The 144179-nt window shown below is 30.6% G+C and overlaps 7 protein-coding genes and 3 pseudogenes across 17 annotated transcripts in view; 6 read left to right on the forward strand and 4 right to left on the reverse strand.

Annotated features, from left to right (window-relative positions):
* LOC105148101 (odorant receptor 85f) overlaps nucleotides 1–15939 on the forward strand; it is a 20334-nt gene extending 4395 nt beyond the window's left edge. For 2 of the 3 annotated variants that reach the window (XM_011059604.2, XM_087414460.1), the window contains exons 3-6: nucleotides 379–478; nucleotides 14819–14920; nucleotides 15005–15163; nucleotides 15518–15939. In XM_011059604.2, the coding sequence (XP_011057906.2) occupies nucleotides 379–478; nucleotides 14819–14920; nucleotides 15005–15163; nucleotides 15518–15586 (430 nt within the window). In that variant the 3' untranslated portion in view covers nucleotides 15587–15939. The remainder of the gene's footprint in view (nucleotides 1–378; nucleotides 479–14818; nucleotides 14921–15004; nucleotides 15164–15517) is intronic. The other variant, XM_087414459.1, reaches the window with a different exon arrangement.
* Nucleotides 15940–29940: 14001 nt separating this feature from the next.
* On the forward strand, nucleotides 29941–32663 carry LOC105148100 (uncharacterized). 2 transcript variants are annotated; one of them, XM_011059603.2, is made up of 7 exons: nucleotides 29941–30375; nucleotides 31129–31225; nucleotides 31286–31595; nucleotides 31689–31788; nucleotides 32002–32103; nucleotides 32197–32355; nucleotides 32466–32663. In XM_011059603.2, exons 1-7 carry the CDS (start codon nucleotides 30082–30084, stop codon nucleotides 32523–32525), a joined length of 1122 nt encoding a protein of 373 aa, XP_011057905.2. In that variant the 5' UTR covers nucleotides 29941–30081; the 3' UTR covers nucleotides 32526–32663. The 2 variants fall into 2 exon arrangements, with proteins under 2 accessions (XP_011057905.2, XP_087270588.1); XM_087414462.1 differs by having other exon boundaries at nucleotides 31150–31225.
* On the reverse strand, nucleotides 32539–37919 carry LOC105148099 (putative cytochrome P450 12a5, mitochondrial). The gene is made up of 11 exons (XM_087414463.1): nucleotides 37162–37919; nucleotides 36692–36964; nucleotides 35978–36089; nucleotides 35799–35921; nucleotides 35036–35177; nucleotides 34542–34789; nucleotides 34095–34278; nucleotides 33866–34035; nucleotides 33618–33696; nucleotides 33327–33536; nucleotides 32539–33258 (listed from the first exon to the last, which is right to left on the reverse strand). Exons 1-11 carry the CDS (start codon nucleotides 37313–37315, stop codon nucleotides 33148–33150), a joined length of 1806 nt encoding a protein of 601 aa, XP_087270589.1. The 5' UTR covers nucleotides 37316–37919; the 3' UTR covers nucleotides 32539–33147.
* A 333-nt stretch (nucleotides 37920–38252) lies between these two features.
* LOC105148098 (homeobox protein DBX1) lies at nucleotides 38253–49160 on the reverse strand. The gene is made up of 4 exons (XM_011059601.2): nucleotides 47627–49160; nucleotides 47069–47287; nucleotides 40935–41122; nucleotides 38253–40769 (listed from the first exon to the last, which is right to left on the reverse strand). Exons 1-4 carry the CDS (start codon nucleotides 47793–47795, stop codon nucleotides 40599–40601), a joined length of 747 nt encoding a protein of 248 aa, XP_011057903.2. The 5' UTR covers nucleotides 47796–49160; the 3' UTR covers nucleotides 38253–40598.
* A 44-nt stretch (nucleotides 49161–49204) lies between these two features.
* LOC105148097 (uncharacterized) lies at nucleotides 49205–85725 on the reverse strand. 3 transcript variants are annotated; one of them, XM_087414287.1, is made up of 5 exons: nucleotides 84537–85725; nucleotides 82915–83048; nucleotides 82489–82644; nucleotides 50140–50426; nucleotides 49205–49632 (listed from the first exon to the last, which is right to left on the reverse strand). In XM_087414287.1, the coding sequence occupies exons 3-5, from the start codon at nucleotides 82640–82642 to the stop codon at nucleotides 49495–49497; spliced, it is 579 nt and encodes a 192-aa protein (XP_087270413.1). In that variant the 5' UTR covers nucleotides 82643–82644; nucleotides 82915–83048; nucleotides 84537–85725; the 3' UTR covers nucleotides 49205–49494. The 3 variants fall into 3 exon arrangements, with proteins under 3 accessions (XP_087270413.1, XP_087270412.1, XP_087270411.1); XM_087414286.1 differs by having other exon boundaries at nucleotides 82915–83095; XM_087414285.1 differs by lacking the exon at nucleotides 84537–85725 and having other exon boundaries at nucleotides 82915–83146.
* LOC147907140 (uncharacterized) lies at nucleotides 55301–56883 on the forward strand (annotated as a pseudogene).
* Nucleotides 58589–63933, forward strand: LOC105148096 (uncharacterized; annotated as a pseudogene). Its single transcript, XR_846376.2, has 5 exons — nucleotides 58589–60763; nucleotides 60854–60917; nucleotides 61000–61325; nucleotides 61575–61728; nucleotides 62588–63933. The product of XR_846376.2 is annotated as an uncharacterized LOC105148096 (transcript).
* Nucleotides 58590–59729, forward strand: LOC147907141 (uncharacterized; annotated as a pseudogene).
* Nucleotides 83157–86908, forward strand: LOC105149322 (uncharacterized). The gene is made up of 4 exons (XM_011061649.2): nucleotides 83157–83298; nucleotides 83465–83709; nucleotides 83835–83942; nucleotides 85639–86908. The coding sequence occupies exons 1-4, from the start codon at nucleotides 83220–83222 to the stop codon at nucleotides 85903–85905; spliced, it is 699 nt and encodes a 232-aa protein (XP_011059951.2). The 5' UTR covers nucleotides 83157–83219; the 3' UTR covers nucleotides 85906–86908.
* Nucleotides 86909–87751: 843 nt separating this feature from the next.
* Nucleotides 87752–104861, reverse strand: Cep164 (centrosomal protein 164). 5 transcript variants are annotated; one of them, XM_087414280.1, is made up of 11 exons: nucleotides 104530–104861; nucleotides 101118–101384; nucleotides 97952–98734; nucleotides 96788–97650; nucleotides 95960–96379; nucleotides 95153–95478; nucleotides 93791–94206; nucleotides 92423–92595; nucleotides 91065–91281; nucleotides 90438–90632; nucleotides 87752–90111 (listed from the first exon to the last, which is right to left on the reverse strand). In XM_087414280.1, exons 1-11 carry the CDS (start codon nucleotides 104606–104608, stop codon nucleotides 89864–89866), a joined length of 3987 nt encoding a protein of 1328 aa, XP_087270406.1. In that variant the 5' UTR covers nucleotides 104609–104861; the 3' UTR covers nucleotides 87752–89863. The 5 variants fall into 5 exon arrangements, with proteins under 5 accessions (XP_087270406.1, XP_011059952.1, XP_087270407.1 ...); XM_011061650.2 differs by having other exon boundaries at nucleotides 101118–101366; nucleotides 104530–104860; XM_087414281.1 differs by lacking the exon at nucleotides 87752–90111 and having other exon boundaries at nucleotides 90532–90651.
* Nucleotides 104862–144179: the final 39318 nt, after the last annotated feature.

The raw sequence follows: 144179 nt of genomic DNA on the forward strand, positions 1-144179 counted from the left end.
GTAATATTTTTTGCAATAAATTTCACAATTTTTCAGTATATTAACATCTTGAGCATCAAATTATTAAATTGCTTATCAATTTAATTTATGATATTACTATAATAATTTGATTGCGTTTACAAATTCAAAATATCATTTTGGCGCGTAGTTCGAATAATTACATATTGAGTATATTAATTCACATAAAAATTATCTAAAAGATTAAATCTAGCTTTGACTGGTGTAAGCTTCTAGAATTAATTAAAATATACAATAATTAATTCTGATACAAAACAAATATTTCTTTTTATTGCTGAATAAAATTTAAAAAAAACATAAGTAGTTATTTTTATATATTAATGTTAACTGCAACATTTTAATAAATATATATCATTTCAGGTATGGAAGAAAAGTTACGCTTTCTATTCGATATGTAATGTTAGCGTCGTTAGCTGTCAGTACGATAGTTATTATTTTTACTGGTTGCACTTTTCTCAGCGTAAGTATAATTATTTATTTTAGTTAAAAAATAAATATAAGCATTATACTTACTAAATTCTTCAGTTTTTGTTGTAAGAATTATATTATTATGTTAAAATCCTGTTATTATACTTTTTTTCTTATCATTTAGCAAGTGTATCTATAAAGGTGTTTTGTAATTCGCACATACTAATTTAAAAAACATTTTAGCATCGTTCGACAAAGCATAACATCCCGTAGAAAATTGTTAGAGATAGCCCTATGTAACATCATTATTTATCAGGGATACCATAAGAAAGATTTTCTTACTTTAATCTAAGGTCCTGATCATAATTTATTAGGGATGTCATAAGTAAGGTTTTCTCATTTATACCTGACAAGGTCCTCATTGGAATTTGATAGGGATGCATCAACTTTATAAATACTTATTTATTAGGGCTAACTTATATGTAGAAGATTTATTAGGGAAAGATTTATTAGGGATGCCATTAAGAAAGAGTTTCTTATTTATATCTGATAAGACCCTTATCGGGATTTGGTAGGAATTTGCACTTTATAAATATTTGTTTATTCGCATGCTGCAGAGATCTCATCGCGGAGCCCGATGAGAACGAACCATACACCAAATTAAAACAGCGTATTATTGAAAATTTTTCAGCGTCAGCAGAAAGTTAACTGCGACAACTAATAAAAGGCCAAGTGCTTACATCAGGGAAACCGTCGCAGATCGTCAGTCGACTCCACAACTTGAACACTGACAAGCGATGCGACAACGCCGTAATAAAAACTATTTTTTGAATATGTATCAGAATACCATACATTAGACGCATTCTTGCAAATGCACGGATTTGGATAACTAGCCAAAATGACGGATAAAATAGCTGAAACCGCGAGTGACTCTGCGCAGTGTGCTGTCACATCGTTGTCAGAATCGAAGTCGTCCGGCTTAGAAGCTAAGATCGACCATCTGGCCTCCAATGTGGTCACCCTCGCGGCTCGGGTCCAACAGATCTCAGATCAGAGCCGGGGCAGATAAAAATCGTAAGCGTTCCAAAAGTAGACGCTCTAGTGTCTACTGGCTGTATCGAACTTTCGGGGACCAGACGCGAGTTTGTAAGGGAACTGACAAATCCCCGTGGTCTTGGTCTAATCCCAAGGATGGGAAGGCGGGGGAATGGAGTTGTCTGCCACCTAGGAGACAGGTATGGCAAGCGTCGACTCTTCTGTCCATCTCCACATCCGCGATCGAGTCACCTTGTTGATATGAAAATTTCGCTGCTTTCCAGCAGATAGAACAAAACTCCGAGCAATTTCAAGCTTTACGACAAACAATACGCGTATAGACACGTATGGGGAGTCGTTCCGAACCTTACATTTAGGGATACGCCCGCTCACATGGAATTTTTGCGTAGCATCAGTTCCGTACCTGATTATTGGGGCCGACCTGATTGCACAATACGGTCTCCTTCTGGACTTGAAGGATCGCAGACTCATCGATCCGCAAAACAATGTGTATCTGTCGGGCATTGTCAAATCGGTACCACAGCTGGCCATCAGCACGGTCAATTCCAGTACGAAGTTCGCGCGCGTTTTATCGGAATTTCCGGAGGCCACCGGTCTAGAACAGGCAACTCCGAATTGCAGCAGCGATGTTCGTCATCACATCATTATCACGGGTAATTACTCGCCGATAGCCGAGCGCCCCAAGCGGTTAAGTCCGGTAAAATTAAAAGCAGCAAAGGCTGAATTTCAACGGCTAGTCGAAGCCAGCATATGCCGTCCGTCCAGTAGTCCATAGGCGAGTCCTATCTACGTGATACAAAAAAAAGACGGGTCATGGAGGATCTGTGGCGATTACCGTTGTCTTAATGCGATCACAGTGTCGGATAAATTTCCCGTACCACATTTGCACGACTGCTCCTCCAACCTATCTGGGATAGTCATTTTCTCTAAGCTAGATCTGCATACAACCAAATTCCAATGGCACCGGAAGATATTCCGAAAATGGCTGTTGTTACGTCCTTCGGGCTGTTCGAATATAAATTTATGACATACGGTCTTAGAAACGCGAGTCAAGCATTTCAGCGTCAAATCTTCCGCGCACTAAGTGACCTGGAATTTATATTTGTATTCATCGACGACATTCTCATAGCGTCGACGTCTCTCGAAGAGCACGAAGCCTACTTACGCATAGTATTACAGTGATTAAAAAAATTTTACTTACGACTCAATATAGAGAAATGCGAATTCGGCAAGCAAGAATTAGAATTCCTCGGCTTTATGATTAACAGCGAAGGTTGTAAATCAACACTCGATAAGGCTCAGGCCATTCGCGAGTTTCCAAGGCCTAACACTATAGTTAAATTGCGTCGTTTTTTTGGACTTGTCAACTTTTATCGTAGACTACTACATAATGCAGCTACCGTTCAGGTACTACTAAATGAGGCACTACCTTCGCGACTCATGCAAAAACGACAAACGGCCAATCATATATGGTAGATGCCGGTGGTCGAGGAAGCATTTAATAAGTGCAAAGAAAATCTGGTTAACGCGATTATACTTTCTCATCCCTCCGACGCAGCCGAGACGCGCCTCGTTTGTAACGCGTCAGATTTTGCCATCGAGGCCGCCCTCAAACAACACCTAGACGACTCTTGGAAACCTTTTGCGTTTTTTTCGCGCAAATTAAGTTCGGCGCAACAAAACTATAGCGCGTACGATTGGGAACTTACGGCGATTGCCGAGGCAGTGAAATATTTTCGTTATTAAAAAATATGAAAAGAAAGAGCATAAAGAATCACAAGTACAAGATGTAGTTAGTGATATTTAATTATTCTTGCATTACGAATTACAATAAAAACATTAAACGTTTCGGCCACAATCTGGCCATCTTCAGTAAAATTAATAATATTCTTAAGACGCAGAGTTACATCAAGTTGGAATAAAATTCAACCATCGTGTGTTATAATTGTGAAAATCGTGTTTGCATCAAAGCGACGCTGCTTCATATAATGTTAGAACGTCAGAAGTCATGTAGTGAAAAGTGTAGAACGAGAATTTCCAGATTCTAATGTACAATAATTTATTTTATTATTAATATCTTTTAAAACGGAGTATAAAACAAAGGAAACATTACCTGTTTTACAGCAAAATAAATCGATGAATTACAAGTATACTCATTTCACAGATAGAAATTTGTCGTGACACTATGTGTTGTTATTGGTCATATCACATCTTTTTCTATTTATATCCATGAGTCGAATAGTTTAGAAAGTTTAGAATTATTTATTAAGTGCGAAAGAGATCTTTCTTTAGAAGAGGAAGATAAACATCAGGCAAACCTTCAGTATCACTTTGTTTATTGATCCCACTTATTTGGTTTTTAATGTGTATCATTTCTGAAATTCTTCGTTTCATCAATGATTGTTCTGTATCTAAAATTTTAATGTTATCCCAATCAAAATCATGCATTTCATTCACACGGTGACGTGAAACAACTGACATCTCAGAAGTAGATTTCTTAATATCAGTCTTATGTTCTTTAATACGAGTTTTTAATTTTTTCTTAGTTTGGCCTACATATGATGATTCACAATTCAAACAATTAATCTTATAAACTATCCCGCAATGGTCATCCTTAAACAAGGGATCCTTTCTTGTTTTAATAATTGTATTTAATTTATTCATCGGTTTATAATCTATATTAAACCCATGAATATATGCAAGTTTTTTGAATTTTTCAGAAACCTTGCTTAAGTATGGTATCGTGAAAAATTTTTTCTTGTTGGAATCATATTCGTTATTATTAACTTCACGATTTTTTTCTGGATTAGTTCTATTTTCCAAAGTTTTTATTCTATTGTTAATCGTCGAAAATAAGAATTTGAGAGGATAGCCATTATTGAGAAGAGTGTGAATTAAATCCGAAATGTTCTTTTCATGAAATTTGGGATGTGACAACATTAAAATTCTGTCAAGCTGTCCAATGATTACTCCCTTTTTATGTGCTAATGGATGATTCGAAAAATAATTTAAATATCTCCCCGAATTAATAGGTTTTTTATACATATCAAAGATGATGCTTCCTTCTTGAATCATTATTTTAACGTCCAAAAAATTGATACCGTTTTCATCGCCAAAATCAACCGTAAATCTAAGTCTGTCGTGGTATGAATTAAATAAATCTAAAACCTCCTCAACCTTTTCCTCATGTACAGCTAACACAATGTCATCAACATATCGCAAATAAAACAGAGAGATGATATTATTAGTAGTGAAAATTTCTTGTTCTAAGTCTTGTAAGACTATATTCGCTAGTATAGACGATAGAGGAGAGCCCATCGGCATGCCAAAAATCAGCTTAAATATTTTTTTATCAAATCTGAAAAACGTGGAGTTAATTATGATCATAACTGCTTTAACAAATGCAAAGGAATCGAAGTCTTATTTTCAAGTTCCATCTACATTCAATACTTTTTAATACTAAGTCCGTAGGAATGTTAGTGTACATGGAGACCACGTCAAATGATATGATATTAAAATTTTTTTCGATAACCTTTCCATTAAGTTTGTCAACCAAATCATAACTATTTTTAACATAACTAAAATTATTATTATTATTCTTATTGATAATTTCTTTTAAGAATGTCGCAAGTGGATAAAAGGCGCTGTTAATGCAACTAACAATTAATCTTAGTGGATGGCCTTCTTTATGAATTTTTGGCAGTCCGTAAGATCTCGGAAGTTCGCTATCAGAAACATATAATTTTTTTATATATGCTTGGGTCAATGTATCCCTTATTTTTCCAATTTTTTAATAAGTTCCTAATTTCTAAATTTATTTTATTTGTAGGATCTTTATCTATTACCTTATATGTCGTTTGATCGTTAAGAATTTCATACATTTGTTCTCGATAATTTTCACGATTCATGATTACTGTGGTGTTTCCTTTGTCCGCTTTCGTCATTAAAATCTCAGGATTCTCTGAGATGAATCGTTTAACCTCTCTTACACCCTCTTTCATAATTTTGTTTTCAGCTGATTCTGTATCACAATTATTAATAGACTTGAGGATGTGGGATGTCTCATTTTTGATCGATTTGCAAATTTCCTCGTCAGCTTTAAACAAATGTTGTTCATCGTGTTTAATGAACTCACGTGTAATTTGTTCTTTATTCGTTAAATTATTAGATAAATTAAAATATTGACCCAATTGTAAAACTATTTTAGCTTTATTTGGAATGTCAACCTTACTCAGATTAATGAGCCATTTCTCGTTGGCATTTGAGATATCAAATTTTGTATTAAAGCTACCAGGATCGATCTTGATATTGTAAACCGAATCTGTTTTATTTGATATCATTTTATCAAAAACGTTTTTTGTAATCAAGGATGCATTAGAGGCATCACTACTCATCTTATAATCCGATGGTTGTATAATGTTTTAATTAATATTCTTAATGTTAGATAATTCTCTAGAAATATCAGGTGTATGCATAAGTTTTTTCCGGTTTAACTAAGAGATGGCGCCAGCGAAAAGTACGCAGCGTATTAATTTGACACATACGCCATTTTGTTCGTCTGACATTTAACTACAAACACACACAAGTTGAGTCCGCCAAAAACTAGCGTCTTTGTTTTATCGTTTAGTGATCATGTCGAGTTTTGTGCCTGAAAAAGAACATTTGCGGCAAGCATTGATTTTTTTATTTAATCAAAAGAAAAAGGCTGTTGAAAGTCATCGTTTGCTGGTAGAAACATATGGTGAACACGCTCCATCGATTAGAACATGTGAGACATGGTTTCGATAATTTAAAAATGGTGATTTCAATGTGAAAGACAGTGAGCGCTCTGGTAGACCACAAAAATGCGAAGACGAGCAATTGCAGGAGTTATTGGATGAAGACCCAACTCAAACTCAACGGCAATTAGCAGAAGCATTACGTGTATCACAAGAAACAATCAGCAGACGTTTACGAGCAATGGGAAAGATCAATAAACTCGGTAAATGAGATCGATAAACTCCCACACAATTTGAATGAACGTCAAATGGAAAATCGCAAAGTCACTTGTGAAATGCTGCTTCAACGCTACGAAAGGAAATCATTTTTGCATCGAATTGTGACGGGTGATGAAAAATGGATTTATTTATTTATTTTGAAAACCCGAAGCGGAAAAAATCGTGGCTTTCACCTGGCGAAGTCGGTCCATCAACACCAAGGCCAAATCGCTTCGGCAAGAAGACCATGCTCTGTGTCTGGTGGGACCAGAGCGGTATTGTGTATTATGAATTCTTGAAGCTCGGCGAAACCGTTAATACACAACGCTATCGCCAACAAATGATTAATTTAAACCACGCATTAATCGAAAGACGACCGGAATGGGCCAGAAGACATGGCAAAGTGATTTTGTTACACGACAATGCGCCGTCTCACACAGCAAAACCAGTGAAAGACACCTTGAAATCGCTTGGATGGGACATCCTTCCGCACCCGCCGTACTCCCCAGACCTGGCGCCATCTGATTATCACCTCTTCGCATCAATGGGGCACGCGCTCGCAGAGCAGCACTTCAGCAATTTCGAGGAAGTTGGAAAATGACTCGACGAATGATTTGCCGCAAAAGACAAGCAGTTTTTCTGGCATGGTATTCATAAATTACCTGAAAGATGGGCGAAATGTGTAGAAGCCGATGGCCAATATTTTGAATAAAAAAAAATTAATTTCCCTTGAAAATTACGTGTTTTTTTTTACCAAAAAACCGGAAAAAACTTATGCATACACCTGGTATGTTTCCTACGCAGGTTAATTATTTTCCTATTAATTCTATTGTATTCTTGCTGCCATAAATGATCAAAATTAAATTCTTGTCTTCGGAAGAACTAATCACCAATATTAATAGGTAAAATTTTTTCCTAATTTTCGTTATTTCCTTGAAGGGCAGAATTTCAAGATTGTGACAGATCACAAGCCTCTCATCTACGCGTTCATGCAACGTTCCGAAAAGGCGTCACTCCGGCAACAGAGACAACTATCGTTCATCACGCGTATCGAATATCGGGCAATGATAATATTGTGGCGGATTCCCTTTCCCGCATCGAAGCCATCCGCTTACCTGCCGAGATTAAATGAGTTCGCACAGCAACAGGATCAAGACGAGGAATTACGATCCATCCTCCTGAATTTCCGCTTACCAAGTGAATTCAATGGGTGCCGACGCATACCACACTTTATTGTGAAATGACCGGCGAGGCAATCCGCTCCTATATACTGGCATCTTTATGAAATCGCGTCTTTCGCATGTTCCATGACGCAGCTTATCCGGGTCCTAAAGTCACTAATCGGGTAATCCGTCAACGGTATGTGTGGCCTAACATGTATCGCGACATTGCGAGGTGGTGCAAAAATTGTCTAGATTGTCAACAGTCAAAAATAACCCGACACGTTCAACTAAACCCTGAAAAATTTATCGCGCCTGACGGTCTAACTCAACTATGATAAGTTCTCCCAGCGACAAATGTAAGCTTAAGACAGACACCAAAGACAACATGCAATGATATGTTTTATATGATACGTGGTAGACCTAAGTGCCGACATTATAAATGTACCTATCACTAAAGCAGTATTTTATAAACCTAATAAATAAACATAGTGTTTAGATTCGTTGTCATTCGTGGGGGGGGGGGGAGGGGGGAGTATGTAGGGAACTACGTTCTCAATGCCTCACTAGCGCAGCGAGCGGAGGAAGGCCTAGGGATTTTGTAGTTTGCGAGTTACTTACAAACAGCGTCAAGAAAAAATAAGGAGATAGATTAAAGTATGGCGCTCGTCCTGTACGGTCGTATTCCTGGAATAAATTCATCGTTACTAATTACAAGCCAAGTGGTCAATTTTTACACCTTCCATCACATCACGATAAGCGTTAGCTTGTCTTAAGAATCAGACTCGTCAACAGAGTCACATATTCCCACAAAAATTCATATACGAATTAATAGATTAATTTATAGGTTATTTATATTCTTTTCGCATAACTCTTAAAAAATCAAACTAATTTGCGCTTAAACCTATACGTAATTGTAACGAGTATTAAATCCTTTTTGTACATGGAGTGTTACTAACTATTACTAACTAGTTACAAACAACTGCTTAAATATATTTGAATATATTTGAATCTTAAGCATTAAAATAAGTAAACTCTATCGAATTAAAAATACTGTGGTTTTCGTTTCAGAAACTGTCAAACAACATCCAATCCGATTAACATTATATTTAAAAGTATTCTTAGAGATAGAATTTGTAGGAGTAGCTCAGTGGTAATTGGAATGTGATCACTCCTCCAATTGTCCCGCACCACTCTCCACTCGCTCTTCAAGGTAAAGACAGAGCTCACAATTGATAGGTCGATGCAAGAACTAGGCCTGAGAAATGAGTAACACTGCCATCATTCAGGAGAATATACTGCTCTGGATCAGTAAAATTAAAAATTGTATTGTCACTTCCACTGTTAGTTTTGCTGCTCCATGCAATATGATGGGTGTTGAAATTACTCCCGAAGAAAGAGATTCCCGATAGATCGGATAGATTGTAAAAATTTCACCCATTCATTAACTTTAATATTGTTATTCTGTGAAGGTAGTCTATAGCACGCTACTAGAGTAATTTCTTCCATCGAGGAAGAGATACACACAATGCCCACCTCAAGAGCTTCTGGAACAAAATCCAATTGCATAGTTTTGAAAATTACGCCCTTCTTAATAAGAAAAGCCACCTCGTTGATTGTTTAATCTATCAAATCGGAATTGTCTCAAATTCCCTCAAGAAGAACAAGGAGAGGTTTAAGATATGTTTCTGTAATCATAAAAATATTCCAGTTTACATCATTTTTTTCAGCTCGAATAACTTATCTCTAAGGCAATGGCAATTCCACTGACAGATTTTAATATAAGGTGCAGTAACAAGATATCCATTATTTTTGCATGAAATTGAAGGCTTTATTTAGTATAGTTAGAATGATCCGATTTAGGTCAAATATGCACCGATAACTTTGTTCGATAACTTGTTGCCATTTTGAAGGTAATTCCATTATGCCTCTCTCATAGAAACCCTCGTCCCTATTGGCAAAAAACTGGGACAGTCGATTTTCACAAGCTTCTCTTGAGGCGAATTTTTCACCAGCAAAATCATTCGCCATAGACAGGAACAAGTGGTAATCACTTGGAGCCAGATCCGGACTATAAGGTGGATGCATAAGAACCTCCCAACCAAGCTCCCGGAGCTTCTGGCGAGTCACTATCGATGTGTGTGGTCTTGCGTTGTCCTAATGGAACACAATTCCTCTCCTATTGGCCAACGCTGGCCGCTTTTGAGCGATTGCTTCCTTCAGACAGTCCAATTGTTGACAGTACAGGTCCGAATTAAGAGTTTGGCCGTAGGGGAGCATCTCATAGTAGATGATTCCCTGTCAATCCCACCAAACACACAGCAAAACCTTCCTGACCGTCAATCCTGGCTTGGTCATCGTTTGTGCCGGCTCACCGCGATTCGACCACGACCGTTTTCGCTTGACGTCGTCATAAGTGACCCACTTTTCATCACCAGTCACTATCCGCTTCAGAAATAGGTTGATTTTGTTGCGATTCAGCAGCGATTCGCAGATGGAAATTCGATCCATGAGGTTTTTTTGCGTTAACTCGTGTGGCACCCATACATCGAGCTTCTTTTTGTATCCAGCCTTATTCAAGTGGTTCCAAACGGTTTTTTGTGCAATGTTTAGCTCCTGGACAATCGAAACAGTGCTTACATGACGGCCGGACTCGACGATTTCCAATTATTTTATCGACATTTTCGACAATTGGCCTTCCAGAGCGTGGTGCATCTTTGACATCAAAATTGGAACGGAATCGACGAAACCAAAATTGCGCGTGATTGGCTGTTACAGTATCAGGACCATAAACACTATTCACATTTTCAGCTGCCTGGCTTGCGTTTTCGCCTTTATCGAAGAAAAACTGTAAAATATGGCGTATTTTCTCTTTGCTGGTGTCCATCTTTGACGCGCGCTCCAACAATACTGAGTCAAGCAATCACAAACTGAGAAGTTTTTTTAATACGAAATCTTATCTTTCTAACGCCATCTAGCGTAATCCGATCGCACTTATACAACGCGAGATACAGATTACTAAAGCCTATTGGAAAAATAATGGATTTCTTTTTACTACACCTTATATTATTCTGATTAGACATTGTATAAAAATTAAAATAGATTATACAATAAAATTAGCTTTTAAGGTTATTTTTCGATCAAGTGTTTAAAATCTTACTCTTATTATCGAGTATATTAATTGATCCGTTGTTGTCCCAGAACAAACCTTAAAGTTAACTTCCTTTTTATTTGTGATGTCCTTAAGAGCAGCATATTGTATATTTTCTCTCTGATTCTTTGATGTATCGCATTCATCAGTCCTCTCCAACATAATCGCTGCATCAGAAACCTTGCTGGAAAATCCCGCCTGCAGTTCATAAGAAATCGGCTGAAGAGTTATGCCATTGGAGAAGAAGCTTTTGTTCCTACTTTCGATGAAATATTCGCAATTTTCATTTTGATTTTTGTAGAATTGATTACTATCCTTTAATCTCTCATCGACGTAGCTTAAATCTTCTTTATAAATGGAATCATGCTTGTCATTAATATTGCATGGCATCCTCCTGCCACGTAATGTGTGTTGTGATCTCTAGGTAAAATTTACTGATTTTTGTTGATCTATTTCTTGACTAAGATTCACTCCTTGTAAATCCAAAGACTTCTGATGCAATTTTTAAAAAATGGCAGTGCGTTGGATACTCTGTTTTCCAACCGACTTCTGGCGACTTCGCTAAACAAGATGGAGCTCTTATCTTGGATTGATGAAAATTCCTCGATGCCATGTCTGAATTTCAGTTTCGTTTTATGGAAAACTAACTTTCCGATATCATTCATTGTAATATTCTCGTATGCCTTCTCACTTCATATTCTTTAAGGAAGACCAGACAATTCCTATCAGTTGAGCGATGCTTTCCGTTAGAATAAATAGAGGTATTTCTAATACATTCACCCTCATGCTTTTTCTCGCTACACATAATACACTTCGAATTGCATACTTTACTTGGGTGACTGTATTTGAAGCAATTAAAACATTGTAGGCAAGGTAGGCATGTAGGATTCGACGTTGAATCTGATCTTATGAATATAAATCTCGCTCGGCAGGATTTGGCCTGAAAAGATTATAACAACGGATCCGCTTTGTATCCACTTGGGTTCGTCTTCTTCTTTAGGTTCTATCCTGTTTCTTTTATTGAGTCTCCTAGCATGAAGCACTTTAAAAGTGACTCCATGCAGCTTCCAGAATTTCACTTTCAGGAATGTCTTCGTCTACCCTCTTAATTAAGCCTGCCTTGAAATAAAGGTTTCAAGACCATAATCATCGAGAATGGGATCGGCTATTAATTTATTGGCTTTAAATAAATTTTTAAAACTCATCTTAATTTTGGATTTCAATTTGCTGCATAAAAATTGCAAATTAATGTTCTTGTAATGAGAGCAGATAATCCTATAATATCTTGAGTGAACTCAATCTTTTTACTTGTGGTTCTTTTTCGGATAAATTTTTATATTGAATCCATACTGTATACGGATCTTGTTGTCTTGAAAAAAATTGGATACATCAATATTCCTACTTCGATTAATTATCATTCACTTGCAACGGCAATTGAACAGGCACAAGATAATGGCAACCTTTTATAAAAATGGTCATCTGGTTGCTCGCTTTTTCTTTTATTGCAAGAACCAGGGGCACAGCCTCTTACTCTCCTCGTTCGATGTCCCCTTAATTTCAATCTTGTATACTAGCGATCCTCGCCTGCAAGCGTGGGAGAGGACGACGGGTCAGATACAGACCGCAGTATCTAGGTTATGTCGACTTTCTTGTGAATATTATTACCAGTCTTAGTTTGATTACTCTAACTACTGAAAGCAGACTTAGCAATCTTGGAAACCAAGATCGTACCCTATGTCTCAACTCTTAATTTAATCTCAATCTAGCTTTTTCCACCGACTCATTCTCAATGGAACAGTTCCAAAATCTTCTAAGCTTATAAATGATAATGTAGATCGATAGAGTAGCACCATCTATGGTGATGTCTGTTTGTACTTTTTTCTTGCACCTAAATATATGTTCTATGGATCTTGTATTTGTACGCGCACATTCGAGTTGGACTGAAGAAACTTGTGCAATAAAGAATGTATTGATATGAATGATACGCGTTGTGTTGATATTCCTGTCTCATGATAATATACATGGTGCATTCTAAAAGTAATGCGCATTTTCTGAGAAAAATAGATTTATTGATCGTACCGGTACAAATGCTCAAAATTCTTCAAAATACTCTCCCCCTGAATCAATACACTTGCGGAGACGTGTCTGGAAGGCATGCTGAAACTCCTCGACGGGAATGTCTCTTAGGAACGTTGTAACATGCTTTTGGATGTTTTCCACGGACTCCCAATGCTTTCCTTTCAGCTCTCTCTTCAGACGGGGAAACAAAAAAAAGTTGCACGGAGCCAAGTCGGGACTGTAAGGGGGCTGGGGGACCACCGGGGTGTTGCTCCGGGCCAGATAGTTGGCAACGATGAAGGCCATGTGGCTAGGGGCATTGTCATGGTGGAGCTTGATCGCGTCTTTGATGTCAGATTCTCCGTCACTATCCCATATACCGCAAATGTGAACATGTTTAGGGTGTCAGCGATGTACTGGATGCTTAATCGACGGTCGGAACGCAAAACTTCGCACACACGATTCACGTTTTCGTCGGTTCTGGCCGTTGTTGGGCGTCCAGAACGGGATTCATCGGCGACCTCCTCCCGACCCTCCTTGAACGCCTTGTGCCACCTCCCGGACTGTGACCTTGAAATGCAGTCGTCCTTGAAGGCCTCTTGAAGCATCTGGAATGTTTCGGTTGCATTCTTTCCAAGTCGCACGCAAAACTTGATGGCGTATCGCTGTTCAAGCTCCATCGCGCCGTGTTACAAAGTCGAAAAACACACTTCACGCGGAGGCACGTCTTTCCACTCAGACTGCTCAGAGCAAACTGGCGACCGGCTGCCTTGGAAGGGCAGACCCGCCACCACATTTCCCGACCCATTTTACCCCGCTGCGATGGATATTTGCGTCACAATAAAATCATGCACATTACTTTTATAATGCACCATGTATGTTACAGTTGTATTATTTTCGTATATATAAGAGGAATTAATACAATATATAGTATTTAAGAGTAATTAATATACATATGCGTCATGTAACATGATTCAATAATACAAATCAAAAATAAAAGTTTAGAAAGACTATGAACCAAATAACAACAAAGTAAATGTATAAATATAAGAAACAAATATAATTATCATGATCTAATGCAAATAAATAACAAATGTCATTTCGAGCCCGATTGTGTCATCTAACTTTTACTTTCATCATTGCGGACATAATTTCACATTCACGATGACAGGACGCGATTCTACTGATGGCCATTTACAGTGTATTTTTTTACCGTTGACCCGTTTTATTTTAAATATTATATATTAATTTAGTTCTTTCTAATTATGTTTATTTTTAACATTGAAGATGACCCGATCGAGCTCGAAATGACGTTTGTTATTTATTTGTGTTAGATCATGATAATTATATTTGTTTTTTATATTTGTACATTTACTTTGCTGTTATTTGGTTCATAGCCTTTCTAAATTTTTATTTTTAATAATTAATATATAGTTTTTGATAGCAAGTATAATAGTGACTGACTGGATGTTCAGTTAAATTGCACAAATTTCTATCAGGATTATATTGACAGATATATCACAACTATACATTCATTAACATTCAGTGTTCGTGGATCATCGAAGTAGCAGTTACCGTACGATTACAGAGGTCAAGCAAATGGTGGCACGCGAATGGTGATGCGCATTCGGATGGGTGATCGCTTCAAAATACCATAAAATTAATTCTCATAATATTTCCTCATAAGGCTCTAAGGAGCCTTCCTAAGTTTTCCTTACAGGATCCTGATAGTTTTTAACGAGTCCTGATAATTTATCCTTATTTTTTAGGATTTCAATAATTTTTCCTTTTAGGGTCTCGATAATTTTTCCTTATAGAGTTCTGATAAACAATTTGTTACATGCCATACTGGGTTCAAGTGATCTAACCTAATAAGGTTCGATTAATTTTAGGGCATATACTAATCTGGTCTTTTTTTGAATCCTAACAATTTTCTACACGGGTCATGTATCTATTATCATCTGTTGCAATCTTTTTTTTTTTTTTAATAGCGACAACCAATGTCAGTAAAATCAACATTTTTAATTTTCTTCATTTCGTCTCTTGCAAAAGTATATTTATGTGCATGGCCAGCCGATCATTTGTTAAGTGCAGTAAGTTACGTTTATATGTATACAAAAAACAGCTTGATACATTTAGAAATTAATAAACTAAGAATATTCTCTCTCTCTCTCTAGAGCACTGATATTGCACATGCTGTATATGATTCGATATGGTATAAGGAGAAAGTTGATTTCCAAAAAAATTTTTTACATACTCTATTGCGTGCGCAACAACCTATAGCTGTAAACGTACCTTGCATGCTACCAACTGTTTCATTACATTATTATGCCTCAGTGAGTCATCGATTTTATTTCATAGTATTTTTGTTACTATACTTTATTATTGTTACTAATACTTTATATTATTTAATAGATGTACATATTTGAGATATTTTGTCATTTTTTTACTTTTATTTGGAAATATGTAATATAAATGAAAAATTATTTATAAACATTTATATATGTTTTTGTTAATGTTCCTCGCAAGTAAAATCTCCTGGTTTTTGTAATAAATATATAAATTAATTTTTTTATATGTTGTTTATTATTATTTATATACAAATGACAAAATTAATTTAATTCCTTTTATTAAACAATGCAATTATTTAAACTATTTAAATTAAGAAGATTATATTTGCAATATTTTAGTATGTTTCAACTGCCTTCTCTTATCTGACTACTTTTCGAATTATACTTGAAGAAAGAGATGAAGATTAACGAATTGGTGCTAATACGGTGAGACTACATTTATTCGAATTGTATAAATATTTTGTGTAATAATTGTATATTTATTAAGTTTAAAGAGCGTATTTTTTAATAAAAGTAAAATCATGTTCATTGATTTCGTTTCTAAATTAAAATCATAGATTGATGTGATCATCTTTACACAAAAAATCATAATATATAAGCTATGTCTTATTTGAAAGTTGAAATTTTAGTCCTAATGAGTATAAAATTATTTTGAATAATTAGTTCGTAAGATATTGTCTGTTACATAATATTGTAAACATAACATTGATTTTTTTTCGAAAATCGATTGTTTTTTTAATAAAAATAATCATATGTGCAAATTACTGTATATATATTGTATTTCGATTCAGAAAATAGTGATTCAAAATAAATTACGGTAAATACTTACATGGAAAAAGAGCGTACATTGACCATGATTTTGACATATGCTGACCCTGAGTGATCTTCAACAGGTTTTAGACGGCGGTCGCCGTTTGTTAAAAAATTATTAACAAAAAAAGTTTAAAAAATGATGTCTCTCTTCTACTAGAGGAAACAGAAATTTTCTATACTTTAAAATATATTTTACGACCTTCTACGTGAAGCGAAGGCCTTCTAACACTACAATATGGTGAAAGTCGTTTCGCGTGGAAAGTCGTGTGCCCGAACGCTCTCTACGCCTGTGCGCCTGTGTAACCTATAAACTTATGTACGCTAGTAAGAAATGTAAGGTTATATATATAAGACCAGTCCTAATAGGCATACATCTAAAGGCTTATTCTCTGTTTTTTTTTTCAATAAAAAAAAGTATGCCCCTAAGCAAAGGGAGAAGTGGGGTAGAAGTTGCTTTGGAAAGTCGTAAAATATATTTTAAAGCAAAATTTTGTTTTGTATAGTAAAAAAGAGATATCACTTTTCAACTTTTTTCAACTTTTTGTTAATAATTTTTTAATGAATAGCGGTCGCCACCTAAAACCTGTTGACGGTCACTCATAATCATGACTTTGACAACATATGTCAAGATCAAGGTCATTGAAAGTGGCACCTTTTTTCTATATATATATTCTATTAGGTGCGCAACTAAGTTCTCGCTGTTATTTTGATGAAAATGCAACTTTATTGTGAAAAAATGGTTACAAATGAATCATTGAAAGTATTGTCCATCGCTAGCTACTACTTTTTCCCATCTTTCTGGCAGAGCTCGTATACCATCACGATAAAACTGTTCACTTATTGCTGGAGCCATCTGTTGATAAACAGCGGGAACTTAGTTGCGCACCTAATATATTTTACTTTCTAGCATTAAAAAATATATTAAATTTTTTTATTTTATGACATCTTGCAATTAGATTTAAATATTTGTAATAAATAATAATATAATTTAAATGAGAAATAATAAATATGAAATAAGTTATTCACATTAGTTGCCTTGTTATTAAATATAAATTTAAGATAAGAAATATAAGATAAAAAGAGAAAAGGAAGGTTATGGCGATTATATTACGATATTATGTGTAGTTTTCGGTACTTACATTCTGGGAGTGATCATAAAAATTTTTCATTCTGCTTAAATATTATAACATGGCTACTGGTTATTAGTGCTTACAGGGTTGTAAAAACTGTATTTCAGTTTTGTAGGTAACAGACACTTTTACGAATGTGTATTTTTTATACATAATTTTGAAAAGTATATTTTGGTAAATACATGCTAATTTTACTTTAGCTTGAAGATTTTAAATGTGGATTTCAAATCACATAATTGAATTAAATTTTGAGAATGTGTGCATGCATTTGACATATAAAGTTATACTATTGGGTATTAGCATGGTACTGTGAGTACTAGTTGGTAATATTCCATATTCCCTTTTCTATTTTACAATCTTTTCTCTTTCAGTTTTTTTGTAAATTATATTCGTTCTGTATATCGAAGAATTTCTTTCCAATATAATTGGTATCGTTTATATACTAATGACTAACAAATTTATACTTTTATAATTATGTTACACGGATATCAAGGTGAGTTATTTAAAAAAGAGAGAATAGTATTTTATAATCTTCTTCCTTGCTTTACTTATATATGTATACATTAAGGTGATTATTATTATAACAATTTTTGAAATTTAATTGGAATACCAAAGTGGTTCAATATCTCAAAAAAATAACACCTATATTTTTTCAGATTTTTTGAACAATTTTAATCTGTGCCACCGGGATACGGGTAGGAAAAAGACCTTTGTGGACAAAATTCAGCCGCTTTAATTCTTAACTAATTAAAAAAAATTTTTTTTTAATTTGCTCGTAATTGAATAAACTATAAGCCTATTTTGCATAAATTTTGATTCCGGTTCAAATTAAAAATTGCCGATCTCATATTTGTTATCGTAAAATTTTGATTTTTTTCTGTTCACTTCATTGGATTTGCAATTTTTACTTTACACTGTTAGAAATGTAAATGAAGCTCGTGGTTATGAATAAAATTGAAAGTAATAAATAATTTAACTGAAAATTAAGTTACAGTAGTTACTTAATATATATGTAATGAACGTGTACATTAAATTTATGTACTTTTAATAAAATTTTATGAAAAATACATTAAATTTCATAAATTTTTATGAAAAATTGAATTTTATGTACATATACACAAATATACTTTTTAGTTATAAATACATTAAATTTAATATAATCTCATGAAATTAAGTTCAAACTGTATAACTTAAAAGTTAATGAAATTTAAGAACATTTCTAATAGTGTGGGTTATAATCAAAATTTATGCAAAATTTAGTTCATTCAATTTCGATTAAATTAAAAGAAAAAAACTTTAAAATTGATTAAAAATTAGAGCGTCTGCCGAATTTTGTTCACAAAAATGTTTTTTCGTCTACCTCAGTGGCATATTATCTGATATTGTGAGCAAATTGCTGTCAAAAATATGACAAAATTAGATATGCTTTGCCAGTAGATTGGTAACAGAAATCGAGCAAAGTCCTGTATATCCTGAGAGTAGATTGAAAGCAGAATCATGGTGGAAGTAATATTATTTCCACCACAAGCAGAATCTGATTCAAGTAGACTCTATACTCAGTTTTTACTACTAATCTGCTGGCATAACTTGTCAGCAGACTTCGTCGACAAATCCATAGGTGTATCCAAATCTGGACAAAGATGGCTATGATTTTGTAATCAAAATCTGTTCGAGTTTGCTACCAATTTGCTAACATTTGCCTTAAATTGCTAACATTTTGTTATTAGGGTTATATTTATATGTAGTATAACGCAAGTATATATGTATAATATACATATAATTAAATATGTAATCATATAAGTACCCTAATAATACATATTAATTCTGAGCAGGTTCCGTGGGATATCGAAAAAGTATATTGTGTTCATTCTCAGAACGTTCGAAATATGTACTGCAACGTACTATAGTATAATACATACAAAGATAATTCTTATGTCTCTACGTACTTTAGTTACTGGTACATACTAAAGACGTCCCACAGTGTGTTTACAGTACAATTACGGTCTGTGAATGATACCAACATGCAAATAGGTTATATACTATCGATAATTTGCAGTATATCTATAGAAAGGTTATGAAATATTATGCACGCATACATATACAGCTTCGCGTATGCACGAGTATATATATATATATATATATATATATATAATATAATATATTTTCTACCAAGAAACACAGATGATACAGTGTAAAGTATCATTATATTCTTTGCCATTATATTCTTATATTGTTTGCCAATTAATAAGGATAAAATCGATTTACTGCGGTACACTACTACTGTACATGTCATGGTACATTCCAGCAAACGAGAATGAATTGAAATGAATTGAAATGGATTCAGATTTCCAGAAATATTGATTCACGAATGTTAAAATGAATGCTTTTCAATCCTGAATGCATTTTTATTCATTTATAGGAATTGCATGGAGCATATCTCTATGCCTTTCAATCTAAAAATAATATTAGTTTTTTCTGTGCATTATGAATACTGTTCAATTCAAAATTTTGAATAGGAAATGTAGTTTTTCGACCCAATTGCATCCAATTCAATCTAATTAAATCCAATTAAATCCAAAAAAGTATTCACTATTTAAAATACACATTCGGATAGAAAAAAATTTCAATCCATTTTAATCCATTCTCATTTGCTGGAGTGTTTTTTGTTAGAAAAAACTCTTATGATTAGGATTATGTTAAGTTATTAATTTGTCTTTATGTCTTATTAGAGTTTATTATTATTTATATTACATTATTTATTACTATATCAATGCTTTAAAACATTCATCACCTTATTCTTCGGCACCATATTTAAAAAGAAAGAGAAAATCACAGAGCAGGAGAGCACTAGAACATGTTGGAACTTCCACTATGACACTAGACTAGTATAGCGCTAGAAATAGAGTACGTAGGTGTTTTTGCATTTGCTTATTCAGTTTCTATGAAGTAGTTTCTGAGTTTGTTTTAAAGAATGAAATTCGTATTCGGGATAATATCCCAGCAGAATAGATTAAAATGGATTAAAATTTTTTTAATGCGTACTTTAAATCTATGAAAATGAATTGAATGGATTGAAATGGATTGAAATGGATCCGAGCTAACACTTAGTTTAATATTCGAAAAAAAAGACGTTCATCTTTAAGGGTTACATTTTCTAAGACATTTAATTTATAATAATTATACATGAAATTAACTACTTCAAATTGATATTAAAAAACGCATTTTAGTGGGATTCGAATCTGAGACCTCTGGATTGAATCTTCTATGTTACCCACTTTTTCAATTGGTAAATGTGTTATTCATTCTCTACTCCAACCTCTATTACAACCAGCTAAACTAGTAACAAAATTATATAGATATAATAAAAATATCATCATTTAACAGATATAATAAAGTATAAACAATTTATATAATATTACTATGAGACGATATTGGAAAAGTGTCGAATAATCTAATCTTGGTTGGCCGATGTCGCGCGATGATTAGTCTAATATTAGAGCTGTGTTCAACTAGTTTGCGGGTGTTCACATCGATCATTCATTTTATTTTGAATCAAAGATAAACAAATGAACATAGCTCAATTATTTTTACGTTACAATTTTTTTAAACTTGGAGTTGAATTAAGAGATTGGAGTTGAATTGAACTTTGAAATTGGATTAAAACGATAAATTTCCTACTTATAAATTTAAATACAATAATTTAAGTAGCATTTATAGTCCATTTTTAAATAAAAACTTTTTTATTCAATTAGATTAAAAAACTGCATTTCATATTCAGAATATTGAATTGAACAGTATTCACGTTGTACAGAAATTATTGATATTATTTTTAAATTTAACTGAATTAAAAAAACTTCTATTCACAATTCTGAATTGAGTAGTATTCACGATGCACAGAAAATGCTAATATTATTTTTGGATTGAAAGGCATAGAGATATGCTCTATACAATTCATAAAAATGCATTCAGAATTGAAAAGGATTTATTTTTACATTCATAAATCCGTATTTCTGAAAATCTGAATCCAATTTAACCCATTTCAATCCATTCTCGTTTGCTGGGATGTTGGTATCATACGGGACATTATTAGATTGGTATAAAAATTAAAATTAGTTTATATAATTCTAAATATGAGCTTAAGAATAAACGATAAATGATAAACTACACAGGTTGTACGAACGTTATTGAAATGTGTGCAATGATACGTATCCCAGCAAACGAGAATGGATTAAAATGGATTGAAATTTTTTTTCATCCGAATGCGTATTTTAAATAGCGAATACTTTTTTTTTCTTCAATTAGATTCAATTGGATGCAATTGGATTGAAAAACTGCATTTCTTATTCAAAATTTTGAATTGAACAGTATTCATAGAAAAAGTTAATATTATTTTTGGATTGAAAAGCATAGAGATACACTCCATGCAATTTCTATAAATGAATAAAAATGCATTCAGGATTGAAAAGCATTCATTTTAACATTTCATTTTAACATTCATTTTGAATATTTCTGAAAATCTGAATCTATTTCAATTCATTTCAATCCATTCTCGTTTGCTGGAGTGATAATAGTATAAATACAGAATCATTTGTATAATATCTGTGCTATTAAGGTATATAATTACTAGAAAAATAGAATCATATATTTTATATATGTATATATTGTGACGTGACGTTTTCCGTCCGTCACAAGGGCCGCATGGCCTGACCGAACAGTGCAGTATAGCGTCCTGAGTCCTCTCACATTTTGGGGGCGGACGCACTTGCGCTTTTCCCGCGACGTTTGCGTACCTTACGCGTTCCACGCTGTCGTTTTTGTGTTCCCGTACCGAGGATTACAGAGACCGGCGACTCCCGCGACTTTGGCGGAGTGACGCCACCTCACCGGAGAGAAGAGGAGGAGGAACGACCAGGGTTGGGAGACGACCGCTGCTGACAGACCCGCTGGGGGCGCACGACACCTGACCCCGGGTTGCACGCAGGTGATATCCTTCCTTCATTGTTACGCCCTTTTGATTATCGCAAAGCATTTTTTATCACACCTTCTTCCAGGCGCAAAACGGATCGAGAGTCGGTACGGCATGACGGGGAAGGCCCAAGGATGGCGAGAGCCCCGGATAGGCACCTCGAGGTCACGAGGCGGCTTGAAAATGACTCCCGCGATCTCTCGAATTTCGCGCGCCAGGACATGTGACGCGGTTTCCGCGATTAGCGGAGCCGCGGGACTACGCGCCAATCAGGCGCGATAAGACCCCCTCGCGGGGATAACGAGCCCTGCGTGCGCCCGGGAGGATTAGCGCCCGGCACTTGAGCTGTGGCCAGCTTGGCGAAAACACACGGGAGGACACAGGACGTCAGCGAATCTTCCAAGGTCGACTGGGACGAGCACCTGCGAGAGAGTCACGGTGAGACAAGCGTCACCCCTGTAAAGTCGTCGGTTTCCGTTTCCGGGAGGCGTAGCTTTATCGGATTTCTATCGGGCGTATAATAGTGAGTGCACGTGGCATTACCGTGCATCAGAGTTTCGCGGGATTCGAGTACGCGTATCGCCTCCCGGAACGGCCCTTGTCGTCGGGATAATTCTAAGGGGTCCGTCAAGGCCAAAGCCTCGTCACTCGTTGTTGGTTTCTTTTTATCGCGGATCATATGTTGCGTCGAAGTTCCGTGCTGTAGTATTGTCGCGTATCGTGTCGTCTCGAGCGTCTGTAGCATAAGATTTGCATGTTTATTCGGTCCTCTGTGTTATAGCCATTAAAGTCGATTTATAATAGGCATTGATAAGTGTGCGTATTCTGTATCGAGATTGCGTAGTGTCGAGTTTGCATGCATTCGAGCCTTCTTTGCATCTCAGCTGAGCGGCGCGAGGTTCCGCGAGCGCGCACGAGGTCACGCCATGTTCACAATTGTTGCCGAATTCCTTAGTATTTGCGAGGCGATGAAGTATGGTTCGTATAATTCGCGAGAGTATTCCCGTGTGGCGTGAGCTCGTGTCGCAGGAATTTAACGAAGTTGATACGCCTAGCGTAAAAGGGGACTATGTAAATCAGTTATTGCGCTCAAGTAGAGTTTATCGTCTCGATTGTATCGCCCGATGTAAATGTGAGTCGAAGACTCACTTAATATATTTGTTACTCTTGTTATTGTTAATTCGTGTGAACTTTATTCTCGCCCCTATTCGCTCCTCCAAACGATCTGCTATCCTCGACCGCGAATCACCCTCTCTGTCATTTCCGAGGCTGAGCTACCGGTTGAGAGCCCGTCGACATTCGCAGCTCATTAAAGATGGCATAAAGAAAATATCGCGTAATTTCTAGAAAGAGTGGCACGCTCGCTCGTCCCTTGTTGTTTTGTGATTATGTGCCGCCCTTAAGAGCGGTCGCGGGAAGACGCATTTCTCTCACGTTTCGTTTAATGCCACCCGTCGTCCGATCGCCTACGAGAATCTTAGCTGTGAATGTGCGACGAAGTTGCGCCACGCTCATGAGTGCGGTTGCAATATATATATATATATATATATACCCAGCAAACGCAGTTGTATACCATTAATGTAATATTTATAAATCTGAATATAACAGGTTATTTAACTAGGATGCAACATGCATTCTCGTTGTAATTTCCCACTCAGATGAATAACGGAAACTATGTAACAGTTATATAGTACTTGCTATGTAGATTCATGGATTGTTATATAATAGTTACATTTTTGTTGTGTAAACATTTCAATATGTTATATTTTTGTTATACAATTGTTTTTTTGAATACATTATATATACATATATATATTATGAATATATTAATGTCGCTAGTAGAAATAAAATCGGTTGGAAATGCCCTTGGTAGAAATAAGTCGTTGAAAATCATTGAAATCGCTAAAATCTTTATCAATTGACCAATTTCAACTGAATTATATTTAAATAGGTCAACTAATAAAGATTTTAGCGATTGCAGCGATTTTCAGTGATTTATTTCTATCAAGGGTTGTTTACTTTGTCATATCTGGGAGTACAAATTAATTCGTTCGGTCAAATCGGTCCGTTTTCCAAAAGATGGCTCCGGCTGTTGTGAATAATTCATAGTGACAGCTGATTTTGGCGTTTTCAGAGAGGTTAGACATCTGCTAATAATATTCAGTTTATATCGCTTTGAGTTTTATACAAAAACCTTGATTCTAATTATGTTTGAAATGTCGAATTTTGTGTTAACCAAACAGCATTTACGGGAAATTCTAATTTAGGAGTATAAATAAGTTTCCGCCGTTTGACAAAAGATGGTGCCACCAGTTATGGTTAAAATTGTCTGCTGTAAAACGTCATATCGTAAGATTGGACATCTGGTAACAACATAACCTTGAAATATTAGCGATTTTGTATCAGCATCATATATCTTTTTTCGTGCGAAAATGTCGAGTTTTGAGCCGAATAAACGTCATTTGCGGGAGCTTTTGATTTACTTCTTTAATTTGAAGAAATCTGCAGCTGAGGCGCATCGATTGCTTGTAGAAGCATATGGTGAGGCTGCCTTAAGTGAAGGAAGTTGCCGTGAGTGGTTTCAAAAGTTTAAGAACGGTGAATTTGACGTCGAAGACAAAGAACGTAGCGGAAGGCCGAAAGTGTACGAAGACGCGGAATTGGAATCATTATTGGATGAAGATTCGTGCCAAACGCAAGAAGCACTTGCACTTACATTAGGAGTGACTCAACCAGCAATTTCACATCGCTTAAAATCATTAGGAATGATTCAAAAGCAAGGAAATTCCATATGAACTGACGCCGAGAAACGTTGAACGCCGATTTTTCACATGTGAAATGCTGCTTGCCAGGCACAAACGAAAGGGTTTTTTGCATCGTATAGTCACTGGTGATGAAAAATGGATTCACTACGATAACCCAAAGAAGAAAAAATCATGGGGACCACCTGGCCATGCTTCAACATCAACAGCCAAGCCGAACATTCATGGAAAAAAGCTCATGTTGTGTATTTGGTGGGATCAGCTTGGTGTCGTATATTATGAGTTGCTCAAACCGAACGAAACCATTACTGGGGCTCTCTACCGAACACAATTGATGAGATTGAGCCGAGTACTCAAGGAAAAACGCGCCCACTACTACTCCAGACACGACAAAATTATTCTTCTGCATAATAATGCTCGTCCACATGTTGCGGCGCCGGTCAAAACCTATTTGGAAACACTCAATTGGGAAGTTTTATCCCACCCGCCGTATTCACCAGACATTGCTCCTTCTGATTACTACTTGTTTCGATCGATGGCACATGGCCTCTGAGCAACACTTCACATCATATGAAGATACCAAAAATTGGGTCGATTCGTGGATAGCTTCAAAAGATGAAGCGTTCTTCCGACGCGGTATCCGTATGCTGCCAGAAAGATGGGAAAAAGTAGCGGCTAGCGATGGACAATACTTCGAATAAAACATTATGTACCGTTCTTTCACAATAAATGCCCAATTTTTGATTAAAAACGGCGGAAACTTATTTATACTCCTAATATATATATTCTTTTATATTAAAATTTTTAATTTAGATTCGATTACAAAATATAAAGTTTAAATTAATAACAATATTAAAAAATCAAAACATGAAAGATAATAGATAAAAAGGAAAAAGGGCTACGAGCCTAAAACATAAATTGACAAACTGTATAAATAGTTAAAAAAATTGAAATAAAACTATGTCATAAAATTAAAAACGTAAAATATAATTAGACAATCAGAAGGTGAACAAAACAAACGATGATCCTAGTTGGATCATTTTCAATGTGACAAATAAATTAGTGTGATAAATAAATTAACAACGGTAATTAACAATAGAGTTATAACGTAGATAAAAACATAAGAAATTAAGTAAAATTCGCATTCGGACGCAAAATTAACTATAAAACTCGCTCCAAATTGAGAGGAAATCAAACAAACGATTATAGTTGACAAAAAGTTGTGCTCCTCCGAACCGTGTGTGTGTACAAGGACGAACATGTTTCTGTTAGCAAGTATAAATTGTAATAATAAATTAACGATAGAAGTAAATAAAAATAATAAGAAAAGTACAAATCGAGTCGCAAACAATAAAAAGAAAAGTACAAAATAAGTCGTAAATAATAAGTCAAAATTAAAAGAAAGAGGCAAAAATTATCTTTGATATTATAAGACAAGCACATAAGAAAAAAAGAATAAATTGCAGACATGCATTGTATATGTATGATGAGTTTAGAACAAATAAATTTATAATAAATACCTTATGTGTGTGTCGAAATGATGTATTATCGATTAGGAAATGCAATTGGAATCGAAATTGATCGTCTCTCTAAGAAGCTAAGATATAAAGTACGACACATAAAGACAAGAAGGTTGAAATGGAAAACTAGAAAGGGAAGGGGGAACAAAATAATAAGAAGGAAAGAATAAAGCGGAAGGGAGAGAAAGTAGAGAGAGAAGAGAAGGATAGGGAAGGGAAAGCAGTCAAGAAGGAGAAAGAGATTGAATGATCTGTGAATAAGTATCGGGTAAAGATTCGGTATCATTTTGTCTATTAAGGCCTTGTTTCTGTCTTTTAATATGAATCATTTCAGACACCAATCTCTTATTGTAAGAAGATTAGCAGTCCAAAATTCTCACATCATTCCATTTGAAATTATGATCAAAATTGATTCGATGATCAGTTATGACAGTAGGAGAACCTGTATTCTTTTTGATGTCAGAGATATGTTCGTGTAGTCTCATGCTCAATTTTCTCTTTGTCTGACCAACATAACTCGCCTCACAATCATTACATGAGATCTTGTAGACAACGTTCTGATTGGATAGGAAATTAAGCTCGTCTTTTCCTCTCTTTATGAAGCTTTTTAAAGTGTTAGGAATAGAAAAGGCCAATTTACAATGAAACATACTAGAGATTGAAAGGAAACTTTCGGAAATAGATTTAATATAAGGAATCGTAAAATATTTGTCTTTATTGCGTGAATAGTGTATAGTATATTTGAATGGAAATTAAGGAACCTCCAGAAAATGTCTTTTTATGGTAAATGTCAAATATAATTCTCTGGTTATCTATAATCAGTATTGTATCGAGAAAACTCAATCTGCCATCTGTACCAACCTCCAAGGTAAATTGTAATCTCATATGTAAGGAATTAAAAATGTTCAAAGTGTCATTGACAATGTCAGATGGAAGCGCGAGCAAAATATCGTCAACATATCTAAAATAGAACAAGGGTTGTGTTGACAATTTTTTTAGTTCTATTTCTTCTAGATCTTGCATTACAATGTCCGCGATTGAATTCAAATCATCCTCTGTGCCATAAAAAAGGTACCATCAGTTTTATTGACAAAATTATCTTATTATCACATCCACGATTCCAACAAAAAAATTTGATAGATGCTATTCATATTTTCTTAAATAACTGTTATCCTCTTCCCTTTATTTTCTCTACAATAGAACGCAGATTAAAGTTTCATAAATATAACAAAGATACTAATATAACAAAGAGGCGAGTTATGTTGGTCAGACAAAGAGAAAATTGAGCACGAGACTACACGAACATATTTCTGACATCAAAAAGAATACAGGTTCTCCTACTGTCATAACTGATCATCGAATCAATTTTGATCATAATTTCAAATGGAATGATGTGAGAATTTTGGACTGCTAATCTTCTTACAATAAGAGATTGATGTCTGAAATGATTCATATTAAAAGACAGAAACAAGGCCTTAATAGACAAAATGATACCGAATCTTTATCCGATACTTATTCACAGATCATTCAATCTCTTTCTCCTTCTTGACTGCTTTCCCTTCCCTATCCTTCTCTTCTCTCTCTACTTTCTCTCCCTTCCGCTTTATTCTTTCCTTCTTATTATTTTGTTCCCCCTTCCCTTTCTAGTTTTCCATTTCAACCTTCTTGTCTTTATGTGTCGTACTTTATATCTTAGCTTCTTAGAGAGACGATCAATTTCGATTCCAATTGCATTTCCTAATCGATAATACATCATTTCGACACACACATAAGGTATTTATTATAAATTTATTTGTTCTAAACTCATCATACATATACAATGCATGTCTGCAATTTATTCTTTTTTTCTTATGTGCTTGTCTTATAATATCAAAGATAATTTTTGCCTCTTTTTTTTAACTTTGACTTATTATTTACGACTTATTTTGTACTTTTCTTTTTATTGTTTGCGACTCGATTTGTACTTTTCTTATTATTTTTATTTATTAGGTGTTGGAATTAATTCGTAGCGTTTTTTAATGAAAGAATGTTATTTATTTCACATGAGCATTAAAAAATACATTAATGAAAGTACTTCCCATCACTTGTAAAACGCTACGAATTAATTCCAACATCTAATACTTCTATCGTTAATTTATTATTACAATTTATACTTGCTAACAGAAACATGTTCGTCCTTGTACACACACACGGTTCGGAGGAGCACAACTTTTTGTCAACTATAATCGTTTGTTTGATTTCCTCTCAATTTGGAGCGAGTTTTATAGTTAATTTTGCGTCCGAATGCGAATTTTACCTAATTTCTTATGTTTTTGTCTACGTTATAACTCTATTGTTAATTACCGTTGTTAATTTATTTGTCACACTAATTTATTTGTCACATTGAAAATGATCCAACTAGGATCATCGAAACGTTTGTTTTGTTCACCTTCTGATTGTCTAATTATATTTTACGTTTTTAATTTTATGACATAGTTTTATTTCAATTTTTTAACTATTTATACAGTTTGTCAATTTATGTTTTAGGCTCGTAGCCCTTTTTCCTTTTTACTTATTTTTATTTATTGAGCCTTATTATTTTTATAATAATAATAGATAAAATTTATAATCGATAAATAATAATACAAATATTAGATGTAGTAAAAAGAAATCCATTATTTTTCCAATAGATGGCTTTAGTAATCCGTATCTCGTCTATTGGAAAAATAATGGATTTCTTTTTACTACACCTAATATTATCTAAAAAGATTTGACATAATTTATTATAATTAATATTTGTTTAGATACATACTGTGTGCTTTTAGCTGAATTTGCTTTATTTCATCTATACTATCTTTATTGCGATACATTACAGACAATCTCATAAGAGACCTTGTAATTCCATTTCACTGCTAATTATACTTCACTGAAATGGATTTAATTATTACTAAACAATTACCATTTGGTTGCAATATGTGTAATGTCTGAAAGTGTTTGTAAATACACGGCAGCATTACGTTCGATGCATATGATTAATTAAACAGTCTTTGTCTTGCTATCTAGTGGGAAATGTAAAGGCGAGGTATCTATAATTAGATATTCATAAAAGTTGTTTTTCTTTCTAGGTAATAATTCACAGTAACTGAGAAGCGTCAATATTTCAAAGTTTCTTTCGAGATTTTTTAAATAAAATAACTTCAACGTGAATAAATAAAATAATAAAATTTATTCCACAAAGGCTTTATGTTTTGTAGACATCATTGAAGAGGAGGAGGACAATATAGCTTCCATAGAGTTTTATAGTATGAATCACGTTCAATTTATTAAATTATAAGATTTATAAAATATTAAATTGCATAAATTATTAAAATTTAAATTTTGATAATTTTTGAAATTGAAGTTTTATTTATAGTATAGTATGTATTTTTGTAATATAATGCAACGACATTTAATTGAACATTCAATTTATATTATAATTTATGGAATTGTAATCGATATTAATATGATATTAAAATTTTTTCATAATGTATTATACGCATTGAGAACCCTTGAGAAACAATGCACTTGCTTCAAAGACAGGATATAACTCTGCTTATATCGTATGTACCGCATCATTTAGCGCCTCATAATAGTGTTATTATACTATCTACTCGCTAGCAAATTATCTTGACAATATTGCAAGGATGATTATAGCTTATGCTATGCTAGCTAGTATTTCCGTTATGTCTTAAACATGAAGGGAAAGGTAACATTAGATAGAGTAATCGCTTTTCTAAAGATATACTTGATATTCGCTTGCTGTTGGCCTCTTCCACTGAACGCAACGAAGTCTCAGAGACTTCTTCGCAGTACTTTCCAGTGTTTCTGCGTCACGAATTCAATACTAGTTGCCATTGCGGCGGTATGGACAATCTGTAAGCACAGCGACGATATGCTTTTGGTGATGAAATTAGGATGTCAGTTGAGCGCTATCATACAAGTTCCATTACAGTTAATACTTTTTGCGATGCAAAAGAAACGTTTGCAGGTATACAATTTTTATTCATATTAATTTAGTGAAAAGATTGTTTTGTAACAAAATCCGTCGTATCCTCTGTTCAGACTTATAGGAACTGTTTATATTTATGAAATAACTCATGAAATAAAATGTTTTGTCTATGACTCAATTATTTATATATACTTTACAAACACTTTTGAGACTTTCACGGGTGTGTTTTCTTTAGAAGTGCCAAAAGATTTATGGGTTATCGCCGCGTCATGATCAATTGCTAATGTTTCATAAACCTTGATCAGTATCAATCTTCGCCCTGATCATGGTAGTAAGGATGCAAGTGTCCTTCCACTATGGCCTTGATGAAGTGAACGAAAAGGTACACGGTTGGAAACGTTGGCATTGGCAAATACAATAGGACGATAACTTGTAAATTCTTTAACACCTCTGATTAAATTATTTGTTTTATAAATTAAATATATTCTTTAAACAGAAATATACAAGTACGTATTACATATTTTTTAGGCTGTTCTTTAAAATTTTGTGTCACTTAATTAACTATTATTACTATACATATTATATTAGATGCAGTAAAAAGAAATCCATTATTTTTCGCAATGCGAGATACAGATTACTAAAGCCATCTATTGGAAAAATAATGGATTTCTTTTTACTACATCTAATACATATATATAAAATTGAGGCAATTTATTAATTAAGAATATATTATTAATATTTCATATTTATAAAATTATGAAAGAACTATTAATACAAGTTTTGATAACACAGTTTATTATTTTGGAAATGGAGGCTTATTATCAGCGAGCGCAAGAATATGAGAAAAAAATTTTCCAACAATATATCGACAAGTGCAAACCATTTTATGGTATGTACAGTATTAGTTTTAATTGTTTAAACAAATTTAATAATAACTTGATTACTATAGGTAGTATTCTTTGTTGGTTGGCAATGACAGGCATTAGTGTTATACTCACGCCTTTATTTTCATCACAATCGTTTCCGTGTGAAGCGAAGTATCCATTCGATGTGCAACTTCAACCATTGAAAACAATTATTTATGCTCATCATATATTAATTGCTTATCAAAGTGTAATCCAAGTTAGCACTAATACCTTTCCTGCTCTTTTACTTTGGTTTGTAGCCGCTAGATTTGAAATTCTATCCGTTCAGTTTCGTACAATGACGAGTATGAAAGAGCTGATAAACTATACGCGTAAACATAGTCTATTACTTAGGTATACAATATAATAGGTATATATTATAATTTGAAAAAAAAAGAAAAAAATTAAATGCAGTAAGTTATGTTTTTTAAAATCGAATATTTATAGATATGCAAAAGAAGTATCTTGTGCAATTCGTTACGTAGCATTATTATGCGTGACTTTTAGTACTGGTGCTGTAATATTTGGTTATCTTACTTTTATGAGTGTAAGTAGTGTACCGTGTTTCGTGAAAAAGTGTTCTTTAAAAAAAATTTTGTTTTATAATAATGTTATATGATTTTCTCATTTATTGCTTATGAAAAACGAATTGTTTGAATTTACTAAACTATCTGTTTCACACTTAATATAATTATATACAGCATATTATATATACAGCATATTATGCATATTATGTTTTTTTGATATTTACGTGTAATAGCGTCAACCATGGACAGTGAAATGGACATTTCTTATGATAGCTTTTTGTGGTTTTGTGGAACTCTATATGTATGCGTGGCCAGCTGACAACGTAATAACTACAGTTAGTTATTTATAGAAAATAAAATATATAATTACATTAAAATGCAATTTTTGTCTAATTTTTTAAAATTTATTTTTCAAAAATTTTTATTAGAGTAGCAGTATAGCATCTGCAGTTTACGATTCATTATGGTACGATGATAATCTGGCCATGCAGAAAATTTTAATACATATCATACTAAGAAGTCAGCATCCAGTCACTATTTCAATTCCATGTGCATTACCAAACTTGTCCATGAACTATTACGCATCGGTAAGAGCTTGTATCTGTTTTCTGTACTACTTATTATTTCTCAGATTTTTGCATTTATCTTTTCTTAGATTTACTTATTATTTTTAATTTAAGAATTTGTTATTTTTCAGTACATCTCGACAGTTTTTTCATATATGGCATTTGTGCGTATTATGATAGGTCAAGAGTAAATAAACAATTCGGTTTTTAAGATAAGAAAATCCGTTTTTTAAGATAAAAGTTCATACATTACATTTTTTTTTAATGTTTGCTATGTAGAATTGCAACAATAATATAATAAAAATATATATTTGTCAGTAATAATAAAACCCCAAGATATCCATGTAAAATCTTATTATATTATACATATTGTTATAATAAATTATCAATAGATTGTATATAATCAATAATTTCTACAATTTATAAATAATATTTATAAACTGTAGAAATTATTGATTTTATTTGTAACGGTTAATATCGTAATTTCTAACATTAATTAGTCCAAATTATACTTTTATAAATATATAATTTGTATGTTTCAAATAAATTAGGGCGTATTGAATACAAACATAAATACATATTTATTGTAATTTCTAGTTTGTTAATAAAATAAATAAATAATATATAATTTGATATAAAGCAAATACGATTAACAGTTTTTTCTCTTCTTTATACAGTTTTTTTACAGAAAGGTAATCTTACTGTAATAATAATTCTTATTATATATTCTTAATAAAGATATTTGTTTATATCTATAATAATAATTATTCTATTTTTCAGAATTTTAAAATTATTTTGCATATTTCTTATTTTTTAATGTTTATCTATGAAACGAAAACGTAGTGATCTATTTGGTACATTTATCATAAGAAATTTACTTTGGATTTCAGCATAATCATATTCGATTGTGAATTCTTGTACCAACTGTAAAAATAAAATATATATCAATTTCACATTATATTTGCGCTATATTATGTATAAAACTCATTTACTTTTGTAGTGAGTAACATCATTTGTGTTTCTGCCATTTTTTTTCCCAGACAGGATCGTACACCATAACCAAAGGGTAGATATGAATACTCTTGATAATCATTATGCGCATGTTCATCCTGATTCAACCATCTTTCTGGTTGATATTTTTCAGGATTTTCAAAATGTTCTTCACGCTGTGATGTTATTTGATTTGCCATTATAACAAAAGTCTAGAAAATTAAAATTATTCATTATATCACTTATATAACATATACATTACTTTTAGATTTGAATTAACGTATAAAACTTACTCCCTTTGGTATTATATATCCATGTAACGAAATTTCTGATGGCAATAATCTCGTCAAATAGGGAAATGCTGGTCGTAATCTTTTTAAAAAATATCATGTTACATATAATAATGTGTTGGTAGACTTAATTTTTCTATTGCTATTTTTTATAAGATAGTTTATAATTATTTAAAATTTAAAATAAAAAATTTAATTAATACAAATGTGTTAAAACAATTATTTTACTTTTATATTTTATTTTCTGTTACCTAAGACTCTCTTTTATGCATGCTTTTAGATATGGCATATCCTTGAAACTTTCTTTTGTTAAAGAACGGTTGGTTTTAGATAAAACAGTCGTTATTTCATTGTACAACCGTTTTTGTATTCGAGGATTTTTTGCTAAGAAATAAAGCAGAAACGCCTCGCAATTAATAACCTGAAAATTCAAAATAATTTACATTCTTATTACAATTGTATCAAATTATTGTATATTACAGCTTGAACGCCTAGAATAAGCATGTCCATCAAAAGGATAGAAATGTCGTTTGGATGGATACGCTGAATTATCATTTTTTCCAGTAATGGTAAATTTCTCTCTTTATTCATGGATTCTTCTTGTTTTGACAGCGATAAAGTTTGCAGTTTAGTCTGAGTTTGACGAATGTATTTTCCAATGACTCTAGAGTAAAAATCCGTAAGTAATGTAAATACCAAGAAATTAGCAAAATATAATATTAAAATTAAAAAAAAATTATATTGGCATAATCAAATAATATATTAAATATAATAATATATTAATAGATAATGTATATATAAATATATAAATAGAAACTTAATAATATATTAAAATTATAATTATACACGTATACACTTATTATATAAACAAAAGCATATGATATAAGATAAAAGCTTCGCTAAAGCTGCTAAACTTCGTTGACTTACTCATCAAGGGCATCGCAAGCTTCATAAAGCTTTTTGACAAATGGAGTTTCGAAGAATCTCCACACTTGAAATCCGGTTTCGCAGCGACTCATATATGTGTGGGCAGTGATTAATTCATCAATAATTTTTGTCGCTTCGGAAGCCGATTTTGAGGTAGAATCAAGAAAACCGTAATGCTTGTTGAACATTGTCATGTAGAAGCATTCTATACCCCATGCAGTGAGTTCTCGATGAAAATCTGTTGGTACCTGTTGAGAAATATTGTTTAACTTATTACTAGTTATATATAATAAAATATGTTTGTTCACATTTTAATAAATTTCTAATTTATTTATTATAATTTTGTGAGGCCTGAATTTGTTTGCTTCCATATATAATATTATTTTGTTTTTAAATATGACGTAGAATATTATGTAGAAAAAGTATATATATAAGTTAAATTTAAGACATTGATAGTAATGTGCATTATAATTATTTATTATTCATTGATGTACCTCATCTTGACGATTGCGAATATTACGAATTCTGTTAATAAGTTCGTCACACACTGAATCCAGTTTTTCAATATAATCAAAAACAGTCTCATGTAATGGCTGAGCAATCTTCTTTTTTACTTCTAACCACTCCAAATCTTGTCTAAGATTTCACACATAAAATTTATTATCAAATTATTAATTAAATTATTGTTTTATTAAATCTGAACAATGTAGAAAACAATTGCAAAGCTGGAATGAACACGATGTTCGATTTCTTGAATGATTTGTATACATGCATGCATGCCTGTTCTGATGCATGTAGAATATGTTCATGTATTGACCGCAGCATGCTGATATGCATAATTTTTGTGTTTATTATTTCATAGCTTGTTTCCTTGCATATATAAATCAAAAGATTAAAAACAGTCATGTGATCGAGACAATTGACAGTATCGTTAGAATAAAGCAATTATATTAATTTCATTTTATCTGTCAAATATTAGACTGTATTCATCAAAGCATACATGCATGCATGCTTAAAAAATTGAGCATCGCATAATTCCAGTTTAATATAAATATAAACACAAATATAAGCTATATTTTTATGGAAGTTTTTATATAGATAGAATATGATTAAATTGGAGGATTTGTTTAATTTAAAAACAAATATTTCTTTACGATATTAATTTAAATTATCACAGCTTGTTACACAATTGAATTTATTATTTTATGTATTTAAATAATTATGGTAAATTTCTTTTATAATTAATCGCACACTTACTGAGAAAACGCTCCGGCAGAACGATATTTATGATGATTAAGGCGATAATGTTGGAGGATATCAATGCCGCTACGAATAGGTGATTCACTCTCCTGGTTGAAAACTTCTGCTATATGTTCAGGTCTAGAACGATCGATACGTTAATTATTGAGAAAAACATATACGTTGTAATATCTTACCTGTGAATCATAATTATGTCATTTACAATCGGCCCGTTAATTCGCACGACGCATCCATATTTATCAAACAAGTATTTAATTGGTGTGATGTTGCGATTCCAAGATAATCGTCCTGCAATATAATATATTAAATTATTGTCCTCAATTGATATGTAATAGATAAACTGTCATTTTTCATACGAATTACTTTATCTTTATTATTAAATACAGTAATCACTAAAAAATTTATTATGTTAAAATAATGTAACTGTATGTAACATACTATATGTCATATTACATTTATGTTGTTGAGTGCGAAATTATAATATAATATTAATTAATGTTATATTACTTTTAATTGGTATATTAACTGATTTAATTGATATATTATGTAGTAAAAATACGTTTTTATAACATAAGAGAAAAATATAGCTGTTTAAAATGTTTTATATACATGTACTACATATAAGCAAATAATTATGTAATTTATTTAAATACATATGCATTTATAAATTTTAGAAGATTATAACATATTTTGTATATCTTATATATTTTTTTAACATTAGGAAGCAATTATTCAAAATTCGAAGAACCAAAATTAATTTACATTCTGTGTGTATTTATAATTTATACGTACAAATAGCGAAACATTTTCTCATATCTGTTCTTAATATCAATTTGAAGATACAAAACAGTTCTTCGGATTTTAATCAATTGAACTTTAAGGGATCGTACCCTGAATAAATCTGCTTATTAGTAGACTGCAAAACAGTTGCGTACCCAGAAGTGGCACGTATTTCCAATATTTTTCCCATAACTTCAGGATCATCGGTCCAGGAATCTCTTCAAATGGTAATGATGTTTTTTCTATACGAACACGTGGCGTAATTTTAGGAATTTTAACATTTTCCGTGGTTATCTCAAAATTTGCTGTTTCCAATAATGGCATCATCTTCGTTGGCGTTGCATTCATTGTCGGAATTGTGTGTGATTGCGCCACGGAGGTGGCTGAATTGGAGAAATTTAAGTATGACATGAAATTTTGTCATTAGTAAATTAATATTAGCTTATGACAAAATTTCTCTTCTTCAAATATAATGCAGTGACTTAACTCATTTGTATTCCATTTAATTAAAATTTCTATTTGGAAATTATTAAACATTAAATTATTTGAATTTTGAATAATTAAATATTATTTTTCTTACATATTATGTCATTGGAATTGAGTGGCATGCATTTCCTTTCCTTAGTAGCTGCTAATGTATCTGACAGTTTTGTCATTAAGCGATAGAAACATTTTCTGTACGTTTGCAATGAAAAATCTCGAACAACAAAAATGGACTGCTTTAAGCAATGCATTTTGTAAAATTTTTACAGCATTAAGACACAGTCCTTAAATAAAAAAATTAAACATACGTAAGTTGTTTAAGTACATAGTTAGGAAAGTTATTTATTGTATATATAATTATTTTAACATATATAATATATTAACAAAATCTTAAATTTTTTTTCATACCTGTTAAAATATAGTTTAGAAAGGATGAAAGCGATTGCTAAATATTGTCGTGTAATGGTGATCGAGTATGTTTACACTAATGAGAAAGAAAATAATAAAATCGTTGCCACGGAAGCATATCGAAAAAATAGAAAGTCGCATTAATGTTAAATTCATTTTAATATTAAGGTACAATTTCATACAGCAAAGCTTCGCTGGTGAAGACTTCCCACTCTGTCGATTTGTGCGAAAATGCATAGCGAGTGAAGCTTCGCACGAAGCTGTATATGTTTGACGCTGTCCAACTATGAGCTGAACAACGCTGGTTATGGTTCACGCTAGCGAAGCTTCGCTGCTTGAAATGATACCTTTAATATATAGGCCCGTATACAAAACGCTTTTATCGATAAAGGGCACTTTTATATTTTTTTAAAATATTTTTCACAACTTGAGATTCGGCTCAATAATCTGAACACACCTTTATATTTTTCTTTTATATTTTTGAAACTCTATATGTGAATTATATGTTAAATGCGTGCTCGTTGGCGAGCATTTAGTATAGTTTTTTAGCATTAAGTATGCTGAAAGAAAATTCATCCTGACAAGTCATAACATAATACACATATAATTGTTTTAAAAGTTTAAATTTTATATTGGATATTAGATTATTTTTACATATATATATATATATATATATATATATATATACAAAGTTTTATTAATATTATAGCGAATAATAATAATCATTAATATAAACATTTAATTGTATGTGTATTGTAAATTATTTTTATAATATTTTTTAGGGAATGGAAGTAACTCGTTACTTGTACTGAAGTTATAGTTACATTTAAATTATCTTTTTAACTTTACTGATAAATGTGTTACTTTTTTTTTGGTAACAGTAACGAATTTTATAATACTTTTATCGTTACTTTGTATACAATTGGACACAAGCCACTCACAGCGCTTGCGAGCCCCTAGGCATCCGTCTGTGATTGGTGATCGTCGATTTTAAAAAAGTAATGAAAAAGAAATGAAAAATTATTTCTTCAAGTAACGGTAATTGTAACGAATTACTTTAAAAAATCGGTAACTAGTAACTGTTACATTTAAAAAATAACTTTCCATTTCTTAATATTTTTATAATAAACTTGTTATTACTTATATTTAAGATTATCTTGAATGCATTATTTTCTTGTACACATTATTGCACACATTATTGCTATATTGATATTACTTACATATTTATTACGTATCCCACAGCACTGATTGTCGCGAAAAATTTTCAGAAATGTTTGAACCTTTCATATCTCATGTGCAACAATTTTAAAAAGATACTGCAATATATCATATGAAATGTTTTAACAGAAATATTTCTAAAATCTATCATATGCAATAAATTAAAAAATATATTTAAACAGAACAAAAATCATCATGATGTTCAAAATGTTTATTAAAAGTCACTCTCTAAATCTGAATCAATGGATAATCACTGATATCAGTGCCAAGTATGCCACTGGTAATCAGTAAATTAAATCTGAGATCCCTAACCTAGCTAATCTTTATTATGTGATCTAATTAACCTTGTTTTAATAAAAATTCAATGAATACGGATTGAAATTAATGTGATAATGTCAGTATTTTAGTTATATAATGCTCAAACATTTTTCCTTTTTTAGTTGAACTTCACTGATTATCAGTGCTCAATATGTCACTGGGAAATTAGTGACTGATTTAGAGAGCATTTTTTGATCAATCGCGAGTCAGTTTAATGTCATTTTGATGTTATCATAAGTTGTTCTACTTTAATCACGAAAAACTTTTGTATATGAATGACTTATTCTATTTTAATTGCGAAAAGCCTTTTGTACATGAATAATGATATTATATGAAATTGCAGGTGTAAGTGATTATGTACATGCTTATACATATAATTTTTATATTAATTCACAATGTGATTAATTAATCAAAATAGTTGGCGATATAATTACCATTTTTGAGAAATACTTTAATTGATACTTAAATAATGTTTAAATTTATTATGTGAACATAATAAATTTAAAATAAAAATAAGATCATTCGTATTACACAAAGCAAAACTATACAAAAATTCGGTCAATGATCGAGTTCACAAAAAGATACGAAAATAAAGATTTTTATAAACAATACATTTATTAAAAAACTAACATACATTTCGTGATTATAGATTTAATCTTCTTTAGCATATTAAAAATATAAAATATATAAAGACGCAGAAATATATTATTCTAACATAATTTAAATTTTAAATGGTAATATAAAATATATAAAACACAAAGATTATTTTAGCATAATTAAGTTAAACGTTAATAAGAATACAAATTCTTGAAGTTATTGTTCTATGTATAGAATGTGAATAATTTTACATACTATTCCAAATTAAAGCAGGGATTTAACACTCACTTTTAATTTGGAATATACTCATCAACGTTTAACTTTATCATGCTAAAATAATCTTTGCGTTTTATTTATTTTATACGACCGTTTAAATTATGTTAGAACAATATCTGCGTCTTTATACCTATATTTTAAATTCTTAATACTGAAGAAGAACGTGTGATCACGAAATGTATGTTAGTTTTTTAATAAATGTATCGTTTATAAATTTTATTTTATTTTTATATCTTTTTGTGAGCTCAATCATTGACCAAATTTTTGTATAATAAATTTAAATATTATTTTTAAGTATCAATCAAATATATATTTAAATATTATTTTTTAAATACTAGAAATAGTTGAAGTCAAAAAGAACTGAAACCTTTTTGGTAATATTTCAAAAAAATTGCGGATTTTTTATGTAAAATTTCATCAACCTTGCAACAAGATTTCATATGTAAGAATCGCGGACATTTTGCTATTCTAGAGCTGTTTTAGAAATGTTATAGATATATTTCGCAATTTTTATGAAATGTTTCATTTTTCTGTTGAAAAATTTCTGAGATATTTCTAAAAATTTTAGTGCTGTATGAAATTATAGTATAATATATTGTCATGTCTTAATAATTTTTATAAACTTTTAACAAATTTATAAATATAATTTAATTTTAAAATAAAGTTATCTTTTTGTACTATATGTGGAAATTTCATAAATCTAATCATAAATTGAATTTAATCGATTTCTATATCTTCTTCATTTTTTTGTGTTGTATCATTGGTGATAGATTTAATTAATTTTTGCGGAAAATCCTTTTGTGTGGAATCTGGACCAGCAAATGTAACATTTTCACTCTCTCTTGTATGTCGCCACTTCATCCGACGATTTTGAAACCAAACTTTAACCTAATAATAAAAAAAATTTTTACTTAAAAATAACTGTATTATTAGTATTATTTCCTTAAAATTTTCTTTAAATATTGTTTTCTTTATGAAATGAAAAATATTACAATTTTTTTATTTTATAGATTACAAAGGTTGACATGTCAGATTTCATTTAAATCATATAACCTGTGCATCGGTTAGACCTAAAGTCGCTGCCAATTGTCGTCTATCTGGTTTTGTAATGTATTTTTGTAGAGAGAATCTTCTTTCCAAACCTTTTCGCTGTAGAGAACTAAAAACTGCTCTAGACCACGATCTTTTTCTTCGTGTGTTTATTTCTGAAGAGTTTATCATCGGGGAAGATGAAATAAGCGCTAAAAAGCATATACTTATCACAATTTGTCCCAACAAATTTTACTGAAAATTTCATGTATATATTACAGTTTAATAACTTTATACTAATGTAATATAATATGTTTTTAATAATCTTTATTAATATGTGTAATAATAATATGTCTTAAATTTGTATTAGATATCCATTTCGTAATATTTGAAATATATTAAAAATTTATTTTAAAAATATTTATTATAGAATTATATTACTATTCTTTTTTTCAGAGAAAATATATTTTGGAAATGTTAAATATATACCTGAAAAAAAAATTCATGAAATTTTATGAATTAAACAGAGATATTAAAGAAGCATCATGAGAGATAAACGGCTTTTTAGTTCGATGAATATCAGTTTTATGAAATTTTAGTTTTCTGAAAATGTCCCGAAGATAGACTACTTCGGGTTGATTTACGATTGTACGAAAGTATACAACATCTGTACGTATTTAAACAGTGTGGTACTTCCACTCACACTCAAATTTTCATACAAATTCAAACAGATAACTTTAACATCATAGTTATTTTGGGATTTTATGCTCTAGACATTTCCAATTTATATATTCTGTTACATTTGATGATTTCTTCATGTTGTGCAATAAATTAATATAATAATATTTAGAAATTAAAATGCCTATAATAGTTAAAGCTGGATCTTCATTGCTTAAATAATTCCATCTTAAACTATATATAGATACCATATATGTACTTGCATATACAGGGTGGAGCATTTTATTCGCCCCAGGTGAATATCTCAGAAACTAAAAAAGATACAAGAAAAAGTTTTATATGAAAGTTGTAGGTTTTCTTGAGGGAAAGAAGGTGGAAATAACAGATTTTGGATAGGGGGGGGGGGGCAACCAAGGTCCACACGAATTTTTTAAATGGAATCCCCCATTTTTTATTACATATTCTTATAGCACACTTCTAATTTATATACAGGATGTTCCATTTTAATGTCCTATTCCAAATAACTTTTTTATTTTTTAATCTTAGAAAAAAAATGTTTCAGAAAAAAGTTGTATGGCTTTAAGGGGGACATAAGATGATGTCATTAGTTTAATCTTGAATAGTTGCTTGAAGGTCACGTAAAGGTGTTATTCAATTTCTTAAATTGAACCGCCTATCTTTTTTGCACGTTCTTGTTAGAAGAATAGTAATATAATTCTCGAGAGTTTTTCTAAACACTATGATTTAGTTCATTTTCATTAAATATTTTTCGAATATAAAGCTTATAAGTTACAGCACCGCCGACATTAGAATTACTCAAGATGTCCAACCGACGGCTAAAACCATTTGAATGTTGTTCAGAATCATGACCTGGATAACATTTGTCAAGATCAAGGTCATTGGAGGTTATACCTCTTATTTTAATTTTTACATAGAAATGTAATTTTTAGAGCAAAAATGAAAATAAAAAAAAACAATAATAGTAATAAGGCTCGATAAATTTAAAAAACAGAAAGACAAAGGGCTACGAGCCTAAAACAACCATTATAAAATAAAAATTTTAAATCCATTAATAAATAAAACATGTCATCTAGTTAAAATATAAACTTTAATTTGACGATAACTAACAAAACAAAACAAACGTTTCGATCCTTATTGCATCATTATCAATGTAAACAAAAAATATTACATAGTTAAGATATTCAAAAATAAAAGTTCGCTCTCTATTGCATCGTTAATAATTAAATTTACTCAGTTTAGAATAAATATTGCAGGAATATTGTAATCGAAAACTATGTATTCCTCTTGATAGTGTATGTAGATTATAGACAAACATAACTTGTTTCTTCTATTGCCTGTCAATAAAATAAAAACGTCGTCTATTCTTAAGCAATGCGATGAGATTGAAATAGTACCTTGCGTAATGTTAACGCCGGCGGTACTATAACTTTCAAGCCTTATAACTCGAAAAGTCTCTTCATGAAAAAATATTTTGTTATAGTATTTTATATTATAAAGATGTTAATATGTAATAAATTTATTAATGCAAAATTACAAAATAACACTAAACTAATAAGTTTATCTTAGATTCTTTTAATTGAACAAATTTAGAAATAATTTTCTTGATGCTTCCATGGGTGCTTTCTATATAACTAATCTGTGCTTCGCGGGTTTTTCCATGTCTTGGTCCATTCTTAATGTGCCAACGTTTCGTGGGCCTTGCAGTCCACTTCATCAGGGCGAGGAGCAGCCTGATACTTAGATATCAGGCTGCTCCTCGCCCTGATGAAGTGGACTGCAAGACCCACGAAACGTTGGCACATCAAGAATGGACCAAGACATGGAGAAAACCCACGAAGCACAGATTAGTTAAATTTAGAAATATATAACATAGTACAGGCGATAGGAATCAACGCTGATTATCAATTAGCGCAATTCTTAATATTAAATATATAAACTTTGATCTGTCGATTAATATGCATCATCTCCGATATCAATTGTTTGTTATAATAATTCTCCACATTCAGAATCTCAACTTTTTGCCAATCAAAGTCATGATTATTTTGCAACCTATGGTCTGTAATTACCGAATGGATGACTATGGATATGCTTTCGATGTTCAGAAAATTTACTTTTTTAATTTTCTCTCTGTCCTACATCGCAATCACAACGATTGATCTTGTAGACTACATTCCTTTTTAAATCATCATTTAAAGAGTCTTTATGAACCTTAATAAATTGATTCAACTTGTTCAAACTGAAAAAAGAAATCCTATGGCAAACCTCATTAATTATAATTGCCACTCAGCTTTCAAACTTTATGAGTATGTGACTTACCTCGCAACAATTAGCGGTTCCATTTTTTGAAAGGAAAAACGTTAGAGATTTAATTTGTAATGCAATAATCCAACCATTTAGGGGGGAAAGATTGTTGATGAAGACTCAAAAAATGAGTGGAAACGTCCAAAAAGTCAAGGTTTATATATTTAATATTAAGAATTGCGCTAATTGATAACTAGCGTTGACTCCTATCGCCTGTACTACATGTTACATATTTCTAAATTTATTAACATATTATAAATATGTTAACAAATTTATTAACAGTTTTTCAACATATTAATACTTTTATCATATGATGTCTGATTGTAGCATCAAATTATTAAAATTGCTTGTCAATTTAATTTGCGATTATAATTACTAAAGTAGTTTAATTGCGTTTATAATCCGGAAAAACAATTCGGCGTGCAGGTCAAAAGACTATAATATGGTATATATGCAAGTACATATCGTATATATATATGGTATATATAGTAATTCAAGATTTAATTATTTAAGCAATGAAGACCCAGTTTCTTCAATTTCTAGCATTGATTATGTTCTCATATATGCAATCTAAAATAAAGAAATTCTTAATATTGTTAATATAATAAATTAAACGAGAATGAATATAATAGTTTATTATTAATATTATGTAAAAATATGGAAGAAAGTAGGAGTAGCTTAAAAAAAGATTATATTTTTATAATAATCACATTGTATCTAAAACTTGTATCTAATAACTCGGAAATTGATTGCTAAAAATTAAAATTATATTCTATTTGTATTATTATGTTACATTTATAAGCTTATTATTTAATTTTTATAAACAAGATTTGTTAAAAATATGGGTAATTCGATATTATACATACAATTGCTAAAGGAATAGATTTATTAAGTAACTCTATTTTGATATATCTTTTTTATAAATTATATTTATATATTATTATATATTTGTTATTAGAACTCTAACAATTTTTTCAGAATTTTTCACTAATTTTTTGATACTGCTTTTCCCTATTGACAACTATTTTTACCAATATGAGAAAATGTATGCAATACTAAAAATTTCTGAAAAAAATCTCAGAATTCTATAAGAAGAAAATAAACAATTTTTGTTACTCGTTGTTTTTTTATAAAGTTGATAATGCTTGAGTAAAAAATTATGGGAAATCAATATTCAGCGATTTTTAGTAATTATCATTAATATCTTGTTAACTGTTGCAAAAATCGTAAAATGGTAGAGGACTTTTCGACTCAATTTAGTTCGCTCTACCCCTGTACGAGAGTTTTATCGTTACTTATCAAACACCATGTATATTAATTAATTATATATACAGGATGTTTCCTCTAATTTGACTAAAATATTTTCGTTGTTTTTAATGATACGAGAAAATATCAAAGGAAAAAGTTGCTTGATTCAAAGGAGCACATATTATGATGATCAAAAAATTTTTCTCAAGGTCATATTTTTCGAGATTTCAAGGTCACTTCCACTTTTTTAAATGGAATTGTATGATTTTTTTTTACACGGTATGATTTTTCTAATTACGAGATATTTTACACTTTATTCTGGCACATATTGATATAAAATGTTAAATAACTCATAAATTGTTAACTTTTTGATAATCGTTAACCTTAATACTCTTAAACAGAATAATGAAATAAATCAATTGGTGAAAAGAAAACAAAATTACTTAAAAAATTATCCATTTTACATATTTTTTTAAAGCTAACTATGTGTTTTCTTTTCAATTGATTCATCTCATTATTCTGTTTGTAAATGTATTAAGGTACGATTATAAAAAAATTAATAATTTACGATCATTTTATATCAATATATGCCAGAATAAAGTATCTCGTAAACTATTGGTTTTTTTATATCACTATCTTAATATTTTTATATGCAGAATAATTAGAGCAATTATATTTTGTAAAAAAAAATCATACAATTCCATTTAAAAAAGTGGAGGTGACTTTGAAATCTCCAAAAATATGACCTGAGAAAAAATTTTTGGTCATAATATGTGCCCCATCGAATCGAACAACTTTCTCCTTTGATATTTTCTCGTATCATTAAAAACAACGGAAATATTTTAGATGGTCAAGTTAGAGGAAACACCCTGTATATATTAAATATATATGTATAAAAATTTATATACCTATTTCATTCTTAAATTTTATTTTATACGAAAAAAATTTATATGTATGTATCATTAATTTTATTGACAGTGGAGAAGATGAGGGAGAGGAAGGAACAAAAAATGAAATAAGATAGAAGAGATAGAGAATAAGTAGCTTTAAACAAAAAAAGAATAAATACGAGTACTACCAGATTTTAACCAACCGAGAAAATGTGCATAGAAACCGCTGTTTACACCATGCATAAACGCTGGGTGGCACTTAAGATGTCGTTTAAACACAGACAGGAAACACGTGAAGACACTGACACGTAAATATTTTGTTCTACTTGCTCCCGAATATCAGAAGTACAAGATAGTATATCCACATGGTAACATTTGTCAATGACGTAACTTACGATGCTCATTGTCAGTTGAATCTTTTCAAGACATCGTTAGAAATATTTACAGAAAAATTCTGCTTAATATTCAAATATAATTAATCAATACTGTCTGATAACTTTTATGAAAATATTATATTAGGTGTTGGAATTAATTCATAGCGTTTTTAATGAAAGAATGTTATTTATTTCACATGAGCATTAAAAAATACATTAATGAAAGTACTTCCCATCACTTGTAAAACGCTACGAATTAATTCCAACACCTAATACTATTAGCGAAACATTAGACTTGCGAAAAAACAATTGAAAATAATTGGAAAATTACTCAAATCGAATATTATACATTTTTTGGCACACAGTTTGTTTCACTATTAATTCAATATTAATTCAATTCACTAGTGTTTTCCCACAAAGGAACATTAAGAAATGAACTAACTAAAATTTGTACAATCTTAAACAGTTATGAACAATTCTTTAAATAATAAACTTGCTTCGACTTTATTTTTAATAAAAAAGATTATTCTCTACGATTATAAAAAATATTCAATACTTCTGCAGTACAGTATGTAAAATTAAATTTATCTAATACAAATTTTGAATACAAGTTGAGCAATATTAAACTTAATTTATTATAATTTACCTTTTGGTATGGGGCGTAATGGTGCTGGCCGATATAAAGTTCCTAAACTCTCCATTAGCCCAGTATAAGATGCAGATGTGGTACCCTCAAATAATGACGAATGGGCATGCGGGAATGCAATGCAAGTTCTGACAGTTCTGACAGTTTCGCATTGCTCGCAACTTTCGATGCAGGGACAACGTATTGGTGGGAGTTGTATTGGAAGTGGCTTAAGAATATCTATATCAATGTATCAACTTCGATAAATTAAAACTTCTATAAGATATATAAATAATAATATATATATTATTTAATTATAATAATATAGAACTTTATTACTGTTATAAAGAAATATTAAAACTAAAATACAATCTTTATTTAAAAATATGTTTAAGAAAAAGTTATTATACTATATGTATACGTATAGGTTCGATTAAAAGAAGGCGTAATTGATGCATAAATTATTTAAAAAATTTGTAAATAAATTATGTAAGTCAATTATAATAATTATATTAGAAGTGAACAATTTCATATAACAGTTGTAAATTATAATTTTAAGTAAGTAGTGTAAACCTTCACCTATTTTTCTTGTGGAAATTTCATTCGATAATATGCGATCCATACCAAATTTTAATTGTCTTGAATAATTAGAATTATCCATATTGAAAGCATTAACGTCATTCATCGTCGCTCTTCCAAACTTGTCAAAAACACGGTTGTTTGCACGATGTATCTGCGTTAATTGCATTTATAACATTTTGGAAAATCTGCATTTGTATTTTATGCCCGTATTTTTTAAAATATAAATTTACACAATAATTTATTATTAAAAATAACATAAAATGAATTCTAGTAATGCTTGTCAACTAATATAACTCATACTTCACTATACACTATTCACTTTTTTTAATCATTCTTTATATAACACTATTTTTAAATGCACACAGTTATATTAAATATTGATTTAATAGAAATAAATTTGAGAAAGAAAAGACTCTAAATTATTAATTTATTAGTAAAGAATTATCACTTTCGCAAAAAATATTTGTGAGAATTATAGAAGAGCATAAAAGTGAATGAGTGAATGAAACTCTGCCATGTCGAGAAATTTCTGGCTGAAAAAATTACCACCGCCAGTTGTGATTTCGCTGGATTAACTGGATTGGTCCACGAAAATACTGGTAGGCGGGACTATAAGAAGATTGGTCTGGTCAAAATGATGAGTCGAATACTGCAGATATAAATGTTAAGCTAAAGTAATATTCTCCGTGAGAGATGCTTTGAAAAGATGAAAAATAAAAATTATGGCAATGGTAATAATAACAAATTGTTTTTAATATACGTTAAACTATTGATTTTATATTGTATAAATAAAATCTCTGTGTGTGTATGTGTCATACAGTTTTTGATTTCTTCAATTGATCCCATATTTACATTTTGCTGTTTTCAAGTATGAATTATTTTAAATATTTTTTAATCACATTTTGTAATATTATATAAAATCTTTAAAAATTACAGAACAAAAATTAACTTAGATTTTCTATTTTTAAGTATTTGAGCATTTTTACTAATAATAATACTATAAATGATAAGTAATAAGTATTAAAAACTTATTGTTTCAATTTGATGCAATTTTATTAAGTATCATAATTATAGATTGATTAATATAATGGAAGCATTTAAAATGAGTAAATTAAAAATGAAATATTATAACGAAATATTATAATCGCTTTATAGTCGCTACTTTCAGACATGAAATTTTTGATTACATGAACGTCATGTAATCAAAAATTTCGAAGAGCTTTTATGTACGAGAATTCATAGTTATGTATCGATGGAACAATGGTATAGAGACATATGTGTAGTCGATGATATCTTTGCAAGAGCCATATGGTTATCTTTACGTGTAGGTCTGCGAAGTACACAGCCACTTAGATGTTTATTTGAAGAGCCATGTTTGAAGCTGCCTCTCTACCCACACGCTAAGAATATTCTTCGAAATATGTACATAGCACGGTCTTCTATTCGATTTTATTAGGTTTTAGGATTTTCAAGAGTCTGCAAATTGCGTGTGCTATGTATTTCTTAAATAGAATTAATCGGCACAATTTTTAAACATATTATAAAAATATAAGAAAAGAAAAATATAAGAAAAAGTTCTTCAAGGATCTATTAATTTATTTTATTGTTTTCATCACTCATTCAGATTTTATAATTATATCTACGTAGCTTTAGTGCTACAATAAAAGCAACTAACTTAATAAATAATATTTACATTTAAAATTTTGCTGCATTTTTTAATGAAATATTTGCTTCAATTTATTACCATATGTATTATTATGTTATATATAATTACGTTATATATAATATATGTTTTATCATTTAATATAATAATATAGCCATGCATAAATAATAAATCTGTAAAACACAAAGTTCATAATTTGTGGTCAATTGTATAAGGCGTAACTTCTCGAAAGCATAATCATTCCTTCATAGAGTTTGTCTGTTTCGAAGTTATTTTCCATCGGATCGAATATTAAAATATTTCGTTTAGGACGGTTTAGTTTTTGTAGGCTTTGTAGATTCTGAAAAAAATAATTAATAATTGTTCGCATAATTAAATATGTTTATAAAAAATTAATTCGTTTTCTTATCATAAATATCAAAAGATTTTCCAAACAATTACAATTGCAGTTCTTATACGTATACAAATAATCTTTAAAAAAAACATACAGCTTCTTAAAATATAACAGCTCATTTAGAATTAAATTATAAAAAATATAAAAAGATTTTACAATAGTAATAATTTTATAATAAAAAATTGTTTTTCTATTTATAGTTATATGTATAACTATATAAATAGAAAAGTTATATTTAAATGAAGAAGTAAAATTAATTTAAGTTAAATCTATAACAAATAAACTTTGCAGCTTTAAAAATGACTATATATATATATATATATATATATATATATATATATATATATATATACATATATATTTAAATAATTGCTGAATAGATTTTTTAATTGTTTAGTTTCTAATAGTAAGAATTTTATTACAATTATTATATAAAATTAATTTAATTATTACTGAAAATATGACGACATTTCCGTTTCCATTTCCATTATTGCGACGAATTGCTGTAATTATGAGTGTAAGGAGATAACCACCGAATGCCAAAAAAGAGAGTGCAGTTACTGCCAGCTGAAAGATCTTTGAAATCTTTGTGTCCTTGCCTTTTTCATCATAGTGTTCTTCGTGTCGTCTTATAGGTTTCTTGTTATTTTTCTTCAATGACATTGACAAAGCCATTGGCATTGTCCATGGTAATGTTCTACTCGACACGATATTTTCATTTTCATGTTCGCTATTAATATCTATAAATAGTATACTATAAATAGTATAAAACTAGACAAATATAATAATTATAGCTTATATTTTGGGTTGGTCAGAAAGTTTGTGCCGTTTTTTAAGCTCAAAATTATACATAGAATATATTTGTTGTTGTTATTATATCATTCAATAGAGCAGTTTTAGCTTTATTATTTATAAAAATTGGTTTTTTTAAAGTGCGATGATTTTTAACAAAGTTATGAGCAATCAAAGTCAAAATGTTCTTTTTATTTAATTCGTGATAACTCAAAGTCTTAGAAACATTTTTAAAAACAATTTTGTAGGGGAAAATTTAAGCTTTCATTTGGATGGAAAGTCGAAAATTTTCACAAATTTTTTTGGGACAAATAATAGACCCAAAGTTAAAAAAAAATTTTCCATCTTTTTCAGCTCGTAGTTTTCTGTATGTAAAAATTATCAAATTCACAAAAACTCAAACAACATAGTAACCTTTCGAAAGTATAAAAATATTTTCAAGCTTCAAAATCGTTTTTTCAAATTTAAATTTCATTAATTTTTTTACGAAGATATTGTAAATACAATTTGGTACTAAAAAAACGAACTTTCTAATCAACTCAGTACATGTACATAATAGATGTCAATATTATTTTAAAATAACATTTGATAATTTTTTGATAATAATAAATTGTATTAACAAAAAAAAATTAAATTATTCACTAGTAAGATTACAAAGCAATAAAAAAACAAATGCAAGGTCGACTGATTTAAACGAGCATACAAAGTGACAACTGATTAATTTATTCTATTATTCCACTTCTTATGAAATATCTGTATACAGCATGTACGTTTCGGACTTAACTTAACCCTCCTCAGCAACTTAAAAAAATTACATAAATTATATAATAAACTGAATTGTTGAAGGATCTCATCTCACATACAAACGCAAATCTCACATAATACTTATACTCTATAGTGTCAGTAGGTAGTCATGATATACGTTGATGTCCATATTGTAAAACACATATTGTAAACCAATTCATGTCCATGGCGAGAACGGGTAACGTCAAAAAATGATATATGTATGACTAACAAACATAATGATAATGCGAATACATATGATATCAGAATTTAATTATGGTCAGAGGAGATTATGAACAAGAAATATTGGAAGCATGTTGAAATAAGAATTATAAATTATGAGATCTTTTTCGTACGAATGTCTGACGTTGAAAAAAAGTACGTAGGGAAGAGGGGGCAACTTTGTACAGGGGCAGCTTTGAACTTTACAAATAAAAAATGAATTGTTCTTTTCTGTAATTACAAATTGTAATTTTTGAAATGGCGATACAGTCACAAATAACCGTTAAATGATAGCTACCGCGGTTACAATCTAATCTATAAGCGTTTTGTTTTTGTGCCTTCATACTAAATGTTTTGTCTCACACATGTAAAGCATTTTAAAATTAAACCATTAAATAATTAATATTTTGTTGTGCTATGTGTTTTTTTCTTACATCCATATCTATGTAATAAAGATGAAATGTTTGGTTTTTATCGATATTCTGGTAAATAAAATAAGATATTTTTCAATGTGACTGATAGAGGTAGATTTGAACAAAGCAAATGGGACACCTTAAAACATTTCAGTCGCGACTGTCACGAGCTTTCATAAAGCTCATAGCACATATAAAACCTGTTCTACATTAGTTGCAAGCTAATCGCAAGTTTGTTGCGACAACCAATCAGAAGCTTGCATATTGAAATCAACGTTTCAATTAGTAAAATTCTTTCTTCCGATTGGTCAATCAAATGCTTCGAAGCATTCGTAGTGGCAACTTGACTGCACCCTTTAAAACGTAAGACAGTAAGACATAAGCACTAAGGAAATTGTAACATTGGATTTGGCCTTACGGTCTCTATTGTGATTGGCCAATTTGTTTACTGCTTATATGTTATTGCTTTACGTTTACGTATGTGCCATAAGCTCCAATTCTTTCCAACTCGTAGATACACATGATAAGGTTACGTTTGATTGACTACAGAAGTATTTTTTTTTAGATTTGAAAAATTTTCATTATAGTATGATTACAATAAATTAAATAAATGAAAAGTATAGAAGAGCCAACCACGGGTCTTAATGCGCAAAGTATATTATATTGGGTATATAGATAGATAGGGGATATAGATATATGATCATCAACACACATCTAGTGACAAAAAACCGCGGATACTTTTTAGATGAACCAATATTTCAGTCGTTGATAAAGTAGTCACATAAAAATTTAATAATGTTCTATATGTTTCGGCTACATGATTGGAACCTCTTCAGAAACAAAAACTTCTACAAAATTAATGTTATATTTTTACAAAATTCTTTTATAGTTAATTTTATCTGAATAATTGAATAAGTAATTGAATAATAATAAACACAACGTAAACTAAATATTACATGAAAAAAATATTAAAGAATCAATTTTATCAAAAAAACTCCAAAAAACCTCTATAAAACTCAATAAAACTCAATAAGTTAAGCTTTTTTAAAAAATACATCATAAAAACGAACGTGGTTTATAATTCAAAACGTATAAAAATAAGAGCAAAAAACCACCGCACAAATTATAATTTATGATATTTAATTATCATTACATTAATAAAAACATTAGACGTTTCGGCCATAATCTGGCCATCCTCAGTAAATTCACAATATTTTTAAAACGCAGAGTTACATATAGCTCTCATTAAATTCAACCGTCGATATAATTATACTTGTATATAAACGTGTTCTTTCATATGTGAAGTTACCTCGTACAATAATGTTACACCGCCAATAATCATATCACGAAAAGTGTAGAACAAGAATTTCCAGATTCTGTTTTACAGCAAAAAAATGATGAATCTCAAGTACATCCTTTGCACAGATGGAATTTTGTCGTGACATTGTGTATTGAAATAACAAGGTATTGAAATAACAAGGAAATAACAGGTACTTTCATATATGAAAAAACAATTTATATATAATTATATCATACGACGAATTTAATGTCAGTTATGTACATAGTAATAGTAACAATGGCTTGAAGCAACACGTCGCGCTCTTTAACTGTGTCTAACGTCATAGCAGAATTCAGAACTACATATACCTTAACTGAGAATTCCTCATCATCTACTTTAATTGCAGTCTAGAAATATTCCAACGGTTTAACTTTAGCTTGACCAAACCCGACTAAAGAAAGCTGAGTACTACTTAGAGTAAGTTCCTTTAATTCGCGATAAATTCTTTCACTGATAAACGTCACGCGACTATCTGTAAAACAAGCCCGAACCTTTAAATCATTGATTATTACCTCTTTACACATATTATCATTCAACGAAACAGAAATACAATACTATTTACCGCCGCGGCGTTGTTATCATTGTTTGCTTACTTTCCGCATTCACGACGCATTCGAAAGACCTGCGCCCGATTGTGAACTAATTACACTTAAAACATTTTGGCCCTAACACTTTTGACTTACAACCTTTAGATGCATACCCGATACTATCACAATTGTAGCACCGTACTGTATTGATTTAATCTTCTAGTTTCTTTGATAGCTCTTGTGCTGGAGATGTCTTCTTTGTCATTGACGTCTTTCTTCTTGGCAGCTTACATCTGATTCGCCTCCCTTATCTCCTCATATGCCTGCAAGCACTCTTTGAAGTCACGCATTTTTTTGGTCCCATAGCAAATCGCTTTATTTCATTCGTCATCTTAAATGCCATGGATGGTATATCGTATCAATGCCTAGTCCTCGATCGCTGCTAATTCTTTCATTATTAAATAGTATTCTTGCAATTTTTCATTTTTTTTCATCGCTCAGACATTTGATGCAATAGAGCACTGTCTATTTTATTAGAAAACTCGTCTTTTAACATAACCTTCAAGGTTTTCAAGTTCTTCACCACGCCTTCGCTTTGGTAGAGTTTCGCAAGTCCTATCAAACATTGTTTAGCGAATATCAGTTGCTGTACTTCATTCCATCCGAAAAGTGCTGCGGTATCCTCAAAGTCTGCTATCTATCGTTCGATTGGATATATAGGCGTCACTGCCGTCAAAATTTCTAATGGAACCTTCCACATTTCGAAATGATAGCGCGAAATCGTCGCGCCTCGTTATTCTCTTGTCTCGTGAGTAAGTTGTTACGTCTTACACGGAATCTAGCATCTTCTGCTTCATTCATCCTGCCGGTGTTTCCATCATCAATGCTAGTCGCGAGTGCATAATCACCTTTATCACTCACGTATTCGTTTGAGCCGTCGTCGTCATCAGAATCATTGTTTTTTTGACACAGTATACTAAAATCCGTCAAGCCCTTACAGATTCGCTTGACTGTATCTTCTTTCCTCTATAATCCAGACAAAGAATGTTACAGATTGCTATCAGATCGCTATCAGATCACATTCCGAGAAGGTTTCCTGGATAAATGCAATCTTATCTCGATAATCGTCTCCTTTGTCTTGACACGTGAATCCGCTGAAGTTTCTCAATCGGTTACGGTTCTTTCGATCGTCTGTTTCACCAAACATTAATTTATGAAATGCCTAAATCACTTTCGAGAGCCGTTGTAATGTTTTTTCTGATTTTATTGTTTTCTCCTAAGCACTCCATTATATTCGACACTAACTGAACTATTTTCTTATCGAAACCTTATATCTCATATACACATCGTGTCTCTCTGTCATAGGCGCCGTAGCTTTTTGCGCATACGCCATCCCGCGTTTTTTGCACCTTCAATACAGCGTCCGACGCTTTTCGAATGTTCTTCTTCTCATCTTTTTCATCTTTCCTCGTTCTTTCTTCATCGCCTTCTTTTCCTTTCATCCTTCGTCTTTCGTCTTTCGTCCTTCATCTTTCTTCGTTTTCTTTTGTCTTTCACTATCTGGATCAACGTCTTTAATCACGAATATCGTCGTTCTGTGACATACAACGCTGATGTCGAATTGCCGGTGTCGAACTGCCGGTGTCATCACACAAACAATTTACAATTCTTTAGAATCTTGCGACTCATTTGTCTGGCACAATCCCAGCTGAGTCCTCAAATTATAGTGACCGTTCCTTGGGAGTAATGACACCACGAGAACTCGGTATAAAGTAGTATATTTTCTCCTATACAGAGAGTACAAAAAACAATTGCTCGTCTCCTTCACGATTCTTGTCCATCTTTCTCAATCGCGCTCGCTCCACCACACCGCGGTGGCTTGTCTTCAACTACGCAGCGACACATGATACTACACACCAGAGACGCGCCCCTATATTGATTGGGGTTAATATCGAACTGTAGGCAATAATACTTGTAGATAATATACAATATATGACAAATGTAACTCCATTTCTAAAATTTTTATTTCTGCGCATAAGTGTATATAGTCAATCGAGTTGTAGACAATAATTTATGCGCAAACGAACTGTCGACAAAGTGATGTAGGCAAATTATATATACTCTAGGCAACTTATTTATAATCAAATAAAATCTATTTGTAGATTCCCTCGTACAATAAATACAATCGAAATTTTCTTATGAGAATCAAGGTAAAGGCAAAAAATAAAATTTTCGAAAAAATTAATTGTCACAATTACATCTCTGCAAAAATTAATTAAATGCGGAGAGCTCTCCGCATCAAAGCTTAGAAGTTTTTTTGAAATAGTGGTAAAACAATAAGGTCATTTCCTTTGAAGAAAAAGGGAGAAAGAGTTGAAAAGTTTAATAGAGGAAATGATACAAAGATTTAAAGAAATAATGAGTATAAATAATGAGGATAAGAGTAGAAATAAAAGAGGAATTAGAGAAATTTGAGAACAGATTAGAAATAAAGAGAAGGAGAGAAAGAGAAAGAGAGGAATTAAAAAGGAGAATAGAAAAATTGGAGAACGAAGGAAAAAGAGAAAGAGGAGTCAAGGAGGAGGAAGATGGATTAGGATTAGAGGAAAAGACGGGATAGTTAAGGAAAAGGAAGGAAAGAAAGGGGAAGGTCAAATAAGAAGAAGAAATGGACAAGAGAATAAAAAAGATAGGGATTATAGAAAAAGAAAATGGGCGGCAAGAAAGAGAGGAGAGAAAGAGGAAGGTCAAATAGGAAGAAGAAATGGACAAGAGAAGAAAAAAGATAGGGATTATAGAAAGAAAATGGGAGGCAAGAGAGAAAGAAGATAAGAAGAGAAACGTGGTAATCAAGGGGTTGGAAAGAAGTGAAAGGGAAATGAAGGAGACAGTGCTAAGAATATTGAAAGAGATAGGGACGGATGTCAAGGTAGAGGAGGTAAAGAGGATAGGTAGCAATGAAATAGAAGGAAGGGAAATAGTGAAATTAGGAAATGAAGATCAAAGGAGGAAAGTGTTATAAAAGAAGTAAAATCCAAGAGGAAGGAAGCTATGGATAGACGAGGATATGACGTGGGAGGAAAGAAAAATGAAATGATGGCTAAGAAGGGTGGCACAATAGGAGAAAAAAAAGGAAAAAGAGTATGGAAGAAAATAAAAATAGAAGAAAAATGATAGTATTGGGATAAAGAGGAAGGAGTATTAAAAGATGGAAAGGGTAGGAAAAGGGACATAGGAGATCAAATGTAGAGGAGAGAAGGGGGAAAGGAGAAAAAAGGGAGGGAAGAGAACTAGTGCAGGCGAAGGGAAAAGGAGGTAGAAAGAGGAGTAGGGGGCGAGAGAAAGTGGAAAGAGAAGGTTAAAAGATAGCCTTCTGGAATATAGCGGGGATAGAAAATAAAGATACAGAGTTCTGGAAAGATACTGAAAAGTAAGACGTAATGTTTTTAGTAGAAATATGGGTAAAGGAGAATAATTGGAAAAGAGTGAGAGAAAAGCTGCCGAGGGATTAGAATTGGCGGGCATAATTTGCGAAGAGAAATAACAAGAGAAGGAGGGCGAAAGGAGGAATAAGGTAAATGTCCTTATTTGTGATCATGAACCTATTTGTGATCACTCGGACTTTTATTAAATTAATCAAAAATTTTAAATAATTTATCTTCACGGAGGGTTCATTCATCACATTTAGCAATTTAGTCACGATTCGATATATGGTTTCAGTGATACTTAACTAACAAATACTTATGAAAATGTGAAATAAGGTGTTCGTGTCTCCATCAGTGGCAAATTGAGCACGTGTTTGTCGCTAGTTAGTAGAGATGGCGTTTGTCACAACATAGTTACATCTTTGTTATGTCGTCCGGAAATAAAATGTTTAAGAACAATTTTTTCGTAAAAGTGTCAGTGAATACTTAATAAATATTGTGCTATGTGTGGATTCTAAAAAAGGTTGATAATTTTAAACATATAAATAAATATGACAAATAGGTGTAACAAAACATGCATGTTTCCATTTGTGACCGTCTCAAGAAAACTAGCCATAACATTAAATTTCGTTTTTTTGAAAAGAAAACAATTAATACTTATCTCCATAAGTTTCTAGACAAGTATGAGTTGCATTTGTATGAATAAAACGAAAATATTTGATGTATGCTCGAGGAAAAATTTTAATAGAAAAAACTTTTGATTAGGTCACTAAGTGGGACATCGTATGTTTCTGTTCCTATTTATGATCACACCTTTAAATTGTTTGTTTACAAGTAAATATTAAATAATTTCTTTGACCAAATTAAGAAAGCTTATACTTAATGTGCTGTTTCAAATTTCGTGCTTTGTACTACAGCGAGTAACTTGTGACCATAGATCACGAAAATGCGACCGCAGCGCATGTTCGCATCATATAGTTTGTGGCAGTGACAGATTTTCTAACATGAATAGACTAGATAGAATCAAGTTTGAAGTTAAAGTTATAGAAGTTTGAAGTTAAAGAACATTAAATATCAGGTTAATATCTCTTCACTGTGCTTTTTCTGTCAAAACTTTATTTTTACGCGAAAACGCAACGAGTGAGTATATTTTTATTTCGAGATTTGAATAAGAAATGATCGTCAGCGTGATGTCAAATTGATGTTAATTCAATGAATCATTTCTTGCTTGGGAGAATACTCTGAATACCTCCAAATGTTTGTGTTCCAAAATCAACTGCCAGTAGAAAAACTATATTGCATGTAACGACAGATTTTTAATACCGGCAGTGTGGAACACAGTCTAAGTATAATATTTATGAGACTTTGAATTTTTATTTGTAGATTAAAGTTTCAAATCATAATGGGTAAAATCCGAAAAAGATGGTCAAACATAGAACTTGAAAAAGTACTTGCTGATGTACGTTGTGAAAAGTCAATAAATGGTGTTAGCAAATCAAGTGATATTCCTAAATCAATGCTAATTGCAAAATTGAAAGGACATCGACCAATTAGAAAGAGATCAGATCCTCCAAGTCCTGTATTCTCTGTTGAGAAAGAGCAATAATAGTATGCTGGATGTTTCATCTCAACAACAAGGCTTCCCTGCGACAAAAACACAACTGTTTTATAACATTGCTCATTTAATTAAATGATTGGGTCGAGGAACACCATTTACTGATGGACGACCAGAGCGTCATTGGTGCGAAGCGTTTTTACGTCGACATCTGGAGATTTCTATTCGTGTAGCTCAAAATTTGTCCAAAAGTCGAGCATCAGTGACAGAAGATATTTTGCGCGGTTAATTCAAAGAGGTCGAACAACATTTAACTGAGAAACAGTTAATAAATATTGATGGAGCCCAGATATTTAATTGCGACGAATCTGCTTTCTATCTTTGTCCGAAAGAGGAGAGTGTGCTTGTTAAAAAAGGAGATAAGGCAGTTTATAATTGCACACAAAATGATGAGAAGGAATGCTTGACGGTGCTATCATGACAAACGCTATGGGTACATTGGTTCCTCTAATGATAAATTTTCCCTATGAAAGAATTCCCTACAGCATCCAAAGTGGATGGATAACGGCTGAAACTTTCTATGAATATATAAGCAATATTTTTGAACCATAGTTGACAGCACAGAACATCAAGAAGCCGGTTATTCTATATGTGGACACTCTTCACACATGACGTTTCCACTTGCCGAGTTTTGTATGAATCATGAAATAAAACTTATTGCATTGTTCCCGAACGCGACATATCTGATTCAGCCACTTGTTCTATTTCGGACGTTTAAATCGAAATGGAGAGACTGCGTAAATGATTGGCGAATGCAAAATCAAAGAAATTTAGAGAAGAGAAGATTTTAGTCCAATCCTTAAAATTACTATTGAACATGTAGAACTTCCAAGAGTAATGAGCAATGGTTTCAGGAAATATGGCCTTTCTCCATTTTCAGCTGACGCACTTCAATACAATCAATTGTTGCAGAAGAAAAAACAGTAATGATACAGTAATAACTTCGGAACCAGAACAGAATGTTGAAAATCATTTATTATTTATTGAGAGTAATATCGAAAGATTTGTTAAGCAAATTCAGACATGCTAATGAAACTGAAATCTATAACGACAATCTTGAAAATCTTGATCTCTTCCTTTTTTGGCAAAAGATTTTGAAATTATCAAGTAATAATTTTTATAATTTTTAATTTTAAAAAATCTTTTTTTCTGTATGTACATGTATATCTTCCAGAGATGATTATAATTATTTATAAATTTGAGATAAAATTATTTAATAATACAAACGAATTATTAATCAATATTCATTCAACTAAATGATTGGTTAGCTTTTTTTAAATAAATCAAATCAAATCTTAAAGAAGGTTGAATTAGACAATTAGACAGTTGAATGTACTATAATGATTTGATTTGATGGGACAAAAATTTTCTTATTCGCATATTGTTTACTTTGGAATCGATTGTATATCTTGAAATGAGATGAAAATTGCAAAAGTAAACAAATTTACTAGAATATTCATAATTTAATTGGTTAATAACTAGTGAATTTATTCACTTTTGTAATTTTCACCTCATTTCGAGATATACAATCGATTATCCCTTTATTCAATTTTGAAATGAATTTACTTTTCAATTTGTATTTTAATTTACTTTTTAAGGTAGCTATTCCAGTTTTCAAAATACTGAAGACTCTAATTCTACGGATCATATTATTGACATTTTTGTCGTGAATGATTCAAATCAGAATCTTAACTCTAACATTAATCATGAAACTTACGCTTTAAAATCTAGTTTCGATCTACAATCAGTGCATCAAGACATGAATGAAAAGGAAAACATTTGGCCACTAAAAAATTCTGAAGACAATTTGACGAAACGAATTACTGTTTCAAGAGCATCTCAGTCTTCAGCTTGCAGATAACTCAATTGATGCTAGAGCAAATGATGTCCCGCAAATCATAATGGAAAATAAAATGGTTCCTGCAGGATCTTCACAATTAAACAATGATGATAATGGACAAGTAAATTTCATGAAACCTTTTAATTATTATCGTTTGTTATATTCAAACTACAAAAAATTTGAACTACATAAAATTTTTCTATTTTTTCAGAACATTAATGTCTACGTCACTAAAGATATGCAATCAGTATTAGTGTCTGCCATCATTGACAACTGTATAGATATAATAGATATAATAGATGTTGAATGATATTAAAAAGTTAAAAGATGAATTGTCTAATCTCTATTATCTTTCAGATTGCTTGGACATTCTTTCTGATATCCCAGATGTTTTTAAAAAGACAATATTTTGGTTCCGTCAAAATAAATCAGCAACGAAGAAACGTGCTCTAAAAGTCAAAGTGCCTTCAGTGGCCACTTCGTTGGCAAGAATATCACCGAGCAAAAGAAATAGAAAAAAATGAACGTCTAATTATAATCGAAGAGAGAAAAAGAAAATATCAAGAAATGGCTGAGAAAAAAAAATAGGAAGCAAAGGAAAAAAAGGCAAAAAACGTTGCAATGAGCTGAAAAAAATAATGATAGTTCTAGCAGGAAGAATAGCTGAGGAAAATAATGTGCAAGTAATATGATTTGTTATTCTTTACTTATATGTATGCACTACGAAAATATTTATACGAAAAATATAATTGAACAACTTTTTTCATTATTATAGATCTGCTGCTTGTATTTTTTGCCCTCAGTATTTTTCTTTTTCTTTAAAGTCTAAATATATAAATATTTCTCTCGTTTTAAGTACAAAGTTTTGAGAATTTCAAGTAACGCGAACAAATTTATTATGGTTAATTTTTCCCCAATTTTAATCTTTATAGGCGAAATGTTTCGAAATGGTCTTAAGCTGGTGCTTAAGATGTCATGAGTCGAACAGAGAGCCATATTAGCATCTTAAGACATTGTTTGAAGCGGTTTTGAAATTAAGAATGAACTACGAACCAACCTGAGCAAGAAAATTAAATCACTAAAATGGTACGTTTCATCTGCTGCAGTCATTAATCAGGACAGACAATGGTGTCACTAATAGAACCAGATTAAATTTAAACGGTCAGAAATGTGTACATTTACATAGTCCACTAATTCTTTTTTTATTTTTATTAGATTATGCTTAGAATTAGAGTGAAACATGTTTTTCGATACAAAAATGATTAATCTTGTTTGATATAATTGATTTCCTGATTTCAATCATTTTTTAGTATTTTTTATTCTTATTAACTCATGCGACTATCTTACATAGTTACAAATAGGGACATTTACCTTAGTAGTGGGAACGGCAAAAATAGGAAAGGATGATAGAAATGGAGGGGGAAATAATAGAGGGATGGTAGAATTAGGGAAAGAAAAATGGAGGATAATAGGTGTGTATTTGATGGAAGAGTGGAAGAATCGAAAGAAGAAAGGCTCAAATGCAACAAAATTCTTCAAACAGAAGAAGAAATTGACTTATAGGCCAGGAATTAAGTTGTCAAATATTATTAACAAAAAGTAAATATTATTATCATAAAGTAACTTTAAACACATTTTTCTCGAATTCATGTTTTTTTCCAACTGGTGAGAAATGTACAGCTTCGATTGACATGAAGTTTTTTTCCACGTAAAATAGACAATTTTTATAAGGCCATGAACCTAGAAATGTCATAAATTTTCCAAAATAACTATTTTTTTGAACAGATTTAAAATGAAAAAAAGTTCGTGAAAATTGACACTTAATTTCAAATGGTTTCCTGGAAATGGATTCATTCTGTAAATTTCAAATTTTTCAAATGAAATGAAGTTCATGGCTCCACAAATTTAATATATTTTAATAATTTTATTGATTTTTTTGTCTCAGATAAACTGTCAACAGTCAAGATTTTCCGCCAATTGGCCATGTACGCGCTGCACGCTCTGATGCATCCGTAGACTACAGCCGCAATTTTCTACATTTCTGAAAATGAAAAATTTTTTTGTAATATAAAAAACGTAATGCAAAAAGCATTATTTCAATATCTCTTTTCTTTTTTTATGAAAAAAATTGGTAAAAAATACATAAATTTTGGAGCTCTAGATTAGAATCTCTTCTTAAGGAAATGGATGGAAAAGAAGAAGGAAGGAATTAGAACAAAAATAGGTGGGGATTTTAATGCAAGGACTGGAGAAAGAGGAAGAGAAATCAAAGGAGAGGAAGAGAATGGAGGAGAGGGGAAGAGAAAATCAAAAGATAAGTACATAAATAAGAAAGGAAAGAAATTAGTAGAGAATGTAGAAGAAATGGATTGGATGATTTTAAATGGCAATATCAGAGAAGATGAAGAAGGAGAGGGGACTTATATAAAAGCCAGAGGACAAATGGTTATAGATTATGTATTAGTGAAAGGTGAAAGGATAGGATAGAAAATTTTGTAGTAGGAGAAAAGATAGAATCGGATCATCAGCCGTAATAGAATTAAAAGAGGGAAAGAAGAGAGGAAGTAATAGGAAAGTAAAGGATGAAAGAAAAGATAGAGGAAGATGGAACGAGAAGGGAAAAAAGGAGTTCGAGAAGAATCTGGGAGAAATAGAAAAGAAAAGAAAAGAAATAGATAGAGAGATGGGGAAAAGAATAACAGTAGCGTTAGAAAAAGAAAGAATAGATCAGGAGGAGAAGAGAAAGGGAGATTGGTGGGACGAGGAATGTAGTTATATAAAAGAGAAAGTGAGAAAGGCACTGAGAGATTGGAGAAAAAATAAGCAGGAGGGAAAGGAATATAGAAGAATTAAAAGTGAGTATAAGAGTATGTGCATAAAGAAAAAAGAGGAAGAAAAGGTAAGTGAGAGAAAAGTAGAGCGAAGACTCAGAGTAAGGTATAGAAAATCATGAACAGAGAAAGGAAAAAGAGCAGGAGAATAAACAAGAAAATTGAGATGGACAGGTAGAAGGAATTTTATGGAGGTATTGAGGGGAATGGAACAAAGAGTTAGAAGGGGATGTAGTAAGGTAAAGGAAGGACAAGAAGAGAAAATAGGAGAAGAATTTAGAAGGACTCTAAAGAGAATGAAAGATGAAAAAGCGATGGGAGAGGATGAGATTCCGATGGAGGTATAGGAGTAAGGGTATTGAAGATTGGGCAAGGGAGATGTGTAATAGAGTGTAGAGAGGAGAGAAGAATAGCCAGAAAAGTGGAGAGAAGAAATAATTGTATCAATTATTAAGAAAGAAGAAGAGAAAAGAGTGAAAGAATATAAAGAGGTTACTCTAATGCCTACTTTATATAGATTATATATATATCAATATTAGCGGAGAAGTTGAAAAAAGAGATGGAAGAGAAGGTGATTATTCCAGAAAATCAGGTAGGATTTTAGGAAGGAACAATAGACAATATGTATTAAATTATTTAATAGGCAATTAGGAAAAAAGGAAGGGGAGCTAATAGCGATATTCATAGATTTAAAGGCAGCTTTTGATTTAATTGATAGGAAAATAATATATAGAGAAATGAGGAAAAAAGGAATAAATGGGGGATTAGTTAAGAATATAGAAGAAGTATAGAGAGAAACAATAAATAAGATTAAGATAGCAATAGAGAAAGAAGAGAAATTTTGGACCGCAAGAAGAATAAGATAAGGCTGCCCTAAGTCTATACTTATTCAATAGTATATAGTAATAGCGAACATTGCGGAAGAGATGAGGAAGGGAAAGTGGGGAGGAGTGAAATTAGGAGAAGAAAAGATGTATACATTGGCGTATGCGGACGATACTGTGATGTTAGAGAAGGAAAAAGATATAAAGAGTATGTTAAACAGATTAGAAAGATATTTAGACGAGGAAAAATTAGAATTAATTAGCGAAAAAATAAAAATTTTGAGATTTAGGGAGACAGAAAGATAAAGAAGAGAAAGTGGTGAAAGAGTAAAAGGTTAGAGAAAGTGAAAGAATTTAAATATTTGGAAAAAGAACGATGAAAAAAAACGAAGAACAAAAGGCACACATAAAGGAGAGGATGAGAAAGGGGGCAGCATTGTTAGGTCACGTATGGGGAATAGGAAAGAGGAGATTTGGAAAAAGAATGTGGCTTTTTGACACGTTGATATGGACAATAATGAGCGATGGAGAGTTGGGGATGGAAACAAAGAGAAGAAATAGAGAGGATACAGGAGAGATGGGTATTTAAGATGGGTAATATGGATAGAAAAAGACACACCGGGATATATGATAAGAGAGGAAATAGGTAGAGATAAAGTAAAGGAAAGAGCAGGAATAAGAGCATGGAAATTCGAGAAGACTGAGAAAAAGTAAAGGAGAGGAGCTAGCGAGAAAATGTTAGAAGGAAAAGAAAGAGAGAAAAGAAAAAGGAAAGAAGTTATCGAGATGGGAAAAAGAAAAAGAAGATTAGGAAAAGGAAAATAGAAAAGGATGAAAAAGGAAACGAGGATAAAGGGGAGAGAGAGAGGGGGGAGGGGAGAGAGAGAGAGAGAGAGAGACAGTGATAGAATATAAGATGGAGATAGTATACATATAAGATGAGCGATAGGGGAAACCGGGGTCATACAGTAGCGACATATGAATATATTGAATATACAGTACCGGCAAAAATTATATCACCTTTTGGTTTTTTGAGTATAGCTTTCGTCAAAGAGTATTAAATATTAAATACGAGTATATATATTAAATACGCTCAAAATTTTACAGTAGATACTTGATGGTAGATGCACTTTGTACATGAAGTATAATGAAATTTAACAAGTTACGCCATGATTTTTGAATTTTTTATTGATTTTAGCAAAATCACACTTTTGTGCTTTCATTGTTTTTCATGTCGCAGCCATTGTTCTTACGGTCTTAATCTAATTTTGGCAGTAAATTTAGTGTTTCACATTATGGCAAAAACCCACTCGAGATATAGAACGACAAAATGCTATCATAGAAGGCCGCAAACAAGGACGAACGCACAAAGAGCTCGCACAACAGTTTGGCATTTCTAAATCGGCGGTAACGAAATTGCTGAAGCGTTGGAAGGGAAATTATGTCAAGAAGAAGAAAACCGGGCGATCGCGTTGTACTTCTTTTGTCATTGACGCAACATTCTCCGCATATCCCGCAGCAATCCACGGCATCAGATATTGCCAAAGAAATATTAATTTCTGGTGAGTCTAGTCCAACCATACGGACCATATGTTATCATCTGCTAGTCGCAGGACGACGACTCGTACAGAAGCCATTTGTTTCCGCCAAGAACCGAAAGATGCGAGTGGAATGAACAAAAGCTCATCTTAATTGGACACCTCAGCAATGGTCCTCTGTCATCTGGAGCGACGAAAGTAAGTTTTTGTTATATGATACTGATGGAATAACATGGATTCGTCCTAAAGGCAAGCGATTCGATCCCAAGTACCAACTTCCTACAATGAAACACGGAGGTGGTTCGGTCATGATGTGGGGTGCTTTCTCTGCAAAGGGAATGGATCTTCATAAGATTGACGGCAAAATGGATCAAAAAATATACATAGACATCCTCGAGAATGTGATGTTTCCGTAAAGCGTTTTCTTGGTCGTGGCTTTATATATCAGCAAGACAATGATCCAAAACATCGCGCGGCTAAAGTGCGGAAGTGGTTTCGGCAACATCGAGTAACTCTTCTAGAGTGGCCAAGCCAATCGCCCAACTTAAATATCATCGTTGTGGAATGAACTTCAGAGACGTTTAACCAGTAAGCGAGCTACAAATATGGCCGAAAAATTCGCCCAATTGGAGGAAGAGTGAAAGAAGATCTCTCAGTCGACAATTGACACACTTATCGATTCCATGCCAAGCTGTAATCAATGTCAAAGGTTTTGCTACAAAATATTAAAGTTGTACAATCTAAATTATGAATTTTTTGTTCGTTTTGAAAACATTTATTTTCGTTATAGTAATTAAAAATTTATTATGAAATTTGATATATTTTAGAGATTTTAAATAAAATTAATTTTTCACAAGTTGTTGTTTTTATTATTTGATGAAAAGTTATTTGTTCAGTAAACTATATCTATTATTAAAACATATTACAATTTGATAAAGATCTGTACAGTTTAAAAAAAATTATGCTTAAAAAATCAAAGGTGATATAATTTTTGCCGGTACTGTAGGGGTAAGTAGAATAATCGAAGCTACATTAAAAATAAAACACGCAATTCGTTTACATTCGTAAACGTATTAAAAACTATCTTATACCCTTCCTTGCTTACGTGACTTTTCAAGCGAAGGAAGCATGGAGGTGGGATGGGAGTTGCTTCGCATGGAAATCGTGCACCTCTAAACAGAAATAAAACATTACCTTTTCAAACTTTTTTTATTGAGAGTACAAATTAGTTCGGTCCGTTTTTTTGTGTTCAAAAATGCATTTATTTCAAAATAAAATGAATGAACAGATTAATTAAAGTATTGTTCATCGATGACTACTACTTTTTCCCATCTTTCAGGCAATTTTCGAATTCCATCTCGAAAAAATGATCGTCTTTGGAGACGATCCAATTTTGGAGCCAATTTTCGATTTCTGAGAAAGAAGTGAACCGGTGACTTGCCAAATCGTGCTGCATCCTTCGGAACAACTAGTAATCAGAAGGAGCAATGTCCGGAGAATACGGCGGGTGCGGTAAAACATCCCATTTGAGCGTTTCCAAATATTTTTTTACGACTTTTGCGACATGAGGCTGATAGTTGTCATGAAGAAAAATAACTTTATCATGTCTTTGCTCGTATTCCGGCCGTTTTTCTCAATGCACGGCTCAAACGAATCAATTGTAGCCGATACCGATCGCCAGGTTTCAGTAGCTCATAGTAAACAACACTCTTTTGGTCCCATCAGATACAAAGCATGATCTTCGAATGTTCCATGAATGAACCATGAATGTTCGGCTTTGGTGTTGATGTTGAGGTCGATGGCAACGATTGACCGGGCTTAGCGTAGTATTTTTTCTTCTTGGGGTTGTCGTAGAATATCCACTTCTCATTTCCAGTCACAATCCGATGCAAAAAACCTTTTCTTTGTTGTCTTTGAATCAGTTTTGATTCGCAAGTGAAAAATCGCCTTTCAACTTCTCTCGGTTTCAGTTCATAAGATACCCAATTTTCTTGTTTTTGAATTATTCCCATGGCTCTCAATTGTACAGAAACGGCTTGTTGAGTTACCCAATGATTCTGCAAGCGTTTCACTCCTCTTGCGTTTGACTCTGATCTTCTTCGAGTAATTCTTTGTCTCTCCTCTAATTCTTTGTCTTCGAATTTTTTTGGTTGTCCAGAGCGAGGTTTGTCTTCAGTTGAAATCTCCATCCTTGAAACGTCGAAACCATTCCCTACATGTTTTATCAGTTGGAGCAGTGTCACCATAAACTTCGACAAGTATTCGATGGGCTTCAGCTACACTTTTTTTCTAATTAAAGCAGAAAATTAGAACCTCCCGCAAATGCTGTTTGGTTAACACAAAATTCGACATTTCAAACACAGTAAAAATCAAGGTTTTTGTATGAAACTCAAAGCGATATAAACTGAATATTATTAGCAGATGTCTAACCTCTCTGCAAACGCCAAAATTAGCTGTCACTATAATCCATTCACAACAACCAGAGCAATCTTTTGGAAAACGGACCGAACTAATGTACTCCCAATAATAACTTTTTAACAAATAACGAGCGACAGTTAAATCTTATTGGAGGTTGCTCAGAATTACAACAATATATGTCAAGGTTAAGGTCGTCGGCAGTTGCTTTTCTGCAGTTTTATCCTGCACTTTGTTACTGTGTTTTTTTACTTTGTTTTTTGAATCTGAAGATAGCACAATCATGACGCCAAAACATTTAATGTAATGTAATATTACCAAATATCTTATCAGTAATTAAGAATGTACAGATTTTAAACGGTTCACATTATACAATATATTGTACATAAATTGTTTAAATGTTTGATTCTTATACTTTTTTGACTATATACTTTTCTTGATATTATTACTAATTAAAAGCTTTGCATGACAATTAAGGTAAAGACAACAGTGGAAATTTCGGTAAAAGTTATTATTCTGATTCAAATAATGAAGGTTTCTCCAACCCAATATATCCAATATATTTATAAGCTTTATTAGCTTTAATTCCCCTTCAAAAATTATTACGTGAAAATTATTGTCATAAAATTTATTTAACCTTAGTGATATGTACCATTTGTAAAAAAGATTTGCATTGACTGATGCCAAGTTAAATTCTATTGCCTTCTTATTCCAGTCCTCTAAAAAAAAATAATTAGTAACTTTAATCTTTAAAAATATTTTCATTAAATACAGATGATCATCGTCGTTACATGTATTAATAAATCCAAAAAGAAAGTCATAGTAACTTTAACAGTATACAAATTTACCTTTTTTAAAAAAAGGTAAAGAAAGCACTAAGAGTGGATGTTTTTCGAAAAGAAACGTTTCTATATTTGTATTTGCAAAATCTAAATAATGCGTATTGAAAAAAAAACTGCTTGTCAAACTAAAAACTGCTAATCAAATTAAAAAAATAACTCAAGTAGTACTCAATATCTGTAGTAACTATTAGCACAACAGAAATACAAATAATTTCAATACATAATAATTTATGAGCCTGAGAAGGAAACTGTTCAAAGTTACCTCCTCCCTCTCCTCTACAATAAATACAACCAATGTTTTTAATTGAATTAAGTAGCATATTTGTAAAATTATTATAATATATCAAGCAGATAAAAAATTTTGCTGCTGAACAGCCTCATGAGCATGCTCTCTATTACCTTCGAATTTTATTAACACAATTGCAGCTTGGTCCAAAAAAGAATTATTAGAAGTTACTGCAAGCGTAAAACCAGGTGGAGTTATATTTTCGGCTCCTTAAAACGTAAAAAAGCATATGTGGGCAATGGGCGCAGATACGATTGAACCCGGATCTACAGATTGTGGTCAATTGCACCGAGCGATAAGCCACTCGACGTCTCAGACGTCCATGCGATAAAGATCTTATAATTTATTTATTAGGTGTATAACTTTGCTTATACCTTTTTCGTATAGATGGCTTTAGCGGTAAGTGATCGAAATAAATAGATCATAGACGTTATACAATAAACTTGGGCATCTGTCAACATAAGAATTAGAAACATTAGTCGATTTGTGTCTGCATCATAAAGTTATTCTCGATTGAAAATCTCAGTTTACGAGCCAAATTCTTGTCATTTGCGGGAGGTTTTAATTTTCTGCTTCAATATGAAGAAATCTGCGGCTGAGGCTCATCGAATGTTCTCAAATATTTATGGTGAAGCCGCTATTAGTGAAAGAACGTGTCGTAAGTGGTTTCAACGCTTCAAGAACGGTGATTTTCACGTCGAAGACCAGCATAGCGGTAGAAGAGAGAAGGTTTTCGAAGATGCAGAATTGAAGGCATTATTTGATCAAGACTCTTGTCAAAATCAAAAAGAATTGGCACGATCATTAGGAGTGACTCAACCAGCCATTTCAAAACGTCTCAAAGCCATAGAGTAGGTATATAAGGCGGGTTCTAAGCCATGGAGCTAGAGGGGAATGCGGGGTGCGGGGAAGTACTTGTAGACGCGGGGGATACCTAACGCGGGGGAAAGAGGGGGAAAGGTCTAGGCTCCTACACAATAGGGTTCCTACACAATAGGGGCTCCTTTTTTTGTTATCAAAATTTGACCATGTTTTTCTTTAAAAATGCATTGATAATAAAGGTTTGAATTTGACCATGACATATTTTTCTTTAAAAATGCATCGATAATAAAGGCTTGCATGTTAGAGAAAGATAGAGCGCGCGTGCTATGAGTGAAGAAAGGATGAAAGAATTAATAGAGTACGAGTTTCTTTTGTATGATACAGTTTTTTCAATTTTTATGGTTTTTCCTGGCGCGTCGAGGCAAAGGATGGGAAGTAAAAGACAATACACATGAAATAAGGCTAACAAAAAATGTTTTATTTACATCTTATTACACCGGTTTTCGTACTTATTAAAAACTAAAGCTAATAGTTCGCAATCAATGAGCTGATGTCCATTGAAGATGTCATTATCACATATAATATTCTCAGATGCGATGTTGGAGAATTGCGTATACTTGGTATCTACTGTATCGACGAGTCGAGCTAATCGTTCGAACGTTACATCGATACACCCGTTAAAATCAAACATACGGCGTAGCGTCGTTTCGGTCATCATAATGCGTACGGATGAAAAATCGAGACGTACGACCGTAGCATAGTTCAGCATGAAAACACTGACGGTTAGCGGTCCAACGCTTATAAAATTATCCTTGTATTCGTTTCGAAACAGCTTGTAAATATTTCCTCGCTGCTCGTAGAGGCTCTTCCACGTTTCGAGAGACAGCGACAGTTCGTGTCCGCGATGATCTCCAAGGGCGATCTCCACGTAACTCGGTGGGCCAACGTTGATTCCAATTTGTAGCCCGTATTCGTCAGATCGTAACGTCTGCTCAGTAAACGCACCGCACGATGCTCCGTATTGTGTACATACATAATGTTAAAAAACGTTTCTTTTGTGTATAGAACGTTGAAACTTACATGTTATATTCCTTCTTCACATCGTACGATGCACTGCTCTCTTTAGCGTACATTTTTTCAGTCGTTCGTACAAGAGGGTATCGTAAAACTGATTGCATCCGTGTAAATGGTAATACTTCTGGAATCGATGAGAGAAGACAGGTCCTCTCCCATCTTTCCAAGAATTTCGAACATGTTGCGACAATTTTTATCAAGTCTTTCTACGTATTTTCTTTGTCACGAATTTATACATACGTTTATACATACGTTTATACATACGTTTATACATACGTACATACGTTTATACATACGTTTATACATACGTTTATACATACGTTTATACATACGTTTATACATACGTACATACGTTTATACATACGTTTATACACGCATACATACGTTTATACATACGTTTATACATACGTTTATACATACGTTTATACATACGTACATACGTTTATACATACGTTTATACATACGTTTATACATACGTTTATACATACGTACATACGTTTATACATACGTTTATATATTCGTTTATACATACGTTTATACATACGTTTATACATACGTACATACGTTTATACATACGTTTATACACGCATACATACGTTTATACATATGTTTATACATATGTTTATACATACGTTTATACATACGTTTATACATACGTTTATGCACACATACGTACGTTTATACATACGTTTATACATACATACGTTTACATATACGTACATACGTTTATACATACGTTTATACATACATACGTTTATACGTTCGTTTATACATACATTTATACATTACAAAGGATACATTATAAAGGAAGGGAAAAGAAATATATAATAAATACGTTAACGTATTTTTATTTAAAAAATTCTTTTGCAACCACCAGTTATATATTTTCAATACAAACGCGCAATTCTTAACATGTTGTCCACATCGTATAATATTAGTAACATCTAGATTAGATAAAGATTCCATGTGTTCTGTCGTAAACTGCATCCAGGGTCTCAATGTACATGCGTTCTCGCTCATCATCCAGAAGCAAGTTCCGCAGAGACATTCGTTTCTCGCGTCCCTTGACATACACGACAGCATTAATAAATTTTAATTTCATCAATTAAGTAAAAAAAATCCTATATTCGATCAAAGCTGATCTTATTCCCTAAATATTTCGGTTTGAATTTATATACATAAGTACATAGACAATTCTATAAGCCACGCAATAAAGTCCTTTTCAATCTTGAAACGCAATCATGAATGGAACTACAGTGGTATTATAAAATTATGTATTACAATTTTGTGTTCATACATGTTCCCTTAAAAACGATATTCATTAGTTGTTGATCAAACGGATGTTCACTTATTTATAATCATTGGCGACAAGTATTGCTGAAGTCGGCACGCTTGGTTTCTACATATCCAACAGAGTAATCTTACCGCAAAACATGTTGAGATTCATCGATTTTCCGTAGAAAAAAATTTTTATATTACACTTATGCAAAATCGTATCTAACGTGGTCACAATTGCCGTACATCGACGTTTCACCGAGAAGAATTTATGCACTTTCATCTGTTAAACTTAAATTATTAACCGAAAAATGCTTTACTATTATATCGTGTACCCACTAACACATGTTGATAGTATTAGTGAACTACAATCAAAACATTTATGACAATTATCAAACAGATATTAAACCATCGTCGAACGTCTATCGAATCACTGTCAAAAACATCTTTCGAATTAATGTCAAACATCTATCGAACCGTTATCGAATGTCTATCGCACCACTTTTAATCCTAACTATACACAATGAGTTCCCAGAAACCTCAACTTCAATTTCTAAAGCGAGATCTTTTCGTATTTCTTTTCTTTTTCTTTGAACCAACAGTCGTCGAACGGTACCGCCTTCAACGAATAGAACCATATCAACGTCGACAAGATGTCCGAAATTGACCCGAGTATGATTAAACATCGCGTCACGCGTATGCACGTACGTACATACTACACATAGCGTACATTCTTCATTTTAAGGACTTACAAAATTAGTAGAAATATGACAGTGGTCTGTCAGACTGACGTAACCTTTGGTGTATTTTTTAACATTACAGTTCAAAGTTAAATAACTAACACACTAATATCAATGGAGCAATTTATTACAAACGTCTGGATTTTAATCGAGTCACTTTCAATGCAAATTTCCTTTCACAAAGATTTGTGAATTAATTTTGACGCTGCGGACCTTGTACAGATTTTCTTTATTATTAAGAATTTATATTTTTTCAGCCATATATTTTAGTATTTTTATTATTATTATTAAATCCTCACTTCTAACAAGCTATGCTTTAATAACGTTTATTATTTTCAAATCTGTGCAGTTCTGAATATTTTTGTTAAATCATACAGTGTAATCTTAAAATATATTAGATATCATATTAGATTTATTATTGTACATAAATGCTGCTTTATGTATATTTTATATTATTAATATTTTAACTGTTTTATACGATTTTAGACATTTGCTCATTGGGTAACTAAAAAAGATATTGAAAAATTGCAAAATGGTAGAGGATTCAGTTTTTTATAGAAATAACACTATATTATTAATAGGGCGTTATTTCAATTTTATAACCTGTATATGTACATATACACATATATAGGGTGTTCTGAAATTCGAATCAAAGTATTATATAGCAAGAAAGATCTCGAAAAATTAAGTTAAAAAGTTATTTGTAAATTTTTATTTTAAGCAGAAATTTTTGAAATATGAGGATTCAAATATAACGAGTTGCAGCCTATATTTAGATGATCACTTGAATTAGTGAGTGCGCTGAAATATACGCTTACCTACTCTGTAACACATATTACCGCATATGCATCCCATCTACGCGTGATACAGATTACTAAAGCCATCTATTGGAAAATAATGGATTTCTTTTTACTACACCTAATATTATGATATTATTTATTTATTATTTTAATGTAATAGATAAATAATATTGTATGTGCACGTAACCGTATAAAAATTAATTTAATGTACATACAGTTATACAGGGTGTCGCGAATCAGAATATGTAGGCTGCTGGAAAAGTTTCTGCAATCTAATACTTCCAGTGGCGCCAATGTTCTGCTACTATCACATCCGTAAAATTAGACGTTTTTAACTTATAATTCAGTTGACAGTTTGTACCCAAGTCAACTAGTTTTGTTTGCATAGTATTTTAAAAGAAGTTACTTTTGTGAGAAAATGGAAATTTCGCGTAAAAATTTTCGGGCAATGATTTTTTACAAATGTAATCTAACTCCGAAACAATGCATCCATCGACTTCATTTGGCTTTTGGGGATGAAGCACCATCCAAGGACTGTTTAAAATTGGTTTGCCGAATTCCAGCGTGAACCTTTCTTTGTAACGAATTCCGTGAAGGTCGTCCATCCACGTCTGTTGTTGCCACTAATGTTGATACTGTGCGTGAAATGATTGAGCGAGACCGGCATATAACATACCGCGAGATTCAGGCATCCTCAGGCATTGACATGAGCAATACATACGATTTTGCATGATCACTTGCATGAGCGTACGGAAACTTTGCAATCGTTGGATCCCACACAATTTGACCAAAGCTCAAAAACAGACTCATGTTAAATGGAGCAAAGAAATGCTCAAGAAATTCAATCGATCAAATTTGATCTACAATATCGTTAATGGGGAAACATGGATCTATGGATTCGTATGAGCCCGAAAGTAAACAACAATCCACTGTTGGGGTATTTCAAAATGAATCGAAACCAACCAAAGTTGTTTGTTCACGCAGTGCTGCCAAGCAAATGGTTGCTTGTTTCTTCAATTATACCGGACATGTGCCAATCGTGACTTTAGAGGATCGAAGGACTGTAAATACAGATTAGTATACAACAATTTGCCAGAAATCATAAATGAATTGCGTAGGACAAACCGAAATCATCACATCATCCTTCATCATGACAATGCCAGCTGTCACACACGCAGCACGTCAAACTATTGATTTTTTATCCAGTAAAAATGTCGCATTAATGACTTATTGTCCGTATTCACCTTATTTATCACCTATGATTTCTTTTTGTTCTCAAACATTAAAAAGAAGATGCGTGGTGAGCGATTTGAGTCGCCAGTGCCTGAAGCAGCTGTTGAAACATTTTGTACACTGATTTCTGAGGTTACAGTCTCAGAGTGGAAAAAATGCTTTGAAAATTGGTTCGAGCGAATGCAAAAATGTCGATCTTAAAGGCGAATACTTCTAAAAACAATACTACTAAAAACAATAAAGCCATTTACCGAATTTTACATGTTTTTTTCATATTGTTTGCAGAAACTTTGCCAGCAGCCTACGTACTACAGCAAGAAAGTTCTCGAAAGATTAAGTGAAAAAGTTACTTGTAATTATTTATTTTTAACAGTAATTTTTGTAATAATAAAGATTTAAATATGGTTAATTACAGACTATGCTTAGAGGGCTGCCTGCCGATGAGTTGCATATGCGGTAATATGTGTTACAGAGTAGGTAAGCGTATATTTCAGCGCACTCACTAATTCAAGTGATCATCTAAATATAGGCTGCAACTCGTTATATTTGAATCCTCATATTTCAAAAATTTCTGCTTAAAATAAAAATTTACAAATAACTTTTTAACTTAATTTTTCGAGATCTTTCTTGCTATATAATACTTTGATTCGAATTTCAGAACACCCTATATATGTGTATATGTACATATACAGGTTATAAAATTGAAATAACGCCCTATTAATAATATAGTGTTATTTCTATAAAAAACTGAATCCTCTACCATTTTGCAATTTTTCAATATCTTTTTTAGTTACCCAATGAGCAAATGTCTAAAATCGTATAAAACAGTTAAAATATTAATAATATAAAATATACATAAAGCAGCATTTATGTACAATAATAAATCTAATATGATATCTAATATATTTTAAGATTACACTGTATGATTTAACAAAAATATTCAGAACTGCACAGATTTGGAAATAATAAACGTTATTAAAGCATAGCTTGTTACTTCATGTCAGCTTGTTGTGACTTCCCATTTCAACGTTTTCAAGTATGTCTTGAACACTTTAGCAACATGGGTTCGAGCATTGTCATGCTGCAAAATTACTTTATCGTATCTCTCGTTGTATTGCGGCCGTTTGTCTTTCAATGCTTGGCTCAAACGCATCAATTGCGTTCGATACTGATCGTCTGTGATTGTTTCAGTCGGTTTTAACAGCTCATAATACACTACGCCGAGCTAATCCCACCAAATACAGAGCATGACCTTGGAGCCGTGAATATTCGATTTGGTCGACGTGGAAGCATGGCCGGGAACTCCCCATGATTTTCTGCACTTAGGGTTATCGTAATGAACCCATTTTCCGTCCTCAGTCACAATGCGATGCAGAAATCCCTTCCGTCTTTGCCTTTCAAGCAGCTGTTCACAAGCAAATAAACATCTCTCGGCTTCAACTCGTACGGCACCCAATTTCCTTACTTCTGAATCATTCTCATGACTTTGAGACGTTTTGAAATGGCTTGTTGACTCGTCACCCCCAATGATCGTGCCAATTCTTCTTGATTTTGACACGAGTCTTAATCAAATAATGCCTCCAATTCTGCATCTTCGAAAACGTTCTCTCTTCCACCGTTATGCCGGTCTTCGACGTCAAAATCACCGTTCTTGAAGCGTTGAAACCACTCACGACACGTTCTTTCACTAATAGCGGCCTCACTATAAGAATTTGAGAGCATTCGATGAGCCTCAGCCGCAGATTTCTTCATATTGAAGCAGAAAATTAATACCTCCCGCAAATGAGAATTTGACTCGTAAACTGACATTTTCAATGGAGAATAACTTTATGATGCAGACACAAATCGACTAATGTTTCTATGGGGTTATGTTGCCCAAGTTTATTGTATGACGTCTATGATCTATTTATTTCGACCACCACTTATCGCTAAAGCCATCTATAGGAAAACGGCGGAAGCAAAGTTGTACATCTGATATTTCACACGGAAAGATATTTCAAAATTGTCTTATACATTGATTTTATCCATTTATTCAGCAATATTTAGCAATTAATATTATATCTCGTTAACTATTGCAAAAATTGTAAAATAGTAGAAGGCTTTTCGACTTAGATTTTATTAGGAATAACACTGTATGTGAGTAACTAGGAGGTGTTATTTCAGTTACATCCTGTATACTGTATATAAATATTAATATTTAAAGCAGCATTTATGTACAATAATAAATCTAATATGATATCTAATATATTTTAAGATTACACTGTATGATTTAACAAAAATATTCAGAACTGCACAGATTTGAAAATAATAAACGTTATTAAAGCATAGCTTGTTAGAAGTGAGGATTTAATAATAATAATAAAAATACTAAAATATATGGCTGAAAAAATATAAATTCTTAATAATAAAGAAAATCTGTACAAGGTCCGCAGCGTCAAAATTAATTCACAAATCTTTGTGAAAGGAAATTTGCATTGAAAGTGACTCGATTAAAATCCAGACGTTTGTAATAAATTGCTCCATTGATATTAGTGTGTCAGTTATTTAACTTTGAACTGTAATGTTAAAAAATACACCAAAGGTTACGTCAGTCTGACAGACCACTGTCATATTTCTACTAATTTTGTAAGTCCTTAAAATGAAGAATGTACGCTATGTGTAGTATGTACGTACGTGCGTACGTTTTACATACGCGTGACGCGATGTTTAATCATACTCGGGTCAATTTCGGACATCTTGTCGACGTTGATATGGTTCTATTCGTTGAACACGATACATGGCGGTACCGTTCGACGACTGTTGGTTCAAAGAAAAAGAAAAGAAATACGAAAAGATCTCGTTTTAGAAATTGAAGTTGAGGTTTCTGGGAACTCAGTGTATATAGTTAGGATTAAAAGTGGTGCGTTAGACATTCGATAACGGTTCGATAGATGTTTGACATTAATTCGAAAGATGTTTTTGACAGTGATTCGATAGACGTTCGACGATGGTTTAATATCTGTTTGATAATTGTCATAAATGTTTTGATTGTAGTTCACTAATACTATCAACATGTGTTAGTGGGTACACGATATAATAGTAAAGCATTTTTCGGTTGATAATTTAAGTTTAACAGATGAAAGTGCATAAGTTCTTCTCGATGAAACGTCGATGTACGGCAGTTGTGACCACGTTAGATACGATTTTGCATAAGTGTAATATAAAAATTTTTTTCTACGGAAAATCGACGAATCTCAACATATTTTGCGGTAAGATTACTCTGTTGGATACGTAGAAACACAATTTTGCAGTTTCGCATAAATCAAGCGTGCCGACTTCAGCAATACTTGTCGCCAATGAGTATAAATAAGTGAACATCCATTTGATCAACAACTAATGAATCGTGATCAACAACTAATGAATATCGTTTTTAAGGGAACATGTATGAACACAAAATTGTAATACATAATTTTATAATATCACTGTAGTTCCATCCATGATTGCGTTCAAGATTGAAAAGGACTTTATTGCGTGACTTATAGAATTGTCTATGTATATAAATTCAAACAGAAATATTTAGGGAATAAGATCAGCTTTGATCGAATATAGGATTTTTTTTACTTAATTGATGAAATTAAAATTTATTGATGCTGTCGTATATGTCAAGGGACGCGAGAAACGAACGTGGCTGCGGAACTTGCTTCTGGTTGTTGAGCGAGAACGCATGTACATTGAGACCCTGGATGCAGTTTACGACAGAACACATGGAATCTTTATCTAATCTAGATGTTACTAATATTATACGATGTGGACAACATGTTAAGAATTGCGCGTTACAAAATGTATTGAAAATATATAACTGGTTGCAAAAGAATTTTTTAAATAAAAATACGTTAACGTATTTATTATGTATTTCTTTTCCGTTCCTTTGTAATGTATAAACGAATGTATAAACGTATGTATAAACGTATGTACGTATGTATAAACGTATGTATAAACGTATGTATAAACGTATGTACGTATGTATAAACGTATGTATAAACGTATGTACGTATGTATAAACGTATGTATAAACGTATGTATAAACGTATGTATAAACGTATGTATTAGGTGTTGGAATTAATTCGTAGCGTTTTTAATGAAAGAATGTTATTTATTTCACATGAGCATTAAAAAATACATTAATGAAAGTACTTCCCATCACTTGTAAAACGCTACGAATTAATTCCAACACCTAATATAAACGTATGTACGTATGTATAAACGTATGTATAAACGTATGTATAAACGTATGTATAAATTCGTGACAAAGAAAATACGTAGAAAGACTTGATAAAACGTGTCGCAAAATGTTCGAAATTCTTGAAAAGAGGAGGGAGGACCTGTCTTCTCTCATCGATTCCAGAAGTATTACCATTTACACGGATGCAATCAGTTTTACGATACCCTCTTGTACGAACGACTGAAAAAATGTACGCTAAAGAGAACAGTGCATCGTACGAAAAAGGAATATAACATGTAAGTTTCAACGTTCTATACACAAAAGAAACGTTTTTTAACATTATGTATGTACACAATACGGAGCATCGTGCGGTGCGTTTACTGAGCAGACGTTACGATCTGACGAATATGGGCTACAAATTTTTGGACACGAACTGTCGCTGTCTCTCGAAACGTGGAAGAGCCTCTACGAGCAGCGAGGAAATATTTACAAGCTGTTTCGAAACGAATACAAGGATAATTTTATAAGCGTTGGACCGCTAACCGTCAGTGTTTTCATGCTGAACTATGCTACGGTCGTACGTCTCGATTCTTCATCCGTACGCATTATGATGACCGAAACGACGCTACGCCGTATGTTTAACTTTAACGGATGTAACGTTCGAACGATTAGCTCGACTCGTCGATACGGTAGATACCAAGTATACGCGATTCTCCAACATCGCATCTGAGAATATTATATGTGATAGCGACATCTTCAATGGACATCAGCTCATTGATTGCGAACTATTAGCTTTAGTTTTTAATAAGTACGAAAACCGGTGTAATAAGATGTAAATAAAACATTTTTTGTTAGCCTTATTTCATGTGTATTGTCTTTTACTTCCCATCCTTTGCCTCGACGTGCCAGGAAAAACCATAAAAGTTGAAAAAACTGTATCATACAAAAGAAACTCGTACTCTATTAATTCTTCCATCCTTTCTTCACTGATAGCACGCGCGCTCTATCTTTCTCTAATATGCAAGCCTTTATTATAAGCGATTCTCCAACATCGCATCTGAGAACATTATATGTGATAGCGACATCTTCAATGGACATCAGCTCATCGATTGCAAACTATTAGCTTTAGTTTTTAATAAGTACGAAAACCGATGTAATAAGATGTAAATAAAACATTTTTGTTCGCCTTATTTCATGTGTATTGTCTTTTACTTCCCATCCTTTGCCTCGACGCGCCAGGAAAAACCATAAAAATTGAAAAAACTGTATCATACAAAAGAAACTCGTACTCTATTAATTCTTCCATCCTTTCTTCACTCATAGCACGCGCGCTCTATCTTTCTCTAACACGCAAGCCTTTATTATCGATGCATTTTTAAAGAAAAATATGTCATGGTCAAATTCAAACCTTTATTATCGATGCATTTTTAAAGAAAAACATAGTCAAATTTTGATAACAAAAAAAGGAGCCCCTATTGTGTAGGAACCCTGTTGTGTAGGAGCCTAGACCTTTCCCTCTCTTTCCCTCGCGTTAGGTATCCCCCGCGTCCACAAGTACTTCCCCGCACCCCGCATTCCCCTCTAGCCCCATGGCTTAGAACCCGCCTTATATACCTACTCCATGGGAATGATTCAGAAGCAAGGAAATTGGGTGCCGTTCGAGTTGAAGCCGAGAGATGTTGAACGGCGTTTGTTTGCTTGTGAACAGCTGCTTGAAAGGCAAAGACGGAAGGGCTTTCTGCATCGCATTGTGACTGGGGACGAAAAATGGATTCATTACGATAATCCCAAGCGCAGAAAATCATGGGGAGTTCCCAGTCATGCTTTCATGTCGACGGTCAAACCGAATATTCACGGCTCCAAGATCATGCTCTGTATTTGGTGGGACCAACTCGGTGTAGTATGTTATGAGTTGTTAAAACCGACTGAAACAATCACAGGCGATCAATATCGAACGCAATTGATGCGTTTGAGCCGAGCATTGAAAGACAAACGGCCGCAATACAACGAGAGACACGATAAAATGATTTTGCATGCTCGACCCCATGTTGCGAAAGTGGTCAAGACATACTTGGAAATGTTGAAATGGGAAGTCCTACCCCACCCGCCGTATTCTCCAGACGTTGCTCCCTCTGACTATCACTTGTTTCGATCAATGGCACACGACCTGGCTGACCAGCACTTCCGGTCTTATGAAGAAGTAAAAAATTGGATCGATTCGTGGATCGCCTCAAAAGATGACTAGTTTTTTCGACGCGGGATTCGTATGCTGCCCGAAAAATGGGAGAAAGTAGTGGCCAGCGATGGACAATACTTTGAATCATAAATGTATAACCAGTTTTTTACAATAAAGCCTCGAATTTCGGAGAAAAACGGTATAAGCAAAATTATACGCCTTATATATTTCTTATTTCAACATGTACTTCCAATCTTCTCTAATTTTTTTTGTTTATAATCTCTCTGATCATAATTAAATTATGACATCGTATGCATCCACATTACCGTCAACTTGATGGTATTATACATAACTTAATTTTATAATTTGACATTAGCCGCTCTTGTCATAGACCGAAGAATTGGTTTACAATACGAGTTTTATAATATGGACTTCAACGTATATCATGATTACTTACTAACACCGTAGCGGAGTATTATGTGATATTTGTGGCGTTTGTATGTAAGATGAGATTTTTCAACAATTCTATTATATTAAACTTATTATATTATATTAACTTATAATATTACTTAATTTTTAATAATTTATAATAAACTTAATTTTTTTGAGTTTTATGGTGCTACGGAGGGCTAAATTAAGTCTGAAAATGTGCTGTATATATGTATACCTATCTCATAAGAAATGGAATAATAGAATAAATTAATTAGTTACCTTCTATGCTCGTTTAAATCTGTCGACCTTGTGTTTTAATAATAAATTGTTTAATGAAAAAGATTTACAATGATTTACCATTATTGCTTGCAAGAGAAGATCTTAAGTGAATTAGTCTATTCATTGGTAATTCACTTAAACTGCGAATCTCATTCAGATATAAAGATGATTGATCTCCAGATGCCATTTTCAAAATGTAATATATATGAAGTATTAATAAACCGCAATACATAGCTGAATATTCAAAAATGTGTGGTTATTAAGATATAAATATTAAAATATAATTTGCACTCATTTTGTCTCTTTCTCTTTCTCTCTCACTTTTTCATCCCCCCTCCCTTTCTCTCTCTCTCTCTCTCTCTCTCTCTCTCTCTCTCTCTCTCTCTCTCCTTAATTTTTTTAACATGTTATAATATTTATACTTAGTTCCAATAGTAAAAAAATACACACTAATTTTAACTTGAACAGCAAATTAAACAATTTTATAATAAATACTTTTCATACCTTCAAATACGATGATGACAGCTATGTAAATTTGGAATGTCCTAGTGCTTTAGTCACTACTTTTTACTGGCTTCTAATAGGAACGCGACTAAATCGTACTGTGAAACGTACGGATGCCGTTTTCTTGCGCTTGGCTGACGAAGCAAGAAGAGTGACAATCACATAGGCGATCCAATGGGATCTTGTCGCGGAAACGCAACGGAATAAAAGTATAATTAACACAAAACCCGTTATAATCTGTTTTACAAAGATTCTTGTGATAGTAGTCTCATTGTCAGTATTCTTGAACAGTTTGATTCGACAAAATGTCCAGCGTTTCGTGTTTTCTCTTTTGCATTCTTTGGATAACTATATTTGACAAAGTGCAACTTACAAATACCGAAGGTGAGTTTATTTTTCTTCCGAAAAATTAATTTTTTGTTGTAAATCTCAGCTTTAGTATTCGTGTGTGTGTGTATGTGTGTGTGTGTGCGCGCGCGTGTGTCGTGTGTGATAAATTACAAAATAAATTACTATAAAAAGAATTGTATACTTTTAATTTCACAATCAGATGTTCTGGATAAAATAAAGGCAGGATTACAGCATGCAAGTAACTATCTAGAGACGGCTAAAGACATTGCCAACTTGGTGTCTAAGAGTTTAGATCGCAAGGAAAAACGCGAGGAAAATGGAAATGATGAAAAACAACCGTTTGGTCCTTCAAATTTTGTTTCTGCATTCTTTCGACTTATTGGATTTGATTCGCAAAAAATCGCAGCAATCGCAGTCAACAGTGTTGTATTTCTTGCACAAATGGTAAATATATATATGATAAGAAATAAATTATTATATAGCAGTGCGTGCGTGCGTGCGTGCGTGCGTGTGTGATATTTTTTTTATATTCATAAAATTTAAGATGTTTCGATTATTTATTTTGACAGATAAGCACGCTTTTTGGACTGAAATCGTCGCAAAGTAACATCTCCAGAAGCATGGACAACGAAGAATGGGATCCGTTAAAATTTACTTTAGAAAATAAAAATAAGAATGTAAGTTGTTATAAATATGAAATATATGTATTAAGAATGTAATTTAGTTTTGAGGGTTTTTTTTTGTCAAAAAGTAATTTATTTAAGAAACAATTTAATATATCACATAAACGTTTACTAATTTTGTAACGATTTCAACATCTAATTCTCTGGCAAGTTCTGAAGTGGATTGTCGTCCAATAATGCTTGCAAATTTGCCTTTTTTGTAGCCTTTGTCATTAATATTGAAATCATCATTTTTAAATCGACAGAAATAATATTCATATGTCTTAATTGACGGAACAACATCATAAGTGTTTCTATCAGAATTCTATGACTTTGAGCTACCGTTTTCTTCTGATTAACAAAAGCAACACATGTCGAAAAAGCTTTTTAGAAAACTGCATCTTTAAAATAAACATGATGTTTACTATTACGACTAAACATGGAGTAATAATATTAAAGCATTAAGAAATAAGCTGTGATTGGAATGTCTTCGACAGCACTGACATTAATAGCGTTTTCTCTTGGGATACATTGGGTGTAACCTCGCACTACACCAGTTGCGTGTAAGTGCTGCATCAGTGCTGCACTACACAAATGTATTATACATACATCATGGTGTATACTACTTCATGCTATCGTGTTTAATTCTGCTGCCGGTTGACTTCCATTTTCAAATTTTTAATATCACACTGGCTCTACACCGTCTCTTTGAGATCGTGTAACAAAACCCCACTGCATAAAATTTACATTATACTATATAGTCACGGAAACGCGTTACACTGAATGAGTTCGTCTATCACCAGCCAAGGAAACACGCTACACTGTCTGAGTGTTGCACTAGTGGGCGATAGTGCAATTAAGAGAAAACGCTATAAGTGTCATTTCTTATAATATATGTATTATAATATATGTATTATTACACACGAATAACTAGTGCTGGCTCATATTGGCATTTCCTTATTATCATATTATTAGTGTCCGCTCTTGCACGCGCGTAAAACTCTCAAAATTAAATCACACTCCTAATAAAAGAGAGAGATTTCAATTTTGATTTAAATAATAAATGAAAAAGTTATGTAAGATTAATATTAATTAAAAATATTCACCAAAGAACTGGAAAGAATACGGACAGTAGAAGTCAAGCGCAGAAGACGTCATGCAAATAATATATTTATGAAGTGTGAAACTTCTTTATTCACTAAAACGCGCTTACATGTTTCGGCTCACTTTTGAGCCCTCCTCAGAGACAACACAACTAACATAAATAAATTGTAAATAAAAATTATCCTGTCATGGTGAGCTCCCCTACCTCGAGAATTTAAATGCCAGAATTAAACTCAAAAAGAGTGAAAGAAAAAGAAAAAAGAAAAATGAATGAAAATAAGGAAATGATGGAAATATCGGAACAGAGAATATGAAAATTTATCAAAAAACTTTAAGATTATAGGATTAGCGCGTCTTTATTTTCGGGATAATTAATTGTAATCTTAAAGTTTTTTATTATTTGCGCGACGTCTTCTGCGCTTGACTATTACTACCCGTATCTTTTCCAATTCTTTGATTTATAAGGAATCTTGGTTAGTTTGATTCGTTATACGGAAAAATATTAATATTCGAACTTTTTTATTTCAATTACATATACGCGCAATTGAAATACATTTACAATTAAAATATATCCATAAAGCACAAACTTTTTAAATTATGTTTATAGGTACGAAATTTAGTTGAGCAAGCAAAGAATCCGAATTTACCAAATCAGTTGATAGCGAGAATGACTGGCTCTGATTCTGCTTGCATTCGATTATTACTATGCAAATCATCTCCGATCATAAAAGCAGTGCAAACATCTCTTAATAATAAATTGCAGAATTATATGCATCGAATGATTGCGTGGTTCCCATCTAGAAAGGATTTTGAAGCAAACAGCGACGAATGTGAAGAAAATCATATCGATTGTCATTTATTTTCGTCGTCATAATTATAATTAATCTTTAACTTATGAAAACAATAAAATATATGAATTTAAAACCATTTTTTCTTTCTCTCTTTTATTATTAATATGGATTAATATATTATAATTTCTCTACTGAGTGTTATGTGTAATTATATAATTAATCTGTATTAATAGATTACTGACATACGCACAATGTTGATTATATCAATTTTAATAAACTTAACTTTATATAACAATAACAACCGAAATATAAAAATTGAATAAAATAGTATGTATACATATATAAATATAATTGTATACTTTATAAAGATTGTCTACTATGTATTGCTCGTATTTTTTTCGTGTATTAATATTAAAAATTCTCATTAAGTTACTATTAATGTCTATTTTTATTAATGTATAACATAACAGTAAATTGTAAAAGTTCTTTATGTTTTACTCCATATGATATCTTGCATTTGAAATATACACATACATTTCTTATACACATATTCATAATTTATTATAATTTATTCATCTCATAATTTATCTCAAATTCGAAAAACGTTTTTAGCGACTTAAAATATTATTTTTCTAAGAGAGAGGGAGTTGTATTTATAATTAATTATAAATACATACAATTTAAATAAGATAATATTCTAGTTATATCTATATTATAGTTTTATAGTTTCAAGTTTTATAATTTCAAGTTAATATAGAAATTATATAAAGTATAATTATTTAATCTACTAGACATTAAACTTACATTCCGAAGTATGCTTGAAGTAAATTGTTAATTAATTTACCTCATATATCTAATGAGATCACGATATTGTAACACAATTTATAAACGCTATATGTTTACATGTTATAGCCTTTCTCTAAAAATTGATTATAGTCAATATATTAGAATGGTCGTCATTGAAAATTTAATCGACCAAGAACATTTGGCATATATTCAACTTATTCAATATATAATTTACACGTCCTATAGATACAATACCTATAGATACAATATCTGTTATTTACTAATCAAGAGAAAGTTTTGGCATTTGGCTGATTAAGTAGAGATATTTTGATAAGATTATGCGCGATCTTGCTAAAAATATTTTGCGAAGAATAACAATGCTTAGAAAATTTCTTTTTTTGCACTCTATGTAACATAAACATTAAAAATTTGATTTAATTTAGAAATAATTTAGAAATAACAAACTATAAAAATTTGTAAAGTGTTCTATAAAGTATTACAAAAATATTATTGAAATATTATTTACGTATTTACGTTTTTGATTCAAGTTTCATAAAATTATAATCAATAATTAGAATATCACTTCCAAGTCATTACGATATATACCATACATTTTTGTTGAACGCAGTTAAGAATGTTATGCTAATACATACATACATACAATGATATAAGGATTATATTTTATATACAACATGGTTATATATTATATTGAAAAATCATCATTATAATATTGTATCGCACTAATAGCGTCAAAATCTTGAAATATTTATTTACAAGAGAGACTACTTATCAGATATTCATAAATATGCATACATGCATCAACCCTGTATTATTAATTTACAAATCTTTCAATGTAATATAAAAATAATCAAAAGCGTCAAAATGTTTATTATTATTCATAGATCTACTAAATATACAAGTGATTAAGTGTAAAACATTCAAAACAAATGGAAGACGAAAATGAAAACTAAACTTTGTGATATGATTGTTTAATTGTTTTTAATTTTTTGTATTAGTTGTTGGAATTAATTCGTAGCGTTTTACAAGTGATGGGAAGTACTTTCATTAATGTATTTTTAATGCTCATGTGAAATAAATAACATTCTTTCATTAAAAACGCTACGAATTAATTCCAACACCTAATATAATAATGTTTGTATAATAATTTTGTAATATTTTCTTTTTAAAAAAAATAAAAAGAGAAATAAAAAATAAAAATCTTGTCAGGCGTAGTATTTTATTTAAATTGGTATACCACGTAAACATTTCCATATTATATATTTTTGCGCGTATTACGTACATGTATACAGTATATGTATACAGTTTCGATCTCTATATGTGTATGATAAACAGAGCCGGGACTAGACATTTTGGTGTCCAAGGTAAAAGGCAAAATTTAATAAAGACTAATATTAATCAATGATATTTAATACTATCTAATTTAATATTCATATTAATTTAATAGGAACATAATCACATGTACAGATATATACGTATAGTACAGATTACGTATATATGCATATGTACAAATACATAATCACAGGACCACAAAAAAATTTTTTAAAAATAAATTAGAGTTGGTTTTCTTATTATAAATTTCGAATCATTGAATTCAAATTTATAAGCTGGCTTTTTTGCTCTATCATGTTTTTTAGATAATTTTTAGAGAAAAATGATGAAAATATGTAAAAGTTGAAAACAAATTTGAGAAAGAATAAAAATAAATGTGACATTAAAATGCGATTGTAGAACTGATTTAAATTTATTTTGATAAGTTAAAGAAGTAGAAAGAATAGAAAAAATTTTTATTGCACGTTACACATGCAATCAGTGTAATTGCAACCGTTGAATTTTGAGTGACACTAGTGGAAGAAATAGTCGTAAGCGTTATCTCTGAAATTGGCTCAAAAATTACATCTGATACCAAACACTGCTCTGTAAGTCCTAATATTATAGCTGGAGTCTCAAAATGTTGTAAAGTATTAAAAAATATTCTTTTTAAACTTAAAAATATCTGCACGTAAAAATGACAAAAAACTAATCTACTAATTTTCTAACTTAAGCCGCGCCGCGCGAATTCATAGGATGGCCCACATTCGAGCGACGACAAAGCGCTCTTTCCCCTTCCTTGCGCACCGCCGTCGTCGCCACTCGACCACAAAATCTATAAGAAACATCTATTTTTGGTTTGAGTTTATTTCAAAAAAATTTTGTGGTTCTAAGATAATATTTTAATTCTCGTAAATATTAGGTGTAGTAAAAAGAAATCCATTATTTTTCCAATAGATGGCTTTAGTAATCTGTATCTCGTGTACGCGTGATACAGATTACTAAAGCCATCCATTGGAAAAATAATGGATTTCTTTTTACTACATCTAATATGTATAGAAAATGTATTTTTCATTTAAAGTAATACTTTTCTTGTTTTGATGTCGCAAAATTGTCAATTAGTTTATCAAAATTTTATCTTTACATATATTTCATTTTTACTTAATATACATAGCTAACACTCAATGGCAGATTCACATAGTTACTGTATGTTAGTATAGTGAATAAGTTAAAATATATAGAAATTTATATTGCTATTTTTGCGCTTCTTTTAAATAATTTACATGAAGCAAATGCCTCGTTCGTTATATCCTAGTCCCCGCTCTGATGATAAAATGTAATTATGTAAAATAATTATTTAAAACCTGCTATGTTGTCGATTAAGATTTAGAAAATTGTTAATTAAAGTGAATAGAATTGTTGTCCAATTTTTACTAAGAACGATCAATCAAATCTCCTGAAGTTTAAACTTGAATTATTAAATGTTGCTGTAAATGGCTATTGGACACTATATGTATTATCACATCTAAATTTTTTCTCACCGTATATGTATTATTTATTGCAATAATATACTCTTGATTATAGTTTTGACGATTTAGCAAAGAGAGAAACAAGGGAGCGACAAGCGAGCGCAGATTTAAGTTTCATACAAAGATCTTATGTTTCAAATAAAATTATTTTCAATTATAAACAAAAGTTTACAAAATCACTTTCAACTTAATCCTTAATCATAATTCATGTAAAATAAATAACTGAATAAATAAATTGTACAGTTAAAAAATTATACTATATAAATATTCAAGTATTCAAGTATTATTAATTAAGTAATGACAGTATATGTATTATTAATTAATTATCCTTTTGAAAATTACTTAAAAATACGGATTAACTTTGCAAAATAAAAGAATATTTTTAAGATGTAGACATTTAAAGAGTCGCCTGACCAGGACTAATCAAGTCAGTATTTTCAATGCGAGCTTGGCGTAGCCAATCCCTGAGATTTCTGGTCCTTTCCATCAGATTTGAAGCATTCCTCTCGACGCTACCAACGCTGGTGCTAAAGCCGCTGTTAGGGCCGTACTGAGCGATAATATTTTGAGTTGTGGTAATAGGAGGTTGTGCAGCAGTTAATTGAGATAGGATGTTAGATTGTATATTGGGCGTACCAAAGGCACCTAAAAAAAATAGAAGTTGCTCATATTCGCAATTTTTTTATAAATAAAAATAAATTATGTTACAATTAAAACAATCTTTTTGTATTTTGCATTTTCTAAAAAAATTTGTAAAAAAAATTTAAATTAGGTCACGTGACACCTAAAACGGAATACATTATATTTTAATACTACTTTAAACTATACATTTAATGATACGCACGCATGCATGCACGCATGCACAATATGTATCTAGGAATATAATATTAATTAATTTTGAAGATATTCTACATTGAATAATATAATACTATATTCCTTAATTTTTATATAAATTACATTGTTTTTTTTACCTTGCATGCTGTTAGGCTGCGTGGTAAGATGATGAAACCGTAACCAACGCAAATAAGAGTACATAAGTGTCGGTGTTGCAGGTATGTTACTGTCTTGACGTTTATTTAAGACATCCCAAATCTCTCGTATTTCTGAGTTCAAATTTTCTAAACTTGCAATGATTTCAGTAGACTCTTGATAATGATCTGGCTTATCTAGATTTCCAACAACAAACTATACAATGTAATGCAAATATATGTTTTCAATTATACGGTTTTACACATCGTATTGTATGATTGTATACTTTATCGTCTTCTAATATAATTTTGTAAAATAAGATATTTAATTTTCTCATCGCTTCTTTATAAAATTGACGATAATTTATAAAACAATTATAAATCAGATGTAGGTGTAATCAAATAATTAAACTAGTAAGGATTAATAATACAGAAATTAGAAACATTTTATTTATAAATATCAAATTATAGTGAGTATCATAAATAAAGTATAAAATATATTTTTTATTCATTATCGCTATAATAATATAATAATACGATTTATTTAAGTTTTACTTGATTTTGAATTTTATTTTATAATATAATAACATAATTCAATGACATAAAAATTTTTTTTTATTTGCAACTCACCTATGAAAGTATCAGTTCCTAAATCAGTCGAGCTGAAACCGCTACTGGCACTCGACATGTCGCTTAATTCATCATTTTTAGCATCATTTTCATTTCGCTTGTCGTTTGCCACTCGTTCCAAAGATTGTTCCAAATGTCTTAGATGAATGATTTTCTCACCTAAAAGACTTTTAGTGCGATGCAAACTAACTTCCATATCAGAGAGCTCGCGTTCCTCCTAAATAAAAATAAACATTTAAAATCTATTTATTTTTGATAAAAGTATTATTAAAAGTATTTTTGAAAAAAATTAATATATTAAAAACATCTCTCTCCCTTTAGGTATATTTTTTTACATTAATAAAAGAGCAGAGATATTTAGAATGATTGCATCACAAGCGTATCTTGTATATCTATTATTTGAAAGTTAAATTGTGTTTTAACGTCGAAAATTAATTCGGCACGCAGTTTGAAAGATTGGAGAAGAGTAGGTATAAATTCACACAGAATTATCACAACATTAAAGATCCAGCTTGACCGTTTAAGACTTGTATTTCCAACGTACGTAATCATATTACAGTTTTATAAGATGCTTTTTATTGCTTAAAATTTAAATATCATAATTTAGAAACATATTAAGAATGTTTTATAGGTATTTTCCAAACGGTAATTATGAAAAAATTGTAGATTATTCTAAATCATGATTAAAAATAATACGACAAATTTGATAATGGTTTACTATCTAGATCATAAGTTATTTTAATAAATAATAATATTTTTTTCAATCTGTATTCTAATAAAAATATATAGAAATGTATTATAAAATAAATTATATTATAAAAAGAATCTTAATTTTTTAATATAAGTATATTATGTATTCAAGCTTATTTACGTAGAGTTATAATACATTGCGATACATGAATTAGTGGTCCAGTAAATAAACAAAATTATTTATTTGTTCTATATCTTTGTAATTAATCGCAATGAAACTTTGCATAAATTATTTTAAATATTTAAAGTACTTATAAAAGAAAAATGTAATTTTTTAATCATTTTAAAAATTTTAATTTTTAACAAAAGAATAACATCAAATAAAATAAATAAACTATAAAAATGTGTTATTAAGTAAAAATATAATCTTATTTGCACAACTTATATATATATATATATATATATATATATATATATATATATAGTTTATTTGAAGTGTAAATATTAAACATACTTCCACATTTAATTTTCTTTGCAAGAATTGCACGTCTAATATATTCTTAAGCGAATTTATTAAAATATATTCAAAATTTAAAGATATATCTACTAATTTTAATTATATTCCCTATAATAAACTATTATTTTTGTAATCGATAATAGTGATATACCTGCACTAGTTGTTCCAGAGTGGCTCTTCCGCTCTGTTGTTTCCAAGCTCTTTGCCTACCCTGAAAGGCACTTTTTTGTTGTCTCAGCGCCTCGCAAGCTCTCCTCACCGAATCCTTCTCCACATGCATCCGGTGACGGAAGAATTCTAGCTCCGAAGAGGCATTCACCGGCGCTGTAAAAGAAAGTAGGTACTGTTGTTTTTAATTTAAAGCAAAAGAGATCGTATTTAGATTTAAGTTTTAAATCCTAAATGTTTAAAGTTTGACACTAAAATGAAGATGACAGTAAAATGGACTTATGTAAACAGCGTGCAAAAGTAAAAGAAAAACTGATGGTGCACTTACGGGCCAGAAGAATATAAGCCGTTAACCAAAGTAAAGTGTATATAATCCTATGAAAAGGAAGAAATAATAAGACTTAACTGTAATTATGTTGCATCGATAAAAATAATACCTTAACAATTACAAGTATTAAATAACGCTACATAATTGTTCAATTTAAGAAAATTATGTTGATCGAATTATTTACACATTTTCAGAATTAAGTTATAATTAATAATATTAATAATATACTTGCCAGACGATAAAACATTTAATAGATAACATGTAAATAAAAATATGTAATAAATTAGAGATAATAATAATTGTAATATATCTATATCATTTTGCGTAAATTATTTAGTGATATATATCTTAATATAGAAATAGAAAAAGTGATCAACAAAGTGAAAAACAAATAATACATACTACAATAAAAGTACATACATACATACAAAAGTATGCTCATTTACAATTATCAAATACACATAAATATACTTAATGTCGTTTTGATTATATACAAAATCTTTTTGAAATTGTTGTAATTTAAAAAAGTTATAATTATATTTTCTACAATTCAAGATGTCTCTCTCTCTCTCTCTCTCTCTCATTATTATTTATTACATATATAGCACATCCTAAAACGTAATGTTCAGATTACATAAAAGTTATATTCTTTAAAAAAGTGTAAAATTATCTATGAGATAAAATCGTTTATTTTTTTATAAATTGACCAATTTTTTTTTATAATTGTGCATTAACATATTCTTATTGTTTGAGCTTTTATATTCATATAAGAAATTAAAGAGATAGAAAAGAGTTTGCACGCTTTGCTCATAAAAAATAAAAGTTTATTTTTTGGATGGAGTTACTCTTAGCTCTTTAAACGATACAAATAACAATTTGTTTATCAAATTGGCTTGATCTGATTTAGTTTAAATGTAAATCAAATTTTTACAAATTTCAAAGGAAAATACATATTTTTTTAAAAAAAGATACACATATCTTTTGGGTAATATACAACGCGCAAGATAAATTTAAAGCAATCACCTTTATCTTGAAAAGGATATCGCACTGTATAGGCCGTTTCGTTGCTCGGTAATTGGTCACCGAGATCTTCCAGTTTTTTCAGCTGTTTTCTAATATTCTCTACTGGGTTCTCCATATTGTTATTACTACTGCTCGAGCGACCTGCACTTGAAGTAGCTTTTTTACTGAAACTCTTCTTTTTCTTCGTAATCATGTTAGTATTTGTTTCACTGGCGGTGGTAGTATCGTCGGATTCAAACTTTGTTGCACTTTTCAAGCCAGCAGCGGTGGATGCGTGTTTCTGAAATCCCGCGACCGCTTTCTGACTCTTCAAATTTTCCGGATCATTTTTCTCGTCGACTTGTTGGTTCGCGTTTTGGCTGTCCTGCGATTTCGCATTTGTTACTGGACTCGAGCGCGCGTCCTTCAGCGGAGTACTGCGAGCACGATTTAAGGCCTATAGCCAGACATTAGGGCGAATTGTATGAACATGACGAAGTACCTTCACAGTCCGATCGTTCTTAACAAGGATATGCGCTGCGCATTGGTCGAATAAAGACTGACGATATAGACTGCGAAAGTACTATAATGGACGTATTAAAAAATGAACGTGCAACATTGGTGTTTTGACATAGATAGAAAAAACTAGTGAGAAAAGATTAAAAAATATTTTTCTTAACAAATCAATTATTCTCAATAAATTTATGATAAAAACTATATGATTTCATTAAAAAGAAATAAAGAGATTTGCGTCTCTACCTCCTGAATATAATTCGATAGTGACAATCTATTTTTTTAGATATTAACATAAAAGAGAAAACCGTATGAAGAGTGAGAAGAAAGTTTTTAAAAAGTGTCGCTAATATTACTATACAAACATCAAATAATTACATAAACGATAGAAAATATTGATGAGATGTAACATGAAATGGCATGCATGTGCTATACGTCGAGCGTGCTTATACTAATAATTGTAGAGGTTGATTATTATACGTTGTTATTGTTAATAATAAATAATATTACATATCAATGTATTTGCTGAAATAAATCAGTTAAAATAAAAAATAATTTTTATTTAATTTTATTGATTTGTTTAAAACGTGCAGTTATTATTTGAAAGATTACAAAATAGATGTCATTATTCCAGTTTTATCTTTTTATTTATCAAGTCGTTCAGTCAATAATAAAAAAGAAAACTATATAAAGAAAAAGAGAACTATATAAAGAGAACTATATGAGTAGAAAGTCTTTAAACTCTTGAAATAACATTATTTGTGCTAAACTTCTTTTCTATTATATCACTAGCTTATTTCAACAATGAAATGTTTAATATATTTAAAATAATGAATCTCTTGACACTCTGTTTGTATTGAAAAAACTCACTTTTGTTCCGACGAATCAGTCTTATCCGTCCTTGTTCTAGTAGATGTCGATCTTTCGGTTTCTGAGGCCGTAGTATATCCCTCCTTTCTTCTGCTTCTTCTTTCGACTGCAAGGCGAACATCGTTTTTCAACTTCATATATTTCTCTTTAAGCGCCGTATATTTGTCCTGTAGCAATCGTTTTTCGCAACGCATCTTTTCAAAATCGATGCTTTCTTGTTGAAGAGCCCGCTCGGTCTGTTTTCTCGCCTCCTTTTCGGCGTCTTTTGCAAAATCCGCACGGATTTCCTCCAGTCGCTCTTTATACATCTTACGGGCAAGAGCTTCCTAAAATTATTGTGGATTAATCGGGTATTTTTTTAAATACAAATAATCAAAATCTTTTGAAGAATGTAAATCTTTTTGCTGTGTGTATGTGTGTGTGTGTGTGTGTGTGTGTGTGTGTGTGTGTGTGTGTGTGTGTGTGTGTGTGTGGTGTGTGGGCACATGCGTAATAAAAAAAAGATATCTTAATAATTATATACAGTAAACTCATATAAGATATATAAATATATCTTATAATAATTCAGGAAATTAAGTGTACATATATATATACATGTTTAATTACTTTGCTACACTATTATAAGATTATTTTGAACAAGATATTTGTGATTATATGAAATTAGTGAATAAGATTATAAAAGAAAATTATTTATTAAAACTTTTATAATAATAAATTTTGTATTCTAGAAAATGGACGAATATTGACCATTAATGGATTAATTATTTAATATTATATACGGCATATATATAAGCATTAAATACTTACATCCATTCTAAAGTCGCGAAGAATTTCGGCTAGACATTGCTCATGATCTTCGGTAAATTTAGTAATTTTTTCTCGTTGTTGCATTCTCAATTCGTTTCTTAAATCTTCAAATTCCTTTTCCAGTTCCTTCTTTAAGGTTTCGATTCTTTCGTTATGTTGCTTTCTCATCTCATATTCGTTTAGCTTTGCAAGCTTTTCTTCACCAAGGTCACGTTCGTGCTCATTTTCTAGCTTACCCATTTCTTGACTTCTCAATTCCAGAAGTTCTCTTTTTCTCTCGTCGAGTTCTGTTTTTAGATTGGTCAATATTTCTTGTCTCTCTTTTTCGTAACAGACCTCTAGTTCCGTGCGGACTTTCTTCAAATTTTCCATTCTAGCTTGATCCATTTCAGTAATCAATACTTGTATCTCCTGTTCTTCCTAAAACAATTGTATTCTTAATAAATAAAATTTCACTTAAAATTAACAGGATATTTTTAGATCTTTTATAAAATATATTTATGAAAATTAGTTTTAGAACTTTGGTTTTAGAAATAGCATATAATTTTATAGCATATATTTAGCATATAATTTTATCATCAGTTATGTTTTTTCTCTATGAAAAATAAATATTCAGAAAAATGAAAAAATGTATACCCTAAAATAACAAAAAGTATACCGGTATTATAATACCGGTGTACTTTTTGTTATTTTAAGGTCTACATTTTTTCATTTTTATTTAAATTGTGAAACTTATCTAAAAGAAAAAAAAGATATATCTTTTTTTTTTTTAGATAAGCTTCACAATTTACATCACACTTCTGACATAATGTAATAAAAAAGGAATACCTTTTGTGCCATTTCCTGTTTCATTTCTTCTAATCTATGATCCAAAAATTGTTGTATTAAAATCTTTTGTTGCACAAAATTTTCCTCCAGTTCTTTTTTCTTTTCCTGCAGTTTAATATCGAGTTCAATCCTAAAATTTTCAATTTCTTCTTCGTGTTCTCTATTCATTTTCACTTTCATATCGTCAATACTTTGAGAATATTCTAACTTAGATCGCACAAATCGCTCCTTCTGTGCGTAATGATTGAACCTTGATATATCAGATGACTCATCATCTTCAAGTTGTCGATTCGATAAGAGATTTGTTGTACGTCTTGCTTTTTCAATAATCAATTTTGTTTTGATTTCATCGGAATCACTACTTTTCGCGGTGCTACAATCTGTTTCGCTTTTTGACACTATATCGATATTTTTAACTTTTTCACCTAATTTATTAGGTAGATAATCAAAACTATTATCACTTTCTAAAACATTCTTTGTCATTTGACTTCGATGTTCATTTTCCGAAACATTTTGCACGAGGAATCTTTTGCCAACTATTTTCGGATTTTTTGATATGGATTCGATTTTCTCTATAGATAAGTGTTGCTTGTTGTTCTCTAAATCTATTTTATCTTGCTCTTTTTCATTAGAATAGTCGTTTTTGTCATCATTGTTATCTTCGAAATTTTGCGATGTCGATTTCCACGGGGATAGAATGGAACCAGTAATTTTATTGCTGATTACAGCCGATATCCGTTGATTCTTATCTTCAGATTCGGAGTCCCAATCATCCTCGGATTCGGAATATGTGAAATTGATGTTGAACTCTTTTTCCAAATCAAAGCGCACGCTTTTGCGTTCTTCATCCAATGGTCGATCGTCTATCCACAATTGAGTAAAAGTCAGATTACCGTGATGAAATTGTATTAATGCTAATTGAAAGATTAAAAAAGATACTCGAGTTTTTTATTTTACATGTTCAAATTATTACTTTTTGCTTTTACTTATCGTGAAATATAAATAGCTTTGTTTTTTTTTTTAATATAACAATATTTCTACAACAATATGTTCAAGTAAACTATCTACTATGTTGGATTGGTACAATTATCTATAATTATTAAAGAACGATAAAAATAAAAAAATTGTAAAAAATTATTTAAATATGCATATATACAATTTTACCATCTTCAAGTTGTTTTTCCCTCAGAATGGATTTGGGTCTGTCACCAGCAATGTTATTGATTTCGTCAGAAATTGTCAACGTCCGAAAATCCTCTAACTTGCCGCCATCTTGACTAGGTGTGGTATCTCTACTCCTGTTACTTTTTAGAAACATCGAACCACCACCACTAAGAGTTAACTCCTTTTGTTGACCCAACTGACTTGGATGTTTCTCTTTGTCGAATTTCTCGAGTTTTTCTGGTTTGGCTAATGTATTAACGCTGAGTTTGTCGATGTCGATTATGTTCTCTTCTGAACTGAACTTGCTAGAAAGCTGTTCCCAATCTTTCTCATGCCATGGGCTCAGTGACTCAGATCTCTTCAGTACCTCTTTCAGATCAAGTTCTTTTTTCGCAGACATTGCAATTGTTGTGGTTGTTGCAGTCGTATCCTTTATCTCGAGCAATTTAGGACATTCATAAAATTTTGGATCTTGAAATTTCAAGTTTGTATAATCCCTCGCGGCCCGATCGCTTGATAAGGACATTACATTGTCGGATCTTGAATCACTTTCCCTTCTCGATTGGAGTCTATCGAAAGAAGAGGGACGATCTCTCTTGCGTGAACTGTCGATTTTTTCGGCTTTCCGTAAAGGTGCCAATTTCATAGGAATTTTAGTGCCTGCCATGCTAAGTTTCGCATAAACAGTATCTTTAATAGTTTCTTTTGGGATAATTGTTTCTTTCGGTAAAGTTGCGTCCTCATGAGATTCAAGATCTTTTGCCGTAGTCTTTGAATCTTCTTCTACGATATTAAAAAATAATTGTTTCTGTTTTTTACTTTATTACTACATTTTTGTAATGTTTTTTAGAATAGGATTATTCATGAAAAATATATATTACTAATGTTAATAAATATATTAAAGTAAAAATTGATGTTTATAGAGTAAACATAAATGTATGTGTAATTGATAAATGTAAGAGATAAGTGGAATTGTAAAGTATGTATGCAAGATTTTATATAAAAAAAATTTAACGTTTTCTTTATTTTTTTACAGAATAAAATATCTGGAATGTAAAAGAATCAAATTATTTATATACAAAATATAGAAAGAAGAAAAATATAGAAGAAGAAAATTACTGTTTTGATCTTTGTTACAATTATAAACAAAGAATATCAAAGATTAAAATTACAAATGCTGAGGAATTCGTTTTCTTCAACTGAGTGCGGAAGGCATTAATTTTCAACTAAAATCTTATAAGCAGAAATTGAAAAATTATGTCTCAGCAATGGGAGTGTTTGAATATAAAAACACGATTATTGCAAAAAGTAAGGAGCGACTCTAAGCATTCGAAGTTAGTAATAGCCAAGGTCTTGAAGTTGTTATTCATTTACGTAATATTTACGATTATAAATTGCATATAACATCCGCTTGTTGATTCCAATAAATTGATTCAACCAATCAATACAGAAAACTGATATAAATAATAGAAATATTAAAATTATTTTAAGAACAAAAATATTAGTTATCCTCTTTCATTTTACAATGTGATTAAAAAATAAACTAAACAATCGTTATAAACAACATAAATATAATTTTAACTTTCATTTTCTTTTTTCTTGATAATTTAATCTTTTTCCACATTTTTAAAATAAATTTTGATTTTTATGTAATTGTAGTTTATGTAATCATATAAAAGTGTCTAATAACTTTTTCTATTTAGTAAGTTGTATAATCAGAGTGCTCTTGAAAGAATATATTAATATATATATAAAATACTTTTAATATACAAAATATAGGTACATATTTTTTAATAAAAATACTAAATATATATTCATTAAATTCTTGTTAGCGACTACAGCGCGACATTCATCGTTCATTTATACGTTGTAGAATCTAAAAATACGGTTGTACTTTTCATAATTTTGACGCAAAGCCAAAACATTGCACTGCCAAGTTGTATGATTTTACTGATTATTGTGAAGTATTCGGACGACGCGCGTCAATAGTCGTAAAGCATTACATGAGAGTGTAGTATATTAATGGGGCGTGATTAATAGGTCAATTCTAAGCAGAATCTAAACTTGTAAAACTTGTAAGAAGTTATGACTAATATTCTTATTTAATGCATATATAACGTAAAATGTATGATTATTCGTAAATATTTACAATTTCTTGTAAATTTTATGGTTAGTCAAAAGCTGTCTGTAAAAATATTAAATAAAAGTATAAGCATTTAAAAATTTTTACAAGTCTTACAGAAATATGTTACAAACCTTATGATTCTGCTTAGAATTTAGGCATAAGGTCGACTTAAAATAATTTAATCTTTCAGGAACTGAAATAGTGATCATAATAAAAGTAGCTTGTAGAAAATCATTCCATTATGTTATCAAAATATAAGATAAAGAAATAGTCTCTAAGTTTTTTAAATTTAAAATGCGTATAAAATATATTCTTTATAAATAAAAAATTCAACAAGATTGGAAACAAGATCGTTTATGTTAAATACATTACTTTAAATACGAAGCGCCACTACGATCTGAAAGTTAAGATGTTGAACTATTATATATATTCATTTAAATGAATTAATTTCAGAAATGATAATTGCGTGCCAATATAGTTGTCTTTCAATCTGAATCAATCGGGAGTCGAACCTGGATCTCTTGCATTCTGACCGAGGCAATATTTTTCGCAATAAGTTTATTACAGTTTTTTAAGATTAAATTTGGGAAATTTGGGGGGATTATTAATATTTCAGATTGATTGCGTTGAAAGTCCGACAACTATATTGGCACGCAATTATCATTTCTGAAATTAATTCATTTAAATGAATATATATATAATAATTCAACATCTTAACTTTCAGACCGTAGTGGCATTTTGTATTTAAAGTAATGTAAAAAGTTCAATATTATATTTAGTTTCTTTCCAGAATTTTTAATATAATTGTATTGTAATTTTGTACAAACTGATTTTTAATTTGTTTTAGAAAAATATTTCTTTCCAATCTTATGTTTACTAATTTGAAATTTATCCAAGACGCGTTACAATTTAAAAGAAGAAAAATTGTATGTGCAAAATTGCTAAGATAATTGTTAAGATAAAGAAATATAAAAAGATATGATTTATTGTCATAATAAAGTAAAATATTTATAAAATGAATATAAGTATTATGACCAATACCAAGGCTTAGTTGCCTTTTGTTGCCAGCTCTAGTTTGTTCCACGAGTCCTCTATAAACTGCATCTAGAGGATGTTCCCAGGTGGTAGTGCCAGTGGATGCCTGGTAATAATACCAGGCACCACTAGCTTCATGGAAGCACGGAGACCAGCCCTTAGGAAGAGCTGCCATAAGGCCCTCACGGGCCAAATCCAGAAGGTGTGGTTCCGCATCGGGATCAATTCCCAGACGTTTTGCATAATCCAGTAACTCTGGAATTACATTGTTGTCTATTAAATTATTACTATATTACTATTCATGCAGTATGAAATATTTTAGAAATGTTTGTAAAATATTTCATTGCAAGATTTGAAATATTTCAGAAATTTTTCATAAAATTTTTCTAAATATGTCCAAGAAATACAATTTTTCTGTTACAATACATATTTGTACAATATTTTTGTGAAACGTTTTAATGCAATATTTTAAAATGTTTGACAAATGTTTAAAAAATATTTCCGAAATATTTTATTGAAATATGTCAAAAAATAAATAATTCATGTCGTGTAGATAAATATAATACTTATCTATCATGTTAATGAGTCAATTTTTCAAATCATTATCATTCGATAAAAGAAAAAGTAATTAACAATAGCAAGAATACGCCATACACCGACGAAATATGGCGCCTAAAAGTCATAAAAATGATATAATAATTTCTGAATAGAAATATGTATTTAAATAAAATTTTTGTATTTAATTTGTAGAATAAAAAATCTTGCCATATATTGTGATAATTTCAATATATATAACCATTTTATTAATCAATAAAAGGATAGAAAGTCTTCGATAAATTCGAGGTAGAGTTAATTTAATTATTTACGGCATATCAAGTATTTTTATCCAGTATAGCATGATTTATTAATAATGCCCTTATAAACTTTAATCACTAGAAAGTGGATCCCTGTATCTTATTATATCGAGCTCAGATAAACTGTACAATTCATTGATCATACAGTTAACCGAGTTAAAAGTATCAAAGCAGAAAGTTATCTCTTTCCATGTAAAAACTATTGTGATAGCGTGATGCGCTTATGATTATTTAACATTATTCGTTAAAAGTCTTAATATAAGAGCAAGATTATTGTTTCACAAAATAGGATAAATATAAAATAATTAAGTAAGAGAAAATAATAATGAAACTTAAAATCGGTTAATCACAATTTAATTTGCTAATTATTGATATAAATTGTAACTTTAAAATTAAATAAATCTTATGTAATGTAGTCTATCTTATGAAACGAAATAAATTTTATTGATTCTTTGATTGTTTTCTGTTAATTAATATATACGGTAATTAAATTTATAGTAAAGAGAGTCGTAAAAATACTTGCATATATGCATGTGATATTCAAGAAGATATAAGTAAAAGTTATAAAATTAAATATTTTACCTCATCAAATTTTTTAATGTCATAAAAAAAAATACAATAAAAATACAATAAATCTTTCTTTTACGTTAATCGGCAACAATTAATGAATAATTGCTTTGTTTCTTAATTTTGCCAAATATAAGTATAAGAAATAATCTTTTACATATTATAATATCAATATGTTTTGACATCCGCGCGCGCGCGCACACACACACACACACACACACACACACACACACACACACACACACACACACACACACACATGCAAACATATCATACAGCAAATTAAAGTATAATATTTTTGAAAAGATTTGGAAGAAAAAACCTTTTGAGAATATTATATTTTTATATTATATACTTTATTCGTACGTGTGTTCAATCTTTTCTATTACATAGATTGCTGTCTATCATAGATTGCAGTCAATATCATATCTGAAATGTTTTTTTATCCAAATTATCTTTTTAGAGTAAATAAAAATAATGAAAACTTCCGATGGGGAGAACAAAAATGATCGGTAGCTCTAGATTACAGGCAAGGGTAAGGTAGTTTAAACGTCAAGTTATCAACGCACAAAAATTTCGGCTTATCATAAAGAATGATTACGAAAAAGTTTCGCAAGTATAAGAGGCCTCAATAAAAAATTCCATCAGTCTCGACTGGACAGGTGGTGGTAGCTGGCGTATGGGGGCAAGTCGAGCTACCATCTGCCCTCGAGTTGCTAGTCAAAGTGTTGGTCCACATTTTGCTGGTTTGACTAATCCAGCTGGTGAATCCAGCTATTATAATGGAACTGATCTATATGAATAAAAGTTTTGGCAGAAAAAAATCGTTGTTTCAAATTCTGCCGATAGTTTCAAAAATTATGGCTGATGGATAAGACGGGTTTGTATGCCTGAAATGGTATAAAGATGGTCGAATGCTATGACAAAACTTTCTCTGCACTGCGAATTATTGATTTTCCGGAGCGCGCTGGGGAACGGGCTCGGTATTCCCGCCAGGCGTGATGTAAATAAACAAGGAAACTTGCTACTAGGTCTCTTTTACACTTTTCTTTGCTTTTAGACTGATTTTAAATGGAACACTTCTTTAGGAATGTCACTTGTTTACTTCATTATGTGGCTATTTTTTTCTATTGCTTCTTAAGGGAAATACTAAAAGAATACTACTCCATAACGGTTACATGTGATTGTACAAACAAAATTTAGAGATGCAAGAAATAATTTAAAATTAAAACAATTTCCAGTTAATTTCTAATTAAAAATGAGAAGTTATATTTAATACGTCAAAGTGTCAATAAAATAGTTTAGTAAACAATTTCGCTTATTAAATTTTATGATATATTTGGTTAAGATATTTAGCAATATAAAAATACAGTAACGTTTTTGTGCTTGTAAAAAATTTAGACATCGCAATGTGATGAAATGAAAAGGAAGTAAGTGGAGAGAAATAAAATATACGTATAGGATATCAAAATAAAACCATCATCCAATCCAGTAATTCAATCCAGTGGTGATTCTATGGTGATTTTAGTAGAAAGGAACCAGGGTTTATTTTCTAATTTTGAGTTAGAACGATAATTAACTTTCTCATTGTGCATTTTATATTTTTACAACGTTTACAATGATGTCCAGTAATACGGTTTGCCGGTAATACGATGTTAGGTCTGATTTGTTAATCAAGTGTGTAACGTGTCTGATAAATCTTCCAATGATATCCTTTCACGTAGGAAAGATAATAGAATCTTACTCTCACTCTTGACAAAAATCATGTAAATTATAATACTATATGACAAAGACACGGGGTGTTACGGATGGAAACGACGCACCATCGATCAGTTTGGCAATGAACGCCCTACTCCTAGCGATGAGCGTTGGATTGCTCCAACAATCGACAAGTTCAATCCATCTATTGAAACCATCATGGTCGATGATGAAAAGGAGGAGGAATAGGAGATAGGAGAATTAATCCGAGGCTTTTATTCCGAGTTATTTCCACATACCTTCATTTGTTGGATGAGACGTCTCATCGAAAACCTCCCTGCACACGATCGTAGCAGCGCTGTCTTGAGAAATGCTCATGCTAACACTGCACCCCGACACCCCGTAAGCGTAATGTTTGCATTACACGACTACGTACTTTTCCATATTCGTACGATGAGCGAGAGAATTACGGTGTGTAAGATCCGACTCATTTTTACTCCATATTAGTGCGCGCCTGATACGTACGCGCCTCTTGCACTGCGCGAACCTCGCTGCCTCGCTCGTCGGTCAATGTTGAATTCAGCTTGAACGTAGGCGCAGTAGGCGGTGGTAGCGAAGAAAGAGGAAGGAAGATAGTAAGAGAGAACGCTGGTTGCGCCCCCCCGTTTGCCAGCTGCGAAATCAGCTGTCTGATAAGAAATATCATTCAATGACATGAATATCATTCTTATCATCGAAAAGATCGTCAACGAGGTAGATGGTACAATAGATATGATGGAATGTTTTTTACGGAATCTTTGGCTTTTGAAGATCGATTAGAATGGAAAATGACTTTAAAGTTCACTCTTATAGATATTAAGTTGATAAAAGTAGTATTTATCATATTTTAAACATTGATCGTTATATTAATAATACAATTTATATATATATAAAATATATAAATTGTTAAAACAAATATAAAAAATAATTTAAGTAAATGTGAGAATAAACTAAGTAGAATTTTTTAAATTGCAACTTTTAACTGCACATACGCACAACTCATTGTAATATCGTATTATAATATTATATAATATATTAGTACTTACATGAAGGGAAATTATTTAATTGAATTATTATGTAATTAGATAAACGTTTAGCAAATGAAAGGTCGTATCTTAGCTGAACATTTTTTCCATGATGGTAATTATATTATATTATTGAATATTTAATTTATGTCATTTTTAATAATAATTTTCTTTATGTGTTTACGTATGCAAAAGATAAACAGAGGAAAATATATATTGTTATATTTTTACTTAAAATTTGTAAAATATTTTGATTTACATTCTTATCGACTATAGGTAATAAACTTTGTTGATAAAATCAAAGATATACTACACTTACGTACATACATACATATCTATATAAATAAACATATATGCATATGTATGTTTATATAGCATATATGAATTTTTAATTATAATTCTTTAAAAATAGATTTAGATTTAAAATATATATAAAAATAATTATTGCACAATAAATGAAAAAGGAAGGTTCCTTTTCGTTGGAAGGTTAGCATCTATTATCTTCTTTAGAGTGTATGATATACCTATATTTCAGGAATCTAATAATATATATATATATATATATATATATATATATATATATATATATATATATTTAGACAAACAAACGAACAAAAATGTATAATAACATTTTATTATAGTAAAACATTAACTATTTTGCATAATAGTGTAACTTATAATTTTTTAAATATATATTTTATGTATCCGTGCAATTTCATTATTTAAATCTCAATTTTTTATTTTATGGAGTTTAATATATATTTAAAACAGGATTTTAATTTTCTTATTGCAAGTTTTGTTTTAATGCAAGGTTGTGTATTGTCTGTGTGAATTGATACAATTACAAAATTTTCTATTATATTTTGCAATATAATAATTAAAATCGGAGTAATTCTGAATTTGCGCAATCCACTGAGCAATGTCTACTTTATTATCGGTTGGTTACAACTATCAAATGCATCACGCGGTTCTTAATTCTAACACATAGAGGAAGCAACTATACAGTTTTGCTATTAAAATAATATTCAATAAAATATCTTATTCATATGATTCAACCATATCGGTAAAATATTATCGGTTACTTAAATTTGTAAATTTCTGTAAAAATTGAAACAAAATAGAAAAACTAAAAGTTTAAAATTGCTGATATTGCATTCTTAATAGGATAATGATTTAGAAAAAACGAAGATAAAATACTAATATCTTGATTATTACTAATATTCATATAAACTTTTTAAATTATTAAAAAATTTGTTATTAATTTTAAAATATCAATTGTATTTAATTTCAAATTTAAAGTTATAGTGATAACTTTATCATATTTCGAGGGAATAAACGCTGATCCAAGTGCGTTAATTGTTTAAAAATATTTCTCAATATTTACAAATTGAAAATTTTAATTCAGCGAACATTCGCTATATTTGTCATTTTTCTGTTTGACGATGTATGGTCGACATATTATATTATTTCATACTGTAGATATTATATTTTTATTTTACAATTTGACAAAAAATCTTTAATTGCTCATTTCCTTGCCATCATTGGATTAGCAGTTTACACTATGTGTTTGTAGTTTCCGTTACGGATGAGTTCTTTGTACATTTATTTTTCCATATATAAAAATACTTATATTCAATTTTATAATTAAAGGCACCGACATCGTAAATTCCATCCAGCCTTGTAATTAGCATGAAAAAATGTATTCTCGACAGAGAACTTAGTTGATTTTCCTGGAGACTGCAACAAATAAATTCGCATCTTTCGATTATTTTCGTGTGTGTAGGAATACCAAATAATGTAATTTTTGCATCTACTATTATCACTGAAGAAGGTTAGAAGACTACCAAAACATACGAATTATATCATCGTTTAATGATTATCGTTGTTCTTCTGTCTCTTAATAAAATGTTCAACTATTGAGTAAATGTTGAGAGATATTTTTGAACAATTAGCGCATTTGAACCAATGCTTATTCCCTCCTTCTATTTCCTTTTATTGTATTTTTAAGTTAGGGAATCGTGATATTACAATTGGTTTTATCATACTTGTCATATTTTTGTGTACTTAATCTTTATTTATTTTATTTACCAAGTATCTGCTTTTTAGCTTATTATAGATATTGTATATTATTTTATACTTAAATTATTGGTTTCATTTATTTTCATTATATCTAATATTTTAATATATGTATATACGTCTGCTAATATATATGTCTGATAATATATTAGTCGCATGTTATGAGAAATATACTCAATATATTATATGGAAAGTATATTTAATATAATATATAAAGAATTAATACGACGTACAATAGTATCTTCTTTGTTCGTTTAGAAAAGAGTATTTTTCTAGAAGCTAAATTAAACAAAATAGACATTTATTATCTTAAGTTATTAGTTATTTAGTAAAATGCCAAAAATTGGGAGTGTCTCACCAGGGCCCTCTCAAAATTATAAATACTATGTACATAATTTGGATAAAACTATTAAAATTACGTATATATCTTAATGAAATAATATGGAATGTACGATAGTAAATCAAGAGCTGCATCTTTATCGAACGAAAACAAGATAAGATTATGTCTACTTTTCGAGGTTAAATTTATATTCAAGTTTATGCACGTAAATATCTCTCCAGAATGATTGATTTATTACTTTTCTGTGAGTATTAAAATCGTAATTTTTTAAACTATTATAAACTCGTTTTTGAGAAAAGTTTAGTAAGATTTGTGTGCAGTTAGTCAAAGAAGCGTCTGCGAGTCTTATCTTTCTCTAAGTTATACATGAAAGGTTACATTTTCAATATTTTTTTTCTTTCTTAGAGTGCGTTCCGAGTTACGCATGAAGCGAATGATGTATCGTTTTATTCTTCTTTATTATTTGGTGAACAACAAGAATGATGCATCATGTGTTTAATGCATAATTTGGAACGCACCCTTATTTCGTTAATATACTATAGAATTTTACACACATTAATTTCAATACTTCAACTTCATCCCAAATAGTACACAGTGTTTATAAAGCGTTAAGAAAGCGCATGTAATCACTTTTTTAACGCTTTGCAAACGCTGCTATGTTACTTGAGATTATACAGGGTGGGCCATCTATTGGTACGTTTTTGAATTTCGTCGTATGGCAACACCGAACGAGCTACAGACCCGAAATTTTGACAGTTTATTAGTCATACCGTCCGCGGCACGAAACAACATGTTTTCTCTTGAAGAGCGTTTTGAAATTTTAAAAACTTATTTTCAAAGTCAGTGCTGTGTCGCCGAAACTGTACGAATTTTGAAAAGAAATATGGGTCGTGATAGAGCACCCACCGAAGGAGCTATACGCAAATTGGTGAGGAAAGTTCGTGAGAAAGGGATGTTAGTGGATGACATTATATTACGACTGTTTTGAGTGAAATTGGCGCCGAGGTAGTCCAAAATGTCATTAATAATTGGGGTGACCGAATGGCATACTGTAAGGCCAGTAGAGGGAGCCACATGAACGAAATCGTTTTTCATTCTTGACGCGGATACTTTTAGCTTCACAACAAAAAAAAATTAATAAAAAATATCAATGTATGCTCATTTGATCGCATTTTTAAAAACGTACCAATAGATGGCCCACCCTGTATAAAAAAATTAGACATTTCTATGGTAATTTGATTTACTAAAGAACTACTTTAAAGAAAAATACAATACATGTTGTTGGAATAATATTTTATAATTTTGAGGGGTATCAAAAAACATGTATCTAAAATATTTTGGTACTACCCTTTTATTGTTGAATATCTTACATGTTTGAATTAGTTGAAAGTAGTTGCGTTTTAGTCAAAATTTGCATTATCTTATACATATATGTGTGTGTGTGTGTGTGTGTGTGTGTGTGTGTGTGTGTGTGTAAATATTATTATTTTAATATTCTTTATTATTTTTATATTATTTTATATTATTTTATATTATTATCTTTACATTGTTAATCTTGTGTAAATAAATTGTACCTTAGTATTTTCAAAAAATTTTTCTTCTCTTGTTAAATCAAAATATCACGATTTACTACAATTAACTTCGTGATATCCCATTATTTTAAATTTTAAGACCAAATTTTTCTTAACGAATAGCACGGTATTTCTATACACCGTTCTCAAATGATCACAATAAAAATAATCAGATGAATATCATTCTTGGGGAAGATCCATGCGCTGCCTGTAATATAATCGACATACACTCATAGAAATGTTCATTAGAATAATAAAAACTTGACTTTAATGTGGAACAAACATGGTACCTCGCAACGCCTTGGTAAAAATAATGATGAGATATCGGGCGACTATCGATCAGAGGAATATTTAAATTTTACGAATCACAGCGAACAATGAGAAATCACCGAAGTTAATCTGCGAAGTTAATGACTACGAAAAATGTTTTGGCGAAAATAAAAATTAAATAATAATGATATCTCGCGCCGACGCAATGCATATTATTTGCGGTCTAATTACAAGATATTTTTTTTCTCGGCTTATCTTTTATTACTTGTTACTTTATCAAATTCTTTTATAATGAACATTTATCGGTCTTACAATTAGATATACAAATGAGATCAAAATTGTTCTTAATCAATATTTTTATATTTGTAACTCCTTCCCTTTCCCCGACAAGTAAATTGATGTAAATTGATTAAATTTTAATCAATCTTCTGAAAGGAGATATATAATTTGCATCTTGATTAAAAATTAATTAAAAAATTACTAGGAAATGATTACCGATTTCTGTATTGTATATTTGTGTGTGTGTGTGTGTGTGTGTGTGTGTGTGTTTATAATTATTTCTATGAATGATATGCTGGTGTTTACTATTGTCAAATTATAAACTAAAAATTGAATATATATTGAAGATATGAAAATGGTAAAAAAAATAATTTTCCTTTCATCTTTATAAAAAGAAAAATGTAAAAAAATAGAAAATAGAGAGTTTTTTTACTTGCGCGATGTAATGTTAGTAAATTAGTGAATGTTTAGTAGTATCATGAGAAACCGTTGAACCAACTGAAAATCGAACACGCTGCCAGTAATAATAAATCCTATTGGTTGTTAAGTTCTTGAATTCACATTGAGGGATCCCCTAATTCGACTTAACAATCTAACACCGTTACCTTGTTAAATAAATGTCATACTGCGAAGGGTGTTCAAACTAGGGTTGAATAACGGACCTATAGTAAACTAACCCCTCGAAAATGGAACAACGCCCGCATTGTTCAAAATGGTGGACGTTGACAATACGAATTAAATATTACAGAGAAACTATACTATAGAAATTGTGTAAAAATGTAATGTATCAATGTTTAAAAGCAAAATAGAAAGAAAATCGAAAAAAATGTATCAAAAAATCTGAAAATTTAACGGCGATTATTGCAACCATTTTTAATTCTGCTATATATCGTTGTAAACAATTGATTTAAAAGTAATTTTTAATACATTTACCTTTTTAAATAAATATAGATCAAATTATCTGTATATGTATTCAATTCTTTGTTTTATTATAATTGTTTTTTCAAGTTTATTGAACTCTCTTTAACATTAGCCTTATTAATTATTTAAATTATTTAATTTATATACAAATCTTTCTCTCTACGAATTATTGGCTTATAATATTGTAGTGCAATAGTGTACATTGTTATTTCTAACATACGTTTCGTTTATCTAATTTCTATTATGCTCCTAATGTTTTTTAGAGTTTAGAAAAAGTTGCAACTTTCCCATGAGATTTTCAGCCGGAAGAGGCACCAAGATAATCGCAGTTTTATCATCGCATCGCTTCACACCTTTAATACCTATCGAGAATAATCTAAAAGCCGCTGACAGCATTATTCGTGGCTCGAAATAATGATGCAATGTTAGTCACTGAAGATGTTTATCTGAAAAGATCACACATGACAGCTGACATGCTGTCAGCAGATGTCTGTTTCTCACGTAAACAACAATGAAGATTTGAACTCGCAGTTCACATTTTGAGAATTTGTTAACAGAATATGATGTTAATGTTTAATATATATTGATTAATTATTACATTGTGTAGTTTTATCTACATAAAATACTGTAAAAAGAAAAAGTTATCAAATATATATAATTATAATAAATCTTAATATAAATACTATAAAACTATATTTGATATTTTTCGACTTTTGAAATTTTGTCTTAATACTGTCTGATGAATATCCTATTGGATTTAACTCTTATGCTACAATATGGAAATAACAAATTAAATATAGACATACTTGACTAACTCAATTCGTTTGCTAATTTTTATAAAAATGAATATTGTATAACGAATCGAATATTATATAAATTGTATAAGAACATTAAGGAACATAACGTTAATACTAACCAAATGTATGTATTTTTATTAACCTTTACACAATTATTCATGTCGTGCATGTATCTTTTCTGCGAAAAACTAGGAGCATTAAGTATTAATTAGTTGTAACATTTATATACAAATTTTAAAACATAACTTTATAATATTTTTTAAAGATGTTAAAGTATATGTAAGAATAAACTTATATTAGTAATTTTTGTATATTTATTAAAGTGATGAAAATTAACCTAAGACACGAATATAACTCATGTGTAGTAAAGGACCGAAAAATTATCGTGTACTAAAAGGATTAAAAAATTGTAAACAATTGAAAAACCACTGGAAAAAGAAAGCTCTGCATATCTAAACGAAGAAGCTTTAAGGATTAAATCCAAGCACAATAATTACCAACTTGTGCAGATTATAAATTATTGAAGTATTATACTGTCTGTTCGCGTTGCTTGTAAGAAATATGCCCAAAAAAGAAAAAATTGGCAATATTGTTATTATTTTATTGTTCAATATAAATTTCTAAAATTATCATATATTAAACTGTAAACATTTCATTTACATTTTATTTATTAGGTTTGTTCGCGTTGTTTTTTTGCACTTTTTGCATTCAGTATGTTCACTTTCTCTTCAACATCCGAACATATATATTTATCTCATTTTAAGTGCAAAAATTTTTGCAAAATGTGCAAAAAAACAATGCGAACAAACCTAATAAATGAAATGTAAATGAAATATTTACAGTTTAATACATGATGATTTTAGAAATTTGTATTGAACAATAAAATAATAGCAATATTGCCAATTTTTTCTTTTTTTATTTATAATTTCTCTCTCTCTCTCTCTCTCTCTCTCTCTCTCTCTCTCTCTCTTTATTTCTTTAATATTATTAAAGAGTATTAAAAAGTAACTTCTAAAAAACATGACAAAGAAAAAAAGAAAAAAACATATTTAACATTGCCTCAGGGATATCGGAAAAAATAAGCAATCTTTTTAAGAAAAATAAAACAATACGCATGGCGTATTCGGGAATTAATAAGTTGAGTAAATACATTAGAGTACTAAAGGACAAACTACTTAAATAATTACATACAAATGTAGTGTACAAAATTGAATGCAAAAATTGTGATGCGTCATACGTGGGCCAAACGAGTAGAATGTTAAAAACGCGAATAAAAGGACATAAGAATCAGATAAATTGGAACATCCAACAACATTCGATTATAACGGAGCATAGATTGGATTCAATGCATGAATTTGATTGGGAGGGGGTAAAAATTTTGGATGAAGAGAGAATTTTATTAAAGAATGTCTTATATCCGAAATAATTTATATAAAACAGCAAAAAATGTTTAAATTTAAAAAATGATACTGATCTGTTAGATTTTAGCATACTCAGACATAATACTTATAACATAAGATTTTCTCCCTCTCCACAACAATTGTATCGCAACATCGATTGTTTATCGTATTCTCACACGAGATCTACATGTCAAACGGACAACAACAGTTTAACATGTAAGTTTTTAAAACATAACCTGTACTTTACTTTTACTTATGTATGTAATTGATTTATTATTTAGTAAATCTGTCAATTTTATCTATGGGGATCTATGTTGGACGAAGGAATGCACCTTACGGCTTAACGCATTGATAATTTCTTGGAATTACATGTAAAAGCGATTTAATTGTAACACTGGTTTTAATTTTTAATTCTTGACATTCGCGATGAAAGCGTTACTTGGAATAACATTGATCCTAAACAAAGGATCGAAACGTTATTAATTTGCGTAATTAATCTATATTATATTATATATATTTGAATAAATATATACACACCAACAAAACGTGTCGGTTTTTATTGACATGATTATTATGATGATTTGATTCACTAGAGTTTAAATCTCATATTATCTTTAGTATTATATTAAAAAGCCTTTATAGAACATGTCCATTTTTTAAAAATTGTAATAATTTACATTTAATTGCCGTGTGTAAATATTAATATCAAGAATGTTATATTTTTTGAAATCTTAGAAGGCAATACTCAATAGTTGATTGCAGTATCCTGTCATAATAACAATAATATCAGAAATTGAAAGGTTAAGAATTTGCTTGAGTGTAACGTTGAACCTTAATCAAAACAAACATGCAGGTGTGACACAATTATCTTCATTTTAAGAAGATCATCTCAAAGAATGCAGAGTCATGATCTTCCATCCCAGTCATTAGAAACTATTATATTATTACAAAGCTATAAATTATGGAGATAATAATTATGGAGGTAATAATTTATGGAATTATCATTATTAATTCATATTTAATTATTATTTAATAGTATAATATTTAATAATAATAATAATAATAAATATAAAGATTATTCGTGCACATAGTATCAGGCTGCTTCTCGCCCTGATGAAGTGAACTGCAAGGTTCACAAAACGTTGGCATTCCAAGAATGGATCATCTGGACACGGAGAAAATCCACGCAAAATCTTTATATAGAAAGCACCCGTGGAAGCCACAAGAATATTAATAAAAATTAATGTGTATTAATATGTATGTGCGTGTGCGAACATAATTTTATAATTTTACAAATTGCATTAAAAATGTTCTGATTTTTGTGGTTAGCATTAATGTTAATGTACATTTTTACATACGTAGGTGTATATGCAATTATGTATATTTTTGCACATTACAAAATATTGAAAAATATAAGAAATTATGGCAGCTAAAAAACTTTATAAAGTTATTCATATTTTTAATTTGCGTTGAAGTTACATCGACTATGATCCGTTTCTTATATCTTTCTCAAATCGCATTTTGCTGATTTGCTATTTATAGATAATCATTAATATTTCCATGTTCTTTTTTCCTAGTACTACAGTTTTAATGTTACCTGGGAGTTATGCGTATGGAAGATGGCAGGTTAAAAGAGAAATGTGTTGAAAAGAAGCGGCGGTATTCGTCATTGAGAACGGGCGCGAATTTTACACTACAACATTTCGCGAGAAGCGAGAAAATAATTGCAAGCTCTGTTAGAGCGAGGTAGAGCGAAAGATAGTGTTTTTGCAAAGCTTTGAGCATTTTTTCTCATCAGTTGCAAGAAGAGGAGGTACGATGCGTTACGATAGAGAAAGTAAGAGAAATCCAATTAAAAATATTATGCATTATCCCCAGTGCGCTTCGAAAATGCAGCTATCGTTCAAAACCTAAGAGGCAAGTTTATTCAGTCACCATATTCAGTATATTTGTATAAAGACATATTTATACAAACTTAACTCCGGTAAGTACGCTGCACCTATCAAACACTTAATTTATTAAATATTATTTACTATGTTTATAGTAAACGAACTATATCAGTAAAAACTTTGTACTGTCTACTATTAAAAAATATGAAAAAAATATTAGAAAATCCAAAATATTTATTTTTCATATTAAAAAATAAACTTTTTGAAACCCTTGCATTTTTACCGTATAGAGGGGGGATATATGGCTACTCATAGGGGGAGGAGGGTATGTACGGCTCACGAAAAATTTACAAATAATGCATATAAATAAGATGTATAATGACACGATAACTTATAAAATGTGTTTATAAAGTTTTATTAAGGAATAAGAATGATAAATATAAAGTAATAAATAATAATTACAACCTTCCTACATATATTGTTACAAGTGTTATGATATGAGGTACATATTTCATATAATGCGTTTATTGCATTTAGTGGATTGAATTTAATCTGCGCATTTTGTGTGCATTGGGCATGAATCCCGCTCGCTAAAAATGCCGCTAAAAATATCCCAAACAGGTGGGATATACAAGATAACAAACTAAATAAAGAATATGAAAGCAAAGCGCTTGTATTTTACTATACAACATGCTTTACTATTCCACTGCATGTACGTATCACAAAATAATCACTAAGTCCTTTACACGTCCTACTGTAATCACTTTATGTAAATTATAATTTATGATGGCGTTACTTACAGTAACAAATCGATTCGACAGAACTCACAATAATTTCATTAATATTAACAGTAAAAAGCTGAAATCATAATATAATACTAATATAACATAAAGACATGTAACAAAGTAGTTGGAAAAATTACTCTCACTCCTTCTATTTTTTCTGACTTCTGCGGTGTAAATCCTAGCGCGGCATATTTGCCGGAGCTACCCTATATTTGAAAATAGAAATTTGAAGATAGAAGAATATAATATACACAACGTACTTGTTTCTAAATGTAAATCACATACTAGTAAATATTGAAATATTCACAAGTTGACTGAGAGCTTTTATTAGTTACAAGTGCGCGCATTAATGATGCATAATGTGAACACAATTGTACATGTATCTGGAACGAAGCGACATGGATCGCAGCATGATCATTAATTGATTTTGAAATAATTGATCAATCTTTGTAATTAACTGATGAATTCAATGTATGTATAGAATCATGAAATTAAAGTGACATTCAAAAAAGCTGATTTTTATAATATAGTTTAGATTCTTATAATATTTTTTTATAAATAGTGGTTTTTACCTACAAATTTGTCTGACATAATAACTATTATTTGTGGCTTATTTAAAAATATTATTTGAATAAGGAATCGTGACGTAAAATCTATCGCTTGTTTTAAAAGCTCGGAAGTGGAATATCGGCTGTTGAACGTGAATCAGATCGATGGTTAGCGTCGATATTGAAGCTGACATGTTTTGAAACATATCCTTTTCATCGGTAGTTTCTGAATTTCTATTATGAGCACATACGTACTTTGGCCGATTTCTTCCCACGTGCTTAAGCAGAAGGGATACGTGTCATGTTACACGACATTTTGTGCACGACTCGCGATCACCGGAAGAAATTTTGACCGCGAGAAACCTGAGACACCAAAGGATCTTTACTCCTGATTCATAGTCCGTATCGAGATTATGTCAATCGACGATCAATGCGGAAGGATTATGCGCGAATAAAGCTTCAATGAAAGGATTGATTATAGATTTTATTTTGAAAAGAATTACATGTTGTTTTCCAAATAAAATCGTGCAAAATGACTCAAAATTAGAATAAAAACTATTAATATAATATAATAGATTTGAAAAGCGGTTTTACTTATAATGGTTAAATTATAATGTTAGGAAAATAATTTGATGATTTGCAATGTATTACGTAAAATAACAATACGTCAATTTCTTAAGAGACAAATAAATATATCCAATACATATATAGAAAATGCTATAAATATTAAATCGTATAATACGACTTATTATACCATATTGCAACATTTCAATTTATGATTAGAGTTATAATTATATCTTTGTAGAAATCGTTAATAAAAATATGCGTATGCTTATATTCTGATTGTTTTAAAAATGTATGTTAACTAAAAATTATATGATTATTCTTCTGATATCGAATTTGTATTATCTAGTATTTGTCGAGTTAAGGATTAACCCAAAAAATTTTACTTTTATAATAAGTAAATCTTGATAAATCCACATGCATTGTATATAGATATATCATTTACGCCATAGATATCATTCAATAAAACAATCGACGACGTGTTGAATGTTCTGGTATAATACAGGATCGTTGTGTGACCTGCCATGTATCTCAAGACGCCCATTTAGATGTCTACAACGCTGACATTACATATCCGGCTTTGGGTATCCTTTGAATAAGTTAATTAGAACAGGTACAGCTTTCAATTCAGTTCAAAACAATTTTTTTTTTAGCGTTCACTACTAAATTTAATTAAAATAAGAACCATTCAATCCACACTTTACCAGAGGTGTGAGTCTCTCATTGTTAAAAAAATAACATTTGTCAAGTGTCTATAAGAAAGTATCATGATTAAATTTGATTATTTAGCATATTACTTTAGGACAGTTCTACTATTATATATAAGCTATATATGTATACATGTATAATACTTAATATTTTCTTACATTATTATATTTTGTTTAAACAACTAATGTGCTATAGAAACACTAAGAAAAAATTTATCTTTTAAAATAAAAAGGCTTCTCTTGCATCTTTGTATTTTATCTTGGTAATTTATATTTAAGTTTATCAGCATTTTAATCGTGTTTGACTCATAATAAGCCGACATTAATAAAAATTTTTTTAATGTCGCGATGATCATGCCTGGAAATGTAAACGGTAATTGGTATTTGTACGATGTCGTTATTGGAAATATAATTTAGTGGGAGGAAATAATGATAATTTTTGGTCTTTAAATCTTTAGATAAATCATATGTAATTGAGAAAAATATATATTATGAAAATAAAACTGTATATGCTGTATATGACTGTAACGAGCTTTTACTCCGCTGTAGTAATCTATCTGAAATAAAAATACTATTATATAATAAAATTACTATATAATTACTAATTTGTTAATTATTATTATTATTAAGTTTTAATGTTATTAATTTTGTTTAATGTATACTTTTAATGTTATTAATTTTATTTGTTTAAAAAGGTAGCAAATTTTATGTATATGTAACGAAAGCAAATTCCAAGCAGACATAATAATATAAAGACATTTAATATTATCAATGAAAATGAAGTTACTTAAGTTACTTAAGTTACTGAAGTACAAAGTTACTCAAATTTAATGTTTACATGTATTAAATTTTATGAAAACCACATAAAATTTTATGAAAAGTACTAATTTTCATGTACACGGAGAGAACAATTTTGTCGAAGTATCCAAAAATTTAGCTTGATCAGAATATAATTTTGTTAGATCGTCAAAATTTTTAAGTATCTACACTGAAAGAAAAGATTGGCTGAATATGGCATAGAATTTTTAGTTGGTTGCAGTCAATTTATGATTATGTTAGAAATCCTATACTGACATTGCGGATAGGCTAATGCAACCAAAATTTTGTTGCTTCAAACTAAAAATTGGTTGCTACAGCCAATTGCTATGCTATATTTTATCATTTAATTTGCTGCAGCAACTAATCTTTTCTTTCAGCGTAGGACACTCAAACTGATTGCTTTAGCAAAAAATCGTTTTCTCCGTGTACATGTACACAAATATACTTTTCAGATACATTGATGCAATATCATTAAATTAAATTTTAAAATTTTACTTATGTAACTTAAAAATACATTAAATTTCATAACATTTTTAACAGTGTATATTTATTATTTTAAATGTTCTGTATGTGATTTATTGTTAAATATAAAGATTAAGAAGTGTTTGCCTGAAACATTTATTTACTTACAAAATTTAAATAAATTGTGACGGTTATAATAAATTTATAATTATCGACATAATCCCTTATGTATAATAATATTGCAACTCAATGTATTATTTACTAAAAAATAATTTTGAAAAGATTATTATGTAAATATAAAATTAACAACACATTAATATAACGTTTTATATTAGCAATAATAAATTTTGTTGAAATGTAAAATAATACCTCAATATTATCTCTTGCAAAGCGTTTACACGCGTGCAAAATATAACACCATGTTTAAAAGCCATGTTAAAAAATAGTATAAAGCATCTAAGACATTTCCTTTTACATCAAATGAAAAAGTTGGCATTACGAGTGCAAGCGGTACATCAAAGAAAATTTTCTCTCTCTAACGTGCAATGTCTCATCATACAAACAAAATAATAACTGACACCCCGATTCTAATGAGATGGCTGCTGTTACTCGGTGCATTGCTGCAGTGTTTTGCAATAATTCTGTTAATTTATTTGCAGTGACAAGTAGCACACCATATAAATATGTTTATTTTTATATGTCAAAGATCAATCAAGACTTTATGTAAAACACTTGCAATAATAAAAATTTACTTGGCTATTTGTTTCATCCATCATTCAATAAATAATTTATAATTTATATTTTTTTCAAGTATAAGCTGTATAAGAACAATTTTTTAATATTTTTTTAAATGTAACATAAGTTTATGTGTGTGTGTGTGTGTGTGTGTGTGTGTGTGTGTGTGTGTGTGTGTGTGTGTGTACGCAAGGAATGGAAGTACGCATTATACTCGTTACTTTGTTATAATGATTTAGTATTGACGTTGCGATTTTTTTATAGCGATTAATGGTAACACCAAAATTGGAAAAGTTGGTTAATCGTTACTTGTAACGGATTGAAAAAGTTACTCGTTACTGAACAAAAAATGACTTGGTATTTGTAACAAGTTATTTTTATTCGTAACAAATTTACTTGTAACAAATAAAATAACACGTCGATGTGTGAGTAACGAATTACTTTTTCAATAAATAACGTACAATGATGACAAGGACTTATTTTACGGAATGACTTTATCAACTATCACTTAGTACATCCTTAGCATTTAATTTAGTTATCGTTAATTATAAAAAATTACAACGTCATTATAATTATCTGTGCATATACACAGAAAGTTATAACAGTAAGTTATATTTAAAGATAATTGAGCATGATAAAAGTGGAATTTAAATAGCTAATAAAAATAGGTAATAGAGAATATAATATATTCATGTATAAGTTAATTTTATTTATAATAGTCGTAGCACACGTATTCGTAGTTGCAGTTATATAAGGGATGCAGAATTAAATTGTCTAATGCAATTTAGTTAACAAGTAAGTAATTTTCAAATTACTTCTTGTCATTTAAGATGCGGAATTACTACCGAGAAATTACTTCTTCCTCCGAGAAAGATCGCTTACGTCATTTATGATTGCGTCGCCATCGACGAATCATGAAGATGAACACACATGTAGATTGTAACGCGCAATCGAGATGCGTTGGTATTCCGCTGTGTAACTTAGTGTCTGTATATCTGTGTATTTCACTCGTGCCGCTGAATACATTATCTCCACCTCCGCCCCCATCACTTCGCCATTCAGCTTCTTCCTTGCTCTCATCGTCATACTTGTACTCGTCGCCTTCGTCGTTGTCGATCCCCGTACCAACCCACGCAAACGCCGTCGTGAGCCCCGCGCGTTTCTGCCCATGCGAAGACGAGCACAGAAAAATGCGCGTTATAAAGGGAAAAATTTTTCTTTGCCCTGTGATTGGCGGTTGCCGTGGCAACACCCGGGCCACCTCGGCTTCTAATTATTTCCAGACACTGAGAATCGAACGAGCTCTTCCACGAACCGCTGAAATAGCCCGACACATACATTTTTCCGTATCTCCCGGCCTTTCCATCCTCACCATCCAGCCATCCAACCATCTTTGTTTCTCCAAATCCATTCTTTTACGCTATCTTTACCTTCAATGTGTTGATTGTCGATGATTGAGACACGAAGATAAACTGTATAAGGATAGACATGTCCGCGATACGCGATGAGAAAGAAAACAAGAAAGAGGAGCGAAGGAAGAAGATGGAAAAAGAAGAGATGAGAGAAAAGGGATGAAATGGATACGCGAAAGGATCTATCAATATAATTCATTTGATTTAAGGAAATTCTGATGCAGACACTATAACAATGTGATGACTTCAAACTAGGTAATTACAATTCGAATTGATTCTTAACGATGAAGAATTATTTGATTCTTATTAGAGCTAATTTTAATGCAATGGAAATTAATTATGGGTGAATAAGTGAATTTTATATCAGTTTCGTAACATATTAAATCATTAACATTAATTTTTAAATTTTAATTAATGCAAATAACGCAAGTAACAATTATATTAAGACTAACACAATACATTTTCATTTCAAAATTACAACACGTAACTAATCTTATGTATATATATATAAAAATATATCAGTTAAATGTAAAATAATTAATTAAATTTATGAAATCTACTTTCTAGCAACATTAATGTTGCTTACAACAATAAAAATAAATGCTATAAATAAGTTATTCAATACAAATTAAAAATGGAAATATCAAGGTGGATAGAAAATAACATAATCATTGAAAAAATGTTCACAAATGACGCTTAAACGTCCATATGACGTTTTAAGAAAATAAGGTCTCGGAAGTCGAATCACTTAGACTCAGCTCAGATAAGCATGTTCTTCATCATGATGATGCTATGTCCAAACATTTAACGCATTGCGACTTGCGACAAGTACATTCGCGATTAAAAATAATAACACCAATATTTTTTTGTTTTCGCGACAGTAATTACCATCGCTCATGTACGATATGAAATAAGCTTGTAACTCACAGAGCTCACAAACGACGGCACTCCGCTGCTTGGAACTCAGCAGCGAATCCAACGAGCATCCTACGAACGCAAACACACTTTTCGACTCGCGTTCGCAATTTGCTTTGCACTTCCAATCTGCTTCTCAGGTAGCGACGAAGTAAACACTCCCAGGAAGCAGAGAAACGAGGTGCAACAACGAGTCTGTTGTTTTCCTCGCTTGAAACTTCTGATGTGCTCGAAGGAAGCGTGGGTCGAGAATAGGAAAGAGAAAGACGTGCGAAAAAAGCAAGTTACACGGAAATGTGTGTGTGAGAGAGAATGAGAAATATTGTAACACATTATGATATCCGTGGTGAATAGTTGTGATAGCCATTTCTTGAATTTAATAAATACGGATAGTAGTCACGTAATATGCGTCAACAACTTGCGATACTCCTACTTTGCAGGCATGATCAAACGTGGCATTCAAGTAATTTTTTTTTCTTTCTGTATTGCGCGAGTAGCGTAAGTACATTGTTCTTGAAGAATGCACGTTCATTCGAACAACTATGCGATCCCCTCAAACATGCGGAAAGATTTGAAGCTATGTCCAAAATACAATATATGCGATGAAACGGCAAAGAATAAGTTATTTTAATTGACAAAAATATATGCTTATGAAGTACGATTAAAATAACTTTTTATTGATGATTGGTATTTTGTAACATTCATAATTGTAGCAAGTCTGTAGTAAGTCTTTAGTATTTTTTCTTCTTTAGTATGATTTCTTTTTAATTTAATTTAAAACGATGTTACAAACTTGATGGGTATCGTGATAAAGGATATACTGTAATCAAGAGGATATGCTCTTATAACTTTTAAGGTTGCAAAGAATGTACAAATGCTCAGCTATCATTATGTGATGAAACACAAAATCTGACCCACAAAATGTCACTGACAACGACGAGCTCATCAATTGATGCTTGAAGGATCGCCTAAAGAAATATGTTACCGTCGTCAATGTTGCGCCGAATAGTAGAAGAATTTAAGATTTCAAAATATTTCACAAATACGACGGGTCAAATATCTTGGATGAAAGTGAATAGTGAACGAGCCGATCAAAAAGGAACAAATATGAAAAGATGAAAAGAAGACAATTTTTCTAGAGGCGTCCAGCTCTTAAGGCTAGAATGTAACCCGGCTACATCTCATGTTTCAAAACTTAATTCTTCAACAAATTAGCTTGTATATTGTGGAAGCTTTAGTCGAGCTGCATTTTTATTGAATTATTTATAAAACGTGCGCGCGCGCACCTTTGTACTGCTGCATTTAAATTGATCGACAGAAGAGAGAAATGCCTGAGTCGGGTAAAAGGTATGTTTGCCACGTAACCAGCGACAAAACAAGGATTCGAATTTCTGTTAGTTTGCAAACATACTTATATATAGTAGAGTAAATTTATTTTTTCTTGAAAATTTATTACAATAAGTTTTTTTAAATAACTAGTTTTTACAAGTAAAACGTATTAAACGTGCGACAATGTAACGTTAAATATAGCAATTTCATGTAATCAATTTGTAAATAAATATTAAAAAACTTTATTCTTTTAATAATTTTTTTAATAATGATCGTCTTGAACATTTTTTTATCTTTTAATATCTACTTAAAAAATAGTTTGCTTTATTTTATAACTGGCATAAATTTTGGAAAAGAAAAGAAAATATGACGAATACACAATTTAAAGCTTTAATTTAAAATTTTTAAGCAATACATTATTTATGGTCTTGAAATAATAAGAGAAATATATGTAATATATAATATATAAGTCTATATTAAAGTGTATAATATTAGACAAAAATATTTTTGCATACTAAAAACTGTTATTATAGTATGTGCGTGTGTGATTTTATTATCTCTGTTATGCAGATGCTATGCTTATTACAAAATATAGTTCTAGTTTATATAAATAAAAGTGTAGTAGCGGAAAGAAAAGCAGAATGAGAATGAATATGTCTATAAGAAAATTTTTCGAATTTCATAATAATGTGATAAATTATGAGCAGAATTGTAGAGCAGAAATACAATTTCATAAATTGCATTTTTGAATATCGAGACTGATCGCAAATTTCGATGATATAAATCCACAACAAAATCACGTTTTCTCACTGCAGTGCGACATGTCGATAAGAAAATTGGAAAATTGGATTTTATCAATTTTATCGTTCCATGCCACCAGAAAAAAATATCAGCGCTACTTTAAGGAATTGACTAGAATCTTTTCTTAGGAAACATCAATTTTTACTACTTACTTAAGAATTCCGGTAAAGACATTTAATTGTTACACATTACATATATTTGTTTTGAACTCTATATTGAATAAAAAATTACGCATTTATTAAACTATAATGCATAATAATTTTCAGTAAATTTTACAATATTAAAAATTTCTGCAATTACGTTCCATTATATACATTAATTAATTTAGAAATTATATATTATCATAAATTTGTATAAATTATTGAAAATATTCTGTTGAAAATAAAGTAAACAAATATTTTCAAGAATATATAATGCTATGTAATATGGAACATAAAAAACAGTAATATATGTTTTATATATATATATATATATATATAAAATATATAGAAGAGATCCTCTATTATGAGATAAGCGTCTAATATGAGATAGCGACGTTCTTGCTAAACTAACTTAAACTATCTATTGATTCCACCATAAATTTATTGCTCTTGGATTGAAAATTATTTAGTGGAAAATTTCTTATTAGATCACGGCTGTAGTCTTTGTAAAAAAATATTTTAAAAATTGGGTGTCTTCAAGTTTCATTGAGATGAATTTAAATCTTGTTTATTATTTAATAAGTAAATATTTGGCAATAAATTCTTTATGTAGTGATAGAGTAAGATCATACTAATAGAAAAATATAGGATATGTTGAATTGTTTAATTACAGAAGTTAAATTTAATGACCCGTATTATAAGTTAATAGAATTATTATATTTCTATATTATACTTAATAACTCAAAAAATGGCAATAAGAAAAAAATAAAAAAAATATAAAGAATTATTTAATGTAAATAAAAAGAATAATTGAAAAAGGCATTATATGCATTTACAACTTACTCTTATATTATAGTTTTATTTATTTTATTCTACTGTTTTTTTTACGCAAAAACAAGCAAACATTCGCTATTAATTATTATGTTTACGTACTGATTATATAATTTATAAATAGAGAGAAAACAAAGATAAACGATACCCATCACATGCCGACGGCTGACGAGTGCCGTCGGCATAACAAAGATTCCAAAATTTATTCTTTGAACTATATTATTGTTTTCTTTTTTAAAAAATAAGATTTATACATATAATGTATTTTGTTTAATCATCACAATGCTGTAATGACATTTTAAGACAAAGCTAACATTGAAATCTATAACTATTCATGTATTATCCACAAGAGTCTATTGAAATTTGAGTCGATTTTAATTCTACATGCAGTCAGATCTTAATGTTAGCACATATATGTGTATAGATACTTGTGCAGTTAACTCATTATTTTAACAATACACGTTTGCATATATGTACAACTAAAAATTTATAGATAAAATTTCTAGAAGTGTAGTGATGTCTAGCATAGTATGTTTATAAAGCTTTAAACTTTTTTGAATAATTATATATAAAATACTTACTAATTTTAAAATAAAAATTTTACTAATATTTTATAAATAAAAATTCACTAAACACATGTTAAAAGCATGTTAAAAAGTATACACAATATTATTTTTCTAGAATTAATAATGTTTAAATATATTAAAAAAGAACTGTATACGTTTTACAGGCAGTTATATATTTTGATTATTAAATGAAAAAAAATAAATAGAAATTTTTGAATATATACCGTTAGAGAATATTTTTATTAGATAATGAATGATTATATTTATTTGATTTTTATATATCAATACACTATGACAAGTGCTTATCATATAAAATATAATTTAATTATAAAAGTTGTGGAAATATTTATAAAATTAAGACGTTTTAATAAATTCGAATTATTTAATAAATTCATAGTTTCTAAATAATAATAATAAATAAAAAATAATGAATCTTGACAAATTTGATTTATTATATTAAGTTTTTATAAAATATTTGTAATTTTTTCGAGGAAGCTTATAATATGATAGAGATTATATATCGCTAAATATTGTGTAAAATGTGATTATATGTAATGAATATTTTTATGGAATTTACTATATAAAATAAATTTATCAAGAATTATTATGTCAAAGAGTTTCCGCATTAAAGAACTGAAAAAATATATCTAAATATTTTCTGTGTAATCTTAATTATATTCAGATAATTTAATATTGTAAAACATCACTAAGACTTAAGTTTGTTACATATTAAGCATACCACAAATTTTCTAATATTTCTCAGCAGAATCACACCTTTCTCCAATACAGAGAACGTTTCAGATTTTCATATTTATGACATATTCCATTATGCTTTCCGGAGTTTGAGTGGAGGCACCCATATTGAAATCCCAATGGACAAAAGTTGCGTGTCGTCGACGACATGTCCAAACATTGTCGAGAGCAGATGTCTCGTTCGCCTTTTTACTATCGCGTCGCTTTATTCAGCAACGCGCTTGCGTTGTGCCAAAAGTTTTTGAAATACGCCAAAACGCGTTTTAACGTCCGTAGAAACTAACCGGCCGCTTTTCCCATCGATATCCAATCGCTCATTCTTTTCTTCTAAAAAATTTTCGACACTTTTCTTTAATTTGTTAATTTGTTATTCGCATAATTTTTTTATATTTGTTTATATTTGCAATTTATATTGCTATTTATATCATATTTTTTTGTCATCCTCAAGCATAAATGTCAGGATAAAGCACGAAGTGTGAAAAGGTAATTTTCTATAATATAGCAGATATTGCATGCGCAATAAATTGAGAATAAAAACACATGTAATGGAAAGAAATATATTAAAATCAAATATATTTAAATCAAATATACCATTGACATCCTTGAGCTCCCCTATTGAGCGTGTCGATCGGCGCGGGTGATGTTCTCGTAATTTATCCAGGTATGGAAAGAAGATAAAAAAAGAGAAGAGAAAAAACAAGGAAGAAGTATATTAACGTTGTGTACATTGTGTAATGTGATGCCACGCACTGTTAATAAAAACGTAGAACTAAACGTAGAAAATGGCAGAGCCTGCCAAAGGACTCAATCGCACACTATTTCAAAGAGCATATTCTTCATATATCTCTTCTTTTCTCTCGTCTTCCCTTTTTGTCCTCTATCTTTTTCATTTAAATCTGTTTTTCTCTGTTTGGTCTTCGTTTATTCTTCCTTTCCCTTCTCTTTTTCTACATTTCCGCTCACTCACATATTCTTTGCTTTTCGTGTTTCTCACGACTTACGTATCTGTGTGTCTACCTTCGTCTATCCACAAGCGCACTTTGCGCGAATTGGTATTACAGCGGTACCCCTCTTGATCTCTTCATGCATGCATTTACACGCGTTGCACATTTCTACGCGTTGGTGTGCATTTCTATCCGTTCGCGCTCAAACGCGGATGCTAATGCGTGCACGAGAGGCGGAGATGGTAACCACGTAAATTTCGACGAAGACAGAACGTATTGGTAGCGAAGAAGTAGAGGGGTAAGGTAAGGAAGGATGAAGAAATATAAAACGATGAAGGAAAGAAAGAGAGAAATAGAAAGAAAAAGAAAGAGATAAAAGGAACCGAAAGAAGGAAAGGGATAGAGAGAAAGAGGCAGGCTACGTCCTGAGGCTGCATGCTGAGAAATCATTAAAAAAGTCCGAAAACAAAGGAGAAGGGGCGTGCCTGCTGCCAAGATGGCTGTGCCACTGGAGAAGGCAGGAGCTTTTAATTAATGCAAAAAAGTGCGGAGTGGGGCGGTAGAGTACCGGCAGGGGTAGCAAGAATCCGCGAGAAGCGTCTTCCGATTATGATTTTTGCGAATTGTCCTACTGTCTTTAATGCTATTCTGATTGTAATCTAATAGATCTACATAATATTTTTGGGATATTTGAAAGAATTATAATTGTAATATTTTTGGAATATTTTTGAAAGAATTATAATTGTAAATGACAAAAAATTAAAGATCGCCCAATCTTAATTGTCTAAGAAGCGATTTTAATAACGAAAATCGATGCAATAACGGAATAGATGTGTGATTTTGTACTCGCATAGTTCAGGGTTTCATTTGGATTCAAGGATTGAGATACATAAATAAATGGATGCATTTTTATAATAATTTTGACTTGAGATTGTTATAACGGTAGAGTTATACGAAATGTTTATAAAAAATATTTCAATCAATATTTAAATGCAAGAGACTAAACTTTGTTTACAAAATGTTATGTTAAAATAATGTTATACATTTCAAGAATAAAAAAAAAATTAAATTAGTATTGTACTTAAAATTAAATTGTATCTGATTATCCAGTATAAACAATGCATATTCACATACATATTGGAGAATAAATTTTATATCTTTTAAGAAAAATGTAAAAATAAATAAAAAACGTAATTTTATTACATTAAGTTATTACTTAAAATAAGATGTTCTCATAATTTGATATTCTGAATTTGATTTTTTGCGATGAGAAACGAAAGAAGCTTTTTATATAAAGATTTTTTTCTTTAGCGCTTGTTGATATAAGAAACATGAAAGAGAAAATATAGATTATTATGGCGGCTTTTGGTTTGTTGTACGCCTCGTCTTACGAAGGCGAAGCCACCCTGCACATAGCTGGAAAACGTGATTATCGGATTTAAATGTCAAATGGCGAGGGCCGCGATTACTCAAGGATCCGAAACTATGTACGAGGCTGGGCGGGTACACGTAAATCGCTTCTAAATAACGAGCTAACGAGCCGACTTACGAGGGAATTCTTCGTCCATGGTGAACGGTGACTTCGGCAACGTTGAGGGTGACTTCGCGACTTCGTGAACCATTTGCATGAAGCCATTGCAAGCAACTCTTGTTTTACAATTTTCGGTTTTATCTTATTTTTCAGGTTTTATCTATAAAGATTTTTCAAATATGATATCAGATCTTATTATAATCTTAGTATTTTTTATTTTAATTATTTTGGAAATATTTAAAAAGTTGCATCACACACGTTCTCCTTTTTCATAATGTGTATAATTATATCCAAGAAATATATATAAATATATCATAATAAGTATACTAATTGTAAGCATTGCACGAAAAAATTATCTAAAGAAAAAAAATCTTCTATATGCACTAATTTTGAGCAAAAAATAACATATTATAAATTATAAGTATATAAAAATATGAGTATGCAAATAATAATACTTATGGTGTCAATGTATCGATTAAGGTACCTACATTTATTAATAATTACGAAACAATTAAAATACATAAATATTATTTTATATTTCTGTCAAAAATTATAGAAGTATAAGTAGAATATTGAAAAATACTACTATATTTATCCAATTTAATTTACACACATGTGCACATAAATTCCAATTTTAATAGAATCTTCTATTGTCAAAGTTAAAATTGCATCATATTTTGATGTGTCAAATATATTATGAAAAGATGAAAAAATAGTTCGATTTAATATAAATTTTATAGAAAAGAAATTTATTTTTTATTCCGAAAGTTACACATAGTGCATAGAAATTTACGTAGCAATGTGAAATATGATGATTTAGAAACGCGATAAAATAAAAAAAAATTACTAATTTAAAATAATTATGCGCACAAAAATACATTTAGTTTTATATTATTTTAATAAGTATTATTAGAGATGGAAAGATCACATTTACAAAGTTGAAGAGACAATTTTAGCTTAAAAATAATTTTTCGTTGTGTGTATAAAAAAGTATTGTAAAATTATTTAATCCAAAAAAAGATATTTGTGATATTTTAGTTTTAGTGTTTACAAACTTTGTTACTCTTCCATCTTTATAGATGATTTCCCTTATTATTTTTTAAATTGGTAAAATTACTATTAAAGGAACATAAAGTTATTAACAGTGCTTATTAATATATATAAACACGACGTATATAAATGTATATACACAAGATAAAACAACCTTCAGGATTGTCACTCATGAAATATTTGTACTGGATAAATCATGTCTCCCGTAGGCGTTCCACTGTCCTCCATCTTTCTTTCTCTTCCAAAGGCGAACGTTCACCGAATTGCAGGTTTTCGTCTTTGACATACGTATGAAAGGGGGAGGGATTGCTTCACATACTCGTGTTCAATTATACGTGCGCATATAAGGGAAGCGTAAAGGGGATGGTTAAGTTAGGGCTGCCTAGACTGAAAGAGTCGCAACTGAAGGGTTGCCAGATCGGAGCCATTAGTAAAAAAATGTTTTCCGAGGGGTCCATTCAAGTATAAGTGTAATGTAAACCTTTTAAAAATACAGCAAAACGACGAAGGTTATAAAGTTATAAATTACTTACCGATCTGCATTGAAATTTTAATGACAAAATGGCGAAGTAGATATCTATTACATGTAGTAGTTTATAAGTACTGCAAAAAAATAGTTTACGTTTAAAAACAAGATAAAAAAGAATAAACATGACAAACATTGTTTGGACAATATGGTATTGTTTGAAGTTTGGATATTATTTATTGGATATTATCAGTGTTGAATTTATTTGTCATTTAATTTGTTTATACAAAAATTTTGGCGAGTTTTTAACTTAGAAATGGAAAATTTTCAAATTTTTGTTTATTCAATTTTTTTGAAAATTTGGAATTTTCGATATTTTTTTAGAGAAATTTTAAACAATATTATAAATTGATAAAACATTAAATACTTCACTCTTCAATAATTTTATCTTAATACTCTTATATTACAGAATGATGACAAGAATTGATTTAAGAAAATATTTAAGAAAAACATATGATTTTATTTAAAAACATAAACCTCTTTGCTACGTTGGAGAACAAAATTTAAAAACTAAATTAAAAAAATTTTATCGGTATTTCTAAAAGTTCACGAACAAACAATTTATATCATTTTATATGGTCCAAGATAGTATTCTAGTTCAGAGTGCGAAAATGTAGCTATTTTGAGAACTTTCTTGAAGAAAACAATTGTATATATTCTTCTATGTATTTATACATTTACTTACCTATACATTTTTAGTAAACAAAGTATGGAATGAATGGCTACACAGAAAAAATGTTACGGTTGCCACAACCAGAATTAATGATAATTTTCCACCATCAGTACATTTGGTTGTGATAATCGTGTAAGATGAACATATCTTTACAGCCATAACCATTAAGATATGCCAATTTTACAGTTATCACAAATGTGATAACTATAGTTCTAATAACCAAAAAATATATTGATGGGTGACTTTTGGTCGTGGTAGCCATAGCCGTTTTTCCCGTAAAAATGTATATTAATTTTTACATTACGTAAAAACACAATATATAAAGAAAAACATGTATCGGTAGTTAACATGATTATAATCTTCTAACTTAATCGGGTGAAAAAATTCGAAAAAATTAATAGTTATTATAAATGTAGTTAGTTTGAACTAGGATAAATGAAAAATATTGTGAATAATTAAAATGGCGGGTTTTAAAAAATAAACATCGATGTTTTTACAAAACTTTTGAATTTACTTGTATGAAAAAATAATTAGTTTATAAATATTGCAAATAATCCTAAATCATCATGCAATAAACAGGCACGCATTTTATATATTTTAAGTCGATAATTTCAATAGTTTTTGAGGAATCATGTTAACTGACTTTATGTGGTTTCGAATACAGTTTCAAGGAAAATGTATTTAAAGTTTTAAATACAATTATTTGAATTGCAATATAAAAAATGAAAGTTTATTAATCCGTGATATCGAGACCATACAACAAGCTCTCTTTTAATTCAAAATGCTCATATTTTTTATTTTTTTTAAAATTATTTATAACAGCTATTGAGCGTTAACAAAATTAACAAAATTTTTGTATTAAAAGATCTGTACTCTAAAAATCTATACTCTAACTAAAAAAAATACCTATCTATCTTTGTTATTTTGATAAATATTTATAACTTCTTTTAGAAACTTAGTTCTGAGATTCTAAGTATTAAAAAATAAAAAAAAATTAATTTTTTAAAGTTCTAGGCTAGAATGCCCTTAAATAAGAATGTTGCATGATAAAAAATAATTTAATATAAAATTAGTACTTACTTGCTTATAGTAATAATAATAATAATAATAATAATAATAAATTGTAATTTTAATTATTGTAATACATTCTTTAATCTATCATATTGAATTAAAATTTCAGATGTTAAGAGCGCTACACAAAGATGGCGGCTAACCATGCATTACTTCTGCGACAAAAATGTATAAGCCACGAATTTGACAAGAAGAAGAAAAGAATAAAACCATATCGTGAATAAAAATTTTACCTTGGTCCTCGTGTAAGCATCATTATCCGGCCAACACGCATTGCGAAAATAATAATGGCGCGCTTTCACACTCGACATATGCGCATAAAAAAATCCATTATTAAAATTCATCGCGCATTTACGAAGGTACTGGACTGACAACTTTATCTCAAACCCTACCAATATACATATAGAGGCTTCATGAATCTGAGAACCGCATTAAAATCGCGCCATCCATATGTCATTGCAGTTCTAATCGCAGCTATTATCGTAACGGACACGTTCAACATTTCTACCCGCCGTATTTTTATTTCCCACCCTTCTCGAGATACCTCCCATTCTCTCCCGTTTGGCAATATTAAACCAGACGCTCAACTTTCAAAAAGAAAATTGGCAGCATGGTGCTTTTTCTCACAATTTATGAGCACCGATTGTATCGATGATGCATAGAAGAAACGGTGTTGATAGACTTATTTCTTTTTCGTTTTAGAAGAAAAATTTTATTATATTATAGAAATTTTCAGAAAGTTTTCTTATTGAATCAGAGTAGTTTATTTAATTTTATTAACCCTTTTAAATTATAATGAAAAATATATTTTAGAAATTATATATAATGAAAGAAATAAATAATATGAAAGAAATATTTAAATCAATATAGTTTGATTATAAAATTTATGATAATAATTATGTTTAAAATACCATTATATTTAAAATAAATAATTTAAATACTGAAATTAAATTAATTATAATTTTATATTTTAATTAAGATTTCAAACTTGATAGAAATTAACAATATACATACACATATACATATACAATATACATATATATATCAAATATTTATTAACATTTACTAACATTAAAATATTTAAAAACATTTAACAGTAAAGGTCACTAGATAATTCTTATATTTATATACAATTAAATTATGTGTGTGCTTTTTTATGAATTTAATAAGCGTAATAATAAAATAATAAACTGACAATTAATTTTTATTATATATACTCTTATTATACAAAGTACTTTTACAATGTACTTTTAAATATTGAAAGATTTACTTAAAATATAGATATTTTTATGGTATTAAAGATAGCATTAGTGATAACGATATTATTTAAAAAAAGAAATGTCTTGAGAAGAAAACTGAGAAAGCACGAGAGTTTAGTTCGGACGAAGAAAGGAACGAAGGGCGCCTTCATTCGCGAGATATCGAAGAGTACAACACACAATTTTCTCCGGACCACTAGCTCGCTACAAAAGATGTCTTCTGCTCCTGACAAGCATTCAGTAAAAACCCTCCTTTTCTCGTGCGGTGGGGTACGGGGAAAACTCGTGCGGAATCGAAAGGACATCGGCCGCAAGATATACGCTACCACGATAGCATCCTTAGTATCCACAGACGAGGATACGCGACAATAGTGAGGACGCAACGACTTTTCCGTAGCCTTTGACAGTTCTAAGTCCTCAGGAGTACTGGGTGTTCCAGCAATATCGATGCATGCAAACTTTTGATTTTAAACATTTGAAGAATATTTTAATTCACACTCTGTATATTCAAGTAAGTATTTGGATTATATTGAAATATTTGCAATATGGATTTGTAAAACCGATGTAGGTCATTTTATTATTGTTAATAATTCTTATTTTTCCTTTTTCTTATTTTTAACAGCAAATTGTTATTTTACTAATTAATTTTAGTAATTAATGTAACAAATAGAAGGAATAACTTATTAGTTTACAATTTTTTTAAAAAGTAACAAACAAGGCAATATATTAAGAAGGATGTTAATGCACTATTAAAATTAATGTATTGACAAATTCGAATACAATATAAAAGTCTCAAACATTTTGAGATTCACACTTTTGTTTGAGAATCATCCTGAGTAGGATGATTCTCACTAAAATACAACTTTTAATACATATAGCCTCAAGTCAATGCTTGAAAAATTTTTGTATAGAAATTATTTTGTATAAAATGCATGTGATTCCGATATATGTTTGTCTATAAATTGTTGAAAGAAATGTGTTCACAATGTACAAAGAAAAATGTAACAATCTATAGAATTATTGAAATTCCAATTGTTTCTGTCTGTCTGTCAACTTCCACCTCCGTTAATATAAATTTAAGCCCACTAGTAATTATACAAATAGATTATTTTAGGATTCTGTCTGCTTTCATAGAGTGTCACATTTCTCTTTGTACATTGTGAGCGAAGCTCGTTCAAAATTTTATAGACGTATATGTCGGGATCAAGTGCAGGATAATTACTGAAAAAGAATTTTTTAAAACGTTGATTTGCGACTTTATGTATAAAAAGTTGCCACTCTTTACTGAGGATAGTTCAATGTGAACCGAAATGTTTAGCACTTTTATATTGTATTTGAATTTGTCATTTGTCATTAATTTTAATAGTGCATTACAACATCATGCTTGATTCATTGCTCTTTTACTGCTTTTTGAAATTTTTAATTTTCTGAGGCTTGAGATTCTTGCTTTGAATTTTAAAATTTTTTACTTGACATAGTTGGGGAAAGCTATTTTAAAGATTATTTATAATAAATTACATTTTATTATACAAATTGAGTATAAGTTTGAGTAGTATAATATTTTATTTTTTATATCATTTGCTCCAATTTTGAATTACTTTATGCTCAGTTCCTATAACAAAAACATATATAAAGTAATCTAAAAAGTAAGTACTTCGTAAATTACTTTCTCAATCCTGAAAATTGATATATACTTGTAATTGAAATAACGCCCTAATGAACTAATCATATAGCTATTCTTAATAAAAAACTGAGACAAAAAGTCTTTTACTATTTTGCAATTTTAGTAATATTAAAATGTCTAAAATCGTATAAAATAGCTCTAGGATATTTTTAAGAGTTCTTTAAAGAAAAATCTTCAAAATACTTCACAAAGAACACGGAAATTACATAATCACAAGAACACGAATTTTAAAATTGTCTTATACATATTTGATTTTATCTATTTATTCGGCAATATTTAAAAATTAATATCTCGTCAACTATTGCAAAAATTGTGAAGTAGAGGACTTTTCGATTTAATTTTTTATTAGGAATAGCACTGTATGATTAGTGAATGTTACTTCAGTTACACACTATATAAGCGTGCGTGTATGCGTGCGTTCGTGGATGCGTGTGCGTGTGCGTGTGCATTAATATTTTCTTAATATATTCTACATTATTTATTTACTATTTTGCGGCGTTTATACACTTCGATTTTCATTAGACACCCCGTATATCATTCCTGCTTCATTTTATTTCTGTCTCTGTCACTGTATTTCTTTGGCTTTCATTCGCGTAGATAGACTCCTCTGGAAAATTGCTGATCAAAATTTGAGCAATTTCTCAAATGGATTCTTTCTCGATGAGAAATCGAGCAGTCAATAAAAAGGCTACTCGATGCACAAAATTTCTATTAGGAGCACCAAGCGATTTGATGTTGCTTCAGTCTGTAATTAATTTATTATTTAAAAAAATAACATATTCAGTTTATCTTTTTAAATTAAGTATCTAAACTTTTTATAATTAGAACTTATCTTTTGAATGTTTCACTTGTACATTTATATAATATTTAAATGTATTTATTTAAGTTATTTATTATACTTATCAATTTATTTTATTGAGCAAAATAAAATTCTTTTTTAATAAAAGATATTTTTTTAATGTGTATATAAATTGTTTAAATATTAATTTATCAAAAAAATTGTAAAGCTGGAAAACTCAAAATTTTCGAGTTTCATAATTAAATTTTACATTATTATCATTATTGTTAAAGTTTATGGGCTAAATAAAAAAATTCTTCAACAAAGATTATCTATACAATCTATCTTAAAAATACGTATATATTAGTTAACGGTCAAAATTTTGATATTTTAGCCAGAATATTTTGTGAAGTTATACATTATAAACTCATCACAAAATATTTTGCATTTTGTGAAATAATAAAAAAAGACGAAGAGGAATAAAAGAAGTCATAATAGTTTTACTGTTTGCAGGCAACGGAGCATACAGCCATTTTCTATCACGAGTTAGCTCGTTAGTGTTTAAACGTAATTGCATCACTCGTAACTACTGTATCCCGAGGGTGGTCGAACTGCCTTACGAAGTCGCGTGAGTCATTTTGATTGGATCCAGAAATTAAGGGTGGCAAAATGGCGACCATGAACGTGCTGATGAAAATGCCTTTGGCGATAAATCGACTCAATAATAGGATGGAATATTGTATATATTAATTTTATGTTTACCATGATGAAAGCTCTACATTACTTCTGTTACAGATATTTGTAAAATTTAAAATTAACATTCTTTATTAGATTTTTAATACTGTAACTTTATTAGAATTATTGCGGTTATGATAACTTGAATTGATTATAAAAATTTTAAATTTATTATTGAATATCATATATTTAAAAGTTTATGTAAAAGGTCAATTATAATAATATATATACTATTATATATTTTTATAAGATAATTATATATTATTCGTTTTACTTTTAAATCTATTTCATGTATCCGAGATAGTAGATATAATATGTTTGTTTGTAATTGTTTAATTATTTAATATATTGTACAATTATTTAGAATTATTTTGAAGTCTTATATATCAAAAAATGTGCTAAATACTGTGCTACATTTTTTATGACGTATAAAAAATGTATTGTATACATAAATATTGTATGACTGTAAATAAATTAATGAAAACATTTTTTCAATCTAATGGAAATGTATATAAATGTAAAAATTGTTAATAATACGTATAATATATTTTAAATAATAAAATATAGCATGTAAGAAGAAATGTAAATTACACTGACAAAGAACTTTTTAACGAGAAATTTTTAATTAAAGATGAAAAATGAAAAATTAATATAAATTTCGTTGAATATTATCAATATAATTAGTATCAACAATGATAAATATATAAAAAAGATAAAAATGTAAATATAATAATAGGTGTATCCGCAAGATACATATCTTGGTATTTTATTTCATTTTATTATTGAACTGAATCAGCTTTATCAAATTTATTATCAATTTTTGGCAAACAGCAATTTTATCTCGACACTCGATCGCTTTGGTCACCCACCCTTTTAGATGAGTGAAGTAGGGTAACTCCATTTCTCTCTCCAGTCGGTCGGAAGTCTTGCGCAAATGACTGTTCAACCATTTCCGCACGAAGAAGAAATCAAATGAACGCATGATGGATGTCGTAAGGGAAACCGAAGGGACCGATGAGGGTTTCAGGATAATGTGCTTAAAGATAGGTAGGTGCAAGGAAGAGGTAAGAGTCCTCCTCGATACTCTTAACGCACGCTTTTCACAATTTTACAGAATGTTTTATCATTTTTTTCCTTACCTCTTTTTTTGTCGATTATCTATATAAAACGTTGGCAAAATTGCGCTAAAAATCATGTTGCGTTGCAAATTGGGAGATGTTGATGCTAGATCGGTCACAACGATTACGTAATTAATAAATTAAAAGATTTATTTATTTTAGTTTTATGTTAAACTACTTTAAGTTCACTTGTGAATGTTTTAATTTCTAGATTTATTTAATTTTGTGCACAATATATGTCGTAAGAATAAAAGCGGAAATATTACATTATGTACATAAAATAATGTACATAAGATAATAAACAATCGTGTGCATAATAAGTTAATTTAAAATTTAAAGAAATACGTATTTATTTCTTCCTCTATGATAAACAGTATTATTTTTATAATTGAGAGAATAAAAATAAAAATACTGTGCCCCAAGAATAAATTGTTAGTTTGTACTTGACTTCTGTAAACTGAAGAGAGGATTTAAATTTGGAGTTGAAACGTTTGTAGTTAACTTTGTTGATATAATTCCAATTGTTTGCTTATTATATTTTATTGCCTTATAAATATTACTATTTACGCACCAGTCATAGTTATATAGTGTGTCCAATACACCATAGGAATACACCTAATATTCGAATAAATAAATAAAAAATGAATGAAAATACTCATTCGAATACATTTCTTTTTTATTCATTAAGAAACGAATAAATATTTCTTCATTCCATTTGAATAAATATTTTTTTTAATATGATTACGAATATTTTCATTTCATATTCACTTTTACTCTATATTATCTGCATAGAGCTTGCAAGCCTACAAGAGAAAACAGAAATCTATAAAAACAATGGCTACGATTACACCGTGCGCTTAATCCGCGATTTATACGATGGGCGTCCTTGTTTAACCTATAGATTAAACAAAGACATTTTTATTGAGAATAAATAATACATCTCGGAATTTAATGTCCACAGATGATAATGAACGTCGCGCCCAAGATATTCTGTAAAATATTTATAACATTACTGTCACATAACCGGAATTATATCGAAATATGTATGGAGCTCTATCAAATAGATAGATTTATAAATAAAAAAATGTATATTTTTCTAAAATATTTGTCAAAATTTCTAAGTTTCCTTTATAAAATGAATATTACAATAAAAAAAATAAATAAAATTCATTTTTTTTTATTCAAAGTCATCAAAGTATCGGTTATAATTAAGAAGTAACGATTGCTTATTGGAGCTTCCTTTATCAGTTTATACTTTGAAATGAATATGAATACTCGCTAAATATTTATAGGTTTTTGTGAATAAATATTTTTTGAAAATTCAAAATTTTGAATGAATATATGATTACATTTTTTTTGTGTGAAAATTTTGAATAAATAATAAAATTTGGAGCTCAATTAATATAATATATAATATATAATATAAATAAATTTTTGTATTCATCGGGCATACTACATAGTAATAATCACAGTGATTCATATAAGCATTTCACTTATATTAATATTTGAGAAAATTTTTGTATTTAATTATATTTTTTGTCCTTATTTAAATTGGAAATAAGGATTACAAATAATGACCTAATGATAAAATTAATTAAGATATACTGTGCTCGTTATCTTTGACATTTTAAATATTTATTTGTAACCTGCATTTACAATAATTTGTGTAGATAATAATGTTTGTCATGTTTCCATGATCATCTCTGGTATTATCAATTTATATCAATTTATTATGTACAATATAACCTTTAAAGATGAGAATATATAATATTGAAAAAAAAAAGAAGAAGAAATAGAAATACATTCCACATATGCAGTAAAGGCATACCGTATCTTACCTCACACTTTAGTTTGATTTCCTCTGTGCCTTCGCTGGTGCAAATTATCAACTCTTTTCGGATTCCATTCCAAGATGTACCATTCTTGAGAATCCTCAACTATCGAAAGCTCCTTTCGTAGGAGGGTCTTCCTACGTTTCTTTGCTATCCCCTCTTCATGGAAGATACAGATCGCCATAAGAAGAGAACTAGAATGGAAATGGCCGATTCGCGTACACAGGTAAATAAGTACGCGTGTGAACGACACACGTGCACCTATGAAAGGGGTTGGTGTCAAGGGAGGAGAGTACCATGGACATAGACGGGAGAATGAGGGAAAGAAGTGGGAGGAGAGGAATACCACGAACGACAGCCCCAACCAGGAATATTCATATTCCTATTCCTGATGTTGGCACAGCCTGTGGGACAGACGTGTTCAGGGCCGTGACACTCCGCCCGCAGTGAAAAAAAAGAGTGAGTTGACAATGCAACTGGGGTTGCGATTTAAATGCACTCGGCGCCGATTGGCGGACTAGCGGGGTAGTGGGCGTGGCCCTGACGGTGCCTTATGATTTTATATGTAGCCTCTTGATAGCATAGCATTTCCCCTTCGCAGCCTCGCCACCGGTCCATCCATCCGCCAACGATGCTTCCCCCTAACCCCCTCTTTAGGTGTAAAACCCAACCGCCCTACCTCTCTCGCTTCTTCCTAGTCTTCTATGGCCCCCTTCCACTATTCGCTCTTTCGTCATGCGAACCCCTCGTTGCAGCCGCCTATACTCGGACGAATGCATAAAATGCATGTAACTGTGAGCAGGAATCGCCTGCTTCAAATATGACGTACATAATAGATGCGGAAACGCCTGGCAGCCTGCGTTAGCTGTCAAGCGGTAAAGGTAGGGGGGAAGAGCGATAGATAAAATGGAAAAAAATATTTTTCCGAGATATGCGTTCAGACACGTGCGCGTCTTTGCTGCACTTAGACTTTACTTGCGCCTGCTCTCGCTAGTAAAGTCTGAGTGTAGCAGTCCAGTCTTTCAGACTAAATATGCAAACTCCAAATTTTGTTCTCGTGTCTCTGTCGTGTCCTCTTTGAAGCTATTAACGTGTAAACGTTTATCATATGAATTAATACGCTATGGTGGAGAACATATAGATGATTTACAGGGTAATTGAATGATTCTGTGACTCGTGATTATATGTAGAAATTTCTTATTTTCATATATACGTATAACACGAATGCAGAATTGCTAAAGAAACTAAAGAGCTCTATATTTTACATTAGTTATTATTATAATAGCGGTAAAGTTTAAAAATTGTCTCAAATAATATGTTAAAAAATAGATTGATGCTACATGAATTTGTTAAGGAGTTTTACACAAAATTTTACAATAATTGCGACTATGTATAGCAGAACAAATTAAATAAGAAAAATATTCTTGATTAAATAATAATAAATTATTAATTATTTGATATAAATAACGCAAATAAAAAATAGTTTGTTACAGTTTTTTACTCCAGAAGAAATTCTGAAAATTTAGATTCAAATTCTGAAAATTTAAATTTTTTTAAGTAAAATCTGCATTGTGAATAATAGTAGAAAATATTTTTTAAAGATTATTTATAGTTTTCAATAACTTGCAAAATAACTAGGCTTTTATCAAGAATAGAGATAGCTGCATGTATTTATCAGAAGCCGAAACGAAGGGTCTGCCTGGAATCTTTATCGAGTAATGAAGCAACAAAAGCTTGATCGATCGAACACTCAATGAGAAAATGACATAATATCGTAATGGATTTCATGGCCGCGGATGGACTCGGCTTTTTCTTCCTAATGGTTACAGCAATATGATCTCTCGACCGATATAATAATCACAACGATCGAGTGGCTTTAACCATCGTGGCACGATGCAGATTGCAAGTTGAGAATTGATAAATATAGCGGGTAGCAAAGAACCCTCTCACTGTCCTTCCGTTTAGCTGCTTCAGCACATCAATATTCATAGTGAGAACCCAGTGTCGTGTGCTCGTGTGTCCAATGTCGTTGTCTCGATTCCTCTATGGCTGTGCATTTTGGCTGTGCATCTCTGCACTGTACCCGTGCCGACACGGTGCAATTGCATTTTTCAAAGTCTTCGAGCACACGAAGTATACAAACATATTTCCCGCCCTTATTCTGACCAGAATATGATAAAAATGCTGGTCTGTCAAAAGGGGATCTTACAAAGGTAATTCTCGAATGCTTTCAAAGATCATAGCCAAAGGATTTGTGTCTGACGGAAAGAAGTGCTTTTATAAACGTGCTTTTATATAATAGAATATTATGCTCTGTAAATCATTTTTAGATCAATCGATGAACAGTGTTATTGAATATGTTGACTACGTCCCGACATATTGTCGACTTGCCAGTGCCTATTGAAAATTTATTTAATTTATATTACGTATCTAGACTATAGATTTTCAATACCTACTGGCAAGTGACAATGTACATATCGAAACATGCGATCTCTGTTGTGACATATGAATGAATGTCACATAAGAACTAAATAATGTGCAGCTTGTATTATTGAATATATTTTTAATTTAAATTATTAAACGTACATACAATTTCGATGTTTATACTATATATATTAATAATATTCTGATAAATAATATATTTATGACTTATATATATATACTTATTACTTAAAATATTATACTTATTACTTTGAGAATATTGTAACGTATTTAAATACTTTCTATTACAATAGTTTCTGTTCAATGACGCGAAGAAAATAATACTCTAGATTTAAATTACCACACTTTAGAAGTTGCGTTTAAACAATAATCTTGAATGACGTTTGTAATGCATACACATTTACATTTTGTATCTTTACAGTCCTCTTTTTCTGCAAAAAGTAGAAGCAAAAGTAGCGTCATAAGTCTAAGTAGCATGCTTCTTCATGTATGACACTACACGCGTCGAGGCTACTAGAGTAGAAGTGCTACAAGATTCTCCAGGTTTGTTAGTAGAGTTAGCCTGTTGCATCTTCGATAGCTTCAGGCTACGCTGAAAAACTCCTGGCAAGGTGTAGTACAGGCCAATACTGAGGGGGGAAAGAAAATGTCGGAAAGTGCCGAAAGCGACAGAGATCCTCTTCTCTTGCCTCTCGAGGCACTTGAGTTACGACACATCATCCAAGGTTCTAATCCGGTCTTACTATAGAAGTTAACACAAAACCATTCTTAATAATAGCATCAAGATTTTCGTTGCAATTCTAATATAATCTACATCAATAATCTGGGTATCTACATTTTATAATCTAAAAATGCATACATAAACGTTCAATTAAAACATTATTAATATAACCACATAATTATATATTTATATATAAATATTATTATATATGTGTATTAAATGTAGATATTTAATATATATAATAATTTATTACATTCTTCAATCTTATTAATTAACTGATAAATCGTTGCTTATACAATATATATATATTGTAACACTTTGTATAGTTTATTTATTAATAAAATTACAAAACTGTTATGAATTATATCTTATTAATTTTTAATTAATTAAATCGTGTTTTGTTAATACTTTTATAACTTTTATACGTATATAACCTTTTATATGTACTAACTTTTATATGTATATTTTATATGTATATGTTTATAATTTATGTGTTTAAATATGTATATAAAATTCATAAATTAAACTAATTGAATTTTATGCGAGTTAATTGATTTTATAGAAATATGTCAAATATTGTGCTTATATATATTTCTTTCTAATACAATAACAATAATAATTATAATAACAAAAAATAATAATAACAAAGAATGAGCAGCATCAGATTAATAAGCATCAAATGTGTGGAAGGGAATCGAATTGACGTTCGCTATTTGACAATTTCTACACCCAATCTTCGACATGATGGACATATCAAACTAGGAGCAATGGCGTGTGATGGAAACGCAAGTCGTTCAAGCAAGATGCAATTACGATTGATTACTTGATTAGTTATTAAGGAGCGCTCGAAACTGTCAGGCAAAGATGACGTGGCCTTCCCATCTTCGATTTTCGCTCTGTCTAAAGTACACATTACAAGAATATAAACGCATGTTATGATTAAATAATTATTACTATATTTTAGTGAAAATTGAATAACTGTATTTAACAATATGTGATATAAAAATTTCTATTTAATTTCAACAAAAATGGATTTAAAATCAGAATAATTTGAAAGGCAATAATAAAAAAATATTATTTTGATATAATTATTTATAATATTTAGGATATATTAGGTGTTGGAATTAATTCGTAGCGTTTTTTAATGAAAGAATGTTATTTATTTCACATGAGCATTAAAAAATACATTAATGAAAGTACTTCCCATCACTTGTAAAACGCTACGAATTAATTCCAACACCTAATAATATAATTGTATAAACTAATTCAAAAAATTTTAAAAATAGGCTGATATTAAATATTTAATTATTTAAATGCCGACATCTTATTATTATACATATGTAATTAAATGACAATATGTTTATTTAAAAAATATAAAAATAAGAAATAATTACATATTATATAATATTTAATAAAAAATAATAAAATAATTTGTCTTTACTCTAATATATGTATATAATATTTCATAATAATAATAATATAAAACATTATGAGGTTTACATATATTAAATATATATTAAATCACGTATCTTAATAGTTGTAATGCATGCTGCACATGTATCGTATATGATATATAATATGATATTACTTTTGTTGTACTATTTGATTTAT

Source organism: Acromyrmex echinatior, chromosome 16 (assembly GCF_024713525.1).
Source record: "Acromyrmex echinatior isolate Ae372 chromosome 16, ASM2471352v2, whole genome shotgun sequence".
NCBI classification, from domain to species: Eukaryota; Metazoa; Arthropoda; class Insecta; order Hymenoptera; family Formicidae; genus Acromyrmex; species Acromyrmex echinatior.

Excerpts from the sequence above, each read along its gene's own strand:
- LOC105149322 (XM_011061649.2), top strand. The coding sequence starts at position 83,220 with ATGTCCAGCGTTTCGTGTTTTCTCTTTTGCATTCTTTGGATAACTATA. Across the intron at positions 83,299-83,464 it reads GCAACTTACAAATACCGAAG|ATGTTCTGGATAAAATAAAG; the intron begins GTGAGTTTATTT and ends TTTCACAATCAG. Across the intron at positions 83,943-85,638 it reads TAGAAAATAAAAATAAGAAT|GTACGAAATTTAGTTGAGCA; the intron begins GTAAGTTGTTAT and ends TTATGTTTATAG.
- LOC105148098 (XM_011059601.2), bottom strand. The coding sequence starts at position 47,795 with ATGCAATTAACGCAGATACATCGTGCAAACAACCGTGTTTTTGACAAG. Across the intron at positions 47,288-47,626 it reads AATTTCCACAAGAAAAATAG|ATATTCTTAAGCCACTTCCA; the intron begins GTGAAGGTTTAC and ends ACATTGATATAG. Across the intron at positions 41,123-47,068 it reads ATTACGCCCCATACCAAAAG|CGCTTATTTCATCTTCCCCG; the intron begins GTAAATTATAAT and ends TATGCTTTTTAG.
- LOC105148100 (XM_011059603.2), top strand. The coding sequence starts at position 30,082 with ATGAAGGGAAAGGTAACATTAGATAGAGTAATCGCTTTTCTAAAGATA. Across the intron at positions 31,596-31,688 it reads AAACATAGTCTATTACTTAG|ATATGCAAAAGAAGTATCTT; the intron begins GTATACAATATA and ends GAATATTTATAG. Across the intron at positions 31,789-32,001 it reads GTTATCTTACTTTTATGAGT|CGTCAACCATGGACAGTGAA; the intron begins GTAAGTAGTGTA and ends TACGTGTAATAG.
- LOC105148099 (XM_087414463.1), bottom strand. The coding sequence starts at position 37,315 with ATGCATTGCTTAAAGCAGTCCATTTTTGTTGTTCGAGATTTTTCATTG. Across the intron at positions 36,090-36,691 it reads AATAAGCAGATTTATTCAGG|GACGATTATCTTGGAATCGC; the intron begins GTACGATCCCTT and ends ATTATATTGCAG. Across the intron at positions 34,036-34,094 it reads TTATTCTAGGCGTTCAAGCT|GTTATTAATTGCGAGGCGTT; the intron begins GTAATATACAAT and ends TTGAATTTTCAG.
- LOC105148097 (XM_087414287.1), bottom strand. The coding sequence starts at position 82,642 with ATGTATTGCGGTTTATTAATACTTCATATATATTACATTTTGAAAATG. Across the intron at positions 50,427-82,488 it reads TTCTCTTGCAAGCAATAATG|ATATTAATAGCGAACATGAA; the intron begins GTAAATCATTGT and ends TACTATTTATAG. Across the intron at positions 49,633-50,139 it reads GAAATGTCGTCATATTTTCA|AATCTACAAAGCCTACAAAA; the intron begins GTAATAATTAAA and ends TATTTTTTTCAG.
- Cep164 (XM_087414280.1), bottom strand. The coding sequence starts at position 104,608 with ATGAGCATTTCTCAAGACAGCGCTGCTACGATCGTGTGCAGGGAGGTT. Across the intron at positions 96,380-96,787 it reads AACAGGAAATGGCACAAAAG|GAAGAACAGGAGATACAAGT; the intron begins GTATTCCTTTTT and ends CAATTGTTTTAG. Across the intron at positions 90,633-91,064 it reads AGGAACTGATACTTTCATAG|ATAAGCCAGATCATTATCAA; the intron begins GTGAGTTGCAAA and ends TTGGAAATCTAG.